At 40.5% G+C, this 144,179-nt stretch overlaps 2 protein-coding genes across 3 annotated transcripts; one reads left to right on the forward strand and one right to left on the reverse strand.

Annotated features, from left to right (window-relative positions):
- Positions 1-18,656: 18,656 nt before the first annotated feature.
- On the reverse strand, positions 18,657-62,612 carry LOC136884874 (F-box/LRR-repeat protein fbxl-1). Its single transcript, XM_067157167.2, has 2 exons — positions 62,597-62,612; positions 18,657-20,277 (listed from the first exon to the last, which is right to left on the reverse strand). The coding sequence occupies exon 2, from the start codon at positions 20,262-20,264 to the stop codon at positions 19,014-19,016; it is 1,251 nt and encodes a 416-aa protein (XP_067013268.2). The 5' UTR covers positions 20,265-20,277; positions 62,597-62,612; the 3' UTR covers positions 18,657-19,013.
- A 25,648-nt stretch (positions 62,613-88,260) lies between these two features.
- LOC136884848 (F-box/LRR-repeat protein 20) lies at positions 88,261-111,227 on the forward strand. 2 transcript variants are annotated; one of them, XM_067157135.2, is made up of 2 exons: positions 88,261-88,389; positions 108,998-111,227. In XM_067157135.2, the coding sequence occupies exon 2, from the start codon at positions 109,011-109,013 to the stop codon at positions 110,241-110,243; it is 1,233 nt and encodes a 410-aa protein (XP_067013236.2). In that variant the 5' UTR covers positions 88,261-88,389; positions 108,998-109,010; the 3' UTR covers positions 110,244-111,227. The 2 variants fall into 2 exon arrangements, with proteins under 2 accessions (XP_067013236.2, XP_068086179.1); XM_068230078.1 differs by lacking the exon at positions 88,261-88,389 and adding an exon at positions 88,430-88,889.
- The last annotated feature ends 32,952 nt before the right edge of the window (positions 111,228-144,179 follow it).

Consider the following 144,179-nt stretch of genomic DNA (forward strand, 5'->3'; position numbering starts at 1 on the left):
TCCTACTCTTAGTTAAGTGTAGAACTCAAAATTTAAAAAAACAAGAATGTTGTCCAATGTCCATATTCTGTTTGAAGTATGTTGTCCTAATTGAAGTTAAGACATTTGTGCTATTAGCTAAGTGTAGAACTCTAAATAACGAATCATAATATTGTCCTGTGTTCATATTCTGTTTGAGGTATGTTGTCCTTTGTGGTATTAGGACATTCATACACTTGGTATCAATCTAGGAAAAATGGAATGTACAAAATCAGTACAGTGACATTTTTAATTTCATGGGATTGACAACAGCTAGTGCAAAAGTGTTCCTTAAAATGTCATGCTATTTTCCTCATTAGTCCAATGATGATCATCTTGCCAGTGAGGAAGACTTTCAAGGTTTCATGATCTTGTTATTCTTATTTATTGCAACATTGTCTTAGTAAATAAATCAGTATTCATAAATACTTCCTTTTTCTTTAATGACAAGGACCAAGGATGTACCTACTACTGTTATTCTTCAAAGATTTATTTAAAAACTTAGTAGCAATGAGTCCTAAGTCCATTGTTTTATTGTTATACCTAATCTACCCTTAAACTATTTTTGTGTTTTGAATAACAGGAATATGGTTTGAGATTTTTCCTTTTAATGTGTTGTAGACACTCACATTATACACCAGTCTTTAAAAAGTCAACCATTGCTATGCACATGGCTTGGAGTCTCTTTGGCTAGTCATCTATTGCAAAACAGAAAGTATCAGTCAGGAAATCTTCCACTGTTGCCACTAAGGAACACACAAAACTTCCAGCTACCAGAAAGCCACTTCAGCAGTTGAGGTGAAGTCTCGTGCATTGGGCTGCAACCAGTGTTGAGTCATCCCAGTCTTATGAGATGGCGCACTATCGTGTTGGAAGATACAAGGTTCATTTGTTAACATGGTATAATTCAAGTCCTTCAGGAGAAGGTCCAAAACAGTTTCCGCATACACTGGCACTTGTTTTTACACCTTTTTTTCCTTTCTTTTTTCTCATGAAAATGAAGTTTGGTGGGGAACTCACCTCTCACACACACACACACACACCCCACCTCCAACCATGACAGACGAGGGGTGGTGACTCCTCTCGACCTTAGAGTCTCTCTCACGAGCTTATCAAGAACTTTCCACATATACTCTGTCATTCTGCTAGTTAAAGCACTCTTCAGGTTTAAGACTTTCTCATTGGTATCTGTTCTGCAATAGCTTGTGTGTGTGCTAACAGTGGATATATCAAAGACTGATTGGTGTAAATGGTATGTAAAATGTGTGTATAACATATTAAAAGGAAATTGATAATACCAAAACGTATTCCAGTTATTCAAATAAATAGACTAGGTAAATAAAACCTCAATATCCACACACTATCTTGTTCTAAATTATGCATGCATTTATGCACTAACAACATTCAGTTCAGCATTATATAACTTTCAAATTATGCACAAAAAATTTCTCTCAAATTTTTTTATTCAACTTCATGCATTTCTCTGAATATGCATTATAAAAATTCATTTCTGCAGTATGTTGTATTTTCTTTTCTTTCAAAACAATGTACCAGTACAGCTAATAATTTCTCCAAATTTTCTTCTTTCAAGCTTATGCGTTTATCTGTCAGCATGTTCTTGAAGACAAAAATTGATCATTCTGCAGCACAAGGAGTGACGGGCTGTTGCTCAGACGATTTCTTATGAAGTGAGATTAGCATTAATTTTATTGATAAACAGATATTTTTACCTAATGCATAGATTTTGACAAAATTTTGTGGAATGTCACCTACATAAAAGTAGAGATATCACGAACATTTCTTTCATATACAATTAATAATTTTTCCAAGATACTTTTTTCAAATTTTTTAAAAAAAATTTAATTCCATGTTTTTCATGCTAATGGAAATTTGTAATTAGGTAGATAATACTTTTTTTTAAAGCACTACATATCGATTTTTCTGTACATAATTTATACAAGGAGATATATCATACTAATGTTTGTGTAATTTTTATGTTCTAAAATTTTGGACTTAAAAATCCGTACTTGAAAAAATTCTGCAATCAAAAATTCTATACACAGGTTTCCTAATATAGCTGTGATACATATACGATACAAATTTTGTTACATTTGGCAGAAACTTATTACGAAAAAACCAAGGATTAAAACTTGGAAGTTGCAAGAAGTCCAAATAAAGGAAGAATACAAACTAAGGATTCAACAGAGTTTGCCGAAGTGTGAAGTAACCAGCGTTAATGAAGAATGGAAGGCCTTCAAAGACACCTTTGTGGGAGAAGCCAAAAACCTATGTGGAGTTACAAGTTCTATCAAAAGAAAAAAGGAGACACCATGGTGGAATGATAGAGTGAAAACAGCGGTGAAAGAAAGAAACCAAATAAAGAAGGCACTGGACAAGGAGAAACAAAAACAGGGACAAGAACGAAATGAACAAGAAATACAAAGACTTCAAGGAGTATACAGAAACAAGAAACTTGCTGTAAAGAACATTGTAAGGGAAGAAAAAGAGAAGAAATGGAATGAGTTTGCAGACAAACTGGAAGAGGACAGTAGAGGAAATATGAAATTGCTATACAGAGTAGCGAAAAACAAGCGAAGGGATCAAGAGACCATAAAAGCAATAGAACGTGATGATGGAAATCTGGCACAAGAAGAGGGAGAAATTAAACAAGAACTCAAGATCTATTTCGAATAGCTGCTGAATGGAGATACAGAAAACATAACAACGGATAGAGGAGAGCCAAGTCGAGGAACCACAACTGAACCACCAATTACATGGCTTGAGGTTGAAAATGCGCTCAAGAGCATGAAGAAAGGAAAGGCAGTGGGCGTAGATGAACTAAGTGCAGATATGCTGAAAGCAGCGGGAGTTCCAGGAATCCAATGGCTCTATAGACTGCTCAACAAGATATGGGAGTAAAATACTATTCCTGAGGACTGGAAGATGGGCATCATTGTACCTCTGTTCAAGAAAGGAAGCCGACGAAAATGTACTAATTACCGTGGTATCACACTACTGTCTCATGTCCTGAAAATATTGGAAAAAATAATAGAGACCAAAATCAGAGATATTGTTGAACCAATTTTGGAAGAAGAGCAGTATGGTTTCAGACCAGGAAGGTCAACTACAGACCTTATATTTGCAATTAGGATGCTAATGGAAAAATACTGGGAGAAGAACAAGCCTTTATTCCTAATATTTTTGGACATTGAGAAAGCATACGATAGTGTACCAAGGGAAAGAATTTGGCAATGCATGAAAGAACTTCAAGTGCGAGATAGCCTCATAGACAAAGTGAAAATGTTGTATAGTGGGAACAGAAGCTGTATTCAAGTAGGATGTGGTTTGTCGGACTGGTTTGAAACAAAGAGAGGAGTGCAGCAGGGCAGCTCATTGTCACCACTTCTATTTATTATTGTAATGGATGTAGTAATGAAATCTATTAAAAGGAAAGAACATGGAGATATCAAAGCCTTCACATTTGCAGATGATGTTGCGATCTGGAGTGACTCAGAAGATGAATTGGGAGAGAGAATACAAAGCTGGAATGAGGAGTTTAAGAAATATGGTTTTAACAACAGCAAGACCAAGACGGTGGTGATGAAAGTGTATGGGGAAGGAGCAGAACCAATAGTCATGTTAAATGAAGCTCAACTGGACAGCGTTCCAGTTTTCAAATACTTGGGTAGCGTTATATCAAATGACAACCTAGCAAAACATGAGGTGAACAATCGAATCAATAAGGCAACACAATTCTACCACCAGGTAAGACACCTGCTGTGGGATGAGCAAATACCCATGAAAACAAAAATGACATTGTACAAGTCCTATTGTACACCAATTCTTACATACAGTCTCGAAACCACAACACTGACCAATAGAGATAATTCCAAACTTCAGGCAGCTGAAATGAAATTCCTACGCACTATGATCCAGAAAACCAGGAAAGACAAGATTAGGAATGAGAAAATTAGAGAAGAAGTAGGAATAGACAATTCTCTCCTAAATAAGATTCAGATATGAAGACTGAAGTGGTTTGGTCACATGAAGAGGATGCCAGTAAACAGACCTGCAAGGAAGGAATTTGACAGAAAGGTAGAAGGAAGACGACCCGTGGGAAGGCCACGAAGGAAATGGATAGATTTAGTTAAGAGCGATGTAATGCTGAGAGGTCATGATTGGGACAAGTTGGTGGAGGAAGAATGGTACAAGGACAGGATGAGATGGAGGAGGCTCATATACCACACCCGGGAAACTGGAGATGGTTTAGGATGATGATGATGATGATTGGCAGAATATTATGAGAGAAAAATGGGATTTAAATGTAAAATTACAATTGAAAGGAAAATTAAAGCAAAATTCAAGTGAAGGTTTCTTCCTGATTCATTACCTAAAATTCACCAGAACCGTATGTTTCCCTTCCTTTTCTTAGTAGCTTCTGTACGACTACTGGTAACTCTGGAAGCTTGTCTCTTCTTCTTCCCCTTCTCCAAAGAACGGAAAATGATTCACCTGCATTTTGTTTTTCACAATGCAACTTTTCCTTAGTCAAAGTTATGGGGATTGTAGTTTCGGTCATATCGTGATTGTTGGCTATAGGGACTTGCATGGCTTAAAGTTAATGCGACACTTTCCTGATGAGAACAATCTGATTCCGATAACATTTCATGACCCTTTGTCCCTGGTTTCTTCAATGGAGACTCTTGTTCAGTAATAACTGATCCCCATCTGTTTCCTATCAAAAGTACAGCAATTAGCTGCCTAGCTAAGGCTAATTTATGTTTATGCATATTGTTTATTCCCTTGGATACAAGCTATCAATTATTACAGCACACTATATTTCAATAATAATAGTATCTTGATATGCAACTACAAGTTACATGCGCGCTTATTTTCACAAAAACAGACTGGCTATCATCACAGAACTCACAAAAAAGATTAAACATACAAGAATAATAAAACTTATAGTTGTCAGCACTATTGTAGTACCATCAGGAATACCAATACAAGCATACAATGTTGCTCATTGACAGTCGAGTACTGTAATGGGCTTTATAAATTAATTCAGAAATATGGTAGATCGTACAGCTGGATTCTGCATAAATATATCGCAGTGGGGGTGGGGGTGTGTGTTGGCCCATCCCATTGATGTGTAATTGCAAAGAACAGGCATATTTGATTTAATGGAAATGACAACATTACCTAACAAAGCAGTTCAGCAGTTGATTTCTGCTGTGTGCAGGCTGGCAAACAAAGCATTATTAAAGTGATAAATTGTTTAAATTCAACAGAATAACTTTGTGACAAGAAAGAAGAAACTCAATCCTTTCAATCTCAGACATAAAAAATTTCACCAAAATAATCAAATGCCACTTGCACGTCATTAATTCATGCTGTTTCATTGACTAGAAAACTGTCTGACAGGGAACTGGTCAGATAAAAATCATTTAAGTGATATTATATTATGAAGAAGTTTATAAATGACAAATTCAATAAATTTGCATACATTTTTTTGTCTAAAAATCAAACCCCAAGGTGCAACAGACTCGACACTCAAGCGACACTGCTCAGCCCAAAGGACTGCAGATTATGAGGTGTGTGGTCAGCACGACAACTCCTCTCAGCCGTTATTCTTGATTTCCTAGACCAGGGCCGCCATCTCACTGCCAGACAGCTCCTCAATTATAATCACATAAGCTGAGTAGACCTCGAGCCAGCCCTCGGATCCAGGTAAAAATCCCTTACCTGACCAGGAATCAAACCTAGGGCCTCTGGGTAAGAGGCCAGGCACACTACCCCTACACTGCGGGGCTGGCAAATTATATAATTTATAGTTGTTAGATTCTTCAGTCTGCTGAAACTAATTTTGAATAAATAAATTTATAAACTAAGTGAAAAAGAAAATTTCATTAAAACAGAAAACTTCATGAAAGTTTCTTTCCCCCACAAAAGTTAAATGAAAATGAGTAGCTTCAAGGTGACTGTTAAGGTCCACAGGTGTGTTTCTGAAGATGGCTATCGATCGCTTTAATACGGCTGCAGAGAATCATAGGAACAGGAACTGCAAGAGCTATCAACAACCTTAAGCTCCAGTCAGTCATGAAACTGTTCATTGTAAAAATGCAACCCACAACCACAAATAGCCTAGACAGTGGCGTAACAAAGAAAGGACCGAACAAATGGCCGAGCATCACATAGCTATCAGTTACTTTTGGGAGACAGTGGGTTCAAACCCTACTGTCGGCAGCCCTAATAATGGTTTTCAGTGGTTTCTCATTTTCACACCAGGCAAACGTTGTGGCTGTACTTTAATTGAGGCCACAGTTGCTCCATTCCCACACATAGCCCATTCCTGCCCCATCATCCCCATAAGACCTGTCTTTGTAAATAAAACTGCCACAGTGACTTGAAATAAACAACCTGTATTCTATTAATATAGCCAAGCCTACACATTTTCTCAATACACCTATTAATTTATTTATGAATGAATTTATTTATTTACATTTTATGGCTTTCATTGGTGTACTATGGTTACTGAGAGTTTTCCTGCTTCCTGTCAGCCCAGTACTACTTCATTCTCTTGGATCTTAACTATCTTTCTTCATCTGAAAACGTTTGTCTCAACACACCTATTGTACATAAAAACGTACTAATTTACCCTACACAAATACACAAAAGAGTGAAAAGTTTTCTCCTAACATTTGAACATATATAACAAAGCTAAATATGAAATTAAAAAAGTATGAGAAAACATGGGTCCTCTTCTTAAATGACTCAGGATCATGGTGATTTACTACTACTGGTAATAATTGACAATGACAAACAAATTCAAAAAGCAACATGCTTGTGTGACCATACACAGATCTTGCAACGTTCCCACCTCATGATTGTGTATTCCTTCACCCACAACATTGTAAATGGAATGAAATACTGAAACAATATGCCCAATAGTTTGCTTACAGTACATGTTCAGTATTACCACCTCCTACTTTATCTGAGACTGCAGACAGCTGTTGAATGGTATGGACGAAGTCTTGGGTAAGGAGTACAAGATGAAAATAAATAAGTCCAAAACAAAAGTAATGGAGTGCAGTCGAACGAAGGCAGGTGATGCGGAAATATTAGGTTAGGAAATGAAGTCTTAAAGGAAGTAGATGAATATTGTTACTTGGGTAGTAAAACAACTAACGATGGCAGAAGTAAGGAGGACATAAGATGCAGATTAGCACAAGCAAGGAAGAGCTTTCTTAAGAAAAGAAATCTGCTCACTTCAAACATTGATATAGGAATTAGAAAGATGTCCCTGAAGCGTGACACTGTATGGAAGTGAAACACAGACGATAACTAGCTTGGAAAGAAAGAGAATAGAAGCTTTCGAAATGTGGTGTTACAGAAGAATGCTGAAGGTGAGATGGATAGATCAAATCACGAATGAAGAGATACTGAATCTAATGGGTGAGAAGAGATCGATTTGGCTCAATGTGACGAGAAGAAGAGATAGAACAATAGGACAAATCTTAAGAAACCCAAGACATGTTCAGTTAGTTTTTGAAGGAAGTGTAGGTGGTAAGAACAGTAGGGGTAGACCAAGCTATGAATATGACAAACCGATTAGAGCAGATGTAGGATGCAATAGCTACGTAGAAATGAAAAGGTTAGCACAGGATAGGGTGGATGACTCTAATAACACTTCGATGCACAGTTCACAGTGGTGTAGTAGTCATCTTTGGACTCTGTTCACAGTGTGTGGTGGATTGTGAACGACCTGGAAAGCTGCCTGCATTCTTGGTACAAGTCCATCTTCTCTTTCTATAGGGGTCACATAGCAGCCAATCTGTGCAGAACGAACTGTACACTGCCTTCTGGGGTTGGGAAGCAACTATGCAAAATTTGTGAATTCGCACCTCTGTCACGCATTTCCCCTCCCCTGATCCACAGCAACACGCAGCGGTTGGCTACCTGGCATAGCAAATAAACAAAGTAATCTCATTTTCTTGAAAAGAACACAAAAATTTTCTCCGCCAATCCGATTGCAGCATTCTTAACATAACACGAAGAGCATCCCTGATTCCTTTTGTCTCTATAGTCCTGATACACCCTGTATTTCAATACTAAGCGGTGCAGGAAGAGTATTATCAGTGTCGAGGTCTTAGTCTTGAACTATTCTTAGCATATTTAGTATGTGCTTTTTTTCTAGGCCGGCCCTGTGGTGTAGGGGTAGCATGCCTGCCTCTTACCTGGAGATCCCGGGTTCGATGCCAGGTCAGGGATTTTTACCTGGACCTGAGGTCTGGTTTGAGGTCCACTCAGCCTACATGTTTAGAATTGAGGAGCTATCTGACGGTGAGATGGCGGCCCCGGTCTACAAAGCCAAGAATAACGGCCAAGAGAATTCGTCGTGCTCACCACACGACACCTCGTAATCTGCAGGCCTTTGGGCTGAGCAGTGGTCGCTTGGTAGGCCAAGGCCCTTCAAGGGCCATGGGGTTTGTTTAATTTGTTTTTTGTTTTGCTTTTTTCTAGTTTAAATCATTCATGTTTATAGCACATTGTTATAATTGGAAAGACTGCATTAAATATGTTGACAATCATACTTATTCTTTACTTTCTCCAACGTTCCCCAGCTTATTTCAGAGTGCTGTGACAGCAGCCCAGAGAAGTTGTTAGACCAGTTGTTTCAGTTCCTCAAAGAGTGAGTAAAAGTACAGACTGATCCACTTGGGATGTCATAAAAGTAAAACATTCTGTCAACTACTGAACACAGCTTGTAGACTGAGTTGGTGAGGTTCAGGCAGCCTGCAAGTTTTCCAAGGCAGTGGTCAATCTACAGTGTGTGCTCAATGCGTAAGACGACATGTTTAATGACTGTTCAGAGCGTGGTGGACCCATCGCTTGGCCCCTAATTTCATCAGACCTGACACCCTCAGACATTTCATAAAGGAGTCAGTGGATGAGACGAATAAACCTGAGATCTATCTATCTCCTGTATATTGAAATTCATTTCAAATGTAAATGAATAAAGGTATCCTTTGGCTGCACATGACAGAGTCAGACAATTACAAAGTCACCTCCATACAGGCCATGAAGGCCCTTGGAGGAGTGGAAGGTAAAGGCTTTCACCATTGTTAACCGCGGCATATGATGGGGTAGAGTGGTTAGCTCTATGCCCGGCCGTCTTTGCCCCCAGGATTTAACCTGGTACTCATTTTTTGGTGTAGGCTGAGTGAACCTCAGGGCCATAGGCACCTCCGAAAGTGGAAATCTCGTTTCTTAAATTTTACGACTTCCTGACGGCGATTCGAACCCACGTCCTTCCGAGCAAACCGAGCACGCCTTTACTGCCTTGGCCAGGCAGCCCCTGAGACAGACAATTACAAGTTATAAATCTCATTGTTGGGTTCATATTGAACACATAATACACACACAGATATTTTTAGCTAAAGCAATTCATGTCAGCTTAACCATTTTAAGTACAGTATTTCATTATTAAGCAAAACCCATGATCCCGGCTATTTTGATCTTAGGTAGTAGGAACAGCTGCTGAAGATACCTAAAAAATAGGGGAAACATGTCTCGCTTGGTATAACAATAATATCAAAATATTTATGTAAATCAATAAAAAACATCATGTATTGAAAAGGTGGACTCAGAAAAAGTAAAAATTATTTTAGGAAGAGACAGACAACACGCCTACACACAGGTGTTTGTTCAAATGTGCGTGCATATATGGCTACAAAAATTATTCTAATAAAAAAGTTACTTGGAAATATTCCATGACTGACATTGGTGCTGTTCTCTGGCAAGCTGATTGCTTAAAAAAACAGAAACTAACCCATAGGCAGACATGCAAACTTTCAAAAGTAAAATATTAGGAGGTGGTTTTTTTTTTTTTTGGTGGGATATCCCGACATGTTACGACACATCATTGATCTATTAAAGAAACTATTTAAAATAGTTTATGTTAGGTCCACCTTGTCAATACACCTTTAATGATTAAAATTTGACTTCACTGGTGAAGGGAATGGAAATTGTTCCTGAAACATGTTTGATAAAATAAATAATTTTCAATCATTAAAAATGTATTGACAAGGTGGACCCAACATAAACTATTTTAAATAGTTCCTTTAATAGATTTACACAAGCCAATACAGGATCAAATAAAATACCTATTATGGTTAAGTTTATCAACATCATTCATGGCATAACTCTGAAGAATATTTAACACATTATACTACTTAATTATGTAATTTCTCTTATTTGTTAATTAATTAATTTATAAATACTTAAAAAGAACCTCCATGCCTCAGGGGGCACTGCGCCGGCCTCTCACCGCTCGGGTACCATAGTTCAAATCCCGGTCACTCCATGTGAGATTTGTGCTGGACAAAGCGGAGGCGGGACAGGTTTTTCTCTGGGTACTCCAGTTTTCCCTGTCATATTTCACTGTAGCAACACACTCCAACTTCATTTCATCTCTCATTCATTAATCATTGCCCTATAGGAGTGCGACAGGCTTCAGCAGCCAACACAATTCCCATCCTCGCCGCTAGATGAGGGCTTCATTTACTCCATTCCTGACCCAGTTGAATAACTGGAAACAGGCTGAGGATTTTCATAAATACTTAAATACTGCATGTAGCCTATCTGACCTTTAGAACATATGACTCTTCATTGTAACTGCCTTGGCCTATTCATAAATTTCTGAACTAGATTAATGCTCAAAGCACTGGCCTTGTTGAATGGGTTATAAGGTTTAATTTTTTTCCAGAATTCTTTTTTGGGAAGCTTTGATCTGAACTGAGTTTTTGACCTTGTAAATATGCTAAGACAATAGTCCCACAGTCCTGGTTCATGCTATGTGGAAATGATAAAATAAAAACATTCCGTCAGAGAATCTGTCATATTTACACTAAGCAAATCACCACCTGATTGCCTCTGTCTTGCCAGTGCCCACTGAACATCAATTCTCTCCAGCTATTTAAAAAATATGGAAAACCCTGGGATTTTCAAAAAATACAGGAATACTAAGTCTGTTCTCAAAAACAGGAGATAAGTCTCTGCAATAAGGAGAGAGGGAAGAAGGACCAAAAATAGAGAGTCTCCCGCTTAAATCAAGGCCTAGTAATAATCCTTTTGTTCCAATATGAATAATTAATACATTATGAATATTTTATATGGTATGAAGGGGAGACACGATGGGAAGGTTGCGATTTTTTACAAAAAAAATCAAATGTACAATATTCACCTTAAAAATTGCCCCAATTAATCCCCTTTCCCTAATGCCACTTTTAAAGTTCTAAATGACGGATTAAAAGGGTAGCGGTTCAACGTATACAGAGCACAACTGAACTTCAGGAATGAAGAGCGGTGGGTTTTCTCCAAGTAATTCTTTTAATAGCTCGTCTTCTTCACGAGTAAATGTAATTTCCAACAGAAAAAACATGCTGCGTCAGCCTGTAAATGAAATGGCATATGGCTTTTAGTGCCGGGGTGTGTCCGAAGACTTTGGCTCGCCAGGTGTGGGTCTTTTGATTTAAGACCCATAGGCGACCTGCGTGTCGTGATTATGATGAAGACAACACACACACCTAGTCCCCGTGCCAGGGGAATTAACCAAATGCGGTTAAAATTCCCGACCCTGCCGGGAATCGAACCTGGGACCCCTGTGACCAAAGGCCAGCACGCTAACCATTTAGCCATGGAGCCGGACGTGTCAGCCTGTCACGAGACACTACTGGTCTCTTATGCATTGTCTTAGGCTCTCAAATGTACTTCATATGATTCAATCGGGAGCCTCGGTCTAGCAACTCTGTCTCTGTCATGCGCAGCCAAATGGTACCTTAACTGAAGCTTCGTCTCCGTAAATGGAGATGTATCTCAGAATGTCTTGGGACTGCTCAGAGATGCAGTCTAGGGGTAGCGAGTCTGACGCTTCCTTGGAGACTCGGGTTCAATTACGGATCACGCCAGGGATTTTTATCTGAATATAAGGGCTAGTTTGAGGTCTCCCCAGCCTACATGAGAACAACTGAGGAACTACCTAAAGGTGAGTGATGGACATCAGGCTGAAAACACGATCGCAGACTTCATGATGGTTTTACTATGGAGAAGAAAAATGTATAAAGCATAAAGAGATTCTCCTGAACATATTTATAAAAATCTCTACAACTTTCTTAAAGAAAATGTGGATTGTCACAACATTCTGGAACCAATACACGAGAAAGGAGGAATTTTTTTTGGTGTAATGTAGGTGACCCTGGATTTCAAAATGGTGTGGCATAGCCAAAGATATAAGTTTTGACCAGAATACTTTGACAGGTAGTTTGAGCAATTAGGTCACAAGCAGAAGTTTGGATGCAATTTCCAACTACACAAGCATTAAAAAATGTAAATATAAAGTGACATGAAAGTTACACTTTTCATAATGCTATAGGAGCAGTTGTCATGTCTAGAAAGCCAAAAATAACAACCGACGGGATTCTTAATGCCCATCACATGACTGATGCCTCATAATCTGCAGACAAGATAACACTTAAAACTTTGCACATACAGTTAAACTGACTAAAGTCTTTAGCCTTGATAGTAACATGAACACCGAACTTGTGATCTCTACGAGATCCACACTTTAAGAAAATACCATTTTTAAAGATATGATCTCAAATTGATTGAAGTTAAAACACTGTCAAATCCTTATAAGACTCAGCATAAAATTGCAAGCATAGCACTTAAAATTATTTTTGCAGATACAGTTTTTAAAAATGTTAATTCTTTAGTCTTAACAGTATCATGAGAACAAAACTTGTGATCTGTATTTAAGCAGTAAAACATAAGTATTTATTTTCTGCAAGTATGCCCTTTTATTAAATTCTTCTTCATCTTTTTTTTTTTTTAGCTAATTGTGTTTTCTGTCAGTCTACTGGTTTTATTTACTTTATCATGTTACAAGAAACAAATTGACAACTGACCTTTTCAATACAATATATCAAGTAAATAATATTACATAAGTCTTGGGACTAGTTTCAGCCACTTAGTGGCCATCTTCAGCCAAAATAAAAATTAAACAGATCATGTGATAATTAAACATATGTATAAAATATAAAGACAATGTTGCAGGAGTAATTAGAACTTTAAAATACATATAACAACAAAAATTATGGTTGTGATCTTCTTGACATGATATGTTGTTATATGTACAGGTATTTTAATGCTATAATTATTCCTCCAACATTGTCTTTATCCTATATTCATACGTTTTAGTTATGACATGATCTGTTTAATTTTTATTTTGGTTGAAGATGGCCATATGGTTCATGGTATGGGTTACTGTAGTCACGTCCTAGTTCATGAAGCATGGGCAAAGGCTGAGTGGCCTAGTAAGTGGTCCTCAGAGTCGGGATACCAGTTACTATGGAGTGGGAGTGGGCATCTCGGACATATTCTGAGTCGTGGCCTTCCTTGTGCTCAGGCGGCTAGGACTATACAATCCCCGTGTCCCTAAAACGTTAGAGAAGAGATCCTCACTTGGACTATGTGTAAGTAGGGTAGCATCCTGCTTCATGAATTTACCGAGCTCAGAACATTTTAAGCAAGCCTCGGACCTATGGGAATAATGGAGTCCCACTCCCATTTGACAGGCGAGGCACTCCTTGGAATAAATTAAAAGCCCAAAAACATCCACTAACCACAATTCAAAATGTGAGGACGAAGAATGAATGGATGGATATGAATTTAAAACGATCAGTGGAACCGACCCACAGTGCCTCACATGCACAGAAACTGGCGTAGAACAGTAGTAATACTGACCAAAGGACTGCTTCTATAGCACAACACTGAATCGATGATACTTGTAGTCGAAAGGGGTCCAAAATCCAAGTCAGCGGCCCCTCACAATGGTACTTATCGCTAGGAAAGTAGAACCATGGTATTTGTCATTTTGTGGTACTAATCAAGAGTAGCGTAAACTCGCGGTATTCCACACATTATGGTACTACTCACAGGTAATAAAATTCACACATGTATTACAGACCTACGCTGTTTCGCACATTGCAGCGCCATTTACAGGCAACGCAAACCTATGGTGTTCATCACATAAGGGTACTAACCACAGGGAGTCGTACTATCCCGTGGTGTTCCTCATATAGTGGGTACTAATCATAGTGACTGCCAGTGGCTCCAAGTAGCCTACGCAGTGGCCTCCACGGTATGAACTAGCCATGCGTCTTGGTAGGTGTGCTAGGGGGCAAAACGCTGGCAACCAGGAATGAGTTAGCTGGAAAATTTATAATGTCCAATATCGGACCATTTATATTGGTATTATAAATTTACTCATTCGGAACAAATATTTCAGATTCCCTATGGGAATCAACATTTATATCAGACTGATGTGAATGAACACGAACATAGCACATGAGAACGAGAGATTTACAATCGATGTACACATCGCAATACACAGCTTTCAATAAACATCGCACATTCACGCGCATTTTTCGTATTAATAAATGTCGATATCTTATTTGAAAGCGGCCAATGAGTGAAGGATATCCGGCCACTGGTGTAAAATACTAAAAAGGTGGCATTTGAAAACAAATGTTTGAAGTTCACCAAAACATAACCTGAAATTGGGAGAAATAATAAAATAATCAAGAGGCGGGAAATCTGTCGAAAATCGGGAGTCTCCCGCCTAAATTGGGAAACTTGGCAGGTATGCATACTTTAATTTATGTCTTATCAGTGACTTACCCGCCCTCACCTTTACATTCTTAGTACAAACCCTGAATACCCTCATAACCGTATGAACAGATTTGTCCCATCTGTCTTTCCATTTTCGACTTCATTTATAACTGTTAACTTCTTCAGTCTGCTGAAACTAATTCTGAGTAAAAGATTAATAAACCATTTGAAAAAGAAAAAATATGGATACGAAACAACTTAATTAAAATAGGATGGCATGCTTTGTTCTTAAAAGAGATGATGATGATGGTTGTTGTTTAAACGGACATAACATCTATGCTACTGACCCCTAATGAGATGAAATGTAATGAAAATTTAAAATTCCAAAAGTCATACACTGGCCAGAATTCAAAACTTGATGATGATGATGAATGAATGGATGAAAATGATTTTAAAATAATCAGCAGATCCAACCCACAATACTGAAAGTTAAAAATAATTCCAAAATCAACCACTGACTAGTATTAAATATATGACAATAAACAATGATTATGAACTCATGATAATTTTTTTTACAAGTGGCTTTACGTCGCACGGACGAAGATAGCTCTTAAGGCAATGATAGGACAGGAAAGGACTAGGAGTGGAAAGGAAGCGGCCATGGCCTTAATTAGGTACAGCCCCAGCATTTGCCTGGTGTGAAATTGGGAAACCACGGAAAACCATCTTCAGGGCTGCCAACAGTGAGGTTCGAACCCACTATCTCCCGAATACTGGATGCACTTAAGCGACTAGAGGTATCGAGCTTGGTGATTATGAACTTAAAACAATGGTATATACTAACCAAGGAGCTGCTTCCAAAGCACAATCCTGAATCGATGATGCTTGTTGTGTAATGTGGTCCAAAATCCAGTTCAACAGCCCCTCATAATGGTCCTTATCGCTAGTAAAGTAGAACGATGGTATTTCTCATGTAGCGGTACTAATCACAATTAACGTAGACTTACGTTGTACCGCATATTGTGGTACTACTCACAGGTAATGGTGGTGTTGATTATTGTCTTTTAAGAGGAAGTACAACTAGGCAAATCAGATAGGATAGAGGAAAGTGAGGAGCCTGGCACAAGTAAGTGGAAACAATGCCAAGACTCCCAATTTTGTATTTCCCACTGGAAGTCATAATCTCATACTTTGTACAGACTGTTTATTGGATATTAACCATGTAACTTCAGTGTCTTACAAACATTTAGTATTTTTATTTAAGAAATTAAACTTACGACGCCTTTGTTTTGTTTACACTCACAATTTTTACAGACATTTATTATTAAAACAATCTCAAGTTAGTCACTTACGTTTTCTTTATACTTGCAATGACTTATAAACATTTATTTCCATTAAAAGAACTTCACATTAAGCTCTATATTACATTTATACTCACAATGTCATACAAATACACTGACTGACAGAGCAAATGCAACACCAAGAAGGAGTGGTCAGAACTTTATGCCAATTGCAGGGTAGACTGACGTCACTGAGGTATGCTCATGATGTGAAATGCGCCGCTGTGCTGCGCACGTAGCGAACGATAAATGGGACACGGCGTTGGCGAATGGCCCACTTCGTACCGTGATTTCTCAGCCGACAGTCATTGTAGAACGTGTTGTCGTGTGCCACAGGACACGTGTATAGCGAAGAATGCCAGGCCGCCGTCAACGGAGGCATTTCCAGCAGACAGACGACTTTACGAGGGGTATGGTGATCGGGCTGAGAAGGGCAGGTTGGTCGCTTCGTCAAATCGCAGCCAATACCCATAGGGATGTGTCCACAGTGCAGCACCTGTGGCGAAGATGGTTGGCGCAGGGACATGTGGCACGTGCGAGGGGTCCAGGCGCAGCCCGAGTGACGTCAGCACACGAGGATTGGCGCATCCGCCGCCAAGCGGTGGCAGCCCCGCACGCCACGTCAACCGCCATTCGTCAGCACGTGCAAGACACCCTGGCTGTACCAATATCGACCAGAACAATTTCCCGTCGATTGGTTGAAGGAGGCCTGCACTCCCGGCGTCCGCTCAGAAGACTACCATTGACTCCACAGCATAGACGTGCACGCCTGGCATGGTGCCGGGCTAGAGCGACTTGGATGAGGGAATGGCGGAACGTCGTGTTCTCCGATGAGTCACGCTTCTGTTCTGTCAGTGATAGTCACCGCAGACGAGTGTGGCGTCGGCGTGGAGAAAGGTCAAATCCGGCAGTAACTGTGGAGCGCCCTACCGCTAGACAACGCGGCATCATGGTTTGGGGTGCTATTGCGTATGATTCCACGTCACCTCTAGTGCGTATTCAAGGCACGTTAAATGCCCACCGCTACGTGCAGCATGTGCTGCGGCCGGTGGCACTCCCGTACCTTCAGGGGCTGCCCAATGCTCTGTTTCAGCAGGATAATGCCCGCCCACACACTGCTCGCATCTCCCAACAGGCTCTACGAGGTGTACAGATGCTTCCGTGGCCAGCGTACTCTCCGGATCTCTCACCAATCGAACACGTGTGGGATCTCATTGGACGCCGTTTGCAAACTCTGCCCCAGCCTCGTACGGACGACCAACTGTGGCAAATGGTTGACAGAGAATGGAGAACCATCCCTCAGGACACCATCCGCACTCTTATTGACTCTGTACCTCGACGTGTTTCTGCGTGCATCGCCGCTTGCGGTGGTCCTACATCCTACTGAGTCGATGCCGTGCGCATTGTGTAACCTGCATATCGGTTTGAAATAAACATCAATTATTCGTCCGTGCCGCCTCTGTTTTTTCCCCAACTTTCATCCCTTTCGAACCACTCCTTCTTGGTGTTGCATTTGCTCTGTCAGTCAGTGTATTTAACTACCAGGCATGCTGACTGTGCGGTTAGGGGCACGCAGCTGTAAGCTTGCATCTTCGAGATGGTGGGTTCAAACCCCACAGTCAGCAGCCCTGAAGATGGTTTTCAATTTTTACACCAGGAAAATTATGGGGCTGTATCTTAATTAACGCCATGGCCGCTTCCTTCTCACTCCTATGCCAACGTCACCAAAAGACCAATCTGTGTTGATGCAACGTGAAGCAAATTGAGTATAAAAGAAAAAAAGAAAAAAAGAAGTAAAGAAAAAATAATGATTTTAATTAAATGACTTCACATTAAGCTCTCTGTCATCTCCATACTCACAAAGTCTTACAACATTTATTTTCATTAAAACAACACATTAAGCTCTATCTAATCTTTATACAATGTCTTCTAAACATTCAATTTCATTGAAACAACTACCGGTATGCATTAAGCTCTTCATACTCACAATCCTTACTTATTTGGATTAAAACAACACATATTAAGCTCTATCTAATCTTCATACTCATAATGCCTTACAAACATTTATTTCCATTAAAACAACTTCACATTAAACTCTATCAAATCTTTACACTGACAATGTCTTATAAACATTGAATTTCATTTAAAAAACTTCACGTTAAGCTCTATGTTGATGATATAGATGTTGATTCCCATAGGGAATCTGAAATATTTGTTCCGAATGAGTAAATTTATAATACCAATATAAATGGTCCGTTATTAGACATTATAAAGTTTCCAGCTAACTCATTCCTGGTTGCCAGCGTTTCGCCCCCGTGTGCTAGGTTGGGCTCATCAGTTGGTACCTAGCACACCTACCAAGATGCTGGCTAGTGCATACCGTGGAGGCCACTGCGTAGGCTAATTGTAGCCACAGGCAGTGCCAATGCACTATGAGAGACTGTCTCATTATCAAAAATTGATGCCTGCTTGGCCATCAGATGATATAGATGTTGATTCTCATGAGACAAAGTCTCTCATAGTGCATTGGCACTGCCTGTGGCTACAATTAGCCTACGCAGTGGCCTCCACGGTATGCACTAGCCAGCATCTTGGTAGGTGTGCTAGGTACCAACTGATGAGCCCAGCCTAGCACACGGGGGCGAAACGCTGGCAACCAGGAATGAGTTAGATGGAACATTTATAATGTCCAATAACGGACCATTTATATTGGTATTATAAGCTCTATGTTCCATTTATACTCACAGAAATGTTTTATTTCCATTAAAACCACTTGAAGTTACTCTCTTATGTTCCACATATCCCCCCTGAGTGGTACAGTACACACAGTGTTCTGGAGTTGGTTTACTTGTATAATTCACAAAGTTTTATGTCAAATTCCTTTCACATGTAACCAGATTGGTGCTTTAGACTATTTAACATACGATTGCTGTAAGCTGGCACCTCAGCTGTTCACTCAAATATTCACTAAAAGTATAGCCGAACTCATAGCACGAAATGTGAGCCACAGCAGTCCTCCACACCTGTGAGCCACTTGACCAACGACACCCTAAATCCTTGACTTCTAAGGCAATCGAGCACATTAACATCCTTGCATCTGTACAACAAGATGTGAAGATCTGGATTCTTCACACAAGAGTTACTGAGATCGGCAGGAAGATCAAGGTTTTGAAGATCAAACTTCAAAGTCTGAAGCTTATCAAAGTTACATAGAGAGAACAAGCATTGTGGGGTTAGTTGTTCACAGTTTGAAATACAGAGGTATCTTAACTCCAAAATTGCTTGGATGTGGGCCATGCAGGCATCTGTTATGTAAGGGCTGCGCCTCAAACATAGGAACGTAAGCTTCTTGAAGTTACAAACATACTGAAGGTCTTGATCCCTGATGCAAGTTGTAGAGCAAAGAGTCAACTTCTCTAGTAAAGGACAAGTCTCAGAAACCACAAGCAACACTTGTCGATTGTGTAGACTGTATTTGTGTAACTCTAGAACCATAAGATTTGGGAAATACGTTAACAATGACAAATAGTCTTTGACAAATGGCCACCCTTTTTCTAGTAGTGTTAGAGACAAAATCTGCTTCAAATGTTGTACTGCCTGGCTAGGTAAGCATCCAGCTTGTTTGCATGTACCACGCAGAGTTAAACTTCTCAAGTCTGTACACATTGACAAGTACGGCAAGATACAGGCAGAACCCGACGTTTGACAGGGAAAACCTACACTGTGCAAGGGGCTTTCTTTCTTCCTTAAATACTTCTCCAGGGCACTCTCTCTGATCTGGGAAAAACGGCAGTCTAAGTGTTCAACATTGGGAAAATAACAGTGCAGGTACTCTAAATCAACACAGTTATCGTAACCATTTATAGTCAAGATCTTGATCTTATTCATTTTTAAGTGGAATGTCTCATATAAGCAATCCCACATCACAGTGAGCTGTTCTAAATTGGGACACCCGTTCACTATCTCCATGAATAGTTTCTTAGTAACAGTTCTATTTTTGACTTCGCTCAGATCAAGAGCTCGTAATTCTGGGGATGCATTCAAGTTGCGTATGACCCTCCAGGGACTGTCGTTCCAGCATGGTCGATACACAATGTCCCTCCACAAATGTTTGACTCTGGATACCTCCTGCCACCATCTGCAGACGAACTGGAATCTCACTAGATCCAGGTAGGAACAGTAGGAAAATATTTTCAGCAGCACATCGGCAGGAAGAAGACCTGGGTTCCCCTCCATTGTCTAGCAAGAGCTGGAAGGAAAGGAAATATATTTCAATTTTTTAATGTGATTCTACCTCAAGTGGTACATACCATGCACAGATTGTTTGATTTTATATCTCTAGGTTAAGACTTCATTATACGAATATGATTTCTTAGCCCAAGAGAGGTGTCTGAGAAGAGGAAATGGTAGCCTTCACTAAAATAATAAATCAGTCTACACAAAAACAAATCTGTTGATGGGTGAACTGTACAAGGCCGGTCTCCACTGATTAACATCAGTCAACCTTGAGGGGAAAGCAGAGAATGCTAGAGTCACAATGTGGAAAGAAAGAATCCACCACCTTTCCAACTGGATAGAGCCAAAGGAAAGTCTTCCATGTGGACACCAGGAGAAGTGGACAGTATGGAAAGCCCTTAACAGACTCCGTACAGAAGTCGGCAGAACCAAAGTAAACTTGCGGAAGTGGGGCTTCTCAAGTGATTCATCACTTTGTGATTGCGGAGAGCAGCAGACGATCCAACATCTATGTCAGTGTGTTTTATGTCCTTCAATGTGCACTATGAAAGACTTGATTGCAGCCTCCCCCAACGCTATTGACGTCGCCCAATACTGGGCAAGCATCATCTAGCTCTTGAATATTGTTGCTCTATCTGTGATTGTATAATAGACTTGTATATTTGTATAGTAGAAATGTAGATGTTGCTTTTTGTTAAATATCTATAAGTTGATACTTCTGACACGAATAAAGAAAGAACATTTAACAACATGTAAAAACTGTTAAATGTTAACTGGTGACACTATCCATCCACATTAAATGTTAAATACTGTTTCAATTGAAATTTGGATCCACACTTATATAAACATTTTAAGCTTGACTTCACTGGGCTGAGGCGCTGGCCTTCTGACCCAACTTGGTAGGTTCGATCCTGGCTCAGTCCAGTGATATTTGAAGGTGCTCAAATACGTCATCCTCGTGTCTGTGGATTTACGGGCACATAAAAGAACTCCTGCGCGACAAAATTTCAGCACCTCGGTGTCTCCGAAAAACCGTAAAAGTAGTTGGTGGGACATAAAGCAAATAACATTATTATTAAACTTGACTTCCTTTGTTTATATACAGGTAGTTCATCATATCAGTTTGTGGTAATAAATTCAGATGGTGTCTTGTATTTTCAAACAAGGACAATAGACTCAGATGAAAAGGATTTGACCTTTAGTATTACCACTGCTGCTTCTTACAAGTTCTTGAGAACAAAGGAAAGGAGAACGTCAGTACAACAACATCTCAATAAAAGGCACAATGTAGATGACATTCTGAATGAGCTAAAAGTAGAAAACAGGATTGGATTAAAAAACTTTCTGAGAACGTCTCAACATGATTTTAATGTAGTTTTGGAAAAAATACTTCCTATCATAAGAAAGAAGGACACACAGTTATGAGCAGCTATTCCACCTCACCTGCGAATTGGGATAACTCTGCAATTCCACACAGTATAAACTTTGTCCACTCCTGTTCCCAACTTCTGACTTCTCTGAATTTTTGCAATTCTCAACTGTTCTGTTCCTTTTCAATGTTTACAAAGGACAGGCAGTAAAGGAAATCAAAGAGGAATTTGGAAAGGGAATCACAGTCCAAGGGGAGGAAATCAAAACCTTGAGATTTGCCGATGATATTGTTATTTTATCTGAGACTGCAGAAGATCTCGAGAAGTTGCTGAATTACATGTAATAAATATCATTTTTGGTCCGTATTGATGATATTTGATTGAAATAATAACTTAATGTTATTATTTCAAGTTGCTGAATTACATGTAATAAATATCATTTTGATCCGTATTGATGATATTTGATTAGAATAATAACAGCAAGTTATTTATTAAATTGACCACCTAATCAATACAATAAGTCATTGTCTTGGATGATTTACATTGATGAATTAACTAAAAATGGAACATGTTTCACCTAGTATGAAGGCATCATCAGCCATAGTCTTAACCTCGGAATAAAAATAAGCACTTACAATAACATATAATAAGATGAAATTGATATAAAAAGTCTTGAAGAGTCTCAGACTAAAATTAACATTCAAAATAACAATGTTGGTTTTAAAATTCTTTTTTTTTTTTTTTTTTTTTACAATGTAAAGAATTACAAAGGTGAAAGTATTAAAATTATTGACATAAAAGTTGCTAATACAAGTAAAATGGACAAAGCAACAGACTGTGATGAACAAGTAGTAAGATTGCTAAAAATTAAGTTGACTGGTAGGCGGTTAAAATTAGACGCTGACGAGAATGACGATCAGTCATATTTATTCACAAAGTAAAGTAAAGTGCGGTTAGGAGCGTGCAGCTGTGAGCTTGCATCCAGGAGATAGTGGGTTCGAATCGCACTGTCGGCAGCCCTGAAATGGTTTTCCGTGGTTTCCTATTTTCACACCAGGCAAATGCTGGGGCTGTACCTTAATTAAGGACACAGCTGCTTCCTTCCCATTCCTAGGTCTTTCCTATCCCATCATCGCCATAAGACCTATCTGTGACGGTGCGACGTAAAGCAAATAACAAATTTAAAAAAATATTTGTCCCAATTTCTCCTCTTGAACAACTTTTTAATACTTTAAAACTCCATTAAAGTTTATTCGTCAACCAATATCATTACGTACAATAAATTTCATTTTTGGTTCTGTACTGACGTGACTATAAAGATAAATCTTAAAATCAATTACAAATAAAATCTTACAAAGTTATTACCATTTCAAATGGCTTGTGTAAAACATTATATTATGAGAAGTCATGTTTTGACTTTACTAAAGGTCATCTTCAGGAGAGCTTTTCCCTAGCAAATGCAAGCTCTGAACAATTCGCAGTCAGTACGAAGGCCGACATCAACCCGCCTTGAACCATCATGTACGGGGCTGGAAAAAAGACAATATTATTATTATTATTATTATTATTATTATTATTATTAAATGAAAAGCGCACAATGTGCAAAAACAGTTTTTGTACAGATGGTCAACTATGCTAATGCCATTCTTATTATTGAGGTTGTCCTCATTTTGCAGTTTTGTGCATGGTATCTTTCACAATGATCATTGCACAAGTTACATATACAGTCTTCGTTCGGCTGGTGGAAGTTTTTGGTTTGGCAGAATCTGTGGTGAAATCCATGAGTTTCGTAACGTGTAATTACGTGCCGTAGCTCGTAATTTGCTTGCTTCCATTCTTCCGTCATTATAGCGTCCGTGGAATAGAAGTCGGATCAAATAGCATTCCTTTTCTCGTTTAAAATTTGGCGTGCATTCTCGTAGGGCTTGGTGTTTGGTAGACAAAACTGTGTTTTGATATCGTCAATGAAGTAGTCCTCCTTGGTTAGAACATACGTTAACCTTGAAGGGGCTGACTTCCCAATGCCTAGTATTCTCTTGAGATATCGGGCCTTGACTTTTTCTATTGTCATCAGGTCGCTGAGTGCGAGTTTTTCCCAGGTGATGCTAATCCCATAAGTTGCTATTGGTGATATGTCTGTCCTGAACAGTAGCATTGCTGTACCCAATGATATTTGTTGAGGTTGTTGAATGTTGTAGATGGCTTTTATTGCTGCAGCTGCTCTTTCTTTGACGTGGATATTGTAGGATGTTATAGTAGTTTGGAGGGTGACTCCAAGGTACTTGAATTTCGGCACTACTTCCAGAGGTTTGTTGTGCATGGTTATTGTATTTTTAGGTGCATGTTTTCCTCCTTTCCTAAAGGTCATTTGTTTAGTTTTGTTGTGGTTTATTTGCAAACCGTTTCTTTCTGCCCATGATGTGAGCCTATTGAGGACCTCTTGGAGCTCTTCTATGTTTTCTGAGCCTATTGCCATGTCATCTGCGTAAAGTATAAGCAATGCTGAGGTATCTGTGATTATTTCTGTGATGTCTGCTGTCATGATGTTGAATAAAATTGGGCTGATTGGGTCACCTTGTAGGAATCCGTTTGTTTGAGTTACGTTTTTGGATAGGGTTATGTTGTCTGATATTTGGACATAGTTATATTTGAGGATATTCGAGATTATGATTGCTATCGGATGTGTAGCTCCTATTAGGTAATTGAGTTTCCGGATGAGTGTTGCTCTATCAACAAGGTCAAAAGCCTTACGATAGTCTACGAAGACTACAAAATATTTCTTTCTTGGATGCCTCAATGTACCTTGGACCTGTTCTATTAGATATTTTACGGCATGTAGTGTGCTTCTTCCCTTTCGGAAGCCGAACTGATTTTCTGGTATCTGGGAGTCTATTTCTTCTGCAAGCCTGATTGTTAAGATTTTCATGAAGATTTTGAATGATGTATTTTCGAGGGCTATACCTCGATATGAATCAGGGTTGTCAGTGTCTCCTTTCTTAAATATCATTTTGATTGTTGACAATCTCCATTGCTCTGGAATTTCCCCAGTGTGCATGCATGTGTTGAATAGTTCTACCCAGTAGTCTAGCATGACAGGTAGAGAGTCCTTCAGGTGTTCTGTGCAAATGCTGTCTGGGCCGGGGGCCTTTCCATTTTTTGCTGCTGTTATTGTATTATATATTTCCTGCCTCATTATGGGGATGTGATTTCCCGTCATTGTTACTGGAGTTAATTTAAAAGCTGTTGATCGGTGTTGGAGGCTGAGAATGCTTTTGAAATGGTTTTCCCATGACTCCATTGAGATATTATTTGTTACTGAAGTTTTTGGTTTCCTAAGCACTAGGAATGGGTCATTTTGGGCGTTTGCAGCACGTCTCCTGGCGTCTTCCTCAATGTACTCCGTTCTTGTTTTCTTGATTAGCGATTTATATTTCTTTCTTTGTTCGGCATATTGGGCCAGGTGACTCGGGTTCGATGTGTTCTTCGCTTGATGTAGTGCCAGGAGGGTCTTTTTCCGTTCATTGTAACAGTCTTTATTGAACCATGGTTGTGATCTCCTTACTTTCGTGTGAGTTTGGCATGAGTGAAGGGTTCTTGTACACATTTCCACTGATTCAGTTAGTTCATGTCGTTGAACTAATAGCTTTGCTTTATCTATCTCATCACCGATATGTCTTAGTTTCTCTGGATCTAATTTCCTGGATATTTTCTTACTTGGTTGTATTGGCAATTGATCTTTATGAGTAATTTCAAAGACTGTCGAGATTGGTATATGTTTCCAAATCGGAGCTATGGCTTAAGTCCATAATGCTTTTTGACTGAATATTTTAATGTCTGCACCTCTGTAAAAGACTAAATCTATGGCGCTGCTTCCATTCGAGGCTATGTACGTTTTCATGTAGGGATTGTTAACAAGGACATAGCCGGCTTCTTAGAGAGCCTCTTTAATCAATTCTGTTCTGATGGTTGGTTTGTCTATTCTTGCATTTAGGTCGCCTGCGAAGATTACTCTATCATCTGTTTACGTTTGTGACAAGGCCTCTGTTATTCTTTTGATTGTGTCCTCTGTTGACATATGTGGTTGAATATACATGCCAATGATTGATAGTAGGCTGGTCTTTACGGTAATTGCTGGTTAACCTTGTCACATTTCACAAGGAAATCATGTAATCTAAAACACCTGTGCTCTGTTCGGAATTCAAAACAACAGAAAACATTTGACGATTTCATGAATACAGCCCTACATTTTTCTAAGGAACTTCTTCCAGTTAATTTTTCATCGTAACATGTATATACAGTACTTTGAAGAATGATATACATTTGAAATATTGAGTTTTATAGTATCTGTGTAATTTTTTATCTTGTTATTTCTGTATCGCTGTTTTATATGTATATCTTCTTTCTTAGTAATCTTTAAGCTGAAGATGACCTCGAGTAACGTCAAAAACAAGTGCTTTCTTAATGTAATGTTTTAGACAAGCCATTTGAAACAGGAATATTTTGTATTGAATAGGTGGAAAATTTTGTTTGTAATTCATTTTAAAAATTATCTTTATACTAACGTCATTCCAAGTCATCTCCCCACTGACAGCTCAGAAAATTCTGCTTAGTCAAGCAGCTCGTCTCCTTCCTTCTATTAATTCTCAGCCCAAGGTTTGCAACATTTTCATAATACTAAGACTACTCTTTTGTTGGATATTACCCAAGAACAAGCGATGCTGCTTTCCTTCGAATTTTTTCCAGCTCTCATATCAAGAAATCCCGTTGAGGGGCCCCATACACTAGAACAGAGGTGCTCACTCTGGGCATTTTGTCCCACGGGCACACAGCATTGTAAGCAGGTGGGCAATTAGCCTTTCAGACACAGTGATGTCACAGACCATGAAGGTCTCCCAGTCACTCTCGATCACCGCCGATACGAGAGTTTGAAATGTTATTTGCTTTACGTCACACCGACACAGATAGGTCTTATGGCGACGATGAGGCAGGAAGGGGCTAGGAGTGGGAAGGAAGCGGCCGTGGCCTTAATTAAGGTACAGTCCCAGCATTTGCCTGGTGTGAAAATGGGAAACCACGGTAAACCATCTTCAGGGCTGCCGACAGTGGGGTTCGAACCCACGATCTCCCGAATACTGGATATTGGCCGCACTGAAGCAACTGCAGCTATCGAGTCTGATTGGTAACTCTGTGCTTATTGTTATACTTCCTAAGAAATTTAGGAGTTAGGTTGTTGGCAAGGCATTCTTTTAGAAAGGCGATATTCTTGGTGGTATTCATTAACTTGATTCTAATGCTTCTGTATCTATACGCATTACGTCTTGCCTGGTTGGCATTATTATCTTGATTAATAAATTTCATGATGTTCCGTATTGATGTCTATAGTATGTCATAGAAAGAAAGAGATCCACCTTATCAATACTAAATTTATTAATGTTTTTAAAACAGGACCGGTTTCGACTTTTCACAAGTCATCCTCAGCTGTCATATACATACACATTAGAATACATGTTTTAACAGTTGTATCTTACAAATACATATGTCATATTTGATAGACATTAGGTAGTATGTCTAGAAGTGAAATTCTCCTTCTTACGTCTAAGTTTAGAGGATCAAGAATATATTAAAAAGATATATATCTTTAACATATTAAAAGAATTACAACACATGATAAATTTGTTCTTTACACCTGACCTTGAATATAGCATTAACGTTCAAGTTTTACCAGTAAAAGTTCTTTAAAAAGACTTTCATATTGCGTTGTTTTTAGTCGACTAAATATGCTTAAATGTAGCTGCATGTGCTTATACAGTACACTTTTTATTAGGCTTAAACTTTGTCAAAATGAGTAATGTGAATCTGAATTTGATGAAATTTAAAATACATTACATGCAAATAAGACAATAGCACACTTCAAAATGTAAAAGTTAAAAGATATAAGACAATCATGTAGGTTTTGTGAAATTCATAAGAAGTATTGTTCTTTCTTCATGCGTATGTGTCAAGTTCAAATGGGGTAGTATATTTTATATAAACTTTGTCAAAATGACATATAATGCAGCTATCAAGCTCGGTGAGTTTGAAATGAAGGCAGAATATAATTAAAGGAGGGCAGAAATCCATGTCATTTTTTATTTACATTGTAAGAAATGAGAATCAGCATAAGAAGATGTTGACAAGTTTCTTTTCTTAACACATTGCGGACCGGGTGCACTTCACCCCATGCACAGCCCTGTTCCCGGCCACTTTCTAACTACCTCTAAGCTGGAGTGCATGCATTCAAATAAACTGTCAGAACTTCACTATCTTTTGAAGGACTACTGCGTATTTTTCTAGTGGCCTTCCTGAATAGATGTTGAAATCTATTTCGGCTCATAGTTTTCAGAAATATGGGGGGTTTTTTTTATTAGGGGATCGGTTGGCCAGTAATCTTCCAGACATGATTTCTTCACCTGCCCCATCAATATACACAGAGCAATATTTTTTTTAATTTCCCTGATAGTGACATTAGTCCACTTTAGTGTTTTAGGGGATACGTTATGAGAATGTGAATTCTGCTCATAGTATAAGTTTGTCTTTTCAGCTACATACTGAAAATTTTCCTCACCAATCATAAGTCCTGCTACTTGTCCTGTTTCCAGATTCATTAGACCATAAACTGTCAAAATAACATATAATGCAGCTATCAAGCTCGGTGAGTTTCAAATGAAGGCAGAATATAATTAAAGGAGGGCAGAAATCCATGTCATTTTTTATTTACATTGTAAGAAATAAGCTATTTATGTTCATTGCAGTTCATGTGTTTTGACCGGATACAATAAACAGCTTGGCTAACAACCTCAAATATTTTTGTACTGTTCATAATGAATTACAATTTTCAATCTGATATTTTAAGAGGTGCTTTAGAAACATTTTTAATATAATACAACTTATAGTGGACAATCTGTGGCTTATGCTTGCTTTGGCTTTAAATTATCTGATAAACTCACCAACAATCCAATCATGTTTACTGGAATAACATCAGTTAGATTATTATTTGAAGGCATACTGTATATATACATTGTTGTTGAACTTTATTCTTGGATAGTTAATATCTGCATCCTTGCTTGTGCTGCAACTCCTCTTACCATTGAGGCTAGCTGTTATCATCGGACACCAGATAGATGAGTTTTAAATACTATTTGCAGAAATTCAGTGAACAGGGGAACGGAAAGTTACATAACACTACAACACTGTGCAAAATCAAGCAGTAAACTTGTTCAATCAACCCCAAACTGGGCGCGCCAATTATGTCACACTACCGGGCATGCGGTTGACTTTGTCAACCAGTTACATTTTCAGTCATTTGCAGGCTTCTAATCGCATAAACATTTCATTTAAAGGCATTTTATATTTTATTTCAATCTTATACTCCAATTAAAATTAAAAACGTGTATTAATGATTATTATGAATGTACTTAAAATGGATAATCATGAACACTTGAACTAATTCTCATAGGGACATGAATACTGTGCCTATTTAAAATGAGTTAAGCAGTAGATACATAATTAAATTAAAATAATGGTCATATTTTAATATTTGCACAATTATACAATGAAATGATCAGATATATTAGCAAAAAAAATGACTGGAAGAAAAGTAAACTTTGTTGCCATGTCCAAGAAATCTTTCACACCTTATCCCCCGAGCAATGCCATAATTTCACTGCGGTTCGCAAATTTAGCATCACGCTCACGGCTGTAATTCACTTCCTCCTGCCTCCTAGAAATGTACAAATTAGTCCAGTATAATAGTTCATCGACCATCTCAGAATTTATCAACTGCATGAAACAGTCAATTTCTGTTGATACCTTCCTCGATTCCCCTTCCGGTCCTGGTAGTATTTTTACAATATTCCTTGCTTTTACCCTCAAAGTAAGTTTTGAATAATCAGTCATGGATCACATTGTTCCTCCATCTCTCCCGAAGATAATTCCCTTTCGTTATCATCTTCATAGATCTCACTGTCCGAATCAGCCTCCTGCTCCGTATCACTGTTATGATCCTGATCCGATACGTTTATAATTTCCTCCTCCCCATCTGAAAAATACAAGGCAGAGTCCTCTATTTCATCGGACAACTGGCTCAAAATGTCAGGTATGTCTTAAAACGAGACCTAAAATAGAAATATACTACATGTAATTACGCCTGACTTTGCCTAATTACCCAAGAAGTACAGATAAAAAGAAATTTTAAAGATATAAATTTTACTTACATGACCAGGCACGCGGTTGACGGTCAACCAGCTTCGGGTTCCAAGAGTTCGCGCGAAATAATTACACACGTATCGCTTCCACTGTTGTCGAAACTTGACTGAACTGAAGGTGAAGAGTGAGAGCAAGGGTATTAGTTGCGAGGTGGTGAAAGACTGACAGTTCTAGGCGTAAAATAGCGTGCTGGTTCACAAAAACAACCAGTGTGCCAGGTCTAGGGTTAAGTGAATATATTATGTTTTGGTGAGTGAATAAGAGGAAACTTACTTTTTTAATGGAAATACTATCATTCCCATCGAAGGAATTGTAAATTGTAGCTTGTACGCTTAAACCATTGTATCTTTGACACAAAAATTATATCGTGTCAGTTTTCTCCAAATGTATAAATATGAGACCATCCTCTATATAACACCAATGAGAGAGGAAAAACAGGGCGTGAAAGTGAAAGACTCCCAAATAGGCCTCAGGAACCTAATACTGTCTGGGTCAGGAAAGAACAATATTTGATCAAGGGAGGTTGGATAGGGATAGATGAAAGTGAGGAGCCTGGCACAAGTAAGTGGAAGCAATGCCAATACTCAGCTAAGGGCTCTGTGGTTGCCAACCCACGCTCCAAAGTTCAGAGCCCTTAGGGCCCCTTTCAGCCATCACTAATGACAGGCAGGGAATACCATGACTGTTATTCTACCACCCGCTCCCACAGGATGATCACAAGTAACGGTACTACGCACAGGTAATGCTGACCTATGGTGTTTTTCACATAATGGTGCAACTCATAGGCAATGCAAACTCATGGCGTTTCTCTCATAGTGGTACTAATCATAGGTAATCTCATGGCTCGAAATTCAGTATCCGTTGGTCGCTTCTTTCGACAGGCAGGGGATGTGTACGTATTCTTTGTCTGCGTCCCCCATCCATAGGGGATTGTGTGTTTGGAACACGAGAGATATTTTATTTTGCTCAAGTCTGGCACATGGGATTATTACCTCTGCCCCTGCTGTGACAGTGTAGTAGATCTTAAAAGAGAACATCGTCAGATTCTATCAATCACACTCAAATATTTAGAAGAGTATAACCATTCATGTTTATCCCTATTTGGAAAAGTACCAAAATGTATGTATATTTTTGTTAAGATACTTATAAACTTGAAAATCCGTTTCTCACATAATGGCGCCAGTCATAGGCAACAGAAACCTGCACTATCCCGTGGTATTCCTCACATAGTGGGTATTAATCACAGGCAATGCCAACACCCAGGATGTTCCTCGAAACGCAGACCTATGACCAGTAGCGGTGATTGGGAATTAGAAGTGGGGGGCGGGAGGGGGGGGAATGTGTAAACCTACAAAGTACCCGGGTTTGTGGGATATAGGAATGATAATTACACCCGTATTAAATAGAAGTACGGCGTGATTATACAATTAAAAATCATGTAGTATTCGACTATACACTCAGAAACTAACAGACATGAAAGAGACTGCCAAACTAAGGAATGTGCGCGGCAAGCAGGTGAATCGTATCCAAAGAGGATAGAATCATCATAGGATCATACCTCAGTGTCCATGACTTTGGCAAAAAATATACCCCTGCTACCCTTCCTGCAAAGTCTCCACTACTCTCTGTGGCACTATACAAATCAGTTAGTCGCATGAACAGCTTTTTTTTTTTTTTCCGGAAAATAAAGGAAATAATTAGCTGATTTAACAACAGGGCTTGTACAAATGGCTTGTTTTAATAATTTCTTGTTTCAGCCAGCTAAATTGGAATAAAATGTAATGTTTTCTCCACAAAGTGCACCCGCTAATTGCCCCTACAGCCTATGATGCCCCCAAACAGATGCTGAAACACCTCAGTGAGAATACTGTTTTCTTCCTCCGTGTGGTGTTCCAAATGAACATGGACAGAGGGGAGCCTCCAGTATAGTGCTGGAAAATATACACGTGTACTGTAAACCCATAGTGAGCCACACACAGACCCGTGGGATTTCTCAGATAATGGTACTAATCACAAGAAAAGTTGGCTCATGGGGTTCCTCACATAATGGTACTAATCACAGGTAATCTCATAGTTCAAAATTCAGCATCTCTTACGACACGCAGGGGCTACGGTGGGTGTATTCTTTGTCTCCATCACCCACCCACAGGTAGTATATGTGCTGTTTTAAGCTGTTATTTACTGTCTGAAATGAAACATACACAAAATAACATAGGTGACTACATTTGCAGTATTTTACTACGGCTAGGAGATTTACGGTGGCAGTGTCATGCTCTTACTGCCACCGAATAGGCCGGATTTTTTTTTTTTTTTTCAGTAGTTTACTGCTCGTGCTCCAGCTCAACTGGCAGTGGCCTGCTGCTGCCAGCGGTCGTGAACGCTTCGCAGTGTTCAATTGCGCTGCAAAGAGTGTGTGGTGCTTCGTAACTCGATTTACGGGTCAGTGGAAGTTTGTGATTCCTAATATATAGGTGTATCCATAATTTCCTTTGATGCAATCTTCGATGCCAAACCATTGCCAAACACATAATTTCCTTAAGTTTACTGTAGTCATTTTTAATAAATTCTTGACTTACAATATTAATATCTGTATTATTTTTACATTATATTTGTATTATTCATTTATTTATTATTGAATTACTTTATTTGGTATATGCTACTCATACACAAAGAATATCTCCATACAACTGCACAGAACTGCTAGTAGAGCCACCGGGCAAGTTGGCCGTGCTTTTAGAGGCGCACGGCTGCGAGCTTGCATCCGGGAGATAGTGGGTTCGAATCCCACTGTTGGCAGCTCTGAAGACGGTTTTCCGTGGTTTCCCATTTTCACACAAGGCAAATGCTGGGGCTGTACCTTAGTTAAGGCCACAGCCGCTTCCTTCCAACTCCTAGGCCTTTCCTATCCCATCGTCGCCATAAGACCTATTTGTGTCGGTTCGACGTAAAGCAACTAGCTAGTGGAGCCGGACTAGAGCCGAGAGGAGCAGTAAACTACCGCATTCATTTGCGATAATTTTAAAGCAAGTGGAACAATCCTTTTGCAGTAGAATCAAGACAGTAATATACAGCTCAAAACAGGAGATACATGGTCTTTCTTGTATACCCAGACCGAGCGTGCGATGTTTGTACTCTGCGCTACAGCAGCTACATTTGTATTTACGAATCAATACACACACATATTTTGTTGGTATTGATCTCTTTTTCTTCCAAATTTGCATTGTAAAGAAAATTGGTCGCCGAAATAACAGAGTTGGAAGCCCAGCCATTACCAGTGCTGCCATCATAGACCGCCTCGTGAAATGCGCGCTGGACGACTTCATTAACTAGAACAGCTTCCTTGAAAAAATTGTGCAGGCCATTTCGACCCGCATAACAGAAGTGGTCGTAAAAGAACTTGGAAAAAAAGTTTAAAATTTAATATCGAAGCGTTGTCAGAGTTGACTGAAAAACTTGATAAGGAGGAGGTGGAAATCCACAAACTGAAGGAGTATATGGACGCCAACTGTGATTCATTGAAGCAAAATAGCAGGAGAAACAATGTAAGAATTTTTGGCATCCCTGAAAGTTCTAACGAAAACTGCAATGAATTAGTGCGCAATGTGTTCAAAGCAGTAGGTGCAGATGTGAGACTTAATGACATCGATAGGTGTCACAGAGTAGGACCTCGATCTCCAGGGATAACATGACCTATCCTAGTGAAATTGGTGTCTTATCGCTCATGGCAGGACATCTTCACAAGGAAAATGAAACTGAAAGGATCATCTACAACAATCCGTGAAGATCTTACGCTATTAGGATGTCCATTTTGAAGACAGCAATCCAGCGTTTTGGACTTACAAACGCTTGGACTCATTCAGGAGACATCGTTATCAAGAAGGTGGAAGAGTTTGCCAGGTAAAGGAACTTCCTATGGCATAAGCTTCTGTTGCAGTGCTGCTTTATCACTCGACTATGTGAGTCCGCTCCCATCCTTTACTGTAAGTCACAGCCGAGAAGCTATATTTTTATTTAGTTTAAGTAACTTAATCTATCTACCTACCTACCATTTGTCTGTCTACCTATCCATCCATTTACCGTATTAATTTATCTACATATCTATTCGGTTATCTGTCTTCTTATCCTACCACCTGTCGATCTACTTACTCTTTAATCATTTTCCGAATTGCTTCTAATTTAAGTAGGCCTCCGTATTACGTTTACATAGATCTAATATCAAGTCCTAATCGAGTTATTCTGTACGCCTAATCTGCTGTTGCACGTTATTATCATTGACAATTTAGCTATCTAAAATACGTTAATTGCTGATTATTCATTGGATGTATTCTCATGCTGTGTTCTAGTTCTAGTTACGTTTCATTTTAGCAATTGGCAATGCATACCACAAACAGCAGTAATCCCTCTGATCATAGCAATACTTTTCCTTGTCACACTTCCCCTTCCCCACCCATCCCTTCAACTTGTCTACCTGCTAGTCCATTGACCCGAACTCCACTCCTTGAAGCTACAACTCACATTCTCTAGTCAGCCCTAAATAGACATAAAAGTGCACTTCACATGTCACCTTAATGCCCAGAGTTTAGTTTCTCAAATTCGTATAGATGAACTAAAAGCAATTTTCATTCCACTGTCCTTTGATATTATCTTATGCAGTGAAAGTTGGTTGTAGTCAAACATCAGGCTAAGAATCTGGAATTACCTGGCTACTGTCTTCTGAGGAATGACAGACTTGGCAAAGGGGGCAGTGGGGTCTGTGCTTTTGTCTCTTCGTGCTTGAAACCTCAAATTATCTGTCATTCGCCTCAACAGTAAACCTGAGTACTTGTTCATAGAACTACAGGTCGCTACTGTGAAATGCTAAGCAGGTGTTGTATACAAACCACCTAAAGCTTGTCGTGTGATTGACTTAAGAGACAGATCTTAACAGACTGTTACCTATATACGAACATTTTATAATGATGGGAGACTTCAATACAAACCTACTAGATCCAGATTCTTCCGGAGCCACCCATCTATTGAATATGTTTCAGGCATGAAGCATGGCCATCCTAACACTCACCGTACTGAAACTTCACACACTACTGGACCTAATAGTAACAAAAAAACAACTGACAGAGTATTACATCACTGCCAGACATCTGCTCCCGGACTGTCAGCCCTTGACATTATCTTTATGACTTACGCACTGCAATGCCCCAAACATAAACCTAAGCACGTGACTTACCGAGACTATAGCCGTACTGACAATGAAAAATGATTGGAAGATGCTTTTTTGATGCCGTGGCAGGAGTTAATTCATAAAACTAATATTGACGATATGGTCACCACTATCAATAACATGATACTACACATTTTTGACAAACATGCCCCTCTACGGACAGCATGTGTCTGCAAAAGACTCTCCCCGTGGCTAAATTATGATATTAGAGCAATGATGGCTAAGAGGGATGCAGCTCATAGGAAATATAAGCATTACCTGACAGAGGAAAACATTATCTATTACAAACGACTACATAATAAAATGACTCGGACAGTAAGAAGCGCTCGACTATGGTACGCCCATGACCTTACAAAATCTGACGCAAGACCCGCTTCTTTATGGAAGTCAATCCGCCATTTTGGACTAAATAAACCAGACAAGGTAGACGATTTGGAAATTTCTCTTGATGAATTGAATAATCACTTCGTATCCTCCCATGTACAATTAAACGAAGAAACAAAAGAAAATATTTTGAGTGCAAATTACAACACACCACCCGCAGGCAAAGACAAATTTTATTTTAGTTATGTCTCACCCCTGCAAGTGAAAGTGGCTATCTTGCGAATTAAAACTAAATCCACAGAGGTGGACAATATATGTATTATAATGCTAAAGAAAATTATCAACGCTATTATTCCAGTATTGACATTCATATACAACTTCTCCCTTCAAAACAGTGTATTTCCAACGTCTGGAAAATGGCCCTGGTACATCTGTTACTGAAGACAAAATCTCCTAGACTAAACAGTGACTAGAGACCTATAAATATACTGTCAATAGTAGCCAAGGGACTCAAACACATAGTGCATAATCAAATCACAAACTATCTCTGACCAAGACATACTAGACCCACACCAGTCAGGTTTCCAACAAAATCACAGTACATGTACTACGTTACTAAGCGTGACTGACGATATATGACAGGCTAATGATGAGCAAAAACTAACCTTTCTAGTATTATTGGACTTCAGCGAAGCATTTGACTCTGTAGACCATGAGTTGCTCCTATCCAAACTTTATCACCTAGGGTTCTCCTACAGTACTCTGAGATGGATGGGAGCTTATTTACACGAACGTCAATGTGTTGTCAACTAAGGTACAGTATCTTCGTGGCAATATGTGAAAACAGGTGTCACACAAGGGTCAATCGTGGCTCCTTTGCTATTTTCAGTCTACATCAACGATCTAGCTAAACAGCTTACACATTGTAAACATCACATTTATGCCAACGACGTACTATTGTACATCCATGCAAAACCAACAGACGTCTTGATGGCAATCGAGCAAATTAACGGATCTAGAGGCAATACATAAATGGGCTTCCCAGCATGGACTTATTTTAAACCCCAAAAAATCCCAAACCATAGCAATTGCCCACCCAAGACTTATTTCCAGTAATTACCAGATGTCCATCCCTGATGCACGACTTCAAAATCAAGCTTTGCCCATTTGCCCTCTCGTGGATGGATCAGACAATACCTTTGAGTAGACGAGTTTTTGCCATGTTGCACACATTAAACAATTTCAAATTTACTTTCCCGTTCAGTTTAAATAGGAAACTAGTTGAAACCCTCGTTCTCCCAATATTCGATTATTGTGACGTAGTTTACATAGACACGAAAACCGAGCTTCGAGATAAACTACAACATGCACAGAATGCCTGTGCAACATTTCTATGTAATCTGAAATTTTCAGATCATGTTATCCAGTCTTACGTCGACCTCGGATGGCTACATCTTGAAGACAGATGCAAGCTGCATACCCTGACTTCATTGTGCAGAGTCCTTACATTACAATCCCCAACTTACCTGTGTGAACGATTTCATAGCCTTTTTGAACGCCATGATAAATACACCAGAGTGCTGAGCTCGACACTGCTCGTTATTCTTAAGCATAAATCCTCAACCTGCAACAATTCCTAAACCGTTGTGGCCAGCCGTGAATGGAACTTCCTTCTGCAGGAGGTCAGGGGGATATCAAACCACGAAAGATTTAAAAGTAGGTGCTCAAAATATCTCTATGAAAAGAGCTTGTAGTGCGACAGTCTTCTTTCTTTTCTCCTTCGCTTTCTTCCCCTCATGGTCCTTCTTCTTAATATAATTATATCATTCATCAATAGTGTTAGGGAGTACTCAGTTGTGGTTTCCTGCATAGTTATCCTTATCCTGATTCCCATTTTGTAATGTTTTTCACCCACAGTAAACACACGAAAACTGTAACATTCATCAATGTGATGTATTTCTGGAATTGGACAAATTAATCGTAAATATTAGTAATTTATCTATATTATTATTATTATTGTAATTTGTTGTATGTTAATTTCTTTGTAGGTATTATATTATTGTACTTAGGAAGCAAAATATAATTTATATTGTGTATTATAATAAGATATATTAATGTACAGTAGGATAGCATAGTAATTTGTTTCAGTCTCTTTTTTCATTTATTCAGTATTTAATATTTTTGTTATTTATGTATTTCACTGCTTAAGTGTAAGGCAGGGACACGTGTCCCTAACTTTGCCAGTTAAAATACACCATATCTATCTATCTACTTCTCTTACCCTCCAAAGTCCATTATCCTCCTAGGTAAACTATCCTCTTCCATTCGCCTCACATGACCACACCACCGAAGCCGATTTATGCGTACAGACTCATCCATCGATTTCATTCCTAACTTAGCTTTTATCTCCTCATTCCGTGTACCCTCCTGCCAGCGTTCCCACCTGTTTGTATCAGCAATCATTCTCACTACTTTCATGTCTCCTACTTCTAACTTATAAATAAGATATCCTGAGTCCACCCAGTTTTCGCTCCCGTAAAACAAAGTTGGTCTGAAAACAGACCGATGTAAAGATAGTTTTGTCTGGGAGCTGACTTCCTTCTTACAGAATTAGTGTTGGGTCGCTCAGGAGCGAGTCAATCCTAGTGAACGACTCTTTTTTGTGGAGCGACTCCCCGCTCGCTCCTTTCAAAAGAGCGGACCGTTCAAACATAACACTCGCTCATACTGAGAGCGTCAAGAGAGAGAGAGTGAAGAGAACTTACCATGAGTTTCAACCAGCTCATCCCCCGAGCTCGCTCCGCTCCTTGCCATTCCGCTCTTCCCTCTCCAACTCCCGCTCTTTCGACACATACACGTAACCAGTCTGTGTTTACCGCCACGTTTAAAACGACGTCCTTTGGCAACACACAGCGCCTGTCCAAATTCACTATTCAACATTTGTTTCGTGTCAGTAAATTATCACTTTAAATGGAATGACGTAGTGTTTAATATGGTAAACTCATTCGGCTGCACTCTTATAATAATATTCTCAGGCATATAAAACTAGAAGCTAAAGTTTGGATGTCATCGCTAGTTAGCTGCGGCAGATCAGGTTAGTTTAAGGCAACTGTTGAAATTAGAGCTCGTTGGACCTCAATAATCCTCTCGAGCATAACGAAGGTGGAATTCCACCTCGTTACCACATCTTGTTTAATACTCGAGACTGGTTCACCCATCTGCTCCTGCATTTTTCGCAGTTTGCCTTCAGCTTGTGAGCTGCGTTTGAAAAAGTCCACAATTTTTTTTTTCACTTTCGCAGTGATGTCTTCAACACAGTGGAGTTCGACTTCACAACTAAATTTAAATTATGGCCAAAACATGGGATTTGCCTCCAGGCTGTCTGATGTATTGCAGCCACAATATTTGCAACGTTATTGCTAACAATACACACGATTTTAGTCTCCACTTTCCACTCACGAGCAACTCTTATGAGTTCTTCAGCAAAGTTTCGAGCCGTGTGCTTCTCGTCGTAATGAAACATTCCAGTAGAACAGATACCAACTCGACTCCCTCGACGAAATGAGCCGTCACGGACAAGTAGGAATCGTTGTTCATAGAAGTCCAAGTCAGTAGGTAATGTCACATACCGCAGACTGCGGACTCCAATTGTTCTTTGACAAATTCTTTAGTCATATTATACAATTGTGGAAGAATTACTTGCGATAGAGTTTTTCTTTTAGGCAAATTATAAGCTTTATTGAGTTTATGAATTAGTGCCCTAAATTTTTTACTTTCAACGATGCGGAATGGCAAGTAATTTTCCACAATTGACTCCAAAACTAAAAAGTCAATTTCTCTACTCCTTTTGTTGGAAAGAGGTTGGTGCATCTAGGAACTAATGGACGTCTGACCCGAATTCCGGTGGGGCGTTCCGCTTTACTCAAGTGTAACACAGGCTGATGCTGGTGTGACTGTACAATCATCTTCATTAGAAGTTGCAATCGAAGCCACTGCTGACCTACGATCATCCGAAATTTCTTCTGAAGAGGGAAGAGCGGGCGTTAGCCGTTCTGTAGATAACGACATAGTAGGATGTAAATTTCGAACGTGGTGCTCGAGATTAAACATACTGCCACTTTTATACGAAATATGTTTTGAGCAAAAATTGCACTTTGCTTTCCCATCGCCTAAATCTTTAAAAAGTCACTTTTTCTTTTGCCTTAGCCATGATTCCCACTGAACACTGTAGACAAAATTGATCATAGACCGATATTCGACAAACTCCAGTTCACAATGGAACATTGGTGCCAATGAATAAAAAGGAAAAAGCAAATAATGTTGCCTACTCGAAATTTTGACGCATTCTTTTTTGTATAAAATAATTAAAGAAAGACATAGGGATTTATCGCGTTATGGAAGTGATCACATTCTGCGTAAGATAAATGACGAATTTTCTCAATGTACACTGGAATTATGAGAATTTGTTTATTAATGAATGGTTTACATGTTGAGTTGGTCATAATGTCTTTATTTGCTAGTTGCTTTACGTCGCACCGACACAGATAGGTCTTATGGAGACGATGGGACCGGAAAGGGCTAGGAATGGGAAGGAAGCGGCCGTGGCCTTAATTAAGGTACAGCCCCAGCATTTTCCGGAGTGAAAATAGGAAACCACGGAAAACCATTTTCAGGGCTGCTGACAGTGGGGTTCGAACCTAATATCTCCCGAATACTGGATACTGGCCGCACTTGAGCGACTGCAGCTATCGAGCTCGGTAGTATAATGTCTTTATGGAAGGGGCAGGTATACTGAGACTGACACGTCTGGTTAACAGATGCTGATACCCTGTCTCTTCCTGTGTACGTATTTCTCACAATTTGTCGGGTTTCCAAGAAATATATATTCTTCGAGAAGAACCGTATTGCAATGCTATCTATTGGCTGTTTGATGAATTACGTCCTAAACACAGTTTGTAGTAAGGGGTGAGGGTGAACAAGGGTACAGCTTACCAACACAGATTGTTTGTCGTCATTATTTTTAAAATATTTAACAGGAAAAAATATTCTTCTTCTCGGAATTATATCATTCTAATATTCCATGCAAGGACTTACATCAGAATGTATTTATTAATAATATAGATTTCCAACCATTTCTTTCCTTTCTTTCTCACAATGTCGTTGGCAGCAGTGGCACAGACGCACACTTCTTTAAATGAGCGAAGGAAGAGCGATACAATGCTTGGAGCGTGTTGAAGGAGCGAGTGAATGTGGTGTGTGGGGTGGGGGTGTGGAAGAGGGTAGGCTCTTCGAGCCGTGCGATGCTTGGAGCAAACCGCTCCTTCGAACGACTCCCCGGAGCTGACTCCATCTGGAGAGCGGAGCGAAAGAGCGCGCTCCTTCCTTTGAACGACTCCGACCCAACTCTATACAGAATACAGTTGATCGCAACTGCGAGCTCACTGCATTAGCCTTACTACAACTTGATTCAATCTCACTTACTATATTACCATCCTGGGAGAACACACAACTTAAATACTTGAAATTATCGACCTGTTCCAGCTTTGCATCACTAATCTGACATTCAATTTTGTTGAATTTCTTACCTACTGACATCAATTAAGTCTTCAAAAGGCTAATTTTCATACCATACTCATTGTTCCTATATTCAAGTTCCAAGATATTAGACTGCAGACTTTCGGCACAATCTGCCATTAAGACAAAGTCATCAGCATAAGCCAGGCTGCTTACTACATTTCCAACTAACTGAATCCCTCCCTGACACTTTATACCTTTCAGCAGATGAGCCATGTAAACTACGAACAGCCTTGTCTACCCCTGTAAGTACCCTGAACCAAGAACTCATTCTACCATCAATTCTCACTGAAGCCCAATTGTCAACATAAATGCATTTGATTGATTTTAATAATCAACCTTCATTTCCATAGTCCCCCAGTATAGCGAACATCTTTTCCCTCGGTACCCTGTCATATGCTTTCTCTAGATCTACGAAACATAAACACAGCTGTCTATTCCTCTCATAGCATTTTTCAATTACCTGGCGCATACTGAAATTCTGATCCTGACAGCCTCTCTGTGGTCTGAAACCACACTGGTTTTCACCCAACTTCCTCTCAACAACAGATCACACCCTCCCTTCCAAGATGAAAGTGAATACTTTGCCTGGTATACTAATCAATGAAATTCCTCGATAGTTGTTGCAATCCTTCCTGTTTCCTTGCTTGTAGATAGGTGCAATTACTGCTTTTGTCCAATCTGAAGGTACCTCACCAACACTTCATGCTAATCTTACTACTCGATGAAGCCATTTCATCCCTGCCTTCCCACTATACTTCACCATTTCAGGTCTAATTTCATCTATTCCTGCTGCTTTATGACAATGGTGTTTATTTACCATCCTATCCACTTCTTCAAGCGTAATTTCACCAATATAATTTTCCTCCTCCCCATGAGCTTGGCTATTCGCAACGCCAAGCGTTTTCTAATAATAAGTAAATAATAAAAATAATGTTATTTGCTTTATGTCCCATTAACTACTTTTACTGTTTTCAGAGACGCTGAGGTGCCGGAATTTTAGTCCCACAGGAGTTCTCTTATGTGCCAGTAAATCTACCGACACAAGGCTGATGTATTTAAGCACCTTCAAATACCACCTGACTGAGCCAGGATCGAACCTGCCAAGTTGGGATCAGAACGCCAGCAAAGGAGGGTTTAATTTTTTTTTCTAGTCTTGGTATGTAAATGCTTCATTTCTTTATCATTTGTAATGTTAATGATTTTCAGAATGTGCTATTTCTTTACTATTCAAAAACAAAAATTCATATGATTATTTATTTAAATAATTTATTTTTCATTCAACCTTCTGCTTAATGACACATTATACCTTCCAATTTTGTATATCCCACTGGAAGTCATAATCTTAGTTTGTAAAGACTGTATTAGATATTAACCATGTAACTCCAGACTTACTAAAGTGACCTACAAACATTTAAGATTTTTATTTAAAACCTTCAACTTACGCCGCTTGTTCTTTGTTTATACTCACGATATTTACAGGCTTTTATTATTAATAAAACAATCTCAAGTCGTCACTTAAGTTTCCTTTATACTCACAATGTCTTATAAACACCTATTTCCATTAAAAGAACTTCACATTAAGCTCAATCTTATATTTATACTCACAATGTCTTATAAACATTTATTTTCATTAAAACAACTCCACATTAAGCTTTCTGTCCCCTTTATACTCAATGTCTTACTTATTTTCATTAAAACAACTTCTCATTAAGTTCCATGTCCCCTTTATACTCACAATGTCTTACTTATTTTCATTAAAACAACTCCACATTAAGCTTTATGTTCCTTTTATACTCACAATGTCTTACTTAGTCTTCATACTCACTATGTCTTATAAACATTCATTTCATTAAAACAACTTCACATTAAGCTCCATCTAATCTTTATACTTACAATGCCTTATAAACATTTATTTCCATTAAAACAACTTAAAGTTACTCACTTTATGTTCCCTATATCCTCCTTGAGTTATTTGAACAGTTTTGTTTCCATGCGACTAATTTATAAAAGTAACACATAGTCCAGATATGAACTCGAAGCCTCAGGAAATCCACATGAAGATCTTTTCTATTCCTTTACTCTTTATTTGGCAGAGCAGCATCAGGGATTTTTGTTAAACCACATTCAGGAATTTCTTGCCAGTTTATTTATTTCTCCAAAATTTGCCATGAAAATTAAAAGGAAGGATGCATAGGTGCAACAATGAAACATATATTATTACAGGCATTTTTACTCTTAGGCCTCACTAGGTAATTCAGGAAATTTAACCTGCGAACTGATTTGAAAATATTCATGTTTTCTTATCATCAGTACTTCTGATATAGCGACTGCAATAAATAACTTGTATGGTGAAAGTAAATATTTCATATTAGAACATATTGGAACTCTTTTTAAAATTATCAGTAACAGATCTGGCAAGAAGTTTTAATTCTTCTGGAGGTGTAGTACACAGTGTTCTGACAGTGTAAAGGCCACCACACACAGAAAACCAAAGCTATGCTATGCTATACTAGGTGATACACAAGCTAATATTGTGCTAAATGCCACAAATAAAAAGCTAACCTAAGCTATGCTAGGCAATACCAAGCTAATATTGTGCTATATGTCACGAATAAAAAGCTAAGCTAAGCAATACCAAGCTAATATTGTGCTATGTCATGAATAAAAAGCTAACCTAAGCTATGCTAGGCAATACCAAGCTAATATTGTGCTATGTCAGGAATAAAAAGTTAAGCTAAGCTGCACTATGCTAGGCAGCTGTTTAAAGATGCCGGATTAATTGAAGAAGAGACTCTTTTCATTGGCCACTATCGTGGAAGACCAAGAAAGAGAAAGAAACAGAAAGAGCAGAAGATTTTCTACACGTAAAATTAGAGGGAGAATAATTCATAGTGAATTCCTTCATTTGATTCAAGCATTGCATGTAAATGATGAATTAAAAATGACTTTCGTCTAACAGGTACAGTTTCATGAACGTCTTTCTATTACCGAGGACATGAAGAAAAAAAATGAAGTTTTCGAATCATAGAATGTAGGGTAAACATTTATGTAAAATCAATATTTAACCAACATGAATGATATGCTGAAATTAGGTGAAAGAGATCTGCTAGAAGCTGTAAGAATACTCTTCAACAAGTGCATTAACTCTGGAAGAATACCAGAAAATTGTTAATATGCTGATGTGATACTATTCTTCAAGAAAGGTGATAAGGAAAATTTAGAGAACTATCGTCCTGCGAGTTTGTTATCACACCTGCCTCACAAGAGAACTGGATTTTTATCAACCTGCCGAGCAAGCGAGATTTTGTAAAGGTTTCTCAACTGTCCAACACATTCAGACTATTCGCCATCTTCTTGGAAAAAATAAAAATAACACTGAGTACACGAAGATTTATCTGGCCTTCACTGATTATAAGAAAGCTTTTGGCTCAGTGGAGATTTGGGCAATCATGAAGGCACTTCAAAATGTCATGATAAACTCAAGGTATATAAAGCTCCTGGAAAACATTTATGATCAAGCAACAATGGCAGTCAGAGTGCATAAAGACCTCATCACCAATAAAATCCCAGTTAGCAAAGCAGTTTGACAAGGTGACACAATCTCTCCAAAGCTGTTTACCCTTACCTGAAGATATATTCAAATTTCTTCGTTGGGATAATAAAGAAATAAAAATCAATGGTTTATATTTGAACCACCTGCGTTTTGCTGCTGACATTGTCCTCATAAATGAAAATTTAGAAGAGCTAGAAAACATGATCCAAGAATTAAAAACTGCCTCTGTTAAGATTGGTTTGGAAAAGAACAATGGTAAAACAAAAATACTAAGCCCAGACAGTCAACCATATAAAATGAGAAACCAATATATAGGAGCTGTCGATGAGTACATCTATCTTGGATGCAAGATAAAACTTGGAAAAGACAACCAACATGCAGAAATTCCTCACAGAATAGGCATGAGTTTGATAGCCTTCCAAAAACTAAGATTCATCCTGAACAACAAAGATGTTCCAATTAACCTGAAGACCTAGGTTTATAATACATGCGTGCTGCCAGTTACTACTTACGGTCTAGAAACAATGTCTCTGACTAAGGCAGGTGCTCACAAGCTTCAGCGAACACAACGAGCCATGGAGCGACAGATGCTAGGGATCAGCCTTAGGGATTAGATCCGTTCAGAGGACATAAGGAGAAGAATGAATGCACCTGACATCCTAGAGAGAGTAGCAAGACTAAAATGGCAATTGGTAGAACACATAGCTGGGCGACCTCTAGGATTGTTCACTGAAGACAATGGGAACACAAGAGAGGCATTGAAATACCCCAGAAGAGTTGGCTCAATAACATAAAGCTGTTGGCCGGAACACGCTGGTTCCAAGTGGCTCAAGACCGAAGACGATGGAAGCATATGGGAGAAGCCTACATCCTGCAGTGGATTGAAATAGGCTAGAAAAGAACCAACACAAAAACAATTAAGCAGTATAATAGCTGCTGTATTAAAGTAATTCATGAAAGCCACACACATAAAACGACTGTTTGCTAGATGCCAGGCCAAAAGTGATTGTACTCATGTGCAAAGCCAGCTACAGGTATGAAAACCGCCTCCATGGTGATCTGTAAAATTTAGCCTGGCATGGCTTAGGTAAGCGTAGCTTAGCACAGCAGTGTGCCATTCCATACAACTTCATTGGAGCATACTTTTAGTTGGCTTGCGTAGCTTAACTTTCTGTGTGTGAGATGGCCTTAATACTGGTATAGTACACAGTATTCTGAATAAGTAATACTGGGATAGTACAGTGTTCTGACGGTGTAAATACTGGTATAGCACACAGTGTTTTGACGGCGTAATACTGGTATAGCACACACAGAGTGTTCTGACGGCGTAATACTGGTATAGCACACACAGAGTGTTCTGACAGTGTAACACTGGTATAGCACACACAGAGTGTTCTTACAGTGTAACACTGGTATAGCACACACACAGTGTTCTTACAGTGTAACACTGGTATAGCACACACACAGTGTTCTGACGGTGTAATACTGGTACAGTACACAGAGTATTCTGACGGTGTAATACTGGTACAGTACACGTATTTTGGTGGTGTAATACTGGCACAGTACACGTATTTTGGCGGTGTAATACTGGTACAGTACACGTATTTTGGCGGTGTAATACTGGTACAGTACACGTATTTTGGCGGTGTAATACTGGTATAGTACACAGTGTTCTTACGGTGTAATACTGGTATAGCACACAGTGTTCTGATGGCGTAATACTGGTACAGTACACAGTGTTCTGATGGCGTAATACTGGTACAGTACACGTATTTTGGCGGTGTAATACTGGTATAGTACACAGTGTTCTTACGGTGTAATACTGGTATAATACACAGAGTATTCTGATGGTGTAATACTGGTATAGTACACTGTTCTGAAGGTGTAATACTGGTACAGTACACATATTTTGACGGTGTAATACTGGTATGTTCCCACAGTGTTCTGATGGTGTAATACTGGTATAGTACACACAGTGTTCTGAAGGTGGTGTACTTGTCGAATACACAAAATTCTGAACCAAATTTCTTTCACATCTAACTAGTTTTGTGCTTTAGACTACTAAACAGACAATTGCTGCAAGGTGGCTCATCACCTATTCACTCAAATAATCACCAAAAGTACAGCTAAGCATATAGCCCAGCACGGATGCCACAGCAGTCCTCCACATCTGTGAGCCACTTGAGCAATGACACCCTAAATCCTTTACTTCTAAGGCATTCCAGTACATTAACGTCCTTGCATCTGTACAACAAGATCTGAAGATCTGGATTCATCACACGAGAGTTACCGAGATCGGCAGGAAGATCAAGGTTTTGAAGATCAAACTTCAAAGTCTGAAGCTTATCAAAGTTACATAGAGAGAACAAGCATTGTGGGGTCAGTCGTTTACAGTTTGCAATATCGAGGTATCTTAACTCCGAAATTGCCCGGAGGTGGGCCACGCAGGCATCTGTTATGTCAGAGTTGCTCCTCAAACATAGGAACGTAAGCTTCTTGAAGTTACAAACAAACTTAAGATCTTGATTGCTTGTAGAGCAAAGAGTCAACTTCTCTAGTAAAGGACAGTTCTCAGAAACCACAGGCATAACTTGTGGATTGGTTACATGGTACTGGTGTAACTCTAGTACCATAAGATTGGGGAAATACGTAAACATGGACAAGTAGGCTTTGTCAATTGGAATTCCTGAATCTATTAGTGTTAGAGACAAAATCTGCGTCAAATGTTGTACTGCCTGACCAGGTAAGCATCCAGCATGTTGGCATGGATCATGCAGAGTCTGTACACACTGACAAGTACGGCAAGATACAGGCAGAACCCGACGTTTGACAGGGAAAACCTACACTGTGCAAGGGGCTTTCTTTCTTCCTTAAATACTTCTCCAGGGCACTCTCTCTGATCTGGGAAAAACGGCAGTCTAAGTGTTCAACATTGGGAAAATAACAGTGCAGGTACTCTAAATCAACACAGTTACTGTAGCCTTTTATAAACAAGATCTTGATCTTGTCCATTTTTAAGTGAAATTTCTTGTATAAGCAATCCCACCTCACAGTAAGCTGCTCTAAATGGGGACACCCATTCACTATCTCAATGACTAGTTTCTTGCTGACAGTTCCATTTCTGACTTCCCCCAGGTCGAGTGCTCGTAACTCTGGGGATGCCTTTATGTTGTTCATTATCTTCCGGGTACTTTCGTTCCAGCGTGGTTGATACACAATGTCCCTCCACAAATGTTTGAATCTGGATACCTCCTGCCACCATCTGCAGACGAACTGGAATCTTACTAGATCCAGGTAGGAACAGTACGAAAAGATTTTCAGTAGCACATCGACAGGAAGAAGACCTGCGTTACTCTCCATTGTCAACCAAGAGCTGGAAGGAAAGAAAATAAATTACAGTTTTTAATGTCATTCTACCCCAAGACTGTTTGACTTACTGTCTCTAGGTTAAGACTTCTTCATTATACGAGTATGATTTCTTAGTCCATGAGAGGTGTCTGACAAGAGGAAGTGGTAGCCTCCACTAAAATAATAAATCAGTCTGGGGAAAAAAAAAATCATATCTACCGTATCTAAGCGAATAATTTTAGGAAGGCTCATTTTTTTTAAAATGAAAAGAACTAAAATTCCCTCAATCGAAAGAGCAACGTAGGCATAAACAAACATTTCATATCACTTCGCGTTCCAAGGGGTCTATACACAAATATGAATATGACGGATACGGCTACTTTGCCTGAACATATTTGAGATGATAAAAATGCGTTATCACTGTTATAAAATATATTTGCCAGGAAAATTAGCAAGTAAGCCTTCTTACATGACAGATATTTCATTAATCTGAAGTTGCAATAGGCTTGATTCACTGTATATCAGAAGAGTCTTTGTCTCTTGCATCACTAGAATCCTCTTCTCCAATTACTTACAAATTCAACACAATCCACATCTAAAACACTTCTTACACGTGATCTCTTTTTATTCGGCGAGTAACACGACCAGTGGTGGATAATTCTTTTCGTGCAACGTAAACACTTGAAACACACCTGCGAATTCATTTGTTAGTTTTGCGATACATCAAAACCTTGTTAATTTGAAGTTGTAGGGACGCAAAATGTGACCTTGAATTACGTGATTCCAGTAATTATTAATGAACAGGGGGAGTGTGTATGCGAAGATCTTCAAAAAGGCAGAAGTATTTAGTCAGCAGTATGTAAAGATTGTTGGTTACAAGTATAATGTCCAGATAGTGGAGGTGACTAATACTAAAGAAGTATTAAAATTTACCTATGACAACTATGACATTTACAGTAAGATACATAAGTTGAAAACTAGAAAAACAGCTGGAATTGATAAGATTTCTGGGAATATACTAAATGCAATGGGTTGGGATACAGTACCATATCTGAAGTACTTAATTGATTAATGTTTGCATGAACGAGCTATACCAAATGAATGGAGAGTTGCTATAGTAGCTCCTGTGTATAAAGGAAAGTGTGATAGACATAGAGCTGAAAATTACAGGCCAGTCAGTTTGACATGCATTGCATGTAAGCTTAAGGAAAGCATTCTTTCGAATTATATTAGACATGTTTGTGAAATTAATAATTAATAAATTAATAACTGGTTCGACAGAAGGCAGTTCAGTTTTAGAAAGGTTATTTCACTGAAGCTCAACTTGTAGGATTCCAGCAAGATATAGCAGATACCTTGGATTCAGGAGGTTAAATGGACTGTATCGCGATTGACCTGTCTAAAGCATTTGATAGGGTGGATCATGGGAGACTACTAGCAAAAATGGGTATTTATATTTATAAAATATATTGTCACCGAAGAAGAAAACAACAGCTCTCCAACCTTCACGTCAAAAAACCATACCAACGTTGAGAATATCAGCCCATCATCATCTCTGCAACTTTCTTGGATGACTTAATACAAATTAGGCCAACTATAAACATCCTGTGAACTTCTTATCAACGCAATCTCGCCGAATAAATCTAAAATAACCTATGAACTGTTGACCAATAAATATCACGGACAAATGCACGCCAACGTCAAGTAACTTTTGTCAAGCAATTGGAATGTTTTTCCTTCATATTTTTATACTCAGCTTTATATTTTGACTTATATCATTTTACCATATATTAGCAGTTATTTGACCTATACTTCAAACATTGACTACGGCTTTAAGCCATCAACTGTCATTTATAGTCACATGACGCCTCCATTTTTAAAATGTACTGCTTATGAATCTCCCAGTTTTTATGTATCATTTGAATGTATTATATATTCTCATTGAACTGATTTCATATGCCTTCCACTATGTATTAGACATCTATTAATGACTACGGCTTCAAGCCACATTTTTTACTATAGTACAATCAAACGAAGTCCTATTCGACAAAGAACTACATATGTTTTTATCACTATATTAGATTTTTAGTTACTTCAAGAACATGTTTATAACAAATGTAAATCTTATCTCTCTTATAATCATCAAACACATTTTAGAATATCTTTAACCAGATGCCTGGTAAAATAATAAGGTTTTTTGATAATGACTGAAGATGCCTCACTGTAAGAGGCGAAACATGTCTCATCTGAAAAATGTTTTAACATAAATGCCAACTCTTGTATTGTATTGAATAGGTGGAAATAAACAAAAGATATTATCCTATATACAGTTTATGAAACTTTCAATACGGACGGAAAATGATTTTCATCACTTGTAATACGTGGTATGTTCCAAGCTGTCAGTGGAGAGATGGCGTAGAATGACATTTGTAGACAAATAAGTTTGAGTGGTGTCTTCAAAAGTAAGAAAGATCGCAATATGAAGATAAAGATGGAATTCAAGAGGACAAATTCACGCAAATACTTGTTAATAGGAAGGAGAATTGGGAATTGGAACAACTTACCAATTCAAATTGAGTTCCTGGTTTAAGGTACTTAAAGAGTGGTTAGACAAGTTCATAGTTTACATGGATCATCATCTACTGAAACATATAAAGTGAGAGGGAGGAAGCCAGTTACGTGGAAATGATGACAATGATGTTTGTTGTTTAAAGGGGCCAAACAGTTAGGTCATTGGCCCCCAATGGTATGAAATAAAAATTAAAACTTCAAAATTTATCCACTGACTAGAATAAAACGAATGGTGATGATCATGAAACAAAAACAATCACTGGATCCAATTCACAATGTCTTAATTACTGGGATGTACATTATCTACAGGGGCCAAAATCCAGGTCAATGGCCCCTCATAATGGTACTTATCGCCAGGAAAGTAATCATGAGTAATGTAGACATGGTGTTCCACACATTGTGGTACTAATCACAAGTACTGTAAAACCCATACTAATTCACCCTGTGTTGCTACCAATCACAAACCTTACTCTGTACCTAAAATAGTGGTACTAATCGCAAATACAGGCGACCCATGGTGTTCCTCGTGTGATGGTACTAATTACAAGTAGCCTCATGGTCAGGGGTAGAAAAAAGTAGAAATAATTCAGTAGCCAGCCCCTTTTTATCAGGAGCCAGCATATTTTTTGCAAATAAACATTATAAAAACCACAGGTTTTTGAAATGTGTTCCTAAGTAGTCTAGTCAATCAATTCATATACGAATGGAATAGAAACAATTTAAATTTTAAGAAATACTAACCCAAATAGTCACCTTCAAGGTCAGCGTCTTTTGAAATTATACTACATGTGCCTGTTTGATTTCCCACCAAAATACCAACGATCAATACATTTTGTTGCATCAAAGTCCTTTATAGATAGTCTATTCAAAGATATCATCATGAGATCACTCAAGTTCTTCACAGCAAGCTTGATTCCCAGTTTGTGTTTAATAATATTCATTGTGCTGAACCCTCGCGCATATGATGAGGTCGTTAGAGGAATTGTTGCCACTATACTGAGGGGCTTTCCTAAAATCAGAAATCGTCCTTTCATAGTCAGCGATTCTTCAAGTAGATCACTCAGGGGAAGATCTTTCCCGACTACTTTGAACTCGTACAACTCGCTCAGTATGTCTTCTATGTTGTTCTCCTCAATTTGAAGGTGGTTTGAAAAATGATTGGCAAGAAGCTGCATTTCACTGTTGCCATAATTTTCCAATTGTTTGCCTGATGGCCAGGAATATGTGTCAAAAACATCAGTGGCACTTTGAATATCTTCATTTTGAAGAAATGTGTCTTTCAGAAAGTTAATCCCACTTGCCAAAATATGTTCCTTGTTGCTCGTGAAACTCTTATCCGACACATCTGATAACTGTCTTCCAATGAAAACTCCTGGAAGTGTTGTAGCAGAAACAAACTTTTCCTCCATTGGGCCCTTGGTGTTCTGAAGTTGCTGCAATGAATTAATAGCATTATTTACATGCACTCTTATCTGACTCAAAATCAGATCATGCCTCTGAAATACAAGTGAGAGTCTTTTGAATATACTCAGATAATCACACAAGAAGTCAATTGTGATGACAAATTTGAAGTCCTTGATCTTCTTTAGAAGACCTTTAGCCGTGATTCCTTCATCACCTTTCCTTTCAGAAATATTCTCTAAATGCACAACTAGGCATTCCCAGTCTTTGACAACTGCATGAAAATCATTTAAGTTGCTTGCTACCCATCTAACTTGGTGTAAGTACTGCAATTTAGATATTTCACATTCCAGTAACTCCAAAATTTTCTTCAGTTCGCAAAGTCATTTTGGCGAACATCAATAAAACTGATATAGTTTCCTAAGTGTACAATCAATTTCATCAATGATTTTAAGTCTCACATTTTTCAGTGAGTGAAGAACGGAGTTGGAGTTGATGTGCAACTCAATGAACGTTTACCAAGTTCTCAAGTTTTTCAGATATTCTTGTTACCAAACCATTACGAACACCAATCATACATAGGTGCTCCATCAGTTCCTATACCTATTAGTTTTGTACCTGTGAAGAGTTCTCCAAGCCTTAACTGAAGCAATTCTGTTTTTAGAGCTTCCATATAGCCATCACTTGTTGCATCCTCCAATGACACAATAGAAAGAAATATCTCCTTCACCTTATTTTCTTTTAAAAAAACGAACGTAAAGTATGAGCTCCTCATCATCAGATTTATCTGTTGATCCACCGAGTAATATACTGACATATGAACTTCCCTTAATTTCACATACCAAATCTTCACGAAAATCTGAGGCAATATATGAAATAAATTCTCTGCATTGTACATCATCCACATACTTCTCTGAATCAGTAACATTCAACTTGCTCAACAATGCAACCAAACCTACAGAATCAGTGTAGGGTCTGTTATTTTTTGCAATATGATAAGATGCCATGAACAATGCGTTCATATGGTGTAACATATTAGCATCCATTTTCTTTACGCACTTAGCTAAAGGTGCACATTCAAGATTTTTCTTGAAACTTTCAGCCTCCTGACACTTCAAGTGAGCATAGGATTTTTCATGTTTTTTAAAAGTTTCCAGTTTAAATGGTCCTGAAAATCCAGATACAACTTTAGAATTTTAGTCGGCAATACTAGGAAATTTACTGCACAATTCACACTTCACAATTCCTTCTTCATAGCGCAGCCACGGCAGTAATTCAAGCCATGATTGCTGAAATTTCCGTTTGCCTGACAATTGAAATTTTGACGTATTTTTAATGTTTGACTTATCATTGTCTTGAACACCATAAATTTCACACTGGCCATTGTCGTCCTGAACACTACAATTGGCACTTCCATCAAGTGTTTTCTCACATTCACTCGCTTCTGTATGACTTGGTGTTACATTTACATTTCTACTTACGAAGAAATCTGAAAGAGTACACTGTTTTTTACTCGCATCAGTCAATTTGTGTAGCTTTGTTCGTCTCATTTTGCCAATTTTCTGAAGTATAACACAGAAACGTAAAACACTTAATAGACTACAATATCTGATGCAACGCTGCCAATTTCCCACCACCGCACAGGAATGAAAACAACCGTATTATTTTCTAAAGTGCAAACCGTTCATTACAAATAATGCTGTAAATAAATTAAAAGTACAAATAATGTTCAGTGAAAATACAAGAATTGATAAACCGTTATGCCATATGTTTTAAATTCAAAGAATGAATTCCACGGGAATTTATCAGCACTGCTTTGGCGCCAATAGTTTAGGAATGGCCAGGTTGGCTATTCTAGTCACTTTTGTTCTAGCGCCTGACATTCAGCAGCCGTCATCGGCTAAAATCACGCATTATCGTCGTGGCAGGATATTTACACACACCCTCTCTCTGCTTGACCTTTTTGAAACTAAGGTTTTTCACTTTCCTCAAGCTCAAGAGAATTGCGGAGTATTGTGAACATAATTATAAGGTCACGCTCACAATTCTGCTGCGTGCCCAGTTTATTATCAGTTCTAATGCTACTTCGTACACATGCATCATTTCTAACATCCTAAACAGAAAATAAGTGGCTAATAATATTATAAAAGGAATACATCTACTTACAGATATTCACATTATCATATCGTTATGATGGAAGCCCATATAATATTGTAAATGCGTAAGTTTCATGCAAATATCACTGCTTCACTTGAATGTTTCATCTTAAAACGACGATTCAATTTTCTATTATTAAAGCATGTAGAACACATGTTGAGCACACCGAGTTATTCACGACTACTTTATAATTAGATAATGCTTCATTAATAATTTCACTCAAGAATTCTCAAAAATGAAATAAAGTCCTCGTTTTAATAAACTTCATCTGACTACCGCAAGCTACAGATTGAGAGAAAGCATATTTTTGCGTGGGATCTTCGGGAAAGCATACACTACAAGAAACGGAAGAAAGTCTAGTCTGTGTATAACTAAAGGATGTACCGGTAGAACAGTAATACAGTAACTTAATTAATCATCATTCCCAGATTCTCAAAGAATCAAAGGTGAGTGGAACTTGTGACGACACGATGCATTCGGCTCTATGAGCCAAGTAATAACGAATATAGCCGATGACGGCTCCTGAGTGTCGCTAGACGGAAGTCGGCTAGTCACGGGAACGAAGGCGGTAATGTGTTGTTCGTGGAATTATTTAACGTGGTAGTTCTCTGCATTTATCCAGATGTCAACATGAAAGGCTACTTGTTTGACGGGTTACAACGATCGCGAGGCAGCTCTCGCGCAGAACTGAAACGTCAAGTTCCAAAGTACGAAGTGCCAATTACAGAATTTCAAGACTGCCAAAAGCAGTGAAAATGTTCATTGCAGATATTAGAATCTATGAGCTACAGTAAACACAAGAAACACCATAAGTTACAAATTGTTACTTTACAAAGTGGTGGGGACATACATGTAAGGGAACTCCGGATTTCGGTAAATAAATTTTCAAAACCGAATCTCAATATTCAGGCGCCATGGCAATTGTGAGCCTGGTATTTTTCGACCCCTGCTCATGGTTCTAATTCAATCATCCCTTGGTCGCCTCTTTCAGTTGCATCTTATGACAGGCAGGGGATACTGCTGGTGTATTCTTTGTCTGTGTCTCCCACCCACAGTGGGTACGTGGAAATGCAATAAAGTTTGGCTCTTCTGGTGACTTGGTCTTAATGGCAGACTGTGTTGAAAGACTGCAGTCTAATATCTTGCAGCTGAAAAGAGGTGAAATGATTACAGGTAAACTGCAGCAAGGTATACATCGGACAAACATGCCGGTCCATTGGTACTTGTATCAAGGAACAGCAACAAGCCAGACAAGTGAGCAATAGCTCACCGAGTCATGATGTGTTTTACCCACACTAAATACTACAGGTCTAGGATTATATGGGAAGCTGTGAAGTAGGTAAAAATATAAATCCTAACAATTTCAACAGGGATACTGACTATCAATTATGTAATACGTGGTTGCTAGGCGTTAATTATTTACGTAGGTCGTTCACTTCCCTGTCCTTTCACTATTGTTTTCCAAATTTGTACTCTCCTCATCACCAGATTGTTTGCTCTAGACTATGTGCTATTCTGCCGTCACTGAGAGAACCGAAACCGATATAAACAAAGAACATCATGTATCCATCCGCGGTCTTTACGTTGATTGGAGAATGACCAGTGGCTGCTTCAGAGCACATCGAGATGTCTAGGAACTGGCATTACCTTGCCTGATTGCTGTGATTACATCAGACTTTTGACAGATGCCTCTGATGTCAACATGTAGATGAAATGCAATGGCGATATTATGGATACGAAGCAAATTATATTCAATGTTCATGAGGAAAAACAACAAGCGAATGACATGACACCAGGATACTTTTCATCTCAGAAAAGAAATAAACTACTGAAGGTTTGATTTGAGGTTATGCCCAAAATTTAAATACGTAATAAATCATTCACAGCAGCATATAAGGAAAAATTCACACTTCTGATATTTAATATTTGAATTAAATTAAATTCTAGAAGGGAAATATAGTTTTGAAAAGGCAATGTGAAAGAAAATTGAAAAAAAAGAAAAAGCAGCTCTCTACCTAATTAGAATCTGTTAAAGAACGAGCTCCTTCCAAGCCAGAATCCTCTCTCTCCCTCTCTCCTCTTTTTTACTGCTGCTCGTTATCATTCGGATTAATGACAAGACAGTCGACTCATATCGCACAGACCGTCCAATTCCCAAAACCTCAGCTCTTCCGTCATGGTGCATTACAGCTGTTATAATCACAAGTGTTAATATTCTGAATTCTACGAGTTTCATTATTACGCACAATGCATCCGTTTACCACGCTCCACGTCAACTCTATGGAGATAAAGTTTTCATCAAGCCTTCGCGAATAGACGATGTCATGGAGGCTAGAGATTCAACATGTAGAGCCAAGCGTGAGGGCATGGGTCCCAGACAGTCTACAGGTTTAAGATCAAAATTAATAACAATAATAAAATGCTTATAACAGACGTACACAGTGGAAAACAAGCCCAGAAGGATCCAGGATGTAAAAAGGTGGTAGTAACTTGTAGAATTAAAGGAAAGATAGTTTCGATAGTAATAACAACAACCTTTACTTCAATGTACGTATGTGTACATTACCGACCAGCGGGGTACAAAAGAATAACAAATAATTGGAATGGGAATTTGAGACAGATTTCACGAGTGATGTTAGGGCAAGATATTTAGTGATTAAATTACAAAGGGTGATGAAAAGGTTTAGTTGAAATAGTTGATCTGGAACACTAGATGTACAGAGACTAGTGCCAAATTAATTTACAAAGAATAATCGTCCAGCAGAATGTATAGAACAATGGAATAAAAAGTATGTAAGTTTAAGTAAATAAATAACCCTATTCAACAAGATCGACAACGGGTGCAAAATCTTACACAAGTGTGTCTTAAATCTATGTACCCCATGAATGTTACAAAATTTGAACAAGATATGGGGGAGAATGAGAAACCAGGTGGGGGGTGGGGGTGGGGGAATGAGAGAAACCGAGACACACGAACACTTAAAAAAAAAAAGAAAAAAAAAAAAATGTTCTCATTAGATGTAAAATGAATTACTCCAAACACACTGGAGATTTGAATTATGATTTAAAGGTAGGAGTAGTTCGAATGCACTGAAAAGTGTACGTCCAAACATGTTTCAAACACCCATAGCCCTTGAACACAGAATGGAATTTAGTGCTCTGTAACTTGGTGACTTCCCAACTCCCTCAGCACCCGGAGAAAGATGAATGAAAAGATAAGTTATATAATGTGATCTCTATGTCTCACCTGAAAAACACCAGCGGTCGATGGGAGCAGAGAACCAGCTCTGTCCTATGTTATGCGCTCGCACATCCAGCGGGGAATGGCATCTCGTTCAACCTGGCGAGTTAGGCCGGGTGATGAGTATTTATATGATCTAAAGAGTTCATTCTAGAAGTTGCGAGACATACACTTGACATCAGGGGAGTGGGAGAGTCAGCTGACTGTCCAAGATGGCGGTCAGTAAGTGAAAAACAAGGCCGGCAGAAGGTAGTGTAATATGAAGTGCGGGAGGTATACAGGGTAAGTCAGAGGTATCACAGCACACCAGCATTCTTCACACTGAATTACTTGCTTATATTAATTTCAATGAATTGGTTCTTGCATATTATTCTGACTGAAATGATTTAAGAAATATTTTGGACATTGTGCACGTAGGATCGCATTATGCTAGGATCTGGGTAATGAACTACGTTGATGTCTCTGCGCAGGCGTTCTGTGGTAGCATCAACCAATAAACGTTAACATGAACACGTGCTCATGTTATCAGCATGACGGGTTTTCTCGCTGATGGCAGTATTTGTGTCATATTTTAATAATCTGTGTACAACTGTTACTGTCTTAATCTTACTTCTGTTCACTCTCACGTCTTGAACCATGTTGTAGTACGTCCTCCGCTTATTCAGACTTGATTTTCTCTGTTACACACTTTTCTTTCCATCTTCAGCTCTAATCTGTTCTACTATCCTGCCAATTTTTCATTACACTTTATTAATTTTATTAATTTCTTTTAACATATTTGTCTGATGACCTTGCTGTTTACTTCACAGCACATATACGATGGAAAAAGAAACATCTTTAACACATGGGTGACGGGCCCCGAGAAATCTCGGTTTTATTCACGACATTGTTTTCGGTCTTCTTGTGACATCTCTTGACCATATATTGAACTATTTTGGACTTGGACTTTTCTTTTATTCACGGTCTCTTTTATTCTTTGATTTAGTTTTGAAACGTCGAATTTCTTTCTGCCGGCGTTAGCTGACGACGATATTTTAGAAGAATTATATGCCGATGATCGTTCAAATGGATATAGTGATAATGAATTAGTGGAAACTGAATGTGAGAGTGATAGTGGAAGTGATATTCAAGCCTCTACATACCGTAATTTACCTAGTGCACTTATTTATTCAAGTGGCTCTGATGACGACAACGATGTAAACATTAATGATAGGTTAGTAATTGATGCTGAAGATAGTTTTGTAAAGGCAGATTCACCAACATTAAAGATAAAAATCTTGACTGGTTTAATATTTATGTACATTTTTATAATCAAGTGCACCCTAGTATGCTTAGTAGAAAAATGTCCGGTCCACAGGGTATGTGACAAGCTCGAGCATCCGGTCAGCAATGTGTTAATTGGAACCGAGATGGTGTTCTCACCTCCCACTTGGAAGGCTACGGCACAGTGAGCCATCTGGCAATGAACGAGAGCACCACTTACAACAGATCAATGGTAAAGCACTATTCGAGAAGTCTTCCTCATGAACGGACATTATTTTCTTCTGAAGACACGGAGCAAAGTTCTCGGGGAAACGTAAAGAATTTTACCTAGTTTTATTGAAACCTAAAAGTCCACTTCTACAATAACAGTACAGGCTGTGAAAGCATCAAACTGAACACAATAAATATGTTAATAAGGCTCGCTGGATATTGAATCACGAGTGGGAGGCACAGCTGATGTGCATGTTTCATTAGAAAGCCACAAACTGCTCTCGGATTTTCATGACGGACCCTAAATCATACAAAACTGAAATACACGCCTGCATGAATACCGAATTCCTGCTGCATGAATGCTCAAAATACTGCAAATTACAGATATACATGCACATGACGGTTTAGGATAGTTCACCCCTGTGGGTGGAGGCGGTAGAATAATACCCACGGTACACCCTGCCTGACGTAAGAGGCGACTAAAAGGGGCGCCGATGGCTCTCAACTTGTGAGCGTAGGTTGGCAAACAGGGTTTCGAACCTCACCTTCGGCAGCTCTGAAGATGGTTTTCCGTGATTTCCAATTTTTTCATCAGCCAAATGTTGGGGCTATATTTTAAGGCCCCGGCTGCTTCATTCCCGCTCCTAGCCCTACGCCCTATACCATCGTCACGTTAAGACTTATCCGTGTTGATGCGATGTGAAGGCAATAAATTGTAAAAAAAAAAAAAAAATTACACTTCCTCTCCAGATGATTTCAAGGCTGAGAAGAATGAGGACTTCTCTTTTGTGGATAATAAATCTAATGAAGAGAACAATAAATGATTATTGTAAATTTTAACCTTGAGTCGAGTGTTCTAGAGAAGTTGTCGTCAGTTTTGGTCGGCATTTGTTGTGATGCATACTGAATTAATTTTCCTAGATCACATCCAGTTTCCTAAACGACAACACTAGGAAGCTAGAAGTTGTTAAGATAGGCATATGTAGAGCTGGAAAGAAGTCAGGATAACATGCAACTAATAAGGATTGCTAAGGCAAGAGATAAAGCGTCCAAGGACATCAGATCAGTGAAGCAGATGAGGGATGTAGTAATACACGATCAGGAGAAAATACTGAAAAGATGGCTGGAGTACTTTGAAAGACTATTGAATGAGGAAAAATGTGAGAGAGAAGTATGGGGATGGAGAGGTAAATGAAGGAGTGACCCAAGCTATTTTTCACAAAAGCAATCCGTGAAAGTCTTACCACTATATAAGAAAACAGGCTAAACCAAGTGATTCCTGAAGTACTCAAATTGGCAACATTAATTGTGACAATACCAGCAACCTCAGCATGTGTAGAAAGAAAGTTTTCAGCACTGAAGGGGATAAATTTTCATCCCAAACCAGACATCTCGACTTCACACATTATATAGATAAGATTGCTATACTTTTGTCCTTGCCGTGCGGACAGTATGCAGCGCGGCGACAGAACAGAGCCTCTCAAAGAGTGTGGCCTACAAGGGGCCACTGATCTCATGACAAGAGATTGGCCTGGATGTGCAAAAATACGTTAAAGCTAACAAATGACCTTTATTTCTTGCCGTAAGCTTGACCCGCCTGGTGGCCATGATCGTTAAGGCGCTGAAGTCTAAACGGTCTGACACCGAGGTTAGCCGGTTCGAGTCCAGATGGTCGAAAAAATTTTCACCATTAGAATCTTGGCTGTTAGGGTAGGGGAGGTGGTGGTATACAATTTCTAATCACTAGATTGCGTGCCAAAAGCCTGGATTAAATTCAAAACATCTCCGCAGTGCTCATATGGAATGACGGCATATGACACTGTTGATTGTAATTCGTCCGTCGAATGGAGACGTCAAGCCTTGAGCAGACCCCTTGGTGCTATTCGACAGGTGTAGGCTATGTGCCGGCACTGGGTTTCACCCTCTCCCTGCTATCATATATAACGTCATTCATTTCATCCTCTGATGAGGTTGACGTCAGGAAGGGCATACGGTCATAAAAACCCGCCACAACAGATTCAGCTCACCTCATACCCAACCCCATATGGAAACGGCACAAGGGTTGGACAAACATTTCTTGCCATAAGCCTCAAGATTAAAGGATTAATTGAGAAAGTGTAAGGATACCGTCCGACACCATGACACTTTCAAAATTTGCGGGTCTATTTAGTCTTTTTCCTTTTGTGTGGTTGGTAATGTCGGCCAATGCCCATGATCCTTAGCAGAAGCAATGGATAATGGCTCCTGGACCACTACTTTAGGTTATAAAAGTAAATATACTTCTACGGGCAGGCAGGTTGGTACCTGGCAAGCGTATTAAACACATCTCCCTTCGACAACCATTTTTAGGTGAGAATAGCAGCATTTAAAGTAACATTTTATGTAATAATCATTGCGGAGTAGCCTCTGGAGTTCTAACCTACGATGAATGGTTGCCCACACCTTCAGACTAGTATATGCCACTGGTCTGGACCGACTTTATTTTTACAGAACGTCAAAGCCCTGATGACTGGGCACGATGTGAGCTCTATTAAGGACTATAGGAATCTATTTCAGCCAATAGCAACAGAAAATTGTGGATAAGTAAGAATGTTTCTTGTTGAGGGATGGTGAGTTCAGGCATTTCTCCTCCCTGCTACTTAGGGTACTGTTATCACAACGCATAATTTTTCTGTGTTGTTTTCTTTACTAAATATGCACATGAGGTATGGAAGCACCGAAGAACAACTGTATCGCAAGGGCCATAAAGGTGTGAAAATTGAAAAGTCTCGCAAATCTACTAGCACCGGGGTCAAAAGAGAAAAAAATTTGACCAATGGAGGTCGGACAGAGACGATGAAAGTGACGAGACTGACACAAGTGGAAACAATGCCAGGCTCAGCTCGGATCCCATGGTTACTAACCTGCACTCCCAAGCAAACAGCCATTGCTCTCAGAGTCGCCTCTTATGACATACAGGCATTCTATGGATATATTCTACAGCATGCAGGACTGACTCGAGGCAAAACTTTCACCTGGTAAGAGAGCTTTCCCTTACCCCACATAAGAAATTACACACTCTAGAGTTCTGCGCTTTATAAATATTTTAACCTTGTATGATTGTTGTTGATTTGTTATGGTATATTTATGTCACATGATCTGCACTTCATCCATAGGCCTAAATAGTGTTACATTGACGCAATAATGTTTGGTACTGTACCGGTACCGTACCGTATTTTTTACGAGAGGTTATCATAGCCTTATATCGGGTTTGGGGTGATCAGTATTATAGAATACACGCTAAAAGTAAATATATTTCTCGGGGCGGGCTGGTGGGTTCCTAGACATGGCAATGAACACATCTCTCCTCTAAAAGGAATTCCAAGTAAGATTTACATTATTTTCACTTCCCTATAATGTTATAAACGTTGGGCTGCGAGAAGTAAAGTTTTACCAAATATTCTTAAATCACCGCATTGTAAAACATTTAAGCTGCCCCTGACAAACTGCACCCACGGGATTCGTGACTAACTTACAGAAGGCTACACCAAGACCACATATACCCAGATTCACGGTCGATCTCGGATTCGAAATTTCACCTGACGTAACAGGTGGTGTTGGATAAGACATTCGACCTTAAAACCCCGGCCAAAAACTTAAACGAGTCTGGATGGCTCCGGAGATCCTAAACAATACTACGGATAAACTGAAAGAAAGTTGTTACGCATTTTAAACGTAATTTTAATTTTTACAAAATCTAAACTGCGTTTATCGCTCTAGCTAAAATGCAGGGTAAAAATACAGCGTAAATTGCAGTTCAGGACCGTAAACTGTGACAAACCACAGGTAAAAGTTCTGGGAGAAAGTAAAACTTACCGGTACTTTTAAAATGCTGGGGAGTTCCTTTTCTGCCGCAGTCCGCTTTTCACGTACAGTACTATAAAACGCTCACTGTAATGCACTAACAAACAATATAACTTGGCATGTATCCTTGAAATACGTATCACCGCAAGACGCTACTTAACTACGCGAGAGCTCCGAGATGGATGAGTGAGAAATTAATTTAATGTGAACTGAAAAACTGTTCAGAAACTTGCGCCGGCTCTGCCAGGCTGCCGATGTTGCCAACTCAACAGTGCAAACAATATTCTTCTTCCTCTAAACAACAATTTAGTGTGCTCGCTGGTAGTGGTTTACCCAGTCACTGGAATCAATATATATATAATTAAACAAAATTCGTTATTCGTATAATATCCTGCAGCGTCCCTCCCTTCCCGGAGTTCAAAAGTTTAATATAAATGAAACGACCATGCCTGCCAACGTCAGCCATTTTACACTAAACCTGTCTTTTTTTTTTGTCTTTTTTTCTCTCTGAGGTACATTGGAAGGATTTTAAGTTCGTTCTGTGATATTTAGATATATTTCATAGTCTTTTACCGTTTTTTCTTTCTCCAGTGCGTATTTATGAACGCGACGAGAAGTTAAGAATCATTCTAACGTGTATATCAGGGATTCCCCTAAATACTAAAGCATGTGCTTGTAGAAACAAGGCATCTTTCCATTGTATAACATTGAGAAATACGACATGGGGAATACCGATCGCTCAAGGAATGTTATTTTAAAAAAATAATCATGTTATAACAGCTTAAGATCGATTGTCAGAGCTACCAGTATCACTGCTTTCCCGCTAAATCTGAAAGTTTTTGATAGCCCGCTCTAAGAAACAATTTGTGGGATATTTTGAGGTAACTGTCGTGGTGATGATTATTGTTTTAAGAAAAGCACCACTCTCTTTCAAATGCATCAGACGAAGTACGGAGTAGGTCCGACAGTTCAAATACAGGGAAGTCCACGAATAGCGAGAAAATGTCCATGGGCCTTCCAAACCTAAACCCGTCGGGGTTAGAAGTTGATAAGAGAGGCTGCTTAGGTGATATGAAAGTGAGGAACCTACCACAAGTTGAAGCAGTAGCCTACTAAAATCAGCTAGGGGACCTGTTGTCGCCAATCTCTATTCCCAAATGCAGAGCCCTTTTAGTCGCCTCGTACGACTCACAGGGGTTATTGTGGATATATTCTAGAGCACCCACGCAGAGCTGGAAAATGTTTCGAGGTTTTATAGTTCCTTTTCTGATATTAAAACAATAAACACCAACACCGTCAAATCCATATTTCCCACCCATCATTGACAACAAATTATTTCTCACCGTGGGCTACGGTATCAGTAAGCCCCATGCTGGGAAGCCACTGACATTGGTAGTTCTGCTCAAGGATATTATCATTTAAACGTTCCTCGAGCGATGGGGATTCCCAGCGATCGATTTCATAATGTTATGTAATGATAAGACGTCCCTTTCTCATCACTTGCTGTAACATTTAGGGGAATCCCTTAGTTCTAATGACTCCCTTCTTTTTTTACAATTTGTTTGACGTCACACCGAGACATTTAGGTCTTATTGTGACGATGGGATGGGAAAGGCCTAGAAGTGGGAAGAAAGCGGCCGTGGCCTTAATTAAGGTACCTACAAACAAAACAAAACCCCATGGCACGACAGCCCTTGAAGGGCCTTGGCCTACCAAGCGACCGCTGCTCAGCCCAAAGACCTGCAGTTTGCGAAGTGCCGTGTGGTCAGCACGACGAATCCTCTCGGCCGTTATTCTTGGCTTTCTAGACCGGGGCCGCTATCGTACCGTCAGTTAGCTCCGTGAATTCTAATCACGTAGCCTGAGTGGACCTCGAACAAGCCCTCATGTCCATGTTAAAATCCCTGACCTGGTCGGGAATCGAACCCGGGACCTCCCTACACCATGGGGCCGGCTAATTAAGGTACAGCCTCAACATTTTCCTGGTGTGAAAATGGGAAACCACGGAAAACCATCTTCAGGGCTGGCGACAGTGGGGCTCTAGCCCACTATCTCCTGGATGCAAGATCACAGCTGCAGGCCCTTAACCGCACGGCCATGGTGCATGGCATCTGTATAGGCTTGGTGGTGAGGATAAAATGAATGTTGAAGACGTCATAAACATCCAATCCCCAAGCCAGGGGAATTAACAGTATGAGGGAGTTGATTCTGAAAATTAATCCGGGGCCATCGAACCAAAGGCAAGCATTCTATCCATTTAGCCACAAAACCGGACTTTAATTTGCTAAACCTTAGGCTACCATCTCCACTGATCAGGGGTTGAGCATTGGCAGTAGCAGAGGCCAGGGCAGGAGCTTGTCAAACAGCCTTCACAGCACAACAGGCTACTTCACTGCCTACTGGCTGCAGCTCAAAACGCTAAGACTTGACGTTCACCAAACCAACCTACGAAAAGTCTACTGGTAGCCCACGTCTTGATCCCACCATACGCCACTGCTGCCCTGGCCTTTCACACTGCAAATACTGAACACCTGATCAGTGCAAACGGTAGCCTCGGGTTTAGCAAATTAGTGTCCGGCTTTATGGCTAAATTGGTACAATATTTGCCTTTGGTGCGATGGGTCCGGTTCAGTTCTCAGAATCAAATCCTCGTAGGGCCTACCCTTAATTCCTCTCGCTTGGGAACTGGGTGTTTATGACGTGCTCGCCATTCATTTCATCCTCATCAGGTCATCAAGCCTTTCCAGAGGTTATGCATTATTATTATCATCATCATCATCGATTCCAAAGAACTAAGAGTATAGGCCTACTAAACCTGAAATATTGCATTTCATTTCAGCAGATCTACGTATAAAAATATAATGATATTACTCCTATAACAGCAGACACTGCAGTGTCTTCCTACAAGGATGTAGAAGCAAACAAAAGTGAAATGGAATTATAAACAGTATAAATATAAATCTAAAATAATCAGCAGATCCAACTCAGAATACTGAAAGTTAAAAAATAATTCCAAAATCAATCCACTGACTAGTTATTAAAAAATATTACAGTGAACAATGATTATGAACTCATGGAATTCTCCGTGGCTCAGGCTGGTTCCGTGGTTCAAATCCCGGCCACTACATGTGAGATTTGTGCTGGACAAAGCGGAAGCGGGATAGATTTTTTTCCGGGTACTCCGGTTTTCTGTCATCTTTCATTCTAGCAACACTCTCCAGTATGATTTCGTTTCACCTGTCAGTCATTAATCATTACCCCAGAGGAGTGCGACAGGCTTCGGCAGCCGGCACAATTCCTATCCTGGCCGCAAGATGGGGCTTCTTTCATTCCATCCCTGACCCGGTCAATGCCTGGAAAACAGGTTGTAGGTTTTCATTTTTATGAACTCATGACTTTTTTTTTTTTTTTTTACAAGTAGCTTTACGTCGCACCGACGCAGATAGGTCTTATGACGACGATAGGACGGCAAAGGACTAGAAGTGGGAAGGAAGCGACCCTGGCCTTAATTAAGGTACAACCCCGGCATTTGCTTGGTGTGAAAATGGGAAATCCTCTTCAAGGCTGCCGACAGTGGGGTTCGAACCCACTATCTCTCGAATACTGGATACTGGATAAGCGACTACAGCTATCGAGCTCGGTGGTTATGAAATCAAAACAATGGCACCTATATTCTAACCAAGGGGCTACTTCCAAGCACAATCCCTGAATCGAGGATGCTCGTTGATTAACGGCGTCCAAAATCAAGGCCAAGGTCGTTATCGCTGGTAAAGCAGAACTATAGTATTTCTCGTGTAGCGATACTAATCACAATTAACGTAGACTTACGATGTTCCGCATATTGTGGTACTACTAACAGGTAATGGTGGTGTTGATTATTGTTTTAAGAGGAAGTACAACTAGGCAACCATCCTCTACATAACACTAATCAGAGAGGAAAAACAAAAAGGATCCAACATTTCGAAAAATGAAAATATCGGCCGAAAAAAAGACAAGGACCACGAAGGGCATGAAAATGAAAGACTCCACAGGCCTCGGGAACCTAATACCGTCCGGGTCGGAAAAGAAAAAGATTTGTTCAAGGGAGGTTGGATATTAGATGATAGTGAGAAGCCTGGTACATATAAGTGGAAGCAATGCCAAGACTCAGCTACGGGCCCTGTGGTTTCCAAACCACGCTCCAAATTTCAGAGCCTTTGGGGCCCTATGAGTCACATCTTATGACAGGCAGGGAATACCGTGGGTGTTATTTTACCACCCACACCCACAGGAGGATCACAAGTAAATGTATAACGCAGACCTATGGTGTTTCTCACATAATGGCGCCACTTATAGGTGATGCAAACTCATGGTGTTCCTCACATAGTGGTACTAATCACAGGCAATGTCCACACCGATGGTGTTTCTCGGAACGCAGACACATGATATCCATAACCAGATGCTGAAACACAGCAGCTACCATAGCCTCTTCTTATCTCCATGGGATGTTCAGTGGAATCTGGACAGGGTGAGCCTCCATTATAGTTGCGGATACTATATACGGTGCAGCCAGTCCCTGTTATGAACGGTGTGAAAATATCACTCATAGGGTCAGTTGGTGCATGCATTTCAGTGGGCTTGGCATATTGATATGTAATAGCAACTTCTGGCTCAGTGAGGAAAGCAACAGGAAAATACCTCACTCCTCATTTTCCTAGTATGCCTTTTCAGTGACACCGAGGCTATCTATGACAGCTGTTGGTGGAACTGTGGAGGATCAAACCAGCCTTCGGGCTGAATACCCAACACACTGCATACGGATACCCCTAGAGATCCACCCACAGGCGCATGGTATTCCTCACAGTGACACCAGTCGCAAGAAAAGTAGACTCCTGGCATTCCTCATGTGATGGTACTAATCACAGGTGATCTCATGGTTCAAAATTCTGCATCCGTTGGTCGCTTCTTACGACAAGCAGGGGATATAGTGTATGTATTCTTCGTCTGTGTACCCCATCCATAGGGCGTTGTGTATTTGGAACACGAAAGCTATTTTAATTTGCTCAAGTCCGCCGGCAAGCTGGTTAGGACCCCTACACTATCCGTCACATGGGATCATCACCTCTCCCCCTGCTCTGACAGTGTAATAGGTCTTAAAAGTGAACATCATCAGAAACTATCGAATCACACTCAAATATTTAGAAAAGTATAACCATTCATGTTTATCTCTGTTTGGAAAAGTACAAAAATGTACGTTTATTTCTGTTAAGATACTTATAAACTTGAAAATTTGTTTCTCACATAATGGCGCCAGTCATAGGCAACAAAAACCTGTACTATCTCATGGTATTCTTCACATAGTGGGTATTATTATTATTATTAAGCATATGGAATTTACATGATGGACAAGTATATACAATATTATACAAAAGAAAAACCTGCAAAGAATACATGGTACTAAGTAGGGAACAATTACACAGGGATATCTAAATTATTTATCCACTGCACTAGGGATACTGAGACATTAGCAAAGTCTTTCCGGTCTCCACCATAAGCACACAGAGGGCATTCGTCCATTATATGATGCATGGTCTGGACCAATGCACCACAGTCACATGCTGGAGAGTCCCTGAAGCCCCACTGGTGAAGGGAGAATGCAGATCTTCCACAGTTACTGCGAAACCTGTTTAGCGATGACCACGTTCTTCTTGGCAAACTGAAACCAGCTGGGGCGTGGTTTGGATTAAAGAGGCTTGGCCACTCCGGAGCTGTACGAATCCATTGCTCTTTCCATTCCTCTTTTAAATTGAAACCAGCCTCCATTACATTCTTAGCTGTTTGCATTGTTGGCTTATGGGATTTCAGCCTTTGTCTCCAGAGACCTGCAACATCCCTGTGGATGGGTAGAGTTGGATTGGACATGATCTCATCATATTCTTGAACAAGGGCTCTTGAACGTCGCAGGCTTGGTGGAGCAATGTGGGACAGGACTGGCAGCCAGTTCATTGCAGTAGGCTTCAGAGTACCAGAGATGATACGCATGGTGGTGTCAAGTTGTACATCGACTTTCTTCACGTTGCAACTGTTAAGCCATACTGAAGAGCAGTATTCAGCTGCAGAATACATCAGGCCAAGCGCAGTATGTCGTAATGTATCCGCTGAAGCACCCCATGAAGTTCCACACAGTTTAAATAGAATATTATTACGTGATCTCAACTTAGATCCGAGGTTTTCAAGATGCTTTCTATAAGATAGGGTTCGGTCAAGTGTTACCCCGAGGTACTTCGGATTAGGATTGTGCTTTAGCACTGGGCCATTGAAGCATACTTGGAGTTTTGTATTAGCCAACTTGTTGTGGAGATGAAAGCAAGCAGATTCTGTCTTATTCATGCTGGGTTGTAGTCTCCAGTTTCGGAAGCAAGAGCTAAGTGTATTCAGGTGAGATGCCAGGATGGTCTCGGCATGGCTGAAATCTGGATGTTGAATGGCAATGGCTAGGTCGTCTGCATAAGAGAATTTTACTAATTTTGTCTCAGGAATATCCGATATGTGCAGATTGAATAGAAGAGGTGCCAATACTGATCCCTGGGGAATGCCGTATTTTAGTTTCTTAAGACGACTAATATCATACTGACGACACAGAAGAGCCTTTTGGTTAGCATATCGTTGATCAGTGTGATTACAGTTTTGCAAGAGATAACTCGCTGCAGCTTCAACATCAATCCTTGCCTCCACACAGTATCATATGCATCCTTTAGATCTACAAAGACTGCAGATGTTTTAGTACCCCTTTAAAAACCAGCCTCAATGTGAGTTGTTAGTGCTTAGCACCTGGTCAACACAGCTTCGGTTCTGCCTGAATCCAGCTTGCTCTACTGGGATCACTTCATTAATGGCCGAACTAATCCTATTGTACACAAATCTCTCAAGGAGTTTATAGCAAACACTCAGCAATTTTATTGGCCGGTAGCTATCGACTTGGTCTTCTGGTTTACCAGGTTTCAGAATTGCAATGATCTTGCTTGAACGGAATTCATATGGCAGATGTCCAGACGATAAGATATTAGAGTAGAATTTAGCCAACCAGAGCCTTGTATTTGGACCACTATGTATCAGAAATTCAGGAAATATCCCATCAAAGCCAGCAGCTTTACCAGGTTTCAGAATTTCAATAGCAGTATCTACTTCCAGATGTGAAAATGGTTCTGAGTATATAGAGTTCTCCTGCAAGTTACTTTTCTGTTGTTTGAGCAACTTCTTTACTTGGACGGTGTGTTTCTTATCAGAGGGCGCTCGTGACATATTAAGAATATGTTCAGCTACTAGGTTGGGAGTGATGCAATCATTTCTCTTGTGGCAGGTTCTGTTTCCAGTAAGTTTCCTGAGAAGACTCCAGGCTTTTCTGCTGGACTTTTTGAAGTCCATAGTCTCAACCGTATTGTTCCACTTCTGCTGGCGAGATTCATCTAAACTCTGTAACAGAGCACTTGCTATTTCAGGATCTCCATGCTGTAAATACTCCTCATAGAGTGTCTCACAAGTTTCATTCCATCCAGGGATATACTCTTTCTGCAGCCCTCTTGGAATATATTTCTTGGCAATTGAGATAATAAGTCCAGTAAAACGTTCGTAGTTAGACTGAATAGGCGGTATGAATCGGACACATTTGTCAAGATTTTCTGAAAAGCAATTCCACTTGGCTTTATTGAAATTCCAGCGTGGTCAAGGTGTGCTTTTAACCAAAGGTATTTGAATTCCTGTAGTTATCATGACAGGTCTGTGTTGACTGTGGGGAAAGTTTTTCGTTACTTTCCTTGTAGTAGGCATTTACATCTTCAGTGACAAAGCAAAGATCAGGATTATATTCTCTCTTCCAATGGGCTGACTTAAAGGATCCTCTATCTTTCACATCAAAAACCAAGTGTAGATTATTAGCTTCAGCCCACATGACTAGTTGAGAGCCACATTCATCTGTATCATCATATTTCCAGTTCGGATGATGACTATTGAAAACTCCGACATATATTGCTGGATGATTCTGGGTGAGGAGCACTTCATTTGACCAAGCCACAGATGGTGGTTTATACACATTTACCACTTTGGTGCCCGGTATGTCAACAGTTACCACGTGAACATCGTCAGTCACCGTTGCTGAAATGAGCCGAACATCTCGTAGATTCGAACGAGCATAGGTTGCTGCCCCAATAGCGATATAACGAGCAATTTTTCCTCTCGATCTTAGCTGTTCCTCACTCGCAGTATGAGTTTCTTGAATGGTCACTAAATCGATGTTGTTTTCAAGAAGGATTCTGGAAAGATGTTCACTCTTCGATCTGGATAAGCCTTCGATGTTTATTTGGCATATTCGTAAAGAAGGTCCTAGTATCTTTGCAGGTTGGTCCTGAGAAGGACCATTTGCAGAAGTTCTCTCCGAGTCCATTTGGCCAGGAGATCGACGACTGTTGATAGTTTGGCCACCGATGTGTTGTTGCTCGCTTAGAAGCACCCGGGGAACATGTGCAGGGCAATATGGAGGTAAATCCTGCAGACATGAGCAACGTTCATTCCCCATAGTGGGTACTAATCACAGGCAACACCAACACCCGGGGTGTTCCTTGAAACGCAGACCTATGATGTCCACAACCAGATGCTGAAACACCCCAGTGAGGATACTCTTTTTTCCCTCCTTGGGGTGTTCCAACTGAACCTGGACAGAGGGGAGCCTCCGTCATAGTGGTGGATAATACACACATGTACTGAAAATCCATAGTGAGCCGCCCACAGGCCCGTGGTATTCCTCACAGTGGTACTACTTGTAAGAAAAGTCAACTAGTGGCATTCCTCCACAGATAATCTCACGTTTCAAAGTTCAGCATCCCTTGGTCACCACTTACAACAGGCAGGGGCTAGCGTGGGTGTATTCTTTGTCTTCATCCCCCACCCACAGGTGGTATATCTGCTGTTTTGAGCTGTTATTTACTGCCTGAAAATGGAACACACACAAAACAACATAGGTGACTACATTTGCAGTATTTTACTGCGGCTAGGAGAATTACGGTGGCAGTGTCAAGCTCTTACTGCCAGGGAATATGCTGGGTTCCATTTTTTTTACAGTAGTTTACTGTTCGTGTTCCGGCTCAACAGCCAGCAGTTGTGAACGCTATGCAGTGTTCACTTGCCTTGCAAAGCGTATGGTGCTTCGTAACATGATTTAAGTGTCAGTGGGGCCTGAGCTTGATAGCGACGTCGTAATAACTGAAGCTGAGAAGAATCCAGTACTGTATAATACTGGAAAAGAAAGTTGAATGTAATTGTCTACCTATACGAAACAAAGTCACCTAAATGTAACCGGCAATTTTTCTACACGTTCCCTCGTCTCGTTATTCATTTTCTTCAGAGTGCCTGCACAGACAGAAGATAATCAAAGTAACTCTCGGACATTCAGGAGTGCTCAGAAAATGTTTCAGTATACTTACTAAGTTTGTGATGTATCACAGCAACCGTGCCACCACGATTCCTAATATATAGGTGTATCCACAATTTCCTTCAATGCAATCGACCATGGCAAACCAATGTCATCTATAAAATTTCCGTAAGTTTACTGTAGTTATTTTTAATAAACTATTGACTTACAATATTAATATCTGTATTCTTTCTTATATTACATTTGTATTGTTTGTTTATTTATTACTGTATTACTTCATTTGGTACATACTACTCATACACAAACTGCACAGAACTGCAAGTGGAGCCGGACTAGAGCCGAGAGGAGCAGTAAACTACCGCTTTCATCTGCGATAATTCTACAGCAAGTGGAACAATCCTTTTGCAGTAAAATCAAGACAATAATATACGGCTCAAAACAGCAGATACAGGATCTTTCTTATAAACCAGACTGAGCGCACGGTGTCTGTACTCTGCACTTCAGCAGCTACCTCAGCCCAACTTACGTCGCACAGACGCCTGTTTTAAATGTGTATACAATCTTATATAGTCTTACCTTATAAAAGAAGCTGGGAGCATCATCCTTCATAATGAGGGACTTCATAAACACCATTAAGATTTCCTGCACACCAATAGCGAGAGTTATAACTGTTAATACCAATATAAATGGTCCGTTATTGCACATTACAAATTTTCCAGCAAACTCATTCCTGGTTGCCAGCGTTTCGCCCTCGTGTGCTAGGCTGGGCTCATCAGTTGGTACCTAGCACACCTACCAAGACGCTGGCCAGTGCATACCGTGGAGGCCACTGCATAGGCTAATTGTAGCCACCGGCAGTGCCAATGCACTAAGAGACTTTAACTGTTCATATGACCATTAAGATGAAACCTGGCCTCATCCGAAAAGAACACAAGCCGTGGGTCGAATAAACGATCATTCAGTGATGCAAGATACCACTCACAATATCTCATTCTTGTGGCCGGATCGGCAGGTTTTCACCAATGGGCTCATGTAAATTTGTGTGATTTGATGTGCAGCAGCTTAGTAGCTCTGTGTGCAGAAGAAACCAAAACCCCTACTAGAGCTAATTTTCTGAGTGATTTATTCTGTGACCGTTCAAGAATCACACCAATGTCGTCTAGCTTTTCCTCTGTTATAACTGTTCCTGTGGGTGCATGTTTTTTATTGAGCACTGATCCAGTAGTTTCAAATTTATTTACAATTACGTGAATCTGTGCTTGTAAAGGAGGGACTTCACCAAAAATTGTTGAACAAGTGCGTCTCATACCTGTCGAGCCGACTCATACCTAAAATAAATTTGACATGCTAAAATATAGTGTTGCAATGATAACTGTCTCATTATGTTAACGGCCAAGATTCAGACTGGCTATTGACGCTAGGTTGAACACAGGCACGCTCCTTCCAAGTGAAGAATTATGCGCCCGCCTCCTGTACAGCTGCTTAGGTCTCGGAGAGTAGAAACACCGCTGGATGGTCTGGGTTTATAAGAAAGACCCTATAATTACAACTAGTGAAGTCCTGGCCTTAGGCTGCAAGAAAATTAACTGGAAAGCAGTGATAGTGACGAAGATACAACAAGTAAGTTACGGGATTGTGAGAGACTCTCTGCTGTCAAACCAACACAAGTATATATTGAAAGCAAGGTTAAAATTTAACAAGAAGAACTGTATTTGTTCATTTAAGGAATTTGACGGTTAGAAACAACAAGCAGATCATCGCGCAACCAATAGCAAAGTAGCAACAAGGAGGGAAGGAGGACATATTGTTTGGGTTCAGACAAACATCACATTTCAATTTGCGGATAAATTAAAGGAATGAAGAATTGGAAGAGAGTAAGAGGAGAAAATTCTGATTTACAAGAAGACTAGAAAATTGAAGCAGACGTTAAGAAAGAAGAGAGAAGAAATATTTTTAAGAAAGAAGAGAGAAGAAATATTTTTAAAAAATGACTAACTTCATAAATGTAGTTTATTAATTTAATTTACAAAGTGGCTTTTTGTAAATTATTATAATTCAGGATAGACTAATTTTATAGATTTTATAGAAGATGAAGAAAGAGTTACTATTTTCAGATATTAATAAGGACATAAATTAACATAGAGAGATTAATTTAATTAGATTTTATCATTTATGATAGGTAAAATTCTGGTAAAATATGTGACAAATAACAATGTAAATGGGCAAAAGAAAAACTTAGAGTAATATTGTAACTAATTTAAAATTCATATATTTTAATATATAATTGAAATATGATACCAATGAACCATAGTCCTAAGATAATTAGTATTTGGCACCGCTGAGGAAGAGAGCAGAGGCTCTCGAAACACGTACATGTACGATAATTAAATAGAATAAAGCGTATAAAGTATTGACAAGGCGGAAAATTATTTTATAGAAATTTGTACAACTTGAATGATGAAATCATCAAAGAATTTTCATCCCTAACCAGACGTCTGAACTTCACATATATAGATAAGATTTAAAAAAATTAATTCAATATTTTGTGTAATACTAAGCTGTGCGGTAACCCACACTTCCAGACCAGTATACGTCATGGGTCTGGACACTTTATTTTTACAGATCATCGAAGCCCAGATGGCTGGGCACGATGTGACCTCTCTCAGAGACTATAGGAATCTTTGTCGGCCAATAACAACAGAAAATTGTCCATAAGTAAGAATGTTTCTTATTGAAAGATGGCGCAACCTGGGAATTCTCCACCCTGCTACTTAGGGTACTGTTTTGCTAAGCATAATTTTTCTGTGGTTTTCTTTTCTAAATATGTACACCAGGAATGGAAGCACCTCCGATTATATTTTGAAAAGAAAGTACAGCTGAGCAACACTACTGTAATCACAGTGAAAATAGAAGAGATCCGACAGTAGCAGGAACGAAAGTATCGCATGGGCTATGAAGGGCGTGAAAATTTAAGACTCCCAAGGTCTCACAAACCTACTAGCACCGGGGTCAGAAGAGAAAAAGATTTGACCAAGGGAGGTCAGTGAGAAAGGATGAAAATGACGAGAGTGGCATAAGTGGGAACAATGCCATGCTCAGCTAGGATCCCATGGTTGCCAACCTGCACTCCCAAGCCAACAGCCATTGCACTCCGAGTCGCCTCTTATGACATGCAGGGATACTGTGGACACATTCTACAGCATGCAGAACTGGCTTGAGACAAAACTTTCACCTGGGCAAGAGAGCTTTTCCGGTTAAACTTCTGTATCTGGTGTGCGAAAGTGAGCTTAGAGATCCAACATGGCGCGGGTCGGGTGACGTCACATAACACTCGGCAGGCTTGCCAACGTATGCTTTCTTAGTGACAAGACCAATGGGCTGGATTGGTTAGGTCCGGGGAGTGACGAGATCATTGGGTTGGATAGGTTAGGTCCTACTAGTACTAGACCATTGGCCTGGGGTCAAGCAAAGGGGGTCTGGGGGCATAAGCCCCCAGGTTATAAGTATGAAGCGGCTCTTTGGTCTCTAGTATCCCACGTGACACCACCATTGGTCTGAATAAGTTAGGGTAGGTTAGTGACAAAACCATTGGTCTGGATATGGTTTAGTGAATATGGCAGCCCTGTACTTCCACACGATTCGAGCACTGTCGGAGACAATACAAAGCTTGTCCGGCGAATAGGAACACATCGCAAACATTGGCTGGCCAATTGGTCTCATTCAGCTCATTTACAGTCTCGGTTTTAATTCTGCTATATAAGTAACAATACTTCTTGGGGCGGGATGGTGGGTTTCTAGCAATCTTAAAGGAAGGATCTCTCCTATCAATCAGTCACTACTGATCTGCATTTAGGGCAGTCGCCCAGGTGGCAGATTCCCTATCTATTGTTTTCCTAGCCTTTTCTTAAATGACAGCAAAGAAATTGGAAATTTATTGAACATCTCACTTGGTAAGTTATTCCAATCCCTAACTCCCCTTCCTATAAACAAATATTTGGGCCCAATTTGTCCTCTTGAATTCCAACTTCATCATCATATTGTGATCTTTCCTACTTTTAAAGACAGTACACAAACTTATTCGCCTACTGATGTCCTCCCACGCCATCTCTCCACTGACAGCTCGGAATATACCACTTAGGCATATATCAAGGATAATTTAATAAAAAACCACCCATCCAATACTTTCCACGTTTGATGTGGTTATTATCTACATTGAAAGTATTTAATAGGTGATTTTTTATTAAATTATCCTTGATATATGCCTAACGTCATCTTCAATATGGAACAATAATGAGAGTTGTTACTTGTAATATACCACTTAGTCGAGCAGCTCGTCTCCTTTCTCCCAAGTCTTCCGTGCCCAAACTTTGCAACATTTTTGTAATGCTACTATTTTGTCGGAAATCGCCCAGAACAAATCGAGCTGCTTTTCTTTGGATTTTTTCCAGTTCCTGAATCAAGTAATCCTGATGAGGGGTCCCATAAACTAGAACCATACTCTAGTTGGAGTCTCACCAGACAAATATGCTCTCTCCTGTACATCCTTACTACAACCCCTAAATACCCTCATAACCGTGTGCAGAGATCTGTACCCTTTATTTACAATCATATTTATGTGATTACCCCAATGAAGATCTTTCCTTATATTAATACCTAGGTATTTTCAATGATCCCAAAGGGAACTTTCACCCCATCAATGCAGTAATTAAAATTGAGAGAACTTTTCCTATTTGTGAAACTCACAACCTGACTTTTATCCCCGTTATCATCATACCATTGCTTACTGTCCATCTCACAATATTATCGAGGTCATTTTGCAATTGCTCACAATCTTGTAACTTATTTATTAGGTACTCTGTACAGAATAACATCATCTGCAAAAGGCCTGCTAGTTAACACTCCAGTGGTACGCGGATCACAATACTGATCCAGCCGTTTAGTTTTTTTCGCTCCTGTTTATTGGTATCTGATAACGCAGTAGTCTGCTAAACTTCACTGGTGGTTGTTGCATTAAAGCAAGTTATTCTTGTGGATCACAACTGTGATCCATGCGACCCCAAGTCTGCACACCGTGTACGAGAGTGGCGCTGCTTTCCCTTGCCCCACATCCAAAACTCAAACAGGAAATTGCACTTTTTAGGGTTCTATGCTTTATAAATATTATAACCTTGCGTGAATGTAGTTGATTTGTTACGGTACCTATATTTATGACATATTATGATCTGCACGTTTTTCCATAAACGGCGTTAGGCTTAGGCCTACATTTTTGCCATTTTTTTATGGGAGGTTATCGTAGGCTTATTTCGGGTTGGGGATGATCAGTATTATGAAATACTCGCTAAATTTACGTTTTTAAACGTTATTTTTAATCGAATCAATATTGTCGAGGCCTAAATCAAATTCAGGAAGAGCAAATGGGTTTGGTAAAAGGAAGCTTTGGTGTTGTGGAAGTCCACTGTTTTGCTAAATTTAATTTTTAAAGAAGTACCGGTACCGTAATTTTTGGTTATTGCGTACAAACGGCAAACAATAAATGTATTCTAAATCCCGAATTGTTAAACACTTAAGCCGTCCCTCACAAACTGCTAATTTAATGGGACCTAGCTACAGGCTTTCTACCCAGGCAGCCGATATATTCACGGTCGATCTCCGATTCGAAATTTCACCAAACGTAACAGCAAATACAGTACCCTAGAGACTACTGTATTTGGTAACAGGCAGTGTCAGATAAGACGTCGGACCTTAAAACCCCGGCCAAAAACTAAAATGAGCCTGGATGTCTCCGGAGACCTTAAAAAATACATCGGATAAACTGAAACAAACCTAATTTTTAATTTTTAGAAAATCTAAACTGTTTTTCTTGCTCTAGATAAAATGCGAGCTGACAGCACTACTTCTGAAACTGGTGCCGTAACCTTCGGCTATAAAGCAGGATAAAAATACAACGTAAATTGCAGTCCAGGGCCGTGAACTGTGACAACCCACAGGCAAAAGTAACATTCACTTACAAAATGCTGAAGATGTCCTTTTCTGCTCCAGTCCGCCTATCACGCAGAACCGTACTAAGACGCTCAATGTAGCAGACAATGCGCTAACAATATTATTTTAATAGAGTAATCACTGACTTGTATCCTTGAACACATATAAACGCAAGATGCTATGCCAGAATACAGGGAGCTGCCCGCTACACACTCTGTCTCTGTGGCCAGTATCTTCTCTTACATGATCCTTGTCTGTGGCTACCGGTGGCTACTCAAAGAGAATATGTGGCTACTGGCCTCTTTCAAAGAGAATAGCCTCTTTGCTACTCGCTTCTGGCTTTGTAATCTTTACTCCCTCCCCCTGGTTAGGCTGTCGATGTTGCCAACACAACAGTGCAAACAATCTACTTATCTTCTAAATAATTTAATGTGCTTCGCTGATTGCCGTTCGCCCAGTCACTGGAAACAATAAATATAATTAAATAAATTAGTTATTCGTATTATAGGCTATCCTGAAGAGTCCCTCCCTTCCAAGTGTTCAATAGTTTCCAATAAAATAAACGACCGCGCTTGCCAACGTCAGCTATTTTACACTAGACCTGCTTTTTTTTTTTCATTCAGGGGTACATGGAAAGTTTGGAGGATTTTAAGTTCGTTCTGTGATTTTTAGATATATTTCATATTTGCCTTATATATATAGGCTACTACTTTATGATTTATCTGTTTTTCTCAAGTGCGTATTTAAGAATGTGGCGAGAGCTCAAGAATGATCATTCCAACATGTACATCAGGGATTCCCCTAAATACAAGAGCAAGTGCTTGTAGAAACAAGGCATTTTTCCATTGAATAACATTGTGAAACGCGACATGGGGAATATCGATCGCCAGGGTTGCCACCTTTAGTACTTTAGTACTATATCTAGTACTTCATGATCATTTTTAGTACGTTAGTTATTTTATGGAAATCTAGTACCTTTTACCGGGGTAAAGTATAAACTCTTCTAGTGCAGCAAAAGAACAAGAAAGAAATTGATAAGAAGCTTAAGAGCCATGTTGAAGTTTGTAAACAGATTTTTTTGGACGGTGGATTTTCGTGATCCTATTTTAAGAAATCTGTCCATGGTGAACCTGGAAAATTACTGATGAGGTGGCAGTTTCATCAGTATAATCCCATTAGCTATATATTTCCCGGCTGTAATTACAGAAAGTGTTAATGAAATTTGATGGGAAATAGTGGTAAGCTAAGTCTACAGAAACTTAAAAGATTTTCAGCCTGGTGTGAATATGGGAAACCACGGAAAACCACCTTCAGGGCTGCCGACAATGGGGTTCGAACCCACTATCTCCCGGATGCAACCTCACAGGTGCGCGCCTCTAACCGCACAGCCAACTCGCCCGGTGTTTTTGAAACTAAAAATTCTGTAGGCGACTACACCTTTCCAAATTTGACGAATTTTGTGAAGGCAGTGTTCTGTTTACTACATTCTTCTGCTGCAACAGAACGGGTTTTTTCTGCTGTTACTACCAATAAGACCAAGTTGAGAAACAAACTCCAATCCTGTACAGTATGATGAATGGGCTCCTTCTGACAAATGAGAAACTAAAACATTCGTCTGCACATAATTTTCACATTCAAAATAGTTTATTGCTTTAGCATTGTTTTCCAAGGATTAAGAGAAGAGTAAAATATGAAGATGAAAACTGGTACCGGTAAGTTCTGTTCTCATTTAATAAATGTGTATTTTTTATAAGTATAGCCTACTTTGATTTCTATAACTTACTGCCTTTATGAATAACCCTATTCCATTGTTAATAAATATTTAGTACCTTTTACCATAATCTAGTACCTTTTTAGGGGGAAATTTAGTACGAAAATATTTTTCCCGGTGGCAACCCTGCCGATCGCTCAAGAAATGTTAATCACGTTATAACTTAATATCTATCGTCAGAGCTACCAGTATCACTGCTTTCCCGCTAAATGTGCAGGTTTTTGATAGCCCGCTCTAAGAAATAATTTGTGAGATATTTTGAGGTGACGGTAGTGGTGATGATTATTGTTTTAAGAAAAGCACAGCTCTCTTTCAAATACATCAGACGAAGTACGGAGTAGGTCCGACACTTCAAAGGCAGGGGAAGTCCACGAACAGCGTGAAAATGTCCATGGGCCTCGCAAATCTAAACTCGTCGGGGTTGGAAGTTGATTAAGAGAGACTGCTAGGTGATATGAAAGTGAGGAACCTAGCACGAGTTGAAGCAGTACTAAAATACGCTAGAGGACCTGCGGTCGTCAATCTCTATTCCCCTAATTCAGAGCCCTTTAAGTCGCCTCGAAGGGGATATCGTGGATATATTCTACAGCCCCCACGCACGGATGGAAAAAAAATGTCGACGTTTTATACTTTCTTTTCCGATATTAAAACAGTAAACACGAACACCGTCAAATTCATATTTTCCACCCATCACTGACAGCAAATTATTTCTCAGCGTGGGCTATCTTAACATTTTAACGTTCCTGGAGCGATGGGAATTCTCAGCGATCGATTTCACAATGTTATGTAATGGGAAGGCATCCCTTTCTCTCACCTCTTGCTCTGTCCGGCTCCATGGGTAAATGGTTAGCGTGCTGGCCTTTGGTCACAGGGGTCCCGGGTTCGATTCCCGGCAGCGTCGGGAATTTTAATCATCAATGGTTAATTTCTCTTGCACGGGGACTGGGTGTATGTGTCGTCTTCATCATCATCATGACGCGCAGGTCACCTACGGGAGTCAAATCGAAAGACCTGCACCTGGTGAGCCAAAAGCACTAAAAGCCATACACCATTTCATTTCGTTTACCTTTTGCTCTAACATTTAAGGGAATCCCTTAGTTCTAATGGCTCTTGATTCCTCGTCAAAATCATAAATCAATGCTGATCAACAAAGTAACACCATTTTCACGAAGAGAAACATTTTGTCCGCCAATCCGATTGCACCATCGTTCGTAACAAAACACGAAGAGCACCCCTGATTTTTTTTGTCGGTATAGTTCTGAACACCTAACACACCTAGCTTAATGTAATTACGGAAATGATCAAGGTGGTTTTGTAGAATCAGTCGAAAGAGTTTCCTTTTTACAATTTGTACAAAGAGGTTTGCAGTTTATGATGTTGAGTTTATGACTGTAAAAAATGCCTGCCCTTGGCGTCTCTCGCAACACCGCGACACGGTTCTCACAAAAGACCTGCATCAAATTATTCAAAAATAATTACAACAATGAGAATTGATCATCATCATCACCATCATCATCATCTGTTTACCCTCCAGGTTCGGCTTTTCCCTCGGACTCAGCGAGGGATCCCACCTCTACCACCTCAAGGGCAGTGTCCTGGAGCTTCAGACTCTTGGTCGGGGGATACAACTGGGGAGAATGACCAGTACCTCGCCCAGGCGGCCTCACCTGCTATGCTGAACAGGGGCCTTGTGGAGGGATGGGAAGATTGGAAGGGATAGACAAGGAAGAGGGAAGGAAGCAGCCGTGGCCTTAAGTTAGGTACCATCCCGGCATTCGACTGGAGGAGAAGTGGGAAACCACGGAAAACCACTTCGAGGATGGCTGAGGTGGGAATCGAACCCACCTCTACTCAGTTGACCTCCCGAGGCTGAGTGGACCCCGTTCCAGCCCTCGTACCACTTTTCAAATTTTCGTGGCAGAGCCGGGAATCGAACCCGGACCTCCGGGGGTGGCAGCTAATCACGCTAATCACTGATACCAAAATATTGTATCTTAGTTGGAAAATGATACTTTATTGATATGTAGCGCGCCTGAGCATATTATGCACAAATTTTGTTTACCGGAAACATTTAACTTTTATCACACATTTATTCAACAACAATGTGTAATGCCAGTAAGTTGGTGTAGTCAGTAGCGGCGTTTGGGAGTTAGAAGTGGGGGGAAGGACAGAAAAATAAAAAAGTAGCCGGGACTGAGAGCTATAGTAGCTATATTAAATAGAAGTTTGGCGTGACTACACAATTAAAATATAAATTTAGTATTTGACTACACATTGACAAAGGCACTTAGAACTACCGACACATTTACAGAGTGAAACTGGCAGACTAACGAATGCGCCCGGCAATCGCATGAATCATACCTCATTGTCCATTACTTTGGCAAAAATACACCCCTGCTACCCTTAATCAGAGTCCATACTACACGCTGTCGCGCGAGTCTCCACTGCTTGCTGTGGCGTTGTACGAATCGGTTAACTGCAACGAACGACATTTTGTGCGTATTTCCGTGGAGTATTTTTCTTAATAATTTAAGAAATTAAAGGAAGGAATTAGCTGAAAATAATAGGAACTCTACAAGTTGCTTTTCTTTTTAAAAAATCCTAGTTCGAGGCGATTTTTACAAATAACTGTTAGGTTCTTCAGTCTGCAGAAACTTAAAAACAGTCAGTTGGCTAAAATGGAATAAAAAATATTTTTTCCTCCAGAAAGTGGAGGGGGATGCCATTTTTGTTTTGTGTAGACAAGAGCGGAGAACTTCATTTCTGTTGCCTGAAGACGACTCTTTGTTGGTCCAGTAAATGTTGCTGCTTCCAGGCCATACGTCAATATAGGTACTAGATATATTTTGCACAAGCTGATCTTGGAAACTAACGGAAATGTTTCATCCCAAAGTATTTGATGTACCGGTACAGCGTGATAGAATTCTTAAGCTTTCTGTATTCTGTTGCTAATCTCTTGATGTATGGTATTGTCTGATGACAGAACACTCCTAAATACTGGAAGTTGTCTACAATATCCATCTCCTCATCACCAATTCTTAGATGAACAGCTAGAGAGTGTCTACTCTTCACCAAGCCAACTGTCTTCGTTTTGCTGATTTTGAGACCTAAGGTTGTAAAAGCTTCATGCCAGAGATCTGTAATCTAATAAATTATTGTAACTGCGACTTCGGTATCGATTACAGCGTAGCCTATAGTTCTGTAGTTAGTGAAAAAACGATACAACGAAGTGGTGAATGGTTCAGCAGCTTAGTCGTTAAACCACGGAGGCAGTCAATCTATTAAACATTACTTTCAATAATCTTACAGTAATAAAAGCCTCCGTGGGTCAGGCGGCATCGTGCCGGCCTCTCACCGCTGGGTTCCGTGGTTCAAATCCCGGTCACCCCATGTGAGATTTGTGCTGGACAAAGTGGAGGCGCGACAGGTTTTTCTCCGGGTACTCCGGTTTTCCCTGTCGTCTTTCATTCCAGCAGCATTCTCCATTATCATTTCATTTCATCTTTCATTCATTAATCATTGCCCCAGAGGAGCAAGATAGGCTCGGTAGCCGGCACAATTCCTATCCTCACTGCAAGATGGAGGCTTCATTCATTCCATCCCTGACCCGGTCAATGACTGGAAAACAGGTTATAAGGTTTTCATTTTCAATCTTACAGTAATAAATAATCCCTATGTTTAAAAACCTTGACAATATATTGCATTACTCCTATCTGCTCCAATTAAATTTATGGTTATTATTCATAGGTTTTTACATTTTATTCCAGGGGGCCCGAATGGCTTTCGTTACGTCCCTGCGTATTTCTATTTTTCGTAAGTTCATCTATTACCGGGTGAGTTGACCGTGCGGCTGTGAGCTTGAATCCGGGAGATAGTGGGTTCGAAGCCCACTGTCGGCAGTCTTGAAGAAGGTTTTCCATTTTCACGCCAGCCAAGTGCTGGGGCTGTACCACGGCCGCTTCCTTCCCACTCCTTGCCTATCTATCTCGGTGCGACGTAAAGCAAGCTTAAAAGGGAGTTCTTCTATTCGCTTATTTCAATCCATTATCCATCCGTCACACTTAAACCGAAAACTTTATTCATAACATATCCGATTATTCTATGCGATAGAAGTGAATGATACGCATTCGATTATTTAAATAATCGGATGGAGGTTATTCGAATACTAAGAGTACAGTAGAGTCTCGTAAATCCGAATTGGGACCGGAGTCTGTTCGGATGACGAAATTTTCGGATTAACCGGAAAATATTTTCTAATAATAATTCTATTGTTTTTACGTCCCGCTAACTACTTTTACGGTTTCCGGAGACGCCGAGGTGCCAGGATTTTCTCCCGCAGGAGTTATATTACGTGCCAGCAAATTTACTTACACGAAGCTGACGTATGTGAGCACCTTCAAACACCACCGGCGTCAAAAGGCCAACGCCTCAACCGTCTGAGGAAAATAGTTTCTACAGTACATAGATACTGTAATTTGAAATGTCCATTCTTTATCAGTTACGGTACATTAATAAAATACTGTATAAGATTACAGTAGGGTTGTTAAGAACCCGTAGAGGAGAAAACGACTAAAACTAGATGAAAACCTGTCTCCTAAAACTGCTAAAATGCGGTAAAGGGTTACACTTTTGCATTGTGCCCGGAGTTGATATATTCAGATGCCGCGGCTGCCTTAGAACTTGCCATTAGTGATGGGCGATATTTCACGAACTGTGATTTTTTCACTGATATCAAGAAATCACGAGTAACGACTGTTACTGTCTACGCTATCACTGTGATCAGTCGTGATTTCACTTCAAGTGATCATCGTGCGCCCTCTTAACTCCATATACAGAACTAGAATGTTGCTACCTAAACTGTGACTGTGATCGATGTTGTGATCAGTCGTGATATCACGACATGTGCTGCCGCAACGGTATCCATGCGAAGCGATGCGTTCAAGGAAGCAGCATCGCCATGATTACCAACAGTATGGACATTTGATGATTTAATTTTTTAAGGACGTCAACATATCGTTCAGTATATAATGTATTTGTAGGAATTGAGCACATTTCTCCCGAATATATTAACAACTGAAACACTTATAATCCTCGGCATCGCTTGCAATATCAGTTCCAGGAAATTGTTAGTTAACTCGCAGTGTGGTATTACTTTTAAGCGCGCGTTCAAAAAAATCGTGGTACACGGGACTCTCCTAGAATAGTAACAAACATGTATTTCTCCTGTATTTTGGAATGCCCGGGGGCATATTGTCACTGAAGCTCAGTATTAGGAGGCAAGTTGACTGAAATGGCGTTTTCTAGAAAAAGGAAGAACAGTGACCTGTAGCAGTCCTTTAAAGAAGTGGATGAAAATTTCACAATATGTCATATGAGCAAACAGAAATTGTCTTAAAAAGAAGTACTTCAAATCTGAATAATCATTTGGAATACAAGCACCTCTCACTTGCTTTGCCAGAAAGCAGTAGTCAACAATCGGCATGTATCTGATGATACAGACCTGGGATTTTAGACTCTAAAAAAATGTTTTAGGCACCTAAAATGGCCTTTTAAACAAGTATATAGGTTTTTAAAAGAGAATATAGGCACTTCAAATATGCTTTAAAAATAGGCAGAAAATCGACTTTAAAATATGACAATATAGACCTACACTGTAATGTGATATTTTTTTTTACGTTAAGTACAGTAATGTGGTATAGGCTACCCTTTCTAAATAGGAATAGTTGCAAAATGAAGGCATAATTAAACAGGCGTTTATTACAAACAGCTATGGATTAGGAAACAAAACATTTTCATCCGTACTGTACTAAAATTAAATTAAATGCGTAGTACTGGTATGCGTATTTATTTGTGAGGAACATTCCTACTGCACTTTTCAGTCGTAGTTTGCTTTACAGCACATAACAATAATCTTCTCCAAATTTCCCACAGTCAGGCTGCGTCTTTTGTCTGTTAAAACAATTTTTAAAGCAGAAAAAATGTGCTCTACACTCACAGATGTTGGAGGGGCATAGCAAAATTTACCTACATTTTTCAGTTCAATTTCACTAGGTAGGTCTACTTTTCCCCATCCATTACCTGATATATCCTTTCCTGCACTGAATTACCTAGATTCTTCTGCAATACACTAGCCCACCTGTCTTTTATTTTATCCCTTACTTTACCCCTAGTACTTTGTATAATATTCTCAGCTTCCTCAATTACAAAATATATCTGTTTGAGGCTCTACTTTTTTTCCTATTTTTGTAATGATTGACTGGAAGAAATGAAAAATTTGCCTGAATATATGCAATGTCTCTCTGAACACTGGAATAATCCTTTAGCAGATCTTTGCCCATACGACACACATGCAGAGTTGTCTGTTAAAGGCATATTGTCTATCACAGATGTTCGATATAATACAGGGCAGCTTCCATTGAGGAACCCCAACGGCTGATGATTGGCTGTGGTGGAAAAGAATAGAGGGGAATTTCTCTCAGAAGATGGCTATTCTTGATGGAAGCTTACAGAACACTCTCTTTGTTGTTGAAATCAGATTATTTACTGCAGGCAACTTGGCCCTAACTATTTCTGTGAGTCTGTGCAAGGCATGGGCCATGCAAGTAACATGGACATTAAAGAAGGGTAGAAAGTTTTAACGAGAGGTAGAGTAGCAATCATGTAGGAAGCAGCATTGGAGACAAGGAGAAGGTCTTTATAATCATCAACACTCCCAGGATACAACAACTGGAACCCCTTGTTGATGATGTACACAATGCTTTGCTCTATTTTCTGAAGCTGCTTAGAACAAAGGAGAGCAGTAAATGCCAATTGGGTTCCAGTTTTCCTACTACAAGATTAGCAATGTACCTGCCCACAGAGTTGCTGGTTTTGTCCACATACAACCCTATGTAAGGACTCCCAAATATCCTCTGTGACTGGCAAAATTACCTCCTACATCTAAGTAGTTTTTCTTTAATGTAGATGTTGAAAGTATGTGTTGTTGGTGTATGTCTGTAAACAAATCTCTGAAAACATGACTATGCACAGAATTCCAGGGGATATTTTCAGCAACTAGGGCTCTAAACATATGAGCATAGAAACTACTGTGGATTGTGGGAGGTATACTTTGTGTGAGCAGAGTCTGTCCAGTGTTACTTTTCATGGTTGATTTTGCTTTGTGACTAGCACTATCAGCATGCTCTTGTGAAATCTAAAACACAATAATGTGATGAAAATTAGACTAAGATAAGGAATAGCTAATGAATAAAATTTGTAATTTTGAATTATTTCATTTAAACCACTACTACTCTAAAGTTAATTAAGAACAAGAACACTCCAGGCCTCGAAAGGTCTTGGCTTTCATTTACAGCTGCTGCGCAGCTCTAGGCTTGCAGATATTAGATAGCCGTGTGGTCAGCACGTCACATCCCTCAAGTGTATTGCCGTGCCTCTTAGACCGCTCCTCATTGTAGCTTCCCAATTGCCCTCACGCAGCTGGGTCAACGCCTTTCCATACCATATATTTTTCTAAATTACTGCCGGTACTAGTATCTAGGGAAAGGTGCACTGGTATCGTTAACCTTACATTAGGTGGCTGGGAATAGTCATTCATCATTATATTTTTCACTTGTGCCAGATAAATGTGTAGAATTTAATTTCCTAGCACATACCAAATAATCGGTTACAGTATAAAACACGACTGTTACCAATGTTGATCCTATTTTTTCCTTGACATATTGGTTGAACTTCGGCATGTCTACAAAAAACGAATGTAAACAATAAAATGATTATGTTTGTACGCCTAGAAGTAAATTGGCAACGACCGTGTCTGTAATGCAACCAAAATGTAGGCTGTTTATTAAATGCAAACCCTTAGGTTGCTGATTTTCTTATAAATGTTTACACAGAGATAGCCTAGTCACAATAACAAGGCATTCTCTTGATCACAAGCTACAAATAACAAGCACCAAGCAGCACGGACGATGCGGTGATTGTGATCACGTCATGACTAAAAATCACTGATATCAGAAAATCACGATATCAAATCACGCTGTGACTCACAAATCACGGTATCGCTCATCACTACTTGCCATACGCTACGTCGAGCAACACTCCGCTGCTACGCCCATTGATGTGATGTTTATGAGACGCTGGTTTAACACTGCATCTTCGAGTACGTTCCAATCACTACGGCAAAAGAAACTAACAGACTTTGTAAAAATAAACGACCAGTGATTGATGGTTTATGATGTGTAATTATGTTTACATTACCGGTAAGTTATTCTAGTAAATCATTATTAATAAATTGCAAGTAAATCTTCATTCTATAATATGTTCTTTCATTTCAGTAAGGAGATTTTTTAAAAATTGAATATTTCAGTTCGGATTAACCGGACTTTCCTATTAACGGGACTCTGGGTGTATTGGATTATCCCATCCAGTGTGAGACCTGGCAACGCCGTCTGGCAATCAGGTTCACTGCGATGATATTTTTGTGCTAGCGCATGCAAGTCACTACAAGTCTCATCCGAGCCCAGCCAGCTGCCAGTTAACATACCTACAGCTCGGGGATTCACCAAATTGCATCGTCTGTGTCACATTAGTAGCCTGTACTGTACGCTACACAACGCTTTAAATATAACTGCATCGTCAGCAACGTGAATCACATCTGTAAGTAGGGGATGTTACATCAGTACAACAAACAAGAAAATAACTTTTACACTGCAGAATTTAATTTAGCACAGAACATGCTCGCTGGTTTTATTTCAAATGTAAACGAAATTACGTACTCAGTTGTACTGTATTATAGCATGGCCTTATGGGCCCCTTAGCTACGCCCTTGAGCCTGGAACTATTCTGAGAGCAGATGCAGGAGGTAGAAAAGCTTGAAAGGAAGGTTCATAAAGCGAATTCTCAGCGTACCTATATATTTAAATAGATATACGTCGTTCCGATTAATCTAAGTACTTATTATCTGCTGCACTGTATTTGGATGGACGCCAATGCATGCCGAGTTCTCGTGCAGTTAAAAGACCTTGACTGACGACTACTAGGTTACTGTACTACGTCACGTACTCAGCGTGTACCGTATTTACTGACCCGTGTTTCAACTGTTCGTGTGTCATATTAGATGATAGACGGACTACGGCAGAAGAGGAGTTTTCAGTACGGTAGGTATTCAAGTGTGTTTTGCATTCAAGTTTTCTATCATTCACCCAATTACAACTACTCCCAACCTGTCGTCATTGTTTACAGCCGTGTAAATGTTGTATCTACCTACTCTGTACTCATTTTGTCCGCTTTATCCCTCCCCGGGCCTCCTTGGCAATGGAGGCGTGTGGGAGAGTAGTCCCACCACTTTGTGGAGAAAACATTGCACTTTTATTCCATTTTAGCCGCCTGAAACTAGGAAATATCCTCTTCTTTGAGTAATTCAGTCTAATGACTGGTTTGCATCTGCAATGAGTCTACTCCAACTGGGTCGATCCTGTGCAGTACGCTTTGCGTCTGCACTGCATAGCTCCTGCATCCTGAGTTCACAAGAAATGGCATCATGAATGTCTTTCTTGGTCTTTCACGAGGGCGTTCCCCTATTTTTTTCTTGAACTGGCTTTACGTTGCACCGGCACAGATAGATCTTATGGTGACGATGGGATATGAAAGGGCTAGGAGTGGGAAGGAAGCGGTCGTGGCCTTAACTAAGGTACAGCCCCAGCATTTGACTAGTGTCAAAATGGGAAACCATGGAAAACCATCTTCAAGGCTGCCGACAGTGGGGCTCAAACCCACTATCTCCCGGATGCAAGCTCACAGCTGCGCGCCCCTAACTGCACGGCCAACTCGCCCGGTCCCTGGTATTCTATCTTCCAAAATTTCCATCAACACATTCCTATGTCAAAGCCCATGTCCCATCCAAGAAAGTTGTCTCTTCCTTATCTGACTCAACAGCTGTCTCTTTTCTTGGACAATGTTCAATACCTTAGTGCTGGTCTTCTTCTCCATTCAACTTATCCGCTGCAGCCGACGCCAACACCATATCTGAAAGGCTTCTAGCCTCTTAATATCACTCCTGGTTAACTCAGGTCTCAGAGCAACAGACCAAACATAATATTTCATTATTCTTTTACGTAAGGTGAGGGACATTGTTTTCTGACATAGAAGGGACTGTTTCTCTCTAAAGGCTTGCTTTGCAATGTTTTTATTTCAGTGTGACACTCAAGGTTTTCTGTTATAATCTGGCCAAGGTATTTGAACTGTGCTATAGGTCCCGCAAGAAGAGCTTGCAAAAGAAAGCTGCGCAGAACTTCGACAGTGTTCGGGTGGGCTCGGTAGTAGCACTGCACGCTAGTGATGAGCGATACCGTGATTTGTGAGTCACAGCGTGATTTGATATCGTGATTTTCTGATATCAGTGATTTTTAGTCGTGACGTGATCACAATCACCGCATCGTCCGTGCTGCTTGGTGTTTGTTATTTGTAGCTTGTGATCAAGAGAATGCCTTGTTATTGTGACTAGGCTATCTCTGTGTAAATATTTATAAGAAAATCAGCAACCTAAGGGTTTGCATTTAATAAACAGCCTACATTTTGGTTGCATTACAGACACGGTCGTTGCCAATTTACTTCTAGGCGTACAATCACAATCATTTTATTATTTACATTCGTTTTTTGTAGACATGCCGAAGTTCAACCAATATGTCAAGAAAAAAATAGGATCAACATTGGTAACAGTCGTGTTTTATACTGTAACCGATTATTTGGTATGTGCTAGGAAATGAAATTCTACACATTTATCTGGCACAAGTGAAAAATATAATGATGAATGACTATTCCCAGCCACCTAATGTAGGGTTAACGATACCAGTGCACCTTTCCCTAGATACCAGTACCGGCAGTAATTTAGAAAAATATATGGTATGGAAAGGCATTGACCCAGCTACGTGAGGGCAATTGGGAAGCTACAATGAGGAGCGGTCTAAGAGGCACGGCAATACACTTGAGGGATGTGACGTGCTGACCACACGGCTATCTAATATCTGCAAGCCTAGAGCTGCGCAGCAGCTGTAAATGAAAGCCAAGACCTTTCGAGGCCTGGAGTGTTCTTGTTCTTAATTAACTTTAGAGTAGTAGTGGTTTAAATGAAATAATTCAAAATTACAAATTTTATTCATTAGCTATTCCTTATCTTAGTCTAATTTTCATCACATTATTGTGTTTTAGATTTCACAAGAGCATGCTGATAGTGCTAGTCACAAAGCAAAATCAACCATGAAAAGTAACACTGGACAGACTCTGCTCACACAAAGTATACCTCCCACAATCCACAGTAGTTTCTATGCTCATATGTTTAGAGCCCTAGTTGCTGAAAATATCCCCTGGAATTCTGTGCATAGTCATGTTTTCAGAGATTTGTTTACAGAAATACACCAACAACACATACTTTCAACATCTTATTGTGGGTGAGGAGAGGCATTGAGGGGTATGAGGGAGGAGTTGGAAAGTTTGACGGAGATAATTAGGATTCTCACAGAAGACAGGAAGGAAGATAGGACTCCCTCAAACAATGTACAGGTTACAGTAGGTGTACAAGAGGGAGGGGAAGGAAAGGGAGGAGTTGTAGAAGACAGGTGGTCTAATGTTCTAAGGGGAAGGAGATTGCAGGCCAAGGGCTCTATTCAGGATCAGAATTCAGGACAGGTGTCTGTGCGAAATAGGTACGAGTCACTCCAGGTAGAACAGAGGGAAGATGAGGGGCAGGGAACTGTTGCTGAGATGCATGGAAGTAGGAGGAAGAGAAAAGGTAGGAAAGGGAATTGAAGAGTAGAGGATAGGAAAAGACAGGTGAAACAGGGTCATGGGAAGGAGAAAAGGGAGGAAGTAGCTTCTGCAGCTATCAGCAAAGATAGGGCTGACCAGGAGGGGAGGGGATCAAATGAGGTGGGTAGGGTTGAGGCTCTGGTCATGGGGGATTCCATCGTTAGACACGTGGGGAAAGTGTGTGGAGGAAAGGGAACCAGGGTAGAATGTTATCCAGGAATTAGGTTGAGGCAGATGTTGAGGAAAGTAGAAGAGAGGGAGGAGGGAAAGGAGAAGGTGGTAGTGTTTCACGTTGGTACCAACAACGTAAGGCAAGCTGATATAAGTACCAACATAGTTGGAGATGTGTGGGATCTGGTAAATGCAGCACGGGTAAAGTTTAAGAAAGCGGAGATTGTTATTAGTGGAATACTGTGTAGGAGGGATACTGACTGGAGGGTGATTAGGGATTTAAATGAGACTATGGAGTGGGTATGTGGGAAACTGGGAGTGAAATTTCTAGATCCTAATGGGTGGGTAGGAGATAGGGATCTGTGCTCGGATGGCCTTCATTTAAACCGCAGTGGTACGTATAAGTTAGGAAATTTGTTTGGAAGGGTAATAGGGAGGTACATTCAGGGAAACGGGATGGCCTAGGGAGCGGTGATAAGGGAACAGGGAACTGGAAATCAAGTAGGGATGACATAAAATTGTTAGTGTTGAACTGTAGAAGTATTGTAAAGAAAGGAAGTGAATTAAGTAATTTAATAGATATATATTTACCAGATATTGTAATAGGAGTTGAATCATGGCTGAGAAATGATATAATGGATGCAGAAATTTTCTCACGGCACTGGAGTGTGTATCGTAGAAATAGGATAGGAAAGGTGGGAGGGGGAGTTTTCATTCTGGTGAAAGAAGAATTTGTAAGCTACGAAAAGTTAGAGATGAGACACATGAAATTCTAGGTGTAAGGCTCATTTCTAAAGATAATAGGCAACTTGATATATTTGGAGTGTACAGATCGGGAAAGGGTAGCACTGATGTGGATTCGGAATTATTTGATAGGATAGTCAGCTATGTGGGAAAGAAATGTGATTGTAGCGGGAGATCTGAATTTGCCAGATGTAAATTGGGAAGGAAATGCGAACGACAGGAAGCATGACCAACAAATGGCAAATAAGTTAATATGGGAAGGACAGCTGATTCAGAAAGTGATGGAACCAACCAGAGGGAAAAATATCCTGGATGTGGTGCTGATAAAACCAGATGAGCTCTATAGGGAAACTGAAGTAATAGATGGTATTAGTGATCATGAAGCTGTTTTTGTGGTAGTTAAAAATAAATGTGATAGAAAGGAAGGTCTTAAAAGTAGGACTGTTAGGCAGTACCATATGGCTGATAAAGCAGGTATGAGGCAGTTTCTAAAAAGTAACTATGATCGGTGGAAAACGGTAAATAAAAATGTAAACAGACTCTGGGATGGGTTTAAAGAAATTGTTGAGGAATGCGAAAACAGGTTTGTACCTTTAAAGGTGGTAAGGAATGGTAAAGACCCACCTTATTATAATAGAGAAATAAAGAGACTAAGAAGGAGGTGCAGACTGGAAAGAAATAGAGTTAGAAATGGCTGTGGAAGTAAGGAGAAATTGAAGGAACTTACTAGAAAATTGAATCTAGCAAAGAAGGCAGCTAAGGATAACATGATGGCAAGCATAATTGGCAGTCATACAAATTTTAGTGAAAAATGGAAGGGTATGTATAGGTATTTTAAGGCAGAAACAGGTTCCAAGAAGGATATTCCAGGAATAATTAATGAACAAGGGGAGTATGTATGTGAGGATCTTCAAAAGGCAGAAGTATTCAGTCAGCAGTATGTAAAGATTGTTGGTTACAAGGATAATGTCAAGATAGAGGAAGAGACTAAGGCCAAAGAAGTAATAAAATTTACATATGATAACAATGACATTTACAATAACATACAAAAGTTGAAAACTAGAAAAGCGGCTGGAATTGATCAGATTTCTGGGGATATACTAAAGACAATGGGTTGGAATATAGTACCATATCTGAAGTACTTATTTGATTATTGTTTGGTCGAAGGAGCTATACCAGATGAATGGAGTGTTGCTATAGTAGCCCCTGTGTATAAAGGAAAGGGTGATAGACATAAAGCTGAAAATTACAGGCCAGTAAGTTTGACATGCATTGTATGTAAGCTTTGGGAAGGCATTCTTTCTGATTATATTAGACATGTTATGAAATTAATAACTGGTTCGATAGAAGGCAATTCGGTTTTAGGAAAGGTTATTCCACTGAAGCTCAACTTGTAGGATTCCAGCAAGATATAGCAGATATCTTGGATTCTGGAGGTCAAATGGACTGTATCGCGATTGACATGTCTAAAGCATTTGATAGGGTGGATCATGGGAGACTACTGGCAAAAATGAGTGCAATTGGACTAGACAAAAGAGTGACTGAATGGGTTGCTATATTTCTAGAAAATAGATCTCAGAGAGTTAGAGTAGGTGAAGCTTTGTCTGACCCTGTAATAGTTGAGAGGGGAGTTCCTCAGGGCAGTGTTATCGGACCTTTATGTTTTCTTATATATATAAATGATATGAGTAAAGGAGTGGAATCAGAGGTAAGGCTTTTTGCGGATGATGTTATTCTCTATAGAGTGATAAAAGTTACAAGATTGTGAGCAACTGCAACGTGACCTCGAAAATATTGTGAGATGGACAGCAGGCAATGGTATGTTGATAAACGGGGCTAAAAGTCAGGTTGTGAGTTTCACAAATAGGAAAAGTCCTCTCAGTTTTAATTACTGCGTTGATGGGGTGAAAGTTCCTTTTGGGGATCATTGTAGGCTAAGTATCTAGGTGTTAATATAAGGAAAGATCTTCACTGGGGTAATCACATAAATGGGATTGTAAATAAAGGGTACCGATCTCTGCACATGGTTATGAGGGTGTTTAGGGGTTGTAGTAAGGATGTAAAGGAGAGTGCATATAAGTCTCTGGTAAGACCCCAACTAGAGTATGGTTCCAGTGTATGGGACCCTCACCAGGATTACCTGATTCAAGAACTGGAAAAAATCCAAAGGAAAGCAGCTCTATTTGTTCTGGGTGATTTCCGACAAAAGAGTAGCGTTACAAAAATGTTGCAATGTTTGGGTTGGGAAGAATTGAGAGAAAGAAGAAGAGTTGCTCGACTAAGTGGTATGTAATACCAATATAAATGGTCCGTTATTGGACATTATAAATTTTCCAGCTAGCTCATTCTTGGTTGCCAGCGTTTCGCCCTCGTGTGCTAGGGTGGGCTCATCAGTTGGTACCTAGCACACCTACCAATACGCTGGCTAGTGCATACCGTGGAGGCCACTGCGTAGGCTAACTGGAGCCACCGGCAGTGCCAATGCACTAAGAGACTTTGTCTCATCACTAAAAATTGATGCCTGCTTGGCCATCAGATGATATGGATGTTGATTCCCATAGGGAATCTGAAATATTTGTCCTGAATGAGCAAATTTATAATACCAATATAAATGGTCCGTTATTGGACATTATAAATTTTCCAGCTAGCTCATTCTTGGTTGCCAGCGTTTCGCCCTCGTGTGCTAGGGTGGGCTCATCAGTTGGTACCTAGCACACCTACCAATACGCTGGCTAGTGCATACCGTGGAGGCCACTGCGTAGGGAATCAACATCCATATCATCTGATGGCCAAGCAGGCATCAATTTTTAGTGATGAGACAAAGTCTCTTAGTGCATTGGCACTGCCGGTGGCTCCAGTTAGCCTACGCAGTGGCCTCCACGGTATGCACTAGCCAGCGTATTGGTAGGTGTGCTAGGTACCAACTGATGAGCCCACCCTAGCACACGAGGGCGAAACGCTGGCAACCAAGAATGAGCTAGCTGGAAAATTTATAATGTCCAATAACGGACCATTTATATTGGTATTATAAATTTGCTCATTCAGGACAAATATTTCAGATTCCCTATGGGAATCAACATCCATATCATAAGTGGTATGTTCCGAGCCGTCAGCGGAGAGATGGCGTGGAATGACATTAGTAGACGAATAGGTTTGAATGGCGTTTATAAAAGTAGGAAAGATCACAATATGAAGATAAAGTTGGAATTCAAGAGGACAAACTGGGGCAAATATTCATTTATGGGAAGGGGAGTTAGGGATTGGAATAACTTACCAAGGGAGATGTTCAATAAATTTCCAATTTCTTTGAAATCATTTCGAAAAAGGCTAGGAAAGCAACAGATAGGGAATCTGCCACCTGGGCGACTGCCCTAAATGCAGATCAGTATTGATTGTTTGATTTGATTGATTTGATACATTAAAGAAAAACTACTTAGATATAGGAGGTAATTTTGCCAGTCACAGAGGATATTTGGGAGTCCTTACATAGGGTTGTATGTGGACAAAACCAGCAACTCTGTGGGCAGGTACATTGCTAATCTTGTAGTAGGAAAACTGGAACCCAGTTGGCATTTACTGCTCTCCTTTGTTCTAAGCAGCTTTAGAAAATAGAGCAAAGCATTGTGTACATCATCAACAAGGGGTTCCAATTGTTGTATCCTGGGAGTGTTGATGATTATAAAGACCTTATCCTTGTTTCCAATGCTGATTGCTACTCTACCTCTCGTTAAAACTTTCTACCCTTCTTTAATGTCCATGTTACTTGCATGGCCCATGCCTTGCACAGACTCACAGAAATAGTTAGGGCCAAGTTGCCTGCAGTAAATAATCTGATTTCAACAACGAAGAGAGTGTTCTGTAAGCTTCCATCAAGAATAGCCATCTTCTGAGAGAAATTCCCCTCTATTCTTTTCCACCACAGCCAATCATCAGCCGTTGGGGTTCCTCAATGGAAGCTGACCTGTATTATATCGAACATCTGTGATAGACAATATGCCTTTAACAGACAACTCTGCATGTGTGTCGTATGGGCAAAGATCTGCTAAAGGATTATTCCAGTGTTCAGAGAGACATTGCATATATTCAGGCAAATTTTTCATTTCTTCCAGTCAATCATTACAAAAATAGGAAAAAACGTAGAGCCTCAAACAGATATATTTTGTAATTGAGGAAGCTGAGAATATTATACAAAGTACTAGGGGTAAAGTAAGGGATAAAATAAAAGACAGGTGGGCTAGTGTATTGCAGAAGAATCTAGGTAATTCAGTGCAGGAAAGGATATATCAGGTAATGGATGGGGAAAAGTAGACCTACCTAGTGAAATTGAACTGAAAAATGTAGGTAAATTTTGCTATGCCCCTCCAACATCTGTGAGTGTAGAGCACATTTTTTCTACTTTAAAAATTGTTTTAACAGACAAAAGACGCAGCCTGACTGTGGAATATTTGGAGAAGATTATTGTTATGTGCTGTAAAGCAAACTACGACTGAAAAGTGCAGTAGGAATGTTCCTCGCAAATAAATACGCATACCAGTACTACGCATTTAATTTAATTTTAGTACAGTACTGATGAACATTTTTTGTTTTCTAATCCATAGCTGTTTGTAATAAACGCCTGTTTAATTATGCCTTCATTTTGCAACTATTCCTATTTAGAAAGGGTAGCCTATACCACATTACTGTACTTAACGTAAAAAAAAAAATATCACATTACAGTGTAGGTCTATATTGTCATATTTTAAAGTCAATTTTCTGCCTATTTTTAAAGCATATTTGAAGTGTCTATATTGTCTTTTAAAAACCTATTTACTTGTTGAAAAGGCCATTTTAGGTGCCTAAAACCTTTTTTTTTTTAGAGTCTAAAATCCCAGGTCTGTATCATCAGATACATGCCGATTGTTGACTACTGCTTTCTGGCAAAGCAAGTGAGAGGTGCATGTATTCCAAATGATTATTCAGATTTGAAGTACTTCTTTTTAAGACAATTTCTGTTTGCTCATATTACATATTGTGAAATTTTCATCCACTTCTTTAAAGGACTGCTACAGGTCACTGTTCTTCCTTTTTCTAGAAAACGCCATTTCAGTCAACTTGCCTCCTATTACTGAGCTTCAGTGACAATATGCCCCCGGGCATTCCAAAATACAGGAGAAATACATGTTTGTTACTATTCTAGGAGAGTCCCGTGTACCACGATTTTTTTGAACGCGCCTTTAAAAATAATACCACACTGCGAGTCAACTAACAATTTCCTGAAACTGATATTGCAAGCGATGCCGAGGATTATAAGTGTTTCAGTTGTTAATATATTCGGGAGGAATGTGCTCAGTTCTTACAAATACATTATATACTGAACGATATGTTGACGTCCTTAAAAAATTAAATCAACAAATGTCCATACTGTTGGTAATCATGGCGATGCTGCTTCCTTGAACGCATCGCTTCGCATGGATACCGTTGCGGCAGCACATGTTGTGATATCACGCCTGATCACAACATCGATCACAGTCACAGTTTAGGTAGCAACATTCTAGTTCTGTTTATGGAGTTAAGAGGGCGCACGATGATCACTTGAAGTGAAATCACGACTGATCACAGTGATAGCGTAGACAGTAACAGTCGTTACTCGTGATTTCTTGATATCAGTGAAAAAATCACAGTTCGTGAAATATCGCCCATCACTACTGCACGCCCCCCTCATTTCGCTAAATCGCCTTACAGTCAGCAGTTCTTCATGAACGGTCTGCGCTGGCGGTCTGGCCAGCTGAACTGTGACCAGCGTTCGAGTGAAATCTCAGCACGTGTATGTAATGCCTTACTGTAGTTATAACCAGAGCCAGGATACATTACCCTAGAGCATGATGGTATTGTTGGACATGCAGAATCAGAAACATTGAATGAAATAACAATAATAACAATAACAAACAAAGACATTAACAATTCTGTGATCGTAAAATAGCAGTTAACTTACCTAATGGCTTGTTCTAGTCCGCATCTTCTGAAAGAGGTTGAAAGCTGCTCATATCGCCTTCACTGTCATTCGCGCCATCACTAAAGCTCTCTGTCACTATTGTCCTCCAGATTGATGATTATGCTGTCTGATACTTTATCCATTATGTGATCGCTTGCAATGTACTTATTCTCAGTGTCGATTACGTACCTACATCGACTCGATCATTATTCTGCCCCAATTGATGCAATTCCTGCCATCAGCATTGTTCTTGCATTATTGAATCTGAAAGTAACATTCTTTTGTGCTACATAATCTTTAACTAGAGCCCAAATCATTTCGATTGGGTTCAAATCTGGATGGTATGGTGGTAGAGGCAAAATTGTATGCCCACACGTAGCAAGTAGCCTGTCGATTTGATATGTCTTATAGGGTGATTTATGGGATTTAATCAAAGCATACAGTTGGGGTTTTATCATCTCTGTAGAAAAAGGAATACCCTTATCAGTGAACCAATCCTGCATAACTTTTTCGGAATGAAGACGTGGGTGCACACTCACGTTGGACATTATGGCACGAGGCATTATCAATCACGACTACGGAGTTCAGAGTTGGGTTGCCAATTAGGAATTAATTCCTCTGTCAGATATTTCTCGTAGTTTCTATAGTTCATGTCATTGTGATAATCCCCTGTTCTTTGGTTGGATTTGAAAACCAACAAAGCATTTGAAACAAAACCTGCATCTGAACCAGCATGTACCACTATTAATCCTTGCCCTTTCGAGATAGGCGACTTCAGTCCATGAAGAGTACTGTCACTCTAAGCACTTGACTTGGTGTGCGAACTATGCAAATATGTCTCATGAGTATAAACAATAGGCCTACCCTCTTGTCGGTACCGGTACCGCTTTATGCTTTCTATGTACTGCACACGTAGGAGCCTCTTGTCAAGCTTCTCCATAAGCATTCTATGCACGTCTTCTGTCTTCCTCCACTGAAAACCTAGGCCTCGAACTATCTTGCTTAGTGTTCTTATGCAACCTTTAAACTGTATATCCTCAACCAGTTTCTTACGGATCTTTTCAAGCATTGGTCTCTCACCTTCGGTATTGTGAAAATTTGAATCGTGCGTCTGACCGCGCATTTCTCAAAATCGCCCAATTCACATTTCTTGACAGACTTCGGTCTTCTCTTTCCAGGCGTTGAAAATGAATCCACTTCACCTCTTTTGGTCTTCTTTGCGTCTCGTATTACATTTTGCACAGACCTTTCCGACACACCCGTTGCTTCCACAGACCTTTCCGACACACCCGTTGCTTCGGCCACTTTCTTTTGAATAGCACATAAGTTTCCAATGAATAGCACATAAGTTTCCAATGGGATGTGTTTCATTTTTCATGAATTTATACACATTATAAATAACTTCTCTACTTTGACTGTGTAAGGTTTTAGCACTCCCTAATTTAGAACAAAACGGGGGCATCGCTACGTACACTGAATATCATACTACAACAAATTCACTTTGAAATGTAAATGAAATAATAATACACGCACACTCTTCTCGCTTCTTTTCAATACATGCTTGATAAAGAGCTGTACACTGTGCCTCTCAGTGAGTGATTGAGTAACAATGAGCCCGGTAATCAGCATTCGGGCGACACACAGGAGCCCCGCAACGAGTTTAAACTTCGCCAACAGATATTGGTCTCTGCACGCGTTTGAGTTTCGGCAAGCTCTTCTTGTGGGACCTGTACCTGTTGTATAGGCTCACCACTATTCATCACATAGAATGGAATTATATGCATTATTAAAATTTAAAAAAGCAATTTGTACAAGCCCTGTTATCTTATCAGCTAATTTGTACTTTTATTTTCTTTAATTATGGTATTCATAAACCCGGGTACTTTTTCTGGTCTGTAAACTTTTTGCCTCCTCCTTCCCCTCCCCCACTTCTAATTCCCAATCGCCACTACTGCTCCGGGGGTAGCAGCTAACACTATACCACATATGTGACTCTATTACTATTTCTAGAACGTTACTTCTGAAATTAAGGGCAGTTGCTATGGAAGTGACATGGAGATTACTCACTGACGTTAACATTTTGTACATGGTTAGAAACTAACTTGAGGTCCCACGGACCACTACTGTAAATATAGGTTAGAAAATGCCTAGGTATTAATAAAACATACATTACTGCATTAAAATACATAAAATATAAGCAGATAATAGTAATATTGAAGCACCAAAAATGACATTACCGTTTAAGGCCGTACCTGGGGGGTACAAACCCCCTCCAAAATAAAAGTGAACTTGACAAATTTAAACAACATATAGGGGTTTTGAAATAGCCTACAATAAATGAGAAATATTATAAAAACAAGCATTTGCAAAATAAACAATTAAATTTAACCTACAAAATATGTGTAATCTTTAAATGTTTCTCTATGAATATAGTTAACAAATTTACTGAAAACATAAATGGAAATTTTCATTTTGGTTTGATATACGGCTTGTTTTTTGTTTGTTTTTTATACAGGGTGCGCACAAATGATTGGAGTGGTTTCAAAAAATTCCTGTTTGTTTATTATCTGTTGTAACATTACAAAATTATATAGACAGACAGAAAAACTCACGAAGTTTTTTTATGAGCCTACAAGTGCTTGATATGTGCTCCATGGGTGACTCTATACACATCAACTCTATAGTCAAGTTCGTCCCACACCCGACGTAGCATGTTGCTGTCAAAAATTGACCAAAGGCGTTGATGATGTGGGCCTGCAGTTCTGTTAGATCAGCCAGTAATGGTGGCATAACAACTGCGTCAGGAGGTCAGGAGAGCGTGGAGGCCATGACACATTTTTGATTCTCCCAATCTCAATGTTTTCTGTGTCATCTTGAAATTTAAAGTTTACGGTCCCTTCTTCTTCACTGAAAAATCCATCACAGGCGCATCTACCTGGATATGCTGGAGAATTGGCTCATGCCGCAGTTGGAGACCGATAGCCACCTCATTTCCCTGTTGATGGTCATGACTTTCTGAACAGAAGACTTCCAGAAGCATGGATCAGTCATATCGGGAATGAAGATCATGCCCTCATGTCGGCCATGCAATGGCATTTTCCAAAATATTGCTGTATGCTCATTTTTAAGCTAAAGTTTTCAAAATGTTTATACATGCAATAACCACAGAGCTCCCACTGTTAATCTGTGGATTGGAAACCTGCAGAAGCAGTCTGATTTCTGAATTACAGAAAAAAAAAGTTGTACGTCAGCATGTAAGAAATCTCTGGTGATACATTTAGTGTTAAACCAACAAAATTAATTGAATCTCAATAATACATCGCCTAAGAAAGTTCCAGCGGAATTAAATGGAACGTCAAAATTGACACGCAGGCAGTTTAAATAGCGTCAAGTAAAAATGAATCCCCACGGTTACTGTGATCCTATGACTAGTATTATTATTATTATTATTATTATTATTATTATTATTATTATTACTTGCTAGTGGCTTAAACATCACACTAACATGTCAAGGGAAAGGGGAAGGAAGAGGCCATGGCCTTAAATAAGGTACAGTCCAGCTTTTGCCTGGTATGAAAATGGGAAAGCATGGAAAACTACTTCAGGGCTGCCGACTGTGGGATTCGAAGCCACTATCTCGCAAATGCAAGCTCGCAGCTATGGGAATCTAACCATATTGCACACTTGCTCAGTACAACGATAAATAGCACCACGATACTGTCGCATGAGGGGTAACACATGGAACGAAGGATGTCCGTGATGTACCGTCGTGCCGTCAAGAGTTCCCTGACCTGAAGTCATACTTGATGGTTCCACACACCATGAGGCCATGAGAAAACACCACTGTGCCTCTCCAAGACTTTGGAAGAATGGGACTTTTCCCCAGGTTGCCAGCATACTCGCAGACCATGGTCATCCAACATAGAACAGAAATGCGATTCATCGCTGAACATAATGTGATTCCATTCATCAGCAGTCTATGCTTCCCGGTCGCGGCACCTCTCCAAATGCAGCTGTTTGTGTCGTGTTAAGGGCAGCTTATGCGTGGGACTGTAATTCCCTAGTCTGGCCGTTGTTAGAATCCGATTAATGGTGTGGAATGATAGAGAATGTTGCAGGGAGTGCATTACTTGTTCTTGGATGGCAGGTGCACACGCGAAATGGTTACGATGTGCTTGGCGCAAAATACGGCAATCCTCCCTTGTAGTGGTCAGACATGGTCGACCAGAACTTTGAGGATGAGTATGCCTGCCCTCACGTTCCCATGCAACCCAACATCGAGCCACTGTCACATCCGAATGCCCCACAAATCTGGATACTGCACTATTCGACCAGGTGGCCAAATGAAGCCACACAATGAGTCCCCTTTCAAACTCTTGTCAAGTGCTGATAATGCCTCTCACATTAGTATGCAGCATCTCCATGTCCTTCACAGTGATCACTCAACATTTGATGCTGTTCAAGCCCCTTACATATCCTACCAGGCGTGATAACAACACTAAACACGAGCAACAATAATCTACTCTGCTGGCCTGTCAGAGAATTGCAAGTAATTAGTTACATACCCGCCAATGGTGTGTATGCGTAGAAAGTTAGACTGACATCTGACCATTTCTTCTGGGTGCTTCAATTTTATATTAATTTTTCACCATTGGTTTGTTTAAAGGATAAGGAATTAGACCTCATATAAGGGTATGTTCATTTATTCATTTATTTATTTATTTATTTATTTAGCTTCCATAGACTGTACAATTACATATTTTGAAATATGCCAACAGTATAGGAGTTGTCGAGTAATTTCCTAATAATAATATATGCACAACAATGAACATTTTGAAAAAGAAGAAAAAAACAGAAACACTGAATACCTCAATGTTAGGACAGCACATCTTAATTTTTTAAATCATTAATAACCAATATTTACAAGACAAAATAAAAATCTGTTGGTGTGGTGTTAATAATATGTACATAATCAATGTGACATTAACATATTTTCAAGGCTATATACTAGATATTAAGAACGTTTACAAGTTAATAAGTAATAGCATCATTACCAGCACTTCAGCATGTATTCTTCTGTCCTATAGAAGCAGCTAGTCAGCAGGAGATTTTTTAAAGCTGTGGTAAATGAACTGATGGGACTAATATCTTTAATCTTATTTGGAAGCTTGTTATACAATCTGATTCCAACAGAGTCTACATGTCTCAAGGCAATGGTTTTACTCTTGTGCTCGATAAAAATATTATTTCTTGTTCGTGTCTGGTAACGGTGATTGTCAAAATTCTTTCTGATGATCAATTTCTTTTTTCACGTGTGGATTGCACTGGATGATGTATATGCTTGGTACTGGGAGTATCCTTAGTCTCTTAAGTAATGGTCTGCAATGATCTAACCTGTTACGTCTCAATATAATTCTGATCCCTCGTGGCAAAAATTCAGAACAGGTTACATTTTCCAGCACACGCATCTAGGCGCGATTGCACTGTCATTTGTTTCTCTCTCGCGTCTCGTGAAGGGCTTGATCGTGCGGTGGACAGAGCTGCCAACTGTTCATATAAGGAACTAGTCCTAGTGCAGCGGCGCTACTTTTGAATTTACGAATCTCGTGACAAAGCCATTGGTCTGGATCAAGGAAAGGGGGTCTGGGAGCGTAAGCCCCCAGATTAGAAGCCGCGAAGCGGCCATAGGCCTCTAGTATCACACGTGACACCTCCATTGGTCTGGATTGGTTAGGGTAGGTTAGTGACAAAGCCATTGGTCTGGATTGGTTAGACCATTGGTCTGGATCAAGCAAAGGGGGTCTGGGGGTGTAAGCCCCCAGGTTAGAAGCCACAAAGCGGCCCTAGGCCTCTAATATCCCATGTGACACCTCCATTGGTCAGGGCAGTTGTGTATTTCTTGTGTGCGGGCTGGTAACAGAGTTCATTTACTTCACTGCTACGATTGACTTCATATCCCATTGTGTCTCACCCAGTTGAAATGCTGGAATGTAGTTAGGCGATGGACTATGGCGTGTGATTAATTTTATTACGTTATAAAAGCAAAATTACTTCTGGGGGGACGGCGGGTGGGTTCTTAACTGTCACAGTGAACACATCTCTCCTCTACAAGGTATTCCACTTAAGATTTCCTACATATTACATCTTTATCATGCTATGAAAGTAATGTAACCCAGAATTTGTAACCGTATATCCATGTTATTTGTCTGTTATTCAGAGAGAAAATGTACGCCTCCATTCAGTTTGTGTTCGGGCCATTTATTTAACCTGTTCTTTTTCTGCAAAGGTCCAGTAGGTTGGGTACTAGATACCCCTGTGTAAAACTATTTCCTTTTGTAATTCGTGCCTTGTGAGGTTAGAGAGTGTAAGATTTTGATGTAATGTTGCCTTGACTAGGCTGTAAGAAATTGAGAGCATGTAAGCTCTTTTATAAGTTTTGGCAATAGTGAGGGGTGCCTCTGGAAGGCTAGAGAGTGTAATTTTTGGAGTAAGTGCTCTTGAATTGGGGGATTTCTGCCCTTGACTAAATTATTCCTCATTTTGAATTGTAAATTTTGTAAACTTGAGCTTGCAGCTCAGAACTTGTAAATCGAGGGCTTGAAGCCCACAACTGTTAAATGCCCTATTCTGGGGTTCTCTATTTTTATCTACAAATTTGTTATTGTTCACACAGTGAAGAAATTTGTTAAGTTGGAAATTCTAAAAGAAATACAACCTTTAGTTAAACTTTTAATTCAATTTTGATATTGTAGTTAGACCCATTCACCTCTTTCCGCTCCACGGATATCTCTGTAACAAATTATATACACATTATACACACGCATTAATGAACCACCATCTTGACAAACACTTGACTGCTACATTAGCATCCCAACTGATTACCAACACAATAAAATCACCACGAGTTCACACACGACTAGTGACTTTCATTAACAAGCCTCACTAACAACTCTTAGCCTTAGGTGTGCATGCCATGCCCTACAGAACAGTGGCGAGGTGGGTGGAGACGTTCAAATGGGGTAGAGTATTAAGTGCTGATTTGCCTCGCCCAGGCCGTCCACAGTCCATGGACAAAGATGTGCGGATAATGGTGATCGATCAGTGTTTACACGAGGATGGGCGCTGGACTCTAGCGGAATTGCAACCAGTGGAGACCTGTCCTTTGTACGTAGTCTTGTGTATTTGCTGTCTATACCGCAATAAAACAATGTTTACCAATGGCCTGTGTTCTGTCACTTTCCTACGGGAATCTCCTGAAGTCAGAATTGTCCAGCCACTATGCATAAGTACATGCCCTGTATTTCAAAATGCATATCTTAGATTTTCCGTGTTGTCTCCTGTTCACGAGAAAAAATATAGTTGCATGACTTATAACTCAACCCTCGTATAATATCATGAGCTATTTGTAGGTCTGTATGTTTACTTTTGTAATATTGTTTGCTAGTTATAGGTCTGTATCTCTATTACAAGATGAGCAAATAAGTCACATAGCATTCTGTCTGCACTCATAATTCGTAGCGGGAGCTAGCCAGCATATCGTCGCTGACGGGACAAAACCTCCTATGTGAAATATTTTAGCTCAGAACTTTGGCCGGCAAGGTTCTGTCATTTAAGGTGCAATATTGTGTGAATGCTGTCAAGGCATTCTCGCTCTTCATAATGTATGTCCTGCGGGTCAGTATATCTCCAAAAATATTATCACACAGAAGGTATTGTCCCGGCAAGGACGATATCCAAGTCAGAATGAGGAAATTATATTGCTGACATTAAACTCTGTATAGGTTTCTTTTGTAAGGCAAGCAGAAATGTCTGGCCATGCAGATTGTACAGTCCAAGCACAAATTTTAAACTACTCTTGGCATATTGTTGCAACTAACCCCCACCCCCAAAAAATAGAAACTTCCGATATAAAACTATAAAAATAATACCTCAAATATTGGTACAATAAGCCTGCAACTTTCTAAATATGTAGTGGAAAGATTCACAATCACTGTAGTTTTAGTTACATAAAAATGAATTATTTTCCAATTAAATGCGCAGAGTGAAATCGCAATGCCTATTGGGCAACGTGCTAGCACAAGCGGGAAATTTAAATTGGCAATAGTGAAGTTAAGACAGCTTGGTTTCTCAAATATACTTCCTCTTAAAATTATAATCATCACCACCACCACCACCACCATCCATATATTCTCAGGCCTCGACAATCAGAAATCTACTTTCCAGTTTTATCGGGAGGATGATTCTATTCCATATTTAACACCATTATATACTACTGAGGAAGTGTAAAAATTTGGCACTCCATATTGTAATAATAGGTGTTCATATAAATTAACTTTATTTTTAGACCTTCTGTATTCATGTTTTTCCACAGTTCTAGCCATTCAGGTGAGCAACTCAATGCTGAAAACATCCTAGGGATATGAGCTACTAATTTTAGGTGAATAAAATATAACAAAGTAGGAGAATGTATTCTTTATTTATTCCTAAAAATTACAATCCTTTCCTTAATCATCATATCCAGTCGATTAGATTAGCAGTTTACCTTTTTCTATCACTAATCATCATCATCATCATTTCCCAACTCCGGTGTGGTGTACAAGTGCTCGCCATCTCCTTCCATCTTCATACATCTTCTGTTCCAGTACATCCTTCCATTTGTATCCTCTCTCCTCCACATCTGATCTTACAGTCTCTATCCCTGTCTTCCCTGTGGTCTTCTTCCTATGAGATTAAGGTCAAAATATTTTCTGGCAGGTCTTTCCCTGTTCAGTCTCATTATGTGCCCATACCTCTGAAGACAGCATTTCTTTATGACACTGGCAATAGGAATCTAGATACCTGCTACTTTCCTATGCACTTCATTTCTGATCTTGTCCTTTCTGGTAGTTTGGTTCATGGTTCTAATGAATCTCATTGCAGTTGCTTGGATTCTACTGAAGTCTTTGTTTAGTAGGGTACATGTAGAGGATTCGATCCCTGGAGTTTTTCAATCCCGTAGTTTTTGGGATTCAATTTTCGGGGTCCTGGAATTTTTGGGATTGACATCATTTTTAAACATTTGCAAAATAGACTGCGTGAAGAGAAACTCTCAGTGCATTTGAATAATCCAGTGCAGTTGGAAGAGTCCGATTTAGAGTTCATCAACGAAATCATTGAAGTCTTGGCTCCAGTCGCAATTAAATGACAATAACTCCGAGTTGGCTTCTAAATTCAAGATACATTTACAAAAGCGCATGAAAAATCGGCGAAGAAATGAGTCGAGTGGCGTATTATGCTACCTACAAAATCCTCATAGTGTGTCCAAGCAAAGTCCTGATAAAAAACAGATTGTTTCTTTAATTGAGAGATTAAATGGTAAAAGGAATGATGAAGAGGAAGAATAAAATACGCAGGTCGAGCCTACAAATGCAGCAAAATGTTATTTGAGGTTCAAAGAAAAGCTTCAGCTGGAAATAGAAAACATCATGAGAATTATGTTTCCTGAAGCATTAAATGAAAATGAATTTTCCAGAATTGTTAAGGAAATGAACCTATACGCGTCTTCAAATTCTACTCGGTGTTATAACCTACAGCAGGCTTATAAGTATTATAATGTCCTTATTAAATTAGTTTTCTTTATATTTATGTGGAATGTGACTGATTAATGTTATTTTTAAATACTTTTTGCTAAGAAATTTTCTACCTACTTATTATGTTGTTTGAAAGTCATCTATTTAGTCAGAAAGATTGTAGTTAATTTCAAAAGTTTATTTGCATAGTTTGTTACATAAGGTTTTTAAATTTATGTAACTTTAAAGAGATCTCACTGATTCTTGGAAAATAATAATTTTAACATAGGGAGTGAGTGATTTTAAGTCTGGTTAGTCTGACCCTAAGTCTAATTAGTTAGAGTGATTACATTTGCTTGGTGTGTACTGCAAAATATGTTGATTTTGTCTAAATTTCGATTCGCTAATTAAGCAGCTGATTTGTGTAAGATGTTTTTATTTTTTTATTTGTAACCTTCAATCCCAGGATGCTGGGACTGACCAAATGTAATCCCAAAATCCTGGGATTAGAAATAGAATAGAATTAGAAATAAGGTACATGTCTCTAAACCGTACGTGAGGATTGGTACGAAGTAAGTGTGGTACATGATTGCTTTCTACCACTACGAGTGTTAATGTGAGTCAATGCCGAGTTTCATTTAAGCACTTATAACTACTTGCAGTGTGGACATTTTACAAAAAATAAAAATTGCCTGAGGGTATTGAGCCAAGGAAAACATCACAAAGTATTATGTAAATATGTTAATTTGGCTAGCATTTGAATCGAAAAGAAAATGAGTAAAGAAACAAGTGATTTTAGGCTGTTTCTACAGAACTGCATTTCAGTGGGAAGTGATTTTTCAAAATTTGTTTTTGTTGTTTGATAAAGCTATCCTCAAGGCTCACAATTTGAAACCTTTCCAGGCCCTATAACTTTTGGCACAATTAAGGAAATTGATTAATTTTACGTTTTTTATAATATGGGAAACCCTCCTTTGTCTGATAAGAAAGTTTTCAACATTAAAAACTGAAATTATTTTCTTTCCAGCTGTTGGTCGAGAATGGAGAGCAACTCAGATCCACTTCCTGCCGATGTGTTGCTAGAGATCTTCTCCTACTGTTCCTACACGGATCTCGTGAGATTACAGTTCGTCTGCAAGTTGTGGCAGCAAGTATCCAGAGAGAAACGTTTGTGGAAGAACGTTGTGTATAGACCAGACTGTATCGACACACCCAAGGACATAATAGACAGTCTGAACGTTTCCCCAGAGTTACGAGCACTTGATCTGAGGGATATCTCATGTACTATCACCAAGGAACTCGTTGAAGTGTTAGTGAATGGTTGTCCTAGACTGGAGCAGCTCAGAGTGGACTGGAATTTCTTGTATCGGAAAATAAACTTGGAAATAAAGACTATCAAGATCTTGATTCTAAAAGCTGATCGTTCTTTTGCCTTGAAATTTGATTTTGAGTACCTCCATAATTATCTTCCTAATGTTGAACACTTGGACTGCAGAGTTCTCAATATTAGAGAGAGTGACCTCAGGGTTTATTTGTGGAAGAAAAGACTATCCTTGCACACTGTAGGTTTTTCCTGTCGAATGTTGCATTCTAACTGTATCTTGTCATATTTAAAAGTGTGCACAAAATTGAAAAGTTTGACCTTGTTTGGTCTGTGTTCCCAAATTGGACACTTATCTGTTCAGTCACTAGGACATCTGAAGCAGATTTCGTCTTTAACAGTCCGAAGTTCGGGGTGGTCCAGTGTGCATGACTACTTGGCCATGTTTTCGTATTTCCCCAATCTGGTGGAGCTACAGCTAGACACAGTTACTGTACACGATGAAAACATGTTGCTTGTGGTAGCTGAAAAATGCCCTCTACTTCAGAAGTTGACTCTCTACTCTCTTCGTGGGTATTTCAGGGATCACAACCTTAAGTATGTTTCTAACTTTAAGAAGCTGATGTTCCTATGTTTGAGGAGCAATTGTGACATCACTGATGCCAGTGTGGCCCACCTCCAAGCAATTTCGGAGTTGAGATATCTCGATATTTTGGACTGTGAAAGAATGACCCCACAATGCTTGCTAACTCTGTGTGGCTTTGATAAACTTCAGACTTTGAAATTTGATCTTAAAAAATGTGATCTTCCTACCGATTTCGGTGCCGGTCACGTGCAGAACCCAGATCTTCACATAATGTTTTATAATTGTAAGGATACTAGTGTACTGGATCATCTTAGGCGCCAGCGGCTCAGGATATCATTGCTTAACGGATCCTCACTGCGTGAATGAGTGCTGAACTGAAAATATTGGGTTTGAAAAGCATTTCATTGTGATACAGGGTTAATTTACTCATCTCTGACTTTGGTGGTTAAATTGACACAAGTGTAACAAACTGATACAAGGAACGAGCTCAAATTATTATTTTACGATTATGATTATTATTACTTGTAATATATGGCTATACTGATATAACTTGAAAACAATACTCTCTCACTCATGGGTAAATAATACAAGTAACGAGCTCAAATTATTAGTTTACGATTATGATTATTATTACTTGTAATGTATGGCTATACTGATATAACTTGAAAACAATACTCTCTTACTCATGGGTAAATAATACAAGTAACGAGCTCAAATTATTATTTTACGATTATGATTATTATTACTTGTAATGTATGGCTATACTGATATAACTTGATACCAGCCACAAATTAAGAATGTGTCAGTTTTAACCATATCTTCATGTACCGTCCTGACAATGTCCAACAGCACTTCAGCATGATTTTAACAAGCGCTATGGGAACATTTCCATTTTATTTATGTTGGTCGATGTGGAAACACCATCTAGCAGTTCTGCGTCAGCTGGTGGTTATTTACAGTGGCATCCAGTGGCTTGCATACTGCTAACATCACTCAAGTAGATTTGGTGATTGATGATCTGACTACAGAATCAACATTTACCAGTTCCTGTTTTGCAATTGAAATTGTAATGATAAGCAGTGATGGAACTAACAATTCTATGAATATCAGTACAAGAAAGAGTCTGGATGATGAGCATACTCCAGATGCTAAGAATTTAAAGACTAATTTATTTTTCAGATTTTACACTTAGTTATCCCAGATTTTAATATTAATTGTGTGTTTCTACATTAGTTGTCATGTCAATTGTGTGTTTTTACATTTGTTTAGTTATTAGATGTATTACATTAAGGCTGAAGATGGCTAGCCTAGGCCGAAACTAGTCCCTAGTTTAGTAATGTAATTCAATAATATTGCATAATATATTATTGAAATAGGTGGATCATACGACAGTAATTTAATAATAATTATTGTGATCAGAATTCAATACCATGAAGTTTATATCGTATGATAATAAGGGCTGCCGACAGTAAGATTTGAACCCACTATCTGGTCGTAAAAACTCGCTACAAATATTCATCTCTCATCATACCATCAAAGAAAGAAGGGCCACCAAGGGTATGAAAATCAAAGACTCCCTAGGCCTCCATACGTAATACCATCAAGGTCGGAAAAGAATAAGAGTTGACCAAACAAAGCTGGATAGATTAGATGAAAGTGAGGAGCCTGGCACAGGTAAGTGTAAGCAAAGCCAGGACTCGGCTAGGGGAGCCGTGGTCGCCAACCCACACTTCCAAGTTCAGAGCCCCTAAGGCCCCTTTTAGTCACCTCTTTATGACAGGTAGGGGATACCGTGGGTGTTATTCTACCACCTTCACTGACCAAAGAGGGTAAGAGCAGTGGTGGTATACAATTTGTAATCACTAGTTTGCGTGCCAAAAGCCTGGATTCAGTCCCAGACCTCTCCGCAGTTTTTATATTAAGTGAGGGCATAGGCCACTTGACAGTCATTCGTCCATCAGATGGCAACGCTGAGTCTTAGGCAAACCGCTGGGTGCTATTTGACAGGAGTAGGCTATGAGCCGGCCCTGGGTTTTATCCCCTCCCTTCCTACTATCATATATCAGTCCATTCATTTCATCTCATTAACTCCTGTGATAAGAACTGACGCCAAGAAGGGCATCTAGTGCAGGGGGTGTTTTTTTTGTTTTTTTTTTACAAGTCGCTTTATATTACTCCGATACAGATAGGTCTAAGGGCGGCGATGGGATAGGAAAGGGCTACGAGTGGGAAGGAAGCGGCCGTGGCCTTAATTAAGCACAGCCCCAGCATTTGCCTGGTGTGAAAATGGAAAACTTCATAAAATCTTCAGGGCTGCCAACAATTAGGTTGTAACCCACTATCTGGTCGTAAAAACTCGCTACAAAGATTCATCTCACATCATACCAGACTCTGCTAAAAATATTTGTTCTCAGCTACGTCGAACCATCTTGGCGTCCTGGGAATCGGAGTGGATAGCTTTCCAAACTCCCAACAAGCTGAGAGCAATTAAGAAGACACCTAACATATGGCGGTCCTCTTTCCTGCTTTCACGGAGGGAGGCCATAGTATAGGCCGAGATAGGTCATGGACGATCTACGCACTCTTTATCTCTTAAAGAGGGAAGACCCCTCAGTGCGTTGTTGTGGTGCCAACTTCACCATGGCCCACATCCTCACAGAGTGCGCCGATCTCTCTGGCCTAAGATGAAGCCTCAGTCTGCAGGTAACACTCAAACGCATATTAGCCGATGAATATCCAAAACAATATGGAGCCCTATGTCACAAAAGTATATTAAGGCTGTAGTTCATAATCACAAAATATTTCAAAACAAAAGATTAAGAGTTCAATTTCTTAAAGATAATAATAACAATTGTTACGGAGTTTTCCGTGGTAGTTAGAGGTGAAAGAAGGTGCTGGGATGAATAGGTCTCAACTTACGAAATTAAAGTTAATTTAAAATTTAACAAGGTTATATTTTCTTTTCAAGATCAAGAAATAACAAATATAACAGGTACTCAGTAGCTTAACAACAAATCGAGATTGTACAATTACAGTGTTACAGGATTTGGGATCCGAGAGCCAGACACACAATTCTTGTGCTATAAGCCCAACCTTACGATATACAAGATTCAACAAAGGGGCAGAAGACCCCAATCATGCCCAGGAGCTCTTGCTCCCAATTACACAGTAAAGCCTCCTCGAGGCACGCAGAAACAAATTTTAAGAAAGAGCAACCCGCTCTTAAAGTTCAAGCCTATCAAAGGCCACACCAAACTCCACTTTCAAGCTGACCTCCAAGCACATGAAAACAGGGGTAAAAATACCCAACCTACTGAGGCCTATTCAATAAAGAAACAGGACAATTACAATGGCCTCCAAAATACCAAGTTGAGGAGGCGAAACTGCACTCCTAATACATTTCTTTAAAACCTATTTGGCACTAGGCCGCATATGCAAGGGCTAATCCCATACTAAAGAGGTGACTTATATAAGAAAATAATTTATATTACATTAAGGAGGGAAGAAACGGTTGTGAAAATAAGTTCACTTCAAAGCAATAGGAGTGAGAGCTCGAGAGGGTTAAGCACTCTCTATCCCAATATGTAGTTTAAAGAGATAGAATTTTTACCAAGTGTCTTTTACATTTTAGAGGAAAGTTACGTGGTAAAAGGTATCGAACCTGCCCCGAGAGTTAAACTGCTGAGCTAGCAAGAAAAGAAGTTATTAAAAGGCCATTACCTTGTTGATGAACCGCTGCCCGAAGAAAGAGGCGCTTCCCGCCCCCTGCCACACAATTTACACAATGATAGATGTTACTGAAGTGGCGCGGAGACCCGAAAAATCAGCAGTTTATATACCCTCGCGGAACATTCGAGACCTTTCATGAATGAGAACACCCGCCCACAAGCTTTTTATTGGACGACCAAAAGAGTACATGTCCAAGCTGAAGAAGAAAACCAGGATTGGTGGAAAATTAATTACAGAAAATTATAATTGGCCAGTTTCAAAACTGGCGGAAAGAAAGGGTTAACATTGCCAACTTAAACAAAAGCTGAAAGGAATTTAATAAGGAAGAAACTTATAAATACTAAATTTCTTCAAAAAAGGGTTCCCTAACTTCGCACTAGGGTGCACAATTGTAGTTCGTAAGTAGTGTCATCTAGAAGAGAATGTTCACACTTCTTGCTACAGAGAAAACAACATTGAATCGAAATTGACATAGTTCAGAACACTTCAAAATTTACAAGTAGTGACATCTTCTGATAAACTTGAGAATTAACCTGGTAGTTAAAGTTCAGGCTTTTTCCAGTAGAGGAGTTTCAACTGGCGCAAAGTTTGAATTAGCGGCGCGGAGGTGTACCGCCTGGTACAATAATAATAATAATAATAATAATAATAATAATAATAATAATAATAATAATAATAATAATAATAATAACAAAAATAACATTACTACTAATTTAGGCTTACCTTTCAGGACTAATTTCGTTCATTTTCTTCGATTTTTTCCGTGCAGCGTCAGCATGCGCTTCCGTAGTCCAGCTTTCATTCACTGACCTCTTGAGTGCTCTCTTTTCATTCAGTTCCTTCATTCCTTCATTCTAATAAATGAACGAGTTCTCACAAAACACGTAACAGCGAAGTCGTCGACTTCACTATACTTAAGTCTGATGATATTTATCAGTTCCTTCATCACTGTTGGGCACTTTCTTAGACCATTTCCGTGGAACCGTTGAAAATCTTTTTCTAGTTCGCAAACAGTGTCGAACCACTGGGGAGGTGGATTCATTAGGCCAGTTGCAGTTTGCAGTTCTAATTATGTCATACGCACTTTTGCTCAGTAATAGGGACTTCATTCTCTGGGTAACTATTGTGGACAGGAGGTGGTCATATAAAATATACGATATAGCCTCAGCCACAGTGCCACAGAGAAGTTCAGCAGCTTTTTTTTTTAATGTTTTGTCCCTCACTACCAGTTACTAGTAAATGCTGAAGTCAATTTTAAGTCTCCAATTTTCTGGTACTGTACCAAGTCTACAAAGATGTCTTGCTTGAGTGCTTGAGTGAAATCACTGACACCAACGATATTATAGACTGATATTAGCGCGCCAAACAATGCGTAGTGTAATGGGAGGGACGGGCCAGTGACGTCACGACCACGTCAGTCCACTGCGCATCCTACTCGTGACACCTACCGTCTCTCTTCTCCCTACCGTGCTCGAGACCACAACGTCGAAGAATTCGATTCTTACAAGTTCTTGAGATATCTCGAGTAGGGATAAAAGTATTCAAATACTTCCTCTCGAGGTATTTACTAATGATAACCCCAAAGCGAGACCACATTGGTCTCACTTTATGCAGTATCCTAACTTATATGTACCACATAAACCACAGTGGTATAAATAAGTTAGGAAATATGTTTAGAAGGCTTATAGGAAGGTACATTCAGGGAAACGGGGTGGACTAGGGAGCGGTAATAAGGGTACAGGGATCTGGAAGTCAAGTAGAGATGACATAAAAATGTTAGTGCTGAACTGTAGTAGTACCGGTATTGTAGAGAAAGGAGTAGAATTAAGTAATTGAATAGATATATATTACCACAGATATTGTAGTACGAGTTGAAACATGGCTGAGAAATGATATAATGGATGCAAATCTATTCACACGGAACTGGAGTGTGTATCGTAGAGAGGGCGTTTTTAAAAAGCAACTATGATCGATGGAAAACGGTAAATAAAATGTAAACAGACACTGGAATGGGTTTAAAGCAATTGTTGAGGAATGTGAAAACATGTTTGTGCCTTTAAAGGTGGTAAGGAATGGTAAAGATCCACTATGTAATAACAGAGAAGTAAAGAATCTGAGAAGGATGTGTAGGTTGGAAAGAAATGGAGTTAGAAGTGTCTGTGGAAGTAAGGAGAAATTGAAGGAACTTACTAAGAAACTGAATCTCGCAAAGTGTCAGCTAAGAATAACATGATGGCAAGCATAATTGGCGGTCATACAAATCTACATGCCCATTCGGGAGATCCTTAATTTATTATTATGTATAAGTAATTTTCACAGCAAATCGACGGTAGATTGTAAAGGTGTGTACAAGATTAAAATGGGAGTGATAGTAAAGATGAGTTTTATGGCAGGTCTGCTACACCGAAAAAATATGTTTTTAAATAGAGGAAGTTTTAAAATCGGAAAGGCCTGTCCATAGATCTAAAAAATTTACAAGAGTCTAGCTCCTAAGTGAGCAATAGTTTCGTGTTTTGCCGCATAGCGCTGAAATAAAATAATCGGAGGAGCAGTTCAAATAGTGTCGCTAGATATCAGGCTATCCCTCCGTTCCTTAGCACGATTCCAATTGGTATTACGAGAATAACTTGCACACAAAAGCAAAAACTTTTTCAGCTTTATGCAGTGGCGGCCGGTCAGTACGTGCAACCGGGCTCCAGCACGTAGCTTGGAACTGTAAGGAATATTATTTATGTACAGTACAATTATCCTGGTGCCTTTTCGTTGTTTTGAGTACGATATGAATTTGTGTTTTGTGCAAATCAGGACGAGATCTGTCGAACACCTAGCGCCGTTCTCCCGGGGAACAAGGCTCGTGCTCATGTGAAGTGAGCCCTTGCCTGTAGCCTGAAGGAAGCAATACGCAGGCGCAGCCAAGCTTGCAACACTCCCCCTAGCCGGCGGAGTATACCGTAAACCGGGATCAACTTTCACTGATCCCGTTTATAGTTACTTCCTCTCCCGCAAGGGGGTAGAATTACTCGATGTCTCCTGCTGCCCGGAGCGCAGCGAGGGATCCAGTCGGCCGTGCTTATGTTGAACGTGGTAAGCGAATCTGCCACTAGAGAGTAGCATCGTCTGGGCTCGAAAGTAAAGCGTAAGTGGAGGCAATCTATCTCACACATGCTTATTAAAATATCCATCTTCCTTTTGTGTCAAAAATAAGGAATTCGTAGGTGAGTCAAAGAATCTTTGACTGACCCTAAATGTTATCCCGCATTACAATGTAATTTACTCTGGTGAAATGAAATAGCGTATGGCTTTTAGTGCCGGAAGTATCCGAGGACATGTTCGACTCGCCAGATGCAGATCTTTTGATTTGACGCCCGTAGGCGACCTGCGAGTCGTGATGAGGATGCAATGATGATGACGACAACACGTACACCCAATGATGGTTAAAATTCCAGACCCTGCCGGGAATCGAACCCGGGATCCCTGTGACCAAAGGCCAGCGCGCTAACCATTTAGCCATGGAGCCGGACATTTACTCTGGTAATAGGGGAGGTCTCAATGAATCAGTTAGCAGCTCTTTCAGTTGCTTTGTGCGGTTTTTAAACTCGCAGTTATATTACTGGTGCGTGTTTTTTCTGTCATTGTGTTAGTGCTAAAGTTTATACGAAGTTTTATCAAATTTTTTATTAACTGCAGTGTATATAAAGTGAAATTAAATTAGTGTTCTTAGTGCGGATCTATATCCCCACGATTCTATTTGCACTGATGTAAGTTGCGCCATTAGGTTAGTAAAAACAATATTTCTCGAATGAATTATTTATCTCGTAGACAGCTGTCGAAGAATTCATCTGCTTCCAAATAAATGTTGTTTTTGTTTGTTCTGAGTTATAAATTGTGAGAAAAGTTGTATTATTATTATTATTATTATTATTATTATTATTATTATTATTATTAGTAGTAGTAGTAGTAGTAGTAGTAGTAGTAGTAGTAGTAGTAGTACCAAGTTTGAAGTATGCGTTGTTCATCATGGCAATATGCAGATTTAAAACAGCGTATTTAGCTTGTTTTTTGTAGCACGTAGGACGATTTTTTCACGAGCCGCCACTGGCTTTATGTCATCATTACCACCATTTCACTGGATTCTTCGAAGATGCAGGCGACTCGGAATGCTATCGTTACTGTACAGACAAAGTCTTGTTTCGCTCCAAAATTACGTTTTATGTAGAAGAGTGGTATTTCTATGATGTTTAATAAAAATAAATAAATGTATCACACAGTAATTCAAGAAGAGTTCATACGAGTCATATCGTTACGACTGGAGAGTTCAAGTCCCAGTTGAAGTGAAAATACTCCATAGTGAGTGTATAGGCCTATATATTTACAATTAGCGTTACGTCACACCGACACAGATAAGTCTTATGGCGGCAATGGGATAGGAAAGGGCTGGGAGTGGGAAGGAAGTGACCGTGGTCTTAATTAAGGTAGTTCTACAGCCCCAGCATGTGCCTGGTGTGAAAATGGGAAACCACGGAATTCCATATTCAGAGCTGCCGATAGTGGGGTTCGAACTCCCGGATGCAAGCTCACGGCTACGCTCCCCTAACTGCATTGCTGCCTCGAATAATTACTTCTTCTTCTTCTTTTCTTCTTGATCGTTATTGGACTCCGCGTTTTATATAGCCGCCATCCAGTCACTGATCCCATTAAATATTTACAATTCTTATACTAAGGGTAATTCTGAATATCTTGTTATGCTATTTAAAGTACATATCTATGAAAGTCGATTCTTGTTTATGGAATATACAGTAAAACAGCGGGATAACACTTCACAGAGATATAGGGTACTATATCTTCTCGCCAGCATGATTCATCACGACATTTAACTACCAAACATACAAGACCGAATCACATATAAAGAAGGTTGAACGATGAACTTGCTAGAGGACTGGGTAAACGGGAATGAAATGAAAATAAATGAGGAGAAGACTGAACTAGTCGCATTCAGGAAAGGAGGTAAACTAACGGAAACATAGCATATATGGTGTAATAACGTCTGCCTTCGCAGAGTTAACTGTTTCAGATACGTAGGTGTAACCTTGCAGACCACATGCAGCAGTTTCAGGATCCGAATAAGAGCTAGAATGATTGCAACCCTGAAAGCGATGAATGACATTGAGAATATCACTCAAATTGCAGTAGGTACAGCTATGGTGCTTTTTCGAGTAAAAGTGCTACCAGTGTTAACCTATGGGATTGATATCATGGGGTAATTTCTGAGTGTGAAGCAATTAGCAAGAAGTGGAAAAGATAAAATCCAGATATATGAGTATAGGCCTATCAAAGACTACAATATCTCGACTAGTACATGAACTCGCGAGAGAAACTTTCCTGAGTGAGGACCTGAGATACAATCTTCTTTTACCAGGAGGCGCAGCATACGATAACCTGTTGCATAAACTAAGAGAAAAAAGAGGGACAGGGACTTCTACTCAACGGATCGGAAATGGATGGAAACGGTCTACCAACTGAGACACATAGTTACGAGATTGGCTGTGCACGGATTCCACTTCAAGATGTGTAAAAACAAAGTATTTCACGAACCGAACATAAACTGTGTGTGTAGGCTATGTGACCAAGTATGTGGAAGATATCATATTCAGAAGTGTTCCTCGAGGTCCTGTTCGATTAGTGAATTTATTAAGGACTAACACTTATGCAGAGCGCATTAGACGCCACGCTGTTTTATGTAATTGTGATCCTCTATGCACATTGTGCGCAATAAACTTATTATTATTAAAATTTAACTGTCTAGCTGTTGACTAGGCCTAGTTACGTAATTTATTAAACGATATTTTTCCGAACCTCAAAATAGCACAGTGACTTGCTCTGGAAAGAGAAAACAACCATGTAGAAAGTTTAGTAGGCTATAATGACGAAAGAACTATAATTGAGTTTATAACGTAGGCAATGACAAAACACCACTGATCTCTATACCTGGATGGCTGGTAGCTTGGGTAGCAGTAAGCCGAATAGAAGATGACTGGCGTAGTAAGATGGCAGCGAGCGCACGGTGCAATAGACCACGAGGAGCGCGCTTCATTTGTTAATGCTTAGTTCAGTGACGCCAGGCCTCTTGACTGTAGTTCCACGAGTGTTCTGTGCTGTGTTATTGCAAAGTAAATAGTAGTGTATTTTACGAATTTAGGTTCGTTGCCTTGTATTATACTTGTGGATTACAAGATTCAATTTAAATATGTATGTGTTTATCTGAAATATGAATGAAGAAACATTCTACGGGGTATTAACATACCGCAGTGTTCAGCTTATGGATGTACAAACAAAACCGATCAGCAGAAGGAGAAATCATTTCATCGGGGAGTTTTATACTGTACATAAGAATCTTCCTAGGGTAGTGTTTTGAGTTTTAGGTTTATTGTATCTTTTTTTTCGCATATTCCGGGAGCAAAATGGCAATTAATTTTTGTAGGTTTCCTTTCTCGAGACCCGAACTTCTAAGATCGTGGATTAGGAGTATCAGGCGGGAGAATTGGGAACCTTCTAAAACAGCTGTTCTCTGCTCGGATCACTTAGAGGAAGACTGTTTTGATAGAAATGGACAAAGGGTACACCTTAGAAGTGATGTACAGCCAACTGTTTTCAGTTTTACTGAACATTGACTGCAAGTAAAGATTTACTTATATTTTTTTATTTCTAATAATTAAACTGACGGTTTCGATGAAATAATTGACGTGACCTTATAACAATCTTAGAAAATGAAGTCTGGAAGAATTCTAGACCTTATTTACATCAGTAATAATTATGGGTTTCAGACACTGGAGTGGTGGGAGAAGGGAAAGTGTGGTGGGTGTTTGGGGCTATCCCATTATACTATTTGTGGTATTTGGGATTCTTTTAACTGGTGTTACATATTTCTGATGATGACTATCAATATCGCTTTGCTAGCTGAATTTAATTAAAGAAGTCTGTAATAGTAAATTAAGCTGCAGGTAATGTGATATATTGACAAGTTTTGAATATTTGCTGGTTTTATAAATGTGTACATTTGCTTCAATGATATTTTAATTTGATAATATGCGCGTTATTTCATGGGAACAGGAAACATAAATTCATTATCAAGCACCGATTACGATATGTCGAATGTAGGCCTGTATAGTGAGCTACGTTTATAGGTAAAAGCAAAGCAAAGCAAAGTCATCTCCCTACAGGCCATGAAGGCCCTTGGAGGGGTGGAAGGTAAAGGCTTCCACTATCCGTAACCTCGGCACTTGATGGGGTAGAGTGGTTAGCTCTACGCCCGGCCGCCTTTGCCCCCAGGAATTACCCTGGTACTCATTTTTGGTGTAGGCTGAGTGAACCTCAGGGCCATATGCACCTCCGGAAGTGGAAATCTCATTTCTTAAATTTTACGACTTCCTGACGGGGATTCGAACCCACGTCCTTCCGGGCGAGCCGAGACGTTTATAGGTACATCATTTTAAGAATGCATAATTTCGTGGCATACATGTATACAATTTACAGCAATGTTTCCAGAAACTGGTTTTCAATCGTATTGTGTTACCGATCGCTAATTGCATGTATTCAGCACCTAAGTTAATATTTATCGGCCGTTATTATACACTCATGTTTATTGCTATCCCGGAGATTTACTGACCTCGGAATGACGTGTCAGTGATCCCAATGTCCTTAGGCTTTGAGTGAACATCTATATATATAAAATAAGAGTTTTGTCTGTACATTGCTCAGAATTTGAAAATAATGGTATTTCTGTATCGGTCATGTCCATAGTAACAAGAAAATGCACTTTTTACTTTTCCGTAATTTCTGTCTGTCTGTCTGTCTGTCTGTATGTATGTATGTATGTATGTATGTATGTATGTATGTATGTATGTATGTATGTATGTACACGCATCACGAGAAAACGGTTGAAGAGAATTTAATGAAAATCGGTATGTGAAGTCGGGGGATGAGCCTCTACAATCTAGGCTATAAATCATTTTACTCACGCTGAGTGAAATGGTAGTTTAGGGGAAGGCCTAGAATTGAATTCTCAACTATTTATGTTATTAGTGGTCTAATGAAAATCGGTATGTGAAGTCGGGGGATGAGCCGCTACAATCTAGGCTATAAATCATTTTACTCACGCTGAGTGAAATGGTAGTTTAGGGGAAGGCCTAAAATTGAATTCTCAACTGTTTATGTTATTAGTGGTCGTATTTTAAAGAAAATGGGTATGCAAAGTTGGGGAATAAATTGCTACAATCTAGGCTGTCAATAATTGTATTCACGCTGAGAAAAATGGTAGTTTAGGGAAAGGCCTAAAATTTAATTCTCAAATATTGTTGTTAATAGTAGTCCTATCTTGATGAAAATCGGTATGCAAAGTCAGGAAATAAGTCGCTATAGTCTAGGCTGTAAATTATTTTATTCACGCTGAGTGAAATGGTAGTTTAGGGGAAGGCCTAAAATGTAATTCTCAAATATTTCTTATTAGAAGTGTAGTCGATGAATGCTAGATAACTATAAGGTTATATAGTATGAAATTTCCTGTTATTCATGTCTCATACATTGTTACCGTACTGGCCATGATTACCAAGATATTCATGAATTAGAATTTTTGTTACTAAGTCCATATCAGCGCCGAGTAACGAGAAAATGGGTAAACAGTATTTAATGAAAATCGGTATGTAAAGTCGGAGAATAAGAAACTACAGTTTACGATATAAAATATTTTACAAATCACAGAGTCGAAAGAAAACTAAATGTGTAGGCCTACAATATAGAAAGCTCACAACACTGATCAACAATAACATTACATTGGCCATTGTTTGTCGTGATGTGCTTTGTGTCTTCTGTTGCCCCTCATCTCCGGTAGATAGGATTACTGCTGCGTACAGAGTATTTGATTTCCGTCGCACCGACATAGATAGGTTTTATGGCGACGATGGGATAGGAAAGGGCGAGGAGTGCCTTAGCCCTTAATTAAGGTAGAGGCCAAGCATTTGACTGCTGTGAAAGTGGGAAACCACGGAATACCATCTTCAGCGCTGCCGACAACGGGGTTCGAATCCACTATCTCTCGGATGCAAGCTCACAGCTGCGCACCGCTAACCACATGGTCAACTCGCCCAGTCGGACAGGGTATAACAGCCTGCCTGAATATTGATGGGAAGTAGCTGGTGAGTTAGATAACTTTCTTCTTTAGCATGCCATCCCCTGGTTTATAAATTTTCTGATATTACTGGTATGTAACACACTGAATCATCATAGCATTCGGGCTATTCAATCCCTACTCTGAGGTACTGATTGGAGTGAACAATGTGCATATTCAGCGGAATAATGACAGATGAGTGTTCATGGCAATCTGCGGCCTGGTCATCCCAGCTCTGGAACTTTGGACTATTAGATTGGCACCGCAATCCAACCGCAGCACTGTTCGTTAAAAGTGATAAAACATGCGGCTTTCCATTTGATCAAGTATTTTGTATGATAGCATTGCTTTTAATCGCTACATCCATACTTACGTTTTTGTAATGACCTATGTTGATTTCAGTTAGGAAAACCACAAAGTCAATCTTTCTGAGAATCCCGTAGCGAAGCACGGGTACATCCGCTAGTGTCTCTATATTTTTAATTATTCCAATGCGCCATTAATTGCGACATAAAATTGACAATATTATCATTGCTTGCCCATACGGAGAGCTCTAGGTTGGGTACGCCAACATGGCGAACCGCTCGCTCAACTTGGCGTACTTTCTCCTGCAGCGGAGACCTGCCATCAGCGATCCATGTGTAGAGATCAGTGCAAAACACGCAGTATAAAATTATCGAGAAGGCGGTGGAAATATCCTTTATCTCCACAACATCTTGCCACAACTATTGAAAAACAACTGACAGTCGATCTTTCTAAAATTGTAGCGATGTATTCGTACGTGTACCTGGTTTTCTTGCATTTAGCGATTATTCCAGTGGGTAAGTCATTTACTTTAGTTCGCTCTAGTGCCATCACAATTTAAACACCGTAATTTCAGTTAATGTAAGCTAACATGACCAGAAGTCCTTTCACCGCATGTAGAAAACGAATTAGAAATTCCTACTATTAGCATCCTTGCTAAGCCAAGTTCCAAAGCTACTTTTAAAGTTGAAGTGAACTGCTGTAGAGAGTTCATTAAAAATGCGATATGACGGCGTAAGTCATGATCCAAATTACATTTTTTTTGGCTAGTTGTTATACCTCGCACTGACACAGATAGGTCTTATGGCGACGATGGGACTGGAAATGGCTAGGAGTGGAAAGGAAGCGGCCGTGGCCTTAATTAAGGCACAGCCCCAGCATTTGCCTGGTGTGAAAATGGGAAACCACGGAAAACCATTTTCAGGGCTGCCGACAGTGGGGTTCGAACCTACAATCTCCCGAATACTGGATACTGGCCGCACTTAAGCGACTGCAGCTATCGAGCTCGGTATCCATCCAAATTACATACACGGATACATTTTCGTTAAACGGATATATAAAATCTGAATATGCTTTCGAAATAAAATACAAGTACAATCTTGATTAGGGTGTTTACTTCGAGCACTGACGTTGTTAATGCTCTCCTTTCATGTGTTCTCATGATTATTTCTGTCTTAATAGAAGATAATAATTGCTGTAGGGTTAAATCAAGAGTAAATTCGGTGACGCTTAATAAATATTATAATTAAAACTGAAATGCGTACGTACATTTGAGTATCTGTTGCTATTAATACGACACTGGGCTTTAGTATGACTTCTGTTTGTGAAAGCGTTCCGTGATTGAAGTTCTTTGCAACGTATTACATGATTGTTGACTAGTGCCCATATTTCATTAATTAGTACTATTATTGGCCCAGGAATCATGCTGTTATTTTTTGCGAAATGAACCGTTTAGTTTTAGGTCATGCAATTTTCTTAAAATGTGCTCATTATTCCTGCTAAGGAAGGTTATTATATCCTCGACGTTTTCACCTCAGTTTTTTTGCTTTAAATTGTCCGCGCTACTCAAGATGGACAAAGATATTCTTTAGTGCCTGCCCTGGAGGAGAGGTGGGTTCGAGCAACACCTCAGCCATCCTGGAAGTGGTTTTCCGTGGTTTCCCACTTCTCCTCCAGGCAAATGCCGGGATGGTACCTAACTTAAGGCCACGGCCGCTTCCTTCCCTCTTTCTTGTATATCCCTTCCAATCTTTCCATCCCCCGTAGGGCCCCTGTTCAGCATAGCAGGTGAGGTACTGGTCATCCTCCCCAGTTGTATCCCCTTATCCAGATTCTGAAGCTCCAGGACACTGCCCTTGTGGCGGTAGAGGTGGGATCCCTCGCTGAGTCCGAGAGAAAAACCGACCCTGGCGGGTAAACAGATTAAGAAGAAGAATATTATTAAAAATAAAGGAAAGAATTCGTATAATTTCTAGTTTCATCCGGCAAATATGCGAATAAAAATGTAATATTCTCTCCCAAAACTGGGGGCTACTGCTGAGACATACAAAACATTTTCATCCACTACAAAAACACGCAGTTCCCCGCCCACCTTCGTTGAAGGATTTGTTTCACAAGGACTGCACCAGGCTAGGAAAAGCCACACGATATTATTAATGATCGGGTTCATAAATATTCTAATGTTTCGTAAACATGACCTATCAGGCATATTTTGAAATTCTGTTCTAATCGTCGAGGTCGGCTATGATTTTGAATGGTAAATTTAAGGCCTTCCGCACACAGAGCTTCGCGCAAGCGGTATGCTGGCGACACTTTGTAGCTCTGTCAACACTTCCTCTAGTCAGGGAGCGGAGATCCGTCAACGGAGCTTCATGCACGCGGTTAGGAGGTGACAAGGAGGCGAAGCGGAGGGTGCGCGTCACACGCTACATGCAGTGCGAGTCGCGAGCTTGAAGCGATGAATCCGCTCCGCTTGATTGTCGTGTTCTGGGTCAAGCAACGAGCTAGTATAAAGCTCCGAAGTTCCGTGTGCGGAAGGCCTTATTTCATTTTCATCATTTCTGCCGTGTCCTTTTTTTTTTTTTTTTTTACAAAACATCCCAATTATTTCAAGTAAAAATTCAAATGTCCCTTTTTCAAAATGAAATTATTGGAACACTTGTCCCACATGTCCGCTTCTGCCGCACACTAATAAACATCGAAGTATTGATGACTGCTCGTTACGCATGCACAGAAGTGGAGCCCCGATATAAAAAGGAGGTACCGGTACGTGAACGAATAATATCCATGAAATTTCATTATAATTTTTGTCGTAAATGGAAGTTAATAATTGTTTTTAAGCAAATTCAGATTAAAATTATCGGTAAATACCATTATTACTAGCGAAATTATATACATACATACTTCACTACATTACGACTATGAAATCTACATCACTGCGCTTCAGTACTTCTTTTGTTCATGTAACAATTTTGTGGGTTCAGTCTTTGCTCACTTAACTTCTTTGAACTCCTTTGCTTTGCTTCATTTTACTTCGCGGGGCGACTTGATGACTTGTGCCCATAACTCATATTGGTCCAGGGTTCATGCTATTTTTCTTTCAGCAAAAATAATGTTTGTGTTATTCACGATGTACTTTTCACCTCTTCCCGTTTTCCCGTTTGAACTGCCCACGCTAGTTATGACGGACAAAGATACTGAGAATTCATAGACATAGCACTTCCATTCGTCGGTGCTAGCCCTGGACCTCGAGAAGGAAATAAAAGGCGGCACGGTGAAGCGGAATGCCACAGAAGAATCTCTGTCTACAGCGAAATAATCGCGATAGTTACGTTTCTATATTTCTTTAGTAATAATGGTACTTATTAATTTACCGGAAATTTTACTGTTGATTTGTGTGAAAGTAATTATTATCCTCCATTTAGAACAAAAATGTCAAAGAAATTTTGTGGATACGATTCATTCACTTAACCTAAACAAAGCAAGGCGTCCCCCCTCACCTCCACGCTTATCGCATTGCTGCAGGTAGACAGCCCACTACAAGACTGTTGTGGTTGAAATGGGCACATTGGTGAATGTATAGCAATACATACACTGTGCCTTCAGCACTACCTGTTCACTCTCTTTCCCTCCTTTTCGGTATTGCAGTGGGGCAGTGTTGATTGTTCATGTCGGGACACCATCTCTGTGCATGCGTGTACCGGGTGTTCACAGTTAAACTGACAGTGCTCAGCACGGCAAAGCACGGGCTGTAATGATCGTAGGAGTCTGAATATTCTTAGATATGCTAACTAAGATGTGCGTTCGCGAATTATGCCACAAAATTATGAAATCCAAGTCTTTACACCAGGCAAAAATATGGCGCTGCAAGTAGTCAGAACGTGCATTTTTTAGTAACTCTGGCGCCAGAATGTTCTTCCAGTTGAATTGTGTTGTGTTAGTTCCTTGGTTGCTGCAGAAACAGCTATTGCTTTCAGCTTACGTGACTGTTTGGTGTGGTTTTACAAGCTCCTTCTTCTTGGTCCCCGTGGTGGCTCGTGAGGTATGAATTGAGGGGGTCACACAGACGAGAGAATAAATAAATAAATAAATAAATAAATAAATAAATAAATAAATAAATAAATAAATAAATAAATAAATAAATAAATAAATAAATAAATAAATAAATAAATAAATAAATAAACGCATGAATGAATGAATGAATTAATTAATTAAATACATACATACCCAGTCAGCTTTCGTGGGGGTCTGACACCGAATTGAGTAAGCGCTAGACATAACTCCTGGGGTGGGGGGCTTCAATCCCGACACGGTGCGTCCCATATGGCTGATAGGGGATGTTCCTGTAGATATGCAGGACAGGTGTGAATAAGTCCAAGCCAAATTAGCACCCGCGGATCAACTGAGGCAAAAAGGACTGCAGTCAACAGTCTCGACGGCGGAAGAGGATATTTCCCAACGGCTGAGAGAGCTGAAGAACTGGCTTTTCGGCTTACAACCGAAGTTCTAACCACGGACTCCTAATTAATCGTAAATGATCATTTAGCCGGAAGACACCAAGAGGCACCTCTCGATCTTAACCATCGAGTTGTAACCTTGTGATCATACCAGTATGATCACCCCTTGCATGTATCTTAAACTTGCAACATTGGCATGATGGATAACACGTTATCACAGCAACTACCCCAGGCTCTGGACACACCTAGTCCGGTTTCTCCCGAAAATCGGATTCTGGGGGATCGGGAGCAGCGTCCCATATGGCTGATAGGGGATGTTCCTGTAGATATGCAGGACAGGTGTGAATAAGGCCAAGCCAAATTAGCACCCGCGGATCAACTGAGGCAAAAAGGACTGCAGTCAACAGTCTCGACGGCGGAAGAGGATATTTCCCAACGGCTGAGAGAGCTGAAGAACTGGCTTTTCGGCTTACAACCGAAGTTCTAACCACGGACTCCTAATTAATCGTAAATGATCATTTAGCCGGAAGACACCAAGAGGCACCTCTCGATCTTAACCATCGAGTTGTAACCTTGTGATCTTACCAGTATGATCACCCCTTGCATGTATCTTAAACTTGCAACATTGGCATGATGGATAACACGTTATCACAGCAACTACCCCAGGCTCTGGACACACCTAGTCCGGTTTCTCCCGAAAATCGGATTCTGGGGGATCGGGAGAATCATGCAGAGAAGAGTCGGAGCTTCACAAAATCTCTTCGTCCCAAGAAAAAACCTTCTTAAGTTCAATTAATGTCAACACCCTACTGAAAACAGGCAAGCTTAAACAGCTAACGGACACCCTGGATAAGTTCGATATTCAAATCATAGCACTCCAGGAAACGCGCTACCAGGATGGAAACCATTTTGACTCTGAAGAGTACAGGATATTTAAGGGTAAACCTGCCATAAGAATCCATGGGAACTTAACACAACTTGAAACAGATTTTGCGGTACGAAAAACTATAATCAGTTCTGTACTTGACTTTACATCCCCATCTGAAAGAATCTCAGTACTTACTGTGAAATCTGGCAATAAAGCTTACTTCTTGGTCAACGCCCACGTTCCCACAAACACTGACAATAATAACTCTCAGAAGAAACCACTAACAAGTTTCCAAAGTATCACGTGAAAATCTTAGTAGGTGATTTTAACGCACAGGTTGGCAGAGAGAGGAAACACAAATGGATTGTTGGTCATCACTCGGCACATTGGAGAATGAATAAGAACGGAGAACGTCTTATAGACTTGGTAAAACCTTTGTCTTAAAACTCATGTCTACGCATTTTGCGAGACCCCCACGTAAGAAGAAAACGTGGAAATCACCAAACCCGTTATTGGGCGAATTCCAGATCGATCACGTCGCAATCTCCAGAAATAATATGTGTGAGATCCAAAATGTTAGAGTACGGAAGGGAGTTGTCGACTCGGACCACTACCTAACACAAATCAAAGTGAGATTCCAACCAAACAGCTGCAGACCTAAACACAAAAGATCTCTAAGAGTTGATCCACAATGTCTTCGACAGAACGCCACGACCTTTCTACAAGACATACGAGAGCAGGACCCCAAGGACTGGCCAGGCCTTCGTAAAACACTTCAGACATCAGCCATGAAATTAGGACAGCCTCCAAGGAAACGCAAACATAGGTGGTGGAACACGACCTTTGATAAAGCCACTGATGAACGGACGAAAGCATTGAATCAATGGAATGGACATCAAACAACTAAGAGATGGGAGACCTTCCTAAAAGTTCAGAAAATCTCCTCAGAAATAATCCGCAGGGAGAAACGAGCGTATGACAAAAATAGACTCATAGAAATCGAACAAGATTTCCTTAGAAAAAACTCCAGGAATTTCTACAAGACCTTCCGTGAGAATTTATCCAGTTACCACCCACCATCTTTATGTTTCCGTCGAGCAAATGGAACATTAGAAACGAACACCAAAGAGAACTGCACCATTCTAGCTGACTACTTCCGAGACTTCCTCAATTGTGATCCTCCAAAGGAAAGACTGAACTTTGAAAAGCCCATGCCCAACCCCGATTCACAACCACCGGCAATACAGGAAACAGCAGAGATCATACGATCGCTTACAAATAATAAAGCTCCTGGAGAGGACGGCATCACTGCGGAGATGTGTAAACTTGAAGATGATCTTGTAAGCAAAATTCATGGAATCCTAGTAGAAATATGGGAAACGGAAATTATTCCACAGGATTGGAAGTGTGCATTTATACACCCATTGCAAAAGAAAGGTGACAAGGCAGATCCAAACAACTATAGAGACATATCTCTACTGCAAATCGCATTCAAATTCTTTCCAATGCTCTCTTGAACCGGTTAGAAAAACAGACAGATCACCTGATTGATGAGTACCAAGCGGGTTTCAGGAAAGGTCGATAATGTGCAGAACAAATATGGAACTTGAAGACGATATTAAGGATTCGCCGAAGTGCCAGCACGATCGTCACCTTTGTGGATTTTAAGAAGGCGTATGACTCTGTGCACAGACAGACAGTATTTGATACTCTAGAAGAATTCAGAGTGGACAAGAAGACCAGAGCACTTATCCAGCAGACCCTCACAAATACGACCGCTAAAGTGAAATTCCTTGGAGAAATCTCTGAGCCTTTTGAAATATGTACGGGCGTTCGTCAAGGTGACGGCATCTCCCCTATTCTGTTTAACTTAGTTCTAGACAAAGTTATTAGAGAGTGGGAAAAGAGTATCAAAGGTGTGAACATCGGAAATTTGGGAAGCAAGATCAGTGTGAAATGTTTAGCATTTGCTGATGATCTCGCAATCATTACTAAGACCAAGGATGAAACAAGGTATGCCATACAGAGACTACACAATATAGCATCAAAGGCAGGCCTCCAGATATCCTACGAGGAAACTATGAACAAGGAAAATTTACGTCAAAATAGCAAAAGAACTCCGCTAGAGATGGAAAACGGCTCAATTTCACAGGTGCCCTCCTTCAAATACATTGGAGAAATTATACTACCATCAGGATTAGACAATAGTGCCAATGTAAAAAGAAACACCAAACTACATATGGCATATAGACTGACGTGGAATTACTACAACAAAAGAGTCATATCGCGTAATGCAAAATTACGACACTACAAGACAGTTGTATTGGCTGAAGCTTTATAAGCCTCAGAAACCATATGCTTAGGTGGTCACTCTAAAATTACAGAAATTGAAAATCAGGAGCGGAAAATTCTCAGGAAAATTTATGCTGCTACGAAAGAAAATGTAATGTGGATTAAGAGGAGAACAGCGGACCTCTACTCCTTCACCGACAGGTTTACTGATGCCGTACGGAAAAGACGCCTTAATTTCTATGGCAATATCTACAGAATGAACAGCGACAGACTAACTAAAAGATTATTCAAAGTAAGCAACTCAAAGAAGGTCAAAATAAAATGGCTAGAAGAAACTAAGGCGGACCCCCAAGAAATAAATGTCACAGACGACATCATGGAAAATCGTGGAGCTTTTAGAACAAAAGTAGCCAATCATAAATTTAGGGAGAAACCCAAAAAGACAACTGGTAGAAAGTGGTCGACATAACGCAAGATGCAACACAGTGCATTCATGAAGAGATTTTGGTAGGATAAGAAGGCACAAACCATCAAACCAACTAACAAGTTCAAACGCGCTCTATGAATGGGCATAACGAAAAAAGAATAAATAAATAAATAAATTCGTACCATACGAGGAACCACTGAACATTTTGGAGACGCCAAAATGCCGGATTTTTTCCTGCAGGAGATCTTTTACGTGCCAGTAAATTTAGGGAACAAACACGAGCCTGAAATATTTGAGCACCTTCAAATATTACCGGACTGAGCCGTGTTCGAACCTGCCAAACTAAGATGAGACGGCCAGCGCTCTACCGTCTGAAGTACTCAGCCTGACATTATTATTACCATCAACATCAACCTCTGGATCGTTGAACTTTACATCAGTGTTATGAATACACAGACAATTGGTTGGATTTATGAATGTTACACACCGAACTCGCAACTGCCCCCCTCTAGGGACACCATGACCTTGACGTTGGTGTGGGGGCTTGAGTGCTTGTTGATCCGGAGGGCTGCGTCAGCTCAGGGTTACCCATGCTGGATTGGCCTCGGTGTAGGGCCAGACTAACAAGGTGTCCTCCGAGTTGCCTGAGAGGTGTCTGTGCTCTTTAGATTTCATAACTATTTCTACCCTTCTATACTCACATTCTAAATTTCTTTCCTCTTCCTGTCCAGCCAACCTCTTTGCCTCGGGTAGAATAGGATAGTATGGAGGTTTTATCCTCCCCCAATCGCAAGTTTCGGGTCGTGGCGAGGTGATGCATGGCTACTGGGAGAGTAGTTCTTAGCGGCCCAACCCAATCACAAGTTTCGGGTCGTGGCGAGGTGGCGAATGGCTACTGGGAGAGAAGTTCCTAGCGACCCACCTCCAGATACCAGGCGTCCTCTGGAGTATACCGGTATAGCCTTGCCTTCGGTACGTCAGGGCTCTGCCGAAGGTCGACCTTTTATATCCCGGGTACTCCTGAGACATGTATGGTTTTTGATTTTGGTTTTAATTCTTCGAAGGCTGCAGGCCTAAAACTGCGTCTTTATATTGTACCGCAAAGAAACGTAAACGTTTCAACAGAGCCGATGATTTGTTCAATAGGGAAACGTCTGAGGAAAATCTGCCTCGATTTCTGGTTGCCTCCAGAGTCGATGGACAGAGCTTCCTTCCAGAAAATCCGTTTCTAATCAGTAATGCTGTGGAGGATATTGTTGGTGGAGAGGTTGATGAGATGCGGAAGCTACGAGACGGCTCCGTACTTATCAAGACTACTACGGTTGTACAGAGTAAGACGTTACTAGAAGCTACAATGTTCGGACCAGTACCTGTTAAGGTGGAAAAGCACAAGTCCCTGAACTCTATTAAAGGAGTCATCTTTCACAGGGACTTAGCCAAAGCCTCTGATGATGATCTCACACCAAGCCTTGCACGTCGGGGAGTTTCCGACGTCAAGAAGCTCAAGAGGCGTGTCGGAGCTAATCTTCACGACACAGGTGCTTTCATACTCACCTTTGACAAACAGACACTGCCCGAACGAATTAAAGTTTCAATGTATACGCTGACAGTTCGAGCGTATATTCCAGCACCTATGCGCTGTTACAACTGCCAATTTGGTCACACATCACCGCGCTGCCAAGGCTCAGCAACTTGTGGGGAATGTGGAAAAGGGGCACATACCGGTGTAGAATGCACACCACCACCCGTGTGTGTAAACTGCACAGGTGAGCATGCCCCGCGATCCAATAATTGTCCTATATTCAAGTAAGAAAAGAAGATCCAGGAAATTAAGGCACTGGATAAACTATCTTATCCAGATGCCCGGAGGAAATTTATCTCAATGGCCCCTCCGGAATTCTCCGTCTCCTTTGCTGAGAAGGCAGCGAAAGTACCAGTAACAACAACAAGTTTTGTAGCAACCGCTCCGGAAAAACCATCAACTAGCAAGCAGACAGTTCCTCACAGCACCAGTAACCAAGAAAAGAGAGAACAAATCCCAACAAAAGCATCGGTAAGCAAGTTATTGCCAAAAAATTCTGGAAAGAGCACTTCTCAGACACCTTCCGCTGGAAAGTCCTCTAGTTCAAGTCCGGGGGAACGACTTTCCCAAATATGACTGGAAAACCTACTTCCAGCCTTCCTACCAAAGCACAGGTCAAGAAGGAGGAGAAAGGGAAGCCACAGCGCTCCCCTAAGAATTTGGAGAAGTCATCTCCAACCCCATCGGGGATCACAGGATCCCCGAAGAAGACCGGCAACCAATCTGCCGGTTCTCCTTCAAAGAATAAGGAAACGGCGGGTAGAAACGTGAGGCCCCGACGGTCTCATGTTCGATCCCTTTCTGGGGAACTCAGTTCTCTCAGGAAGAAAGCCCACCGTTCAAAATCAGAGAGCACGCCATCTACGGAGGGCTCAGCGTCCAACTCACCCCCAGCTGGGGTCACAATGGAGACTGAAGCCATTGTTATTGTAGATGGTGATGATGACATAACGGACACCGACAAAGACGGCGGAAATTGGCAGGTAGCTGATAGAAAGAAGGGCAAGCAATTGTCCTAATTTCCTAACGCTACCTATCCACACAGTGGCACTATTGCAGTGGAACTGCAGTAGTTATCACTGTCGCCTAGCTGAGTTACGTCAACTGATATCCGTCTATGCGGCCTACATAGTCTGTCTACAGGAATCTCGTTTGAGACCTAGACACGACACGACTATGAGAGAATATCGTCTTTATTCCAAAGATAGATTAGCTGTGGATGGCGCGGCAACTGGGGGCGTTTGTACCCTAGTTTGCTCCGACATCTTCAGCGAAGAAGTACCGCTCCGTACTCAGCTAGATGCAGTTGCAGTGCGCACTCCGTTGCCAGTAATGACAACGGTGTGCAACGTGTACTTTCCAACGGACTACGATCTTGAAACGCATGCACTACAAGATTTGATCGCTCAGTTGCCTCCTCCTTTCCTCATGCTGGGAGATGTGAACGCCCGTAACACTCTATGGCGTTCTCCGTCTTCCTGTGCTAGGGGGAGGATGCTCGAGCGACTGATCAGTCTGTTTGATCTTTGCGTGCTTAATACAGGGGAACCAACACACTTCAGCAGCGCACATGGCTCATTCTCACACCTGGATGTCAAGTTGTGCAACCGTGCGCTAGTTCCCCTGCTACGATTGCAAGTACACGATGACGTCTGTGACAGTGACCACTTCCCGATAATTCTATCTATCTTGAATCAAAGATAGTCCGAAGTACCCAAGCGCTGGATACTTCGGCGGGCAAACTGGCCAGAATTTTCAATTCGCGCAGTGATGGCTGATGATGTGCTGGAGTCTGTTGACGACCACGTCTCTTCCATTACTACGCGAATTTTGGCTGCTGCAGAGGAAACAATTCCTTCCTCGTCCGGTATTCGTCGCCGGAAACAGGTCCCATGGTGGACGGACGAAATTGCAGCAGCAATACGTGATCGCCGACGGGCTTTTAAGCATTATCTTCGGAATCCTACGATGGCCAATCATATCATATTTAGGCGTCTGCGCGCGAAGGCCCGTTTATTGATTCGAGAAAGTAAGAAAGCTACGTGGGAAACGTATGTGTCTTCTATGACGGCACATACTCCGTCATCACAAGTGGGGAGGAAACTCCGCCGTATTGTCGGTGTACAGAATGTGCCCTCAGTACCCGGAATCTCCATTAATGGAGATATATTTACGATTCCTTCTGTCATTGCTGACCACATCGCGTCACATTTTGCAGATACGTCCAGCTGTGCGAGATACGACCCTGCATTTCTACAAATTAAGCGCGAAGCACAGGCACACCATCTCTCTTTCGCCTCCAGTGCTTCGCATCCCTACAACGTGCCCTTCACGGAGTGGGAGTTATGAAGTGCACTCACGCTATGCAGGGATACGGCTCCTGGACCGGACAAAATCCATAATATAAGCATTTGAGTGACAGATGTCTCAAGGATATCCCCACCCTGTTCAACATAATATGGAGTGAGGGAGTATTTCCATCTCAATGGTGGGTGGGAATTGTGATACCAATTTCCAAGCCAGGTAAAGATCCAAAACTCCTGGATAGTTATAGGCCAATATGTCTTGCAAATGGCCTCTGTAAGCTATTTGAAAGGATGGTTAACCGGCGTCTTGTGTGGGCCATGCAAAGGGAAGGTCTCTTGTCTAACTAACAGTGTGGGTCTCCATTTTGATAAGAGACTAACGTGGCAGCCCCACATCCGTCAGTTGAAGTTTACCTGCATGAAGAGACTGAACATGCTTAAGTTTCTCAGCGGCACCTCGTGGGGGCTGACCATGCGGTACTGCTACGATTTTACACGGCGACGGTCCTCTCCCGAATAGACTATGGAAGTGCGGCTTATGGCTCGGCATCAAAATCTACGCTGAGCCTTTTAGACAGTATTCACCATAGTGGAGTAAAGCTGGCAACGGGAGCTTTCCGTACTAGCCCCATTCCAAGCTTACTCGCTGAAGCGGGAGTTCCTCCTTTACGGATAAGGAGGCAGCAGTTACTTCTCACGTTCGCTGCCAAAATTCGTGAAATGCCGCTACATCCAAGCTATTAATCCATCTATCGTACCCAATACCACCAGCGGTGCCAAGACCGGCCGAATGCCACACGGCCGGTTGGGTTTCGGATTGATAGCTTGTGTCGTGATTTGAATATTGATATCAGTGGTTGTCTTGAACGAGCTCTTAGCGAGGTACCTCCGTGGTGGTTTCCGCGAATATACGTCTAGATCTGCTCCGTGGACCCAAGGTGACCTTGACGTCGGCGTGGGGGCTTGTGTGCTTGTTGATCCCGAGGGCTATGCCAGCTCAGGGTTATCCATGCTGGATTGGCCTCGGTGTAGAGCCATACTAAGAAGGTGTCCCCCGAGGTGCCTGAGAGGTGTCTGTGCTCTTTGTTTTTCATCACATCACTATTTCTACCCTTCTATTCTCACCTTAAATTTCATTCCTCTTCCTGTCTGGCCACCCCCTCTGCATCGGGTAGAATAGTTTAGTACGGAGGTTTTATCCTCCCCAATCACAAGTTTCGGGTCGTGGCGAGGTGATGCACGGCTACTGGGAGAGTAGTTCCAAGCGACCCCCTCCAGATGCCGGGCGCCCTCTGGAGTATGTGGCCTTGCCTTCGGTACAACTCCTTGGCTCTGACGAAGGTCGGCTTCATATTTCCGGAGTACTCGTGGGAAGAAGAAACGGAACCTCTCTCTTCTATTTCAACTCTTCAAAAGGTGGCACCCTTCAAAAAACGGCGTCAAAAATAGGTAAGAAACGCAAGCGGTAAACTCCAGTTCCAGTGGATTATGTGACGAACACCTTCCTCGATTCCTGGTTGCTTCCAGGGTCGATGGTAAGAGTTTTCTTGATGAATGCCCTTTCATGACCAACAATTCAATCGAAGAAATTGTTGCTGGTGAATTCGAGGAGATGCGCAAGCTCCGTGATGGATCCGTACTTATCAAGACATCTACGGCTGAACAGTCCAGACGGCTACTTAAAGCCAAGTTATTCTGTGAGGCAGAGGCGAAAATCGAGAAACACCAAACCGGTAACTCCTTCAAGGGAGTTATATTCCACAAGGATTTGGTAAAATCTTCCGATGATACGATAATCCGGTACATAGCACGTTGGGGTGTAACCTACGTGAAGAGGTTTGAGAGGCGTGTGGGTGTAAGCTACTCGATACGGGTGCTTTCATCCTTACATTCGACGCCGAGACCGTACCTGAACGGATAAAAGTGGCAATGTATCGTTTGAGTGTTCGTCTATATATTCCGGCACCAATGAGGTGCTATAACTGGCAAAAGTTTGGCCAAACCTCATTGCGATGTGCAGGTTCGACGACCTGCAAAATGTGTAGGAAGTGCGAGTACGCTGGGGTTGACTGAACACCACCACCTGTGAGCGTCAACTGCCCGGGTGCGCATTCTGTAATCTCCAAGAATTGCCCCATATTCAAGCAGAAGAAGATCCAGGAGATAAAAACGCTGGATATGCTATCTTATCCAGAAGCCTGGAGGAAGTTCAAGTCCATGGCTGCTCAAGAGTTCTCCATATCCTTCGCTGAAAAGGTCGCAAATGTGCGGATCATTCCACAGAGTTATGTACAGAACACCAGTACTGAAAATGCATCGAAAAGTCAAAGCCCACAACAAGATGTAGTAACTAAAGATACTGGAGATTCAATACGTAAAGCATCGAAAAGAACGTTACTGTCGACGTTGCCTGGGAAGGGCCCTTCTCAAGTAGGGCTGGAAAGACCAGCCCGCCTTTCAATGCCCAGACTACAAAGGAGGGGAAGGTGAAGCCACAGAGCTCCCTTAAGAAATTGGAGAAGAAGTCTTCTCCAACTCAATCGGGGGGCACAGGAAGAAATCCGGCAAATCATCTGGCGGTTCTCCTCCAAAAAAGACAGAAACGGTGGGCAAGAGCGAGAGGCCCCAACGCCCTCTTGTTCGATCACTTTCTGGAGAACCTTGTTCTCCCAGGAAGAAGGCCCACTGTTCCCGATCCATGAGATCACCGTCCGCGGAGTGCCCAGTCACCGCGTCTCCTTCTTCTGAGGAGAAAATGGAGATTGAAGCTCTCATTGTCGTGGATGGTGAAGATGATAAAAAGATACCGACAAAGACGGCGGAACCTGGCAGGTAATGAAACGAACGAAGGGCAAGAAATTGCTCTGAATTCGAAGCTTTAGCTGTCCACGCAATGGCACTATTGCAATGGAACTGCAGTAGTTATCACTGTCGCTTAGCTGAGATACGTCAGTTGATATCCGTCTATGCGGCATCCATAGTCTGCTTACAGGAATCTCGTTTGAGACCTTGATACGACATGACTATGAGAGATATTGTCTTTATACCAAAGACAGAGTAGCTGTGGATGGCGCGGCAACTAGGGCGTTTGTACCCTAGTTCGCTCCGACATCTTCAGCGAAGAAGAACCGCTCCGTACTCACCTAGATGCAGTTACAGTTCGACTACGATCTGAAAATTCCTGCACTACAAGATTTGATCGTTCAGTTGGCTCATTCTTTCCTCATGCTGGGAGACGGGAACGCCCGTAACACACTCTGGGGTTCTCCGTCTTCCTGTGCTAGGGGGAGGATGCTCGAGCGACTGATCAACCTTTTTGATCTGTGCGTGCTTAATACAGGGGAACCGATACATTTCAACAGCTCACACGGCACATTCTCACACCTGGATGTCACTTTGTGCAGCCGTGTGCTAGTTCCCCTGCTACGGAGGCAAGTACACGACGACCTCCTTGATAGTGACCACTTCCCGATAATTCTATCTCTCTTGAATCAATGACAGTCCGAATTACCCAAGCGCTGGTTACTTCAGCGGGAAAATTGGCCAGAATTTTCGAAACGCGCAGTGATGAACGAAGATATCCTGGAGTCTATTGACGATCACGTTTCTTCCATTACTACTGGAATTTTGACTGCTGCAGAGGAAACAATTCCTTCCACGTCCGGTGTTCGTCGCCGGAATCAGGTCCCGTGGTGGAGGACGAAATTGCAGCAGCCATACGTGATCGGCGACGGGCTTTTAAGCACTATCGTCGGAATCCAACAATGTCCAATCACATCACATTTAAGCGTCAGCGCGCGATGGCCCGTCTTTTTCTTCGCGAAAGCAAGATAGCTACGTGGAAAATGTATGTGTCTTCCATGACGGCACATACTCCGTCACCACAAGTGTGGACAAAACTCCGCCGTATTGTCGGTGTACAGAATGTACCCTCAGTCCCCGGTATCTCCATTGATGGAGACATTGTTACGATTCCTTCAGTCATTGCGGACCACATCGCGTCACATTTTGCAGATACGTCCAGCTCTGGGAGATACGTTCCTACATTTCTATCAATTAAGCGCGAGGTAGAGGCACACCATCTCTCTTTCGCCTGTAGTGCTTCACATCTCTACTACGTTCCCTTCACGGAGTGCGAGTTGCGCAGTGCACTCGCGCTATGCAGAGATACGGCTCCTGTACCGGACACAATCCATAATCAAATGCTTAAGCGTGAGGGAATTCTGACACAAATTCCCAAGCCAGGTAAAGATCCAAAACTCAGGATAGTTATAGGCCAATATGCCTTAAAAATGGCCTTTGTAAGCTATTTGAAATGATGGTTAACCGGCGTCTTGTGTGGGCCATGTAAAAGGAGGGTCTCTTGTCTAACTACCAGTGTGGCTTTCGCTCTCATCGGTCTGCCACTGATCATCTGGTCAGACTGGATAGCGCCATTCAGGAGGCGTTTCTCCGGAAGGAACACCTAGTCACAGTGTTTTTTGACCTGGCGATATGGAATTCTCTCCACTCTACACCAGTGGGGATTTCGGGGAAATTTGCCACGTTTATTGAGAACTTCGTGTACCTCCGCCTCTTTCGAGTCCGAATATGGAATGCATTTTCTCAATATTACGCTCAGGAAAATAGAGTACCTCAAGGATCTGTACTGAGTGTCACGCTGTTCGCAATCGTCATCAACGACAAAGCTGCCGCTGCTGGGCCCGCAGTCGTTCCATTGTTGTATGTAGACGACTTAGCTCTACATTACAGCTCCGGAAGGGTGGCGTTTGCTGAGACACAGCTACAGCAATCTATTAACCGAGTCGACAGATGGGCCCAGCAAAATGGTTTTCGATTTTCAGCAGCGAAAACCTCAGTTGTACACTTCTGTCGACGCCGGACAGTGCATCCCGAACCAGAGCTCCGTTTGCGAAACAGTGTCTTACCAGTGGTTGACACCTGCAGATTCCTGGGTCTCCATTTTGATAAGAGACTTACGTGGCAGCCCCAAATCCGTCAGTTGAAGGTTGCTTGCATGAAGAGACTTAACATGTTTAAGTTTCTCAGCGGCAGTTCCTGGGGGGCTGACCGAGAGGTACTGCTACGATTTTACACGGCGACGGTCCTCTCCCGAATTGATAAGGAAGTGCGGCTTATGGCTCAGCATCAAATCCTACCCTGAGCCTTTTAGACAGTATTCACCATAGCGGAGTAAGGCTGGCAACGGATGCTTTGCGTACTAGCCCCATTCCCACCCTACTCGCTGAAGCGGGAGTTCCGTCTTTACGGATAAGGAGGCAGCAGTTACTCCTCACGTACGCTGCCACACGCTCGGGTGGGTTTCGGATTGATAGCTTGTGTCATGATTTGAATATTGATATCAGTGGTTGTCTTGAACGAGCTCTTAGCGACGTACCTCCGTGGTGGTTTCCGCGAATATACGTCTAGATCTGCTCCGTGGACCCAAGGTGAACACGGATTCCTCCGTTTATCGGAGGTACTTCCAGGTTTTCGTTCACCAATCCGGCTGTGAGACATATCTTCACGGATGGTTCTAAAATCGGAGATAATGTTGGTTGGTCTTTCGTCATTGATGATATGAGCACGAAGATCTCGCTTCCTAAAGTATGTAGCGTGTATACTGCAGAGCTTTACGCCATCTTAGAGGCTCTGCAGTTTGCACTGCGAGACGAAAGAAGCTACTTTCTTATGTGTACCGATTTGTTAAGCTCTCTGCAGTCTATTGATACCTGTTTCTCGCAACATCCACTGGCACAACAGATACATGACCTTATAGCCAGGTTAAGGGATGCTGGCACCAGAAGCACTTTCGCGTGGCTTCCAAGCCACGTTGGAATTGCGGGAAACGAACTTGCGGATGAAGCTGCAAAGGAAGTTGCACGTTTACCTCCAAGACCAGTCAATGTACCTGCAAAGGAAATTTGTTCTCAGCTACGTCGAACCATCTTGGGGTCCTGGGAATCGGAGTGGCTAGATATCCGAACGCCCAACAAGCTGAGAGCAATTAAGAAGACAACTACGGAGTGGCGGTCCTCTTTGCGGCCTTCACGGAGAGAGGCTATAGTATTGTGCTGGCTGAGGATAGGTCATTTACGATCCACGCACTCTTATCTCCTAAAGAGGGAAGGCCCCCAGTGTGTTCTTGTGGTGCCGACATCACCGTGGCCCACATCCTCACAGAGTGCGGCGGTGTCTCTGACCTAAGATGGAGCTTCTGCCTGCAGGAAACACTCGAACGCATACTAGCCGATGACGCGCCTGCTGCTGATCTCGTCATCCGCTTTATTTGCGACAGTGGACTTATCACGATTATATAAATTACAAGTGTACTGTTATTCAGGGAACGTACGTTCCCTTTTGATTCGTTAGTAATCCTTTCGGCCTAATTCTATAATTATGTTTTGTTTTATTTTGTACTGCGTTTCCAAATTCCCTTGTTGAATAAATAATTTTGTTTTATACTTTAAATTTCTTTTCCACTAATTTGTTCAGAGAGGATGATTACCTCGTTGTACTTCCTCTTAAAACAAAAATCACCACCATTCTTTCTTTACTACTGGAATTTTAGCTGTTGCAGAGGAAACAATTCTTTTCTCGTCCGGTATTCCTCGCCTGAAACAGGTCCCATGGTGGACCGACGAAATAATTGCAGCAACCATACGTGATCACCGACGGGCTTTTAAGCATTATCGTCGGAATCCTTCGATGGGCAATCGTGTCAGATTCACCCGTCTGCGCGCGAAGGCCCGTTTTTGATTCGAGAAAGTAATAAAACTACGTGGGAAAAGTATGTGTCTTCCATGACAGCACAAACTCCGTCATCACAAGTGTGGACAAAACTCTGCCGTGTTGTTGGAGCACAGAGTGTGCCCTCAGTCCCCGGAATCTCAATTAATGGAGATATAGTTACGATTACTTCAGTCATTACTGACCACATCGCGTCACATTTCGCAGATACGTCCAGCTCTGGAAGATGCGACTCTGCATTTCTACCAGTTAAGCGCGAAGCAGAGTCACATTATCTCTCCTTCGCCTCTATTACTTCGCATCCCAACAACGTGGCTTTCACGGAGTGGGAGTTTCGGAGTGCACTCGCGCTATGCAGATACACGGCTCCTGGACCAGACGAAATCCACAATCAAATGCTTAAGCATAAGCATTTGGGTGATAGATGTCTCAAGGACATCCTCACTGTATAACAGAATATGGAATGAGGGAATGTTTCCATCTCAATGACGTGAAGGAATTGTGATATCAATTACCAAGCCAGGTAAAAATCCAAACTTCTGGATACTTATAGGCCAATATGCCTTACAAATGGCCTTTGTAAGCTATTTGAAAGGATGGTTAACCGGCGTCTTGTGTGGGCCATGGAAAAGGAACGTCTCATGTCTAACTACAAGTGTGGTGTTCGCTCTCATCGGTCTGCCACTGATCATCTGGTCAGACTGGAGAGTGCCACTCGGGAGGCCTTTCTCCGGAAAGAGCACCTAGTTGCCGTGTTTCTTGACCTGGAGAAAGCTTACGATACTACCTGGCGATATGAGATTCTCTCCACATTATATCAGTGGGGACTTCGGGAAAATTTGCCAACGTTTATTGAGAACTTCATGTCCCGCCGACTCTTTCGAATTCGAGTAGGGGATGTATTTTCTCAATATTACGTTCGGGTAAATGGAGTACCACAATGTTCTCTACCGAGAGTCATGCTGTTCGCAATCGCTATCAACGGCATAGTTACTGCTCCCGGGCCCTTAGTCGTTCCATCGCTGTATGTAGACGATTTAGCTGTACATTGCAGATCCGGAAGGGTGGCGTTTGCTGAAAAACTGCTACAGCAAGTTATTAACCAAGTCGACAGATGGGCCCTGCAACATGGTTTTCGATTTTCAGCGGCTAAAACCTCAGTTGTACACTTCTGCTGACGTCGGCTTGTACTTCGTGAACCGGAGCTCCGCTACGAAACTGTATCTTACCAGTAGTAGACACCTGCAGATTCCTGGTTCTACATTTCGACAAGAGACTAACGTGGCAGCTTCTCATCCATCAGTTGAAGGTTGCCTGCACGTGCACAAAGAGACTTAACAGGCTTAAGTTTCTCAGCGGCACTTCTTGGGGGCCGCCTTTGCTGGCAGGACCTAGTGTTTACAGTGCACTTTGTCTTCTGGTATAGGCTAGAGCAATTTTGTTACTTTCATAGATCTGTCTCTGTTTTATCCTTGGCTTTGACAATATGAAAGTGACTGAGGTATGAGCGATGCTAGTAATGCCAATCCTTATGCAGCCAGTCCCTGCTATGAATAGTGTGAAAATGTTGCTCATAGGGTCGGTTGGTGTATGCATTTCAGTGGGCTTGGCAGACTGATATGTAATAGAAACTCTGGCTCGGTGAGGAACGCAACGGGAAACTACCTCACTCCTCATTTCCCTAGTATGCCTCTTCAGTGATGCCTAGGCCATCTATGACAGCTGATGGCAGAGCTGTTGAGGATCCCACCAGCGGCATCGCTGACGGACTGAACATACGTACTTCTTGGGGGGGGGGGGGCTGACCGTGCGGTATTGCTACGTTTTACACGGCAACTGTCCTCTCCCGAATGGACTATGTGAGTGCGGCGTATGGCTCAGCAACAAAATCTACGCTAAACCTTTTAGACTGTATTCACCATAGTGGAGTTTGGCTGGCAACGGTAGCTTTCCGTACTAGACCCATTCCCAGCCTACTCGCTGAAGCGGGATGGATAAGGCGGCAGCAGTTTCTCCTCACGTATGCTGCCTAAATTCCTGAAATGCCGCTACATCCAAGTTATTAGTATCCAGCAACACCAGATACAAGTGTACTGTTACTCAAGGAGTGCACGTTCCCTTTTTAATTCGTTTTTTTCCTGCCTAAACTATAATTGTTGTTTTAGTCTGTACTGTGTTTCCAAATGCCTTCCTTGAATAAATAATTTTGTTTTATTTTAAACGTCTTTTCCATTTAAGTTGATCAGAAGGGATGTATGCCAACTTGTACTTTCTCTTAAAACAAAAGAGCACCACCACATGTCTTTCACATTTAAATCACTATGCCTAAACTGTCGAAATCTTGCCTCACATGTTCTTATCGACGGTGCCTGTTCCCACAGCCTTTTTCTTTTGATTAAATATGAAAAGCAATGCGTGCCGCAAATGT

This window comes from Anabrus simplex, chromosome 13 (assembly GCF_040414725.1).
Source record: "Anabrus simplex isolate iqAnaSimp1 chromosome 13, ASM4041472v1, whole genome shotgun sequence".
NCBI lineage: Eukaryota > Metazoa > Arthropoda > Insecta > Orthoptera > Tettigoniidae > Anabrus > Anabrus simplex.

Bases quoted from the DNA above. Each gene is read 5' to 3' on its own strand.
- LOC136884874 (XM_067157167.2), bottom strand. From the start codon at position 20,264: ATGGAGGGGAACCCAGGTCTTCTTCCTGCCGATGTGCTGCTGAAAATA.
- LOC136884848 (XM_067157135.2), top strand. From the start codon at position 109,011: ATGGAGAGCAACTCAGATCCACTTCCTGCCGATGTGTTGCTAGAGATC.